Source organism: Gorilla gorilla, chromosome 10 (genome assembly GCF_029281585.2).
Source record: "Gorilla gorilla gorilla isolate KB3781 chromosome 10, NHGRI_mGorGor1-v2.1_pri, whole genome shotgun sequence".
Lineage (NCBI taxonomy): Eukaryota > Metazoa > Chordata > Mammalia > Primates > Hominidae > Gorilla > Gorilla gorilla.
Genome location: NC_073234.2, coordinates 42783627 through 42927805, shown reverse-complemented (window position 1 = coordinate 42927805; position 144179 = coordinate 42783627). Strand labels below are relative to the sequence as shown.

Here is a 144179-nt window from a genome sequence, read left to right as displayed (position 1 = left end):
AATTGTGAAAATGGCCATACTTCCCAAAGTAATTTATAGATTCAATGCTATCCTCATCAAGCTACCACTGATTTTCTCCACAGAATTAGAAAAAACTACTTTAAATTTCATATGGAACCAAAAAAGGGCCCGTATAGCCAAGACAATCCTAAGCAAAAAGAACAAAGCTGGAGGCATCACGCTACCTGACTTCGAACTATACTATAAGGCTACAGTAACCAAAACACCATGGTACTGGTACCAAAACAGATATATAGACCAATGGAACAGAATAGAGGCCTCAAAAATAACACCACACATCTACAACCATCTGATCTTTGACAAACCTGACAAAAACAAACAAAGGGGAAAGGATTCCCTATTTAATAAATGGTGTTAGGAATACTGGCTAGCCATATGCAGGAAACTGAAACTGGACCCCTTCCTTATGCCTTATACAAAAATTAACTCAAGATGGATTAAAGGCTTAAACCTAAGATCTAAAACTCTAAAAACCCTAGAAGAAACCCTGGGCAATACCATTCAGGACATAGGCATGGGCAAGGACTTCTTGACTAAAACATCAAAAGCAATGGCAACAAAAGCCAAAATTGACAAATGGGATCAAATTAAGCTAAAGAGCTTCTGCACAGCAAAAGTAACTATCATCAGAGTGAACAGGCAACTTACAGAATGGGAGAAAATTTTGGCAATTTATCCATGTGACAAAGGGCTAATGTCCAGAATCTACAAGGAACTTAAACAAATTAACAAGAAAAAAACAACTCCATTAAAAAATCTGGAAACAACAGATGCTGGAGAGGATGTGGAGTAACAGGAACACTTTTACCCTGTTGGTGGGAGTGTAAATTAGTTCAACTATTGTGGAAGTCAGTGTGGCAATTCCTCAAGGATCTAGAACCAGAAATACCATTTGACCCAGCAATCCCATTATTGGGTATATACCCAAAGGATTATAAATCATTCTACAATAAAGACACATGCACACGTATGTTTATTGTAGTACTGTTCACAATAGCAAAGACTTGGAACCAATGCAAATGACCATCAATGATAGACTGGATAAAGAAAATGTGGCACGTATATACTATGCAGCCATTAAAAAGGGTGAGTTCATGTCCTTTGCAGGGACATGGATGAAGCTGGAAACCATCATTCTCAGCAAACTGTGAGTTTCCTGCACAGGAACAGAAAACCAAGCACCTCATATTCTCACTCATAAGTGGGAGCTGAACAATGAGAACACATGGACACAGGGAGGGGAACATCACACGCAGGGACTTGTTGAGGGGTGGGGGAGCTACGGGAGGGATAGCATTAGGAGAAATACCTAATGTAGGTGACGGGTTGATGGGTGCAGCAAACCATCATGGCACGTGTATACCTATGTAACAAACCTGCACGTTCTTGCACATGTATCCCATAACTTAAACTGTAATAAAAAAAAAATAGTGTTAGACATACTTTTTTTCCCCCACCTAGCAAGGTCTCTTTGCTTTAAAAATAGGTACAAAATGAAGTGAGTTTAATTTATCTATATTTAGTTAGAATTAGGTATCCTGACTTTCTTTTATCATGTTTAAAATTGCACACTTTGATGAATTTTTCCATCTCTCCTGCTTCCATATCTTAACCAGAGATGTGTTAGCATAAATATTTCAGTGTTGATATTTTAACCATTAGCATTTCTTGAGTTTTTGTTAGCAAATTTAAAAATATTTTGAAGTTTTACTTGTTGTAGGGAAATGCTTTGATGATCTAGAGTTTGAGAGTCAAAATTGTTCTGATTTTTATAGTTCAAGTTTAACCCAATTTCCCAGACAACTTTTTCTATCATAGTTATTGTATTTCCCATGAAGTAAAATTACTACTCTAGTTCATTTAATAAATGTAAAAATTGAAAAACCTCAAAAAGAAGCCTACTTACAGTTTTTTCTTTAATATAATTTAATACTAAAGTAGAGGCTATGTTTCCCAGTTTGTGTAAAGACTAATTCAACTCAATTTTCATTGCATTTGGGAAAAGCCAGAAGTAAAACTGCATTTGGGGAAAGCAAGAATCTAAATGTTTTAACCCTGGTAATCATCTGTCATTTCTGCTAGTTAGAAAATATCATTTCATCTAGAACTCTCTAAAGGGAAACAGTTGGAAAATATTCTTTGAACTATTTGGTCCCAAGTTCCTTCCCGGTTGTCAGCTCAGAAAAATGATGGCCCAAGTCTTAAAAGATAGCACAGTTCAATGAGTAGCACTTCCTAGTGTGGGTCATCCAGGACTCCAAGTAAATGGTGATAGGCTTGAAGTAGTGGGAGAAAGAAGTACAGTATTTTTAATTTAAAGCTTTTACATTTTAAGTGTTATTTTTGAATAATAGGAGAATTAATATAAGATACCAACATTAATATGATATAAGTTACAAACGTTAATACAATATGGTACAAGGGATTAATAATAAAATTATCACTGTCCTTTGATTTGCATATTACATTACAGTTTGCAATGCTTTATTACATATATAAGGGTTCTCCAGTGTCTCCTAGACAATTTGGTGACATTTAGTACATTCACAATGTTGTGCAACTACCACCTATAGTAAGTTCTAAAACATTTTTGTCATTCCACAAGAAAACTCCGTACCCATTAGTCAGTCCCCCTCCACTTGCTCTTTCCCCCAGCCCCTGTCAACCATCAATCTGCTTTTTGTCTTGGTGGCCTGTTATACTTATTTCATATAATGGCACCATGCAATATGTGACTTTGTGTCTGTTTTATTTCACTTAGCATGTTTTTGAGGTTCATCCATGTTATAATGGCTAGCAGTACTTCATTCATTTTTAGGGCTGAATAATAGTCATATATGACTATATATATGAGACTATACTATATATATGAGACTATATATATATATAGAGTCATATATGACTGTATATATGAGACTATATATATAGAGTCATATATGACTATATATGAGACTATATATAGGACTATATATATATATACAGTCATATATGGCTATATATATGAGACTATATATAGGACTATATATATATATATGACTATATATGACTATTATTCAGCCCTAAAAAAGAATGAAGTACTGCTACCCATTATAACATGGATGAACCTCAAAAACATGCTAAGTGAAATAAACCAGACACAAAGTCACATATTGCATGGTGCCATTATATGAAATAAGTATAACAGGCCACCAAGACAAAAAGCAGATTGATGGTTGACAGGGGCTGGGGGAAAGAGCAAGTAGAGGGTGACTGACTAATGGATATGGAGTTTTCTTGTGGAATGAAGAAGAATGTAGAATATATATATATATATATATATATATATATATATGAATGAAGAAGAATGTAGAATATATATATATATATATGCTACATTTTGTTTATCTGTAACCACCCAGTGGGTTCACCTTGTCCACTTCCTAGACAGAGCCAATTTATCGATACAGGGAAACTGCAATAGAGAAGGAATAATTCATGTAGAGCCAGCTACACGGGAGACCAGAGTTTTATTATTACTGAAATCATTCACCTCAAGAATTCAGGATTTGGGATTTTTAAGGACAATTTGGTGGGTAGGGGCCAGTGAGTCAGTAGTGCTGATTGGCTGGGTCAGAGGTGAAATGATAGGGTGTTGAAGCTATCCTCTTGCACTGAGTCATTTCCTGGGTAGAGACTACAAGACCAGATGAGCCAGTTTATTGACCTGGGTGGTGCCAACTGATCCATCAATGCAAGGTCTGCAAAATATCTCTGGCACTGATGTTAGGTTTTACAATAGTGATGTTATCCCCTCCAGGAGCAATCTGGGGAGGAGGATCAGAATTCTGTAGCCTCTAGCTGCATGACACCTAAACCGTAATTTCTAATCTTGTGGCTACTGTGTTAGTCCTACAAAGGCAGTCTAGTCCTCAGGCAGGACCGCTTAGAGAGTAGAAACAAGATGAAGTTGGTTAGGCCAGATCTCTCTCACTGTAATAATTTTCTCAGTTATAATTTTGTGATGGTGGTTTCATATTCATTCATCTGTTGGTGGACGTTTGGATTACTTCTAAATTTTGATTATTGTGAATAGTACTTCTATGAAATTACATGTACAAGAATTTGTTTGCATACCTGTTTTCAATTCTTTGGGGTATATCCTTAGGAGTGGAATTGCTGGGTAATATGGTAACGCTATGTTCAACATTTGAGGAAATGTCAAGCTGTTTTCTATAGTAGCTGTACTATTTTACATTTCCAGTAACTATGTATAAGGGTTACAATTTATTTTTTTTTCTGATTCTGTACTTCAATGGATGCAAAAGGAGTCCCAAAGACCACTTGTTATTTTTTATTTTTCAGTTATAGCCACCCTGGTAACTGTGAACTGGTATCTGCATTTTGCATTTCCCAAATGCAAATGATGTTGAACATCTGTTCATGTGCTTGTTGGCCATTTGTATGTTTTCTTTGGAGACACATCCATTCAAAACCTTTGCCCATTTTTTATATTGAGCTGTTTGTCTTTTTGTTGTTGAAGTGTAAGAGTTCTTTGTGTACTCTGGGTACTAGAGCTTTATCAGAAACATGATATGCAAATATTTTCTCTCATTTTGTAGGTTGTTTTTGCACTTTCATGATAGTATCTTTTGATGCACAAAACTTTTTAATGTTGATGAGGTCCAATTTATCTTTTTTTTCCTCTGTTATTTATGCTTTTGGTGTCATACCTAAAAATCCATTGGTAAATTCAAGGTTATGAAGATTATGTTCTTTTCTATTTTCTTCTTTTTTAAAAAATGATTAAGTGTACTTTGTGCATTCAACTTTTTTCTCTCTTCTGGTTTGGAATTTTTAGTCTATTTCTATTCTTTTGTTAATTTAACTTGAAATTTTAATGTGATATTTAACTCCAAGTTTAAGTCCTGCAAGTGGGAAATTTTCCAAAGAAAAGTAATCTTTAGGACAGTGTTGGATAATGGATTTTCCATGGAAAAATAGCTCCAGTAGGGGCAATCATTGTTTTTTCTCCATTCACAGGATCAGAATCTCCCTCTATATTGAAGAACCAGAAGAACTAGGCAGAGAAGAAAGAACATTGATATTCAGTATGTAGGACACAAGAAGGGACTGGAAAACTAAGAGTTGGTTACTTCTATAGACAGGGGTGAAGCTTCTCCTTTCATGGTCATCCATGGTCACAATTAGGACTTCTGATGTGAACTGCAGAGAAGTGAGGAGCAAATATCTGCAAACCATGATCAAAATAGAGAAAGTTTCCTGGGGTTCTGTTCCTCAGGGGAGCATCCCGTAAGACTGTAAAGACAGAAACCTACCACATGGTTTACATAAGTACAGTAGTGTACAGCCTCATGTGATGAGTATTGTGAGAGGAGAAATACAGAATGTGGTGGAAGTGACCAGAGACTCCCAGAAGGACTTGTTTAAGCTTAAGTCTTACGGTATGAAGAAGAGTTGTCTAGGTGAAGGTGATGGTGCTGCTATAAGTGAAGAGAAAGTTCTAGGCACAGAGAAGAACACATTACAGCCTTAAAGGTGAAAGAGAATGTGGTATGTTTGACAGACTGAAAATTTAATGTAGACCATTGTGAACAGGGAAGGATGTGGCATGAGATGAGTTTGAAAAGGCAGGAGGGAGCCAAATGTCCTCATAAACCATGTCATAGATTTGGAATTTAATTCTATAGGCAATGAAAAGCCTTTAGAGTTTCTAATTTGCTTTGTTTTTACAAGTGATTGACATGATCTAGTCTGCATCTTTGAAAATGCATCCTGGCTGCTGTGTGAATTGGAAGGGGGTAGTGAGAGTGATTATGATGTCCATTGTAACATCCAAGAGAACAATGATGGTGACTTTGACAAGGATGTGGACAAAGGGAGATATGAACAGATTTGAGAGAAATTTAGAAGGTAGATAAACTAAGATTGGCAAGGACTAGATAATGGAAGAGAGAAAGAGGAGAGAGTCAAGAATCACTCTTAGATTGTTGGATTGATTAGCTTTGGTGCCATTTATTAAACCAGGGAACCTTGGAAGACGAACAAGTTTGTGGGATGGCATAGAGGAGAAAAAATAAGCCCAGTTTTATATAAGTTGAATTGACAACAGAGAGCCAAGTAGAAATTTCCAGGCATGCTCCCACCTCAGTACTTTTCCTGCTATTTTTACCTAGAGCACTCTTCCCAGGGATATCTACATGGCTCACTTCGTCACTTTTGTTAGGCAACAGCTCAAATGTCCCTTTCTTAATGAGACTTTCCCTGACCACCTTATCTGAAAAAGTAGTAGCCCTCTCCCCCATTAACTCAGCATTCTCTATCTTCTCTCTATGCTTTATTTTATTTCATAACATTTATTATTTTGGCTTTTCCTGTATCCCCTCTATCTGGAATATAGCCTCATCCTTCCAAAACAGCCATAAGGTTCAGTTCACATCTTAGCTCCTCTGGGAAGCCTTCCTTGAGATCTCCAGGCTGGGTTAGGAGTGCTCTTCCCAGGGGTTTCATTTCTTATCTTGAACATCTCAACCACATTACATTGTAATGTCTGCTGATTCAGGATGCTCTTTCACTGGCTTGTAAGCCCTGGTAGGTCAAGGACTATGTCTTTATATTAGATCCCTGACACTTAGCACAGTGCCTGGCACAGAGAATCTGCTCAGTAAGTATTTGTTGCATGAAAGAAATAATTCTGAGGAACTACCGTGGAGTGCATTAAAGAATGTCTTTCCTCTCATCTGCCATTGAATGGATGTTTAACCACTGGACTTTTGATCTATTTTTCTTCCCAGAATACGTTTCCCCTTCTAATAGTAGCACCTCCATTACCTTTGGATAATTAGTTTTTTCTATCGCATGCAATATAAGTTGGATTCTTAGTCAATATATCTGACCTTCCCATTCCAAGGGGTGGAAGAGTACATGCAATTTAAGACAAGCAATGTTTCTCACCTTAAAATTTGTATCTAGAATAGAGGAGACAAAATGGTTAGGACTGAATAATCATCTCAGTGTCTCCCTGACTATACCATTCTGTAGGTGTTTCTCTCCAGATCACTGAAAATTTCCTGGTTTCTGTCATTTCTAAAGCCTGGTTGTCAGGTTTTCTTTTGATTTGATGAGTAATCCATTTTCTTCTAATCAATTCATTTTTTGGACTTAAGTGGACAGAGTTGATCCCTGTTGCATATAACCAAAAAATATTAATGTAAACTGTGATTAGTACTGCTAGCTAGGAAGATGATCAAAAAGCCTGTCAATGTGGAGGATACCAGAAAATGACATGCATGTATCTTGATTTTATTTGATCACCATACACATGAATATTCACCTGCCATCTTTTGATGCAGGGTTAAGGCTATTTAGTATAGTTTTGTTTTTTTGAGATAGCCATACCCAAAATATATGTCCTGCAATTTCCAGTTCCAATTTCTTTAAATTGGAGAACTTAAAGACATTCGTGAAACAGTTTGAGGGCAGAATTCTAGATTCTTACAAAATTTCCTTGATTATTTATAATTATCTCACTGGATTTAATTGAACAGAGATTTTTAAAAGATATCTATTGGGTGTCTTTAACTTTTTTATGTCAACAAAATTTTTTTTCTCATTCATATTTTATAAATTTACCAAATGTTTAATTAAATTGTTCCATTATAATAATAACTGGCAAAAAAAAGATTTGGGAACAAATATATTATACTCTCAGTAAGCACACATCCCAATTGGAGGTGGGACTGCAAGGGGCCTATGACAGACAGCCTGCCAGATGGGAAAATTTAGCTTGCTTTTGTTATCTATGAGAGAATAAAGGACTTTAATTGATCCTGGATAAATGAATGCCATTAAAGACCGGTTTTATTAGACTCATATTTAACTTTAGAGCTTCTCAAGGAAAATACCATTTCTTTGCTTTCTTATTGTATAATACCTCTTCTTGATTTTCCCAATTAGAAGACAATGGATTATTTTGGAATGCAATAAGAATATTTCTTTCAGAAGCATTACTATCTACCATGCTGAGTGTTTCAGTCCATTTTGTGCTGCTATAACAGAATACCTGAGACTGGGTAATTTATAATGAAGAGAAATTTATTTTCTCAGTCCTGGAGGCTGAGAAGTCCAAGATCAAGGTGCTAGCATCTGTGAGGTCCTTCTTGCTGTGTCATCACCTGGCAGAAGTTGGAAGGGCAGTCCGGGTGCAGTGGCTAATGCCTGTAATCCCAGGAAGGGAGGCCAAAGCGGGCAGATTATCTGAGGTCAAGAGTTCGAGACCAGCCTGGCCAACATGGTGAAACCCCATCTCTACTAAAAATACAAAAATTAGCTGGGTGTAGTGGTGTGCACCTGTAGTCCCAGCTACTTGGGAGGCTGAGACAGAAGAATCACTTGAACCCGGGAGGCAGAGGTTGCAGTGAGCTGAGATTGTGCCACTGCACCCTAGCCTGGGCAACAGAGCAAGACTCTGTCAAAAAAACAAAAAAAAGAAAAGAAAAAGAAGAAGAAGAAGAAGAAGGTGGAAGTGGAAGGGCAAAGAGGCAAAGAGGGCCAGACTTGCCATTCATAACAGCATTAATCACACTGATGAGTGTGGAGCCCTCAATGGCCAGCTCACCTCCAAAAGACCCCACCTCTTAATACTGTTAAGATGGCAATTAGATTTCAACATACATTTTGGAGGGAACAGATATTTAAACCATACACTGAACAGTGGTTAAAGGAATAGAACTGTGGTTCAACAGACATATAGTTAGCACTCTAACCTGATGGGCTCTATTGCTGGATGCAGGTATACATAGTTGAATCAGAAGTGGTTTGAGGGTACATGAAACACAATATAGAAAGGGAAGTAGTTACTTCAGCACCCAAACATAATGTGACATTGGAAGACCAGACATAGCATGTGGTCCCGAGTTGCCCATGAGTTAGTTGTTTAAAGATAGGACAAGGACATATGAAAATAGGTAGGTCAGAATTCAAGATAGTTAGTGCTTCAGTGCCAGAATGATGGCAGCAGCTAGCAGGTGCTCTAGTAAGAAGGGACCTGGGATACCTATTGCAGAAGGTCTCAGGATGTTGACCCTGAAGGACATACATTTATTCATTTATCATTTATCTAAGTTTTATTGTACACTACCCTGTGCTAGGCAGTGCTCCAGACATTAGGGTTTTAAGAGTGAACAAGACAGATAAGTTTCCTGCTTTGGAGAGCTAAGTTGGGAGTGTGTGAATGTTTGCGGCAAGGTGAAGAGAACATGTGGTTCATGCATAGACATGTAAGTGAACAGACACATGTGCTACTAACAAGAAAAAAAGAGGGTAATGAGTGGGAATAATGTTGGGAAAGGCTGCTCAATGGAGATAAAATCTGACCTGAATGGAGAAAGGGAGTCAGCCACATGAAGATTTGGGGGAAGATGTTTCAGGTGGATGAATCAGCTATTGCAAATGTCCCCAAACAGAACGAATCTTGTGATGTTTAGGGCAGAAATGATGGGGTCACTTTCAAGACATGATTGGTTTCCATTTCTACAGAACTGACACAGAGAATTAACAGGCATCTCCTGCTGTGTGTAACTAGAGGACAACTGTGGCCTTTGCCTAGTTCCTTTGGGAAACTCCAGATTCCTCGGTAGTCACATTACTTTGTGAAGCTGTACTTACCGCATTGGAGTTCAATTTATTTATTTATTTTTTTTTTCTTTTCTTTTTTTTTTATGGTCTTTTTCTTTCTTTTTTTTTTATTATACTTTAAGTTTTAGGGTACATGTGCACATTGTGCAGGTTAGTTACATATGTATACATGTGCCATGCTGGTGCGCTGCACCCACTAACTCGTCATCTAGCATTAGGTATATCTCCTGATGCTATCCCACCCCTCTCCCCCCACCCCCCACCCCACAACAGTCCCCAGAGTGTGATATCCTTCCTGTGTCCATGTGATCTCATTGTTCAATTCCCACCTATGAGTGAGAATATGCGGTGTTTGGTTTTTTGTTCTTGCAATAGTTTACTGAGAATGATGATTTCCAATTTCATCCATGGCCCTACAAAGGACATGAACTCATCATTTTTTATGGCTGCATAGTATTCCGTGGTGTATATGTGCCACATTTTCTTAATCCAGTCTATCATTGTTGGACATTTGGGTTGGTTCCAAGTCTTTGCTATTGTGAATAATGCCTTAATAAACATACGTGTGCATGTGTCTTTATAGCAGCATGATTTATAGTCCTTTGGGTATATACCCAGTAATGGGATGGCTGGGTCAAACTTCTGCGAGGCTGCACCGGGTAGGCATACTGTCTTGCATCCCCCATTCCTCAAGCTGCACCTTGATCCATGCCAGTCTTTAGAATAATATAGAGGAAACCTCAAACTCAGATAGGAAACTTCAACTCTATCATTTTAGTTTTCTCTTTCATAGCTTTCCTTTCGCTCAGGCTCTGTTCTGACAAGCCAAGGCTTTTTGGCAATTTAGCTGAAAAGTAAACGTAAGCAAATAAATATGATTCTAGGGATCCAGCCTACCAGAATAACTCTATTAGAGAACTTGTTTAGACAAAACCTATTTTCTCATTCCCGAAACTGACAAAACTGTAGGAAAATCACTCATGTTTGAAAGCAAAGTATAATAAAGTGCTATATTGTACCACTGTCTTCATCAAGGGGAAAACAAACAAACAAACAAATCATAAACCACAATGTATTGCCTGAAAATGAGAGGTCAGAGGCTTATTTTAAAAGGAGAAAATAAAAAAAAAAAACTAGACTGGTGGCTTGATTTCAAATGCATTAATAATTGTGAAATAACTTTATGAACAGTATGCCATGATTGTTGACTTTGTGATTTGGTTAATATATCAATAAACAATAGTTTGGGGGAAAAATAGCACATTGCTATCTCAGTGGAAGAAGTGAGAAGAATCTACCTGTTTTATTCATATGGTAATCTCTAACTAAAGGATTGATCGAGACATTAATGTTCTTCTTGTTAGCTTGGTTTGAAAACAAAGTAAATTAAGAAAATAGTAATCAGAAGTTTTCTTGCAAGTCTGGAGCTAATGAACAGTGGATAGAGTTGACGATTTGGGGAGATTTATTTAATAGAAACTATATTCAGGGTGACCATATGTTGTGGAGTATTCAAGATAGTCCCACTTCACACCTGTTGTCCCAACATGATTTACAGCAGCTCCCTTTCTCTCTCAAAATTGTTCCCTAGCTATAGTGGATCCTAAAAGTACCCTTTCTCCCCAGGATGAAATCAGTCTAGCAAATGTGTCTTCCACTCTCCAATTTCAGTATCTGCATCATTCATTCATTCACAGATATTTCTGAAAATTACAATACCGGATATTTTTCTCATCACTGAAATTATTTTTTTTAAAAAAATTATATCCCTTAAGGGGCTCATAAGGATCAGTGCAAGATGGACATAAATTGTTTTTCTTAATTCAATGCAGTGTGCGTTAATGAGAATGCACCATGTGTTTTAAGCACTGACTAGTTGTCAAGGGGATGGAGGAGTAAGCAAGAGAAAGTCTATACCTTTAAGGAGTCATTTTGGTTGATCTGCTTATCTCCATCTATTAATCTGATGATAAAAGTCTCCAATGGCTTCCCATTTCACTTGGAATAATCTGAGCTCCTTATTATGACCTCGAAAGCCCAATCTGGCCCCTGCCTACCCTGTGATTTTATAAGCTCCAGGCATACAGGCCTTCTTTCTGTTTCTGGGCTTGTCCCTGCCTCAGGGCCTTTGCACTTACCATTTCCTTTATACACAAACCTCTTCCCCCAGGGCGTCCTGTGGCTGTCTTCTCTTCATTTGTGTCTAGGTTTAAAAGTGACTTCTTCTGGGACACTTTCCCAATCACATTATCCAAATTCGCCTTTCCTTTCTCTGCCTTGTTTTACTTGGGTTTATTTTCTTAGCTGTTATCAACCTCTAAAAGTAATAATTAAGTATGGGTTACTTTTTTGGGCTATCTTCTCATGATGAAATGTAAGCAGACTCTTGCCTATCTTGGTCACCCCAACATCTCTGTATCTTGAGCAGTGGCTAGCACACAGTAGGTGCTTAATATTTTTGAATAAATGATAAGTAAACTTTGTGACTGATTTATAGATTTACATTTATTTCTCACAATTTAATATGTATTCTTGAAAGCCTTTTCTTAGCCTTTTACCTTTCTCCTTTCGTATGATTCTTTTTACACTTTGAGTTCTTGAGTCTGTTATTGTCACTCCAATCTCTTGACAAAGGAGTTATCTTACATATCCTGCACCAATACACTAATGTTGACTGTTGAAAATCACACAGGTACAGAATGAATCTGGTTGTTGTCTTCTGTGCCTCTCTCTCTAATAAACCCAAACTCGAGGATATTTTCAGTTATTTCTCTTGCCTCCTTTCATATCAAGGGTAACTCATACCAGTCCATTTCAGTCTGGAGAGGCCATTGAGAAATCTTTGGTTTGAGCCTGGTAGATTAAAAGATGGCATTATTAGTCAGTCCACTGTAGAAAGAAGATGAAATTTGAGTATTTATTTCTGTAATGGTGATGGTTTATCTGTTCCTTTTGGAAGTAGGCCTGTTGACATAGGTGAGACATGCCTTGTTTGTCCTCAGTTCAAAGTAAATTGGTCAGTGAGGGGATCAAGTTTGCCACATTGGCTGCATTATCATCATATTCCAACTAAGGACAAGGGCCAACCAGGATAACTTATTTGAAGTGTGCGTAGGCTTTGTTATACCTCTACAGGGAATAACCTTAAATTTCCTATAAAATAAAAAATTCAGCTCCTCAATGAAATGATGTGGCTCTAACTAGAGATAAAAAGAAGTGCAACTATTCAAATGTGATAACAAACACAGGTGATGACGTGAATGCTAGTGATTTGCTTTTGACAATCCTGTGAGGCAGGCAATGTGGGATGAAGCCATTTCTGAGATGAGTTTAAACAGTGAAGGTCATAGGGCTAGAAAAAGACAAAGCAAGAGCTTGTCCCAGATCTTTTGAGGGCAGTCCTTTATAATTTCTATGACATTATACTCTCTCCCTCTTTCCCACCTTATAGTATATTTAACTTACGTATATCATTTTATTTTTAGTTACTTTTTTTTCTTGAATGGGACCAATGCAGCAATTTTTACTTTGTGTCTCATTTCATTCCTAACTTACACAGAATCTACTGGCAGCCAATCCCATTTAAAATAAATACAAGGAGTGCCAGTTGCATCTTCAAAGTAGCAGATACCAACATGGAATGAAATATGCAAGAGATTTTATTGAGTGAAACACCTGTGAAGAATAAGAACTAGAAGGAGGAGGAGTAGGTAGAGAGCAGGAGTGGACAGGTCTGAGAGAAGTGAAAGGAGAGATGGAGGGAAAGACTGAGTAGGAAGAGCCTCAGATCATGCACAGTTCTGAGAAATGTTCTGCCAGGTCAAGGGGTAGTCCCTGAGCTCTTTCAAGCTAGGGTTGGCAAACTATTTGGCCCATGGGACAAATCTGGCCTGCTACCTGATTTTGTAATTAAAGTTTTATTGAGATGCAGTCATGTCTATTCATATACATATTGCCTATGACTGCTTTCATGCTTAACTGGCAGAGTTAAAGTGTTGCAACAGAGAACATGTGGATGGAAAAATATAAATATTAATTATCTGGATCTTTATAGAAAAGTTTCCAACCTTTGCTTTAGAGTAATCTCATGTTAGACAGAAATGGCCCACTGTAGTACCCCCAGCATATTCAGTTATGGGCTGAGAATAGCTGTGGTTATGGGGCAAATGATGCCTCCTGGTGGACTGAAAAATGTGGCAGTTGGAGCCTCTTAATAAGCTTTGTTCCTCATAGCAGGTTCTCCTAAAGGGAGATTTGAGTGAGACACACAGATAGTGTGTGGCTGTTTATTGAAAAAGTTTGCTAACCCTGCTCTAGATAGGAGTTATTATTTATTCCACAAGGGACATGGTCATTTGTTATAAGTGAGCAAATTAATAGTCTGTTTTATAAAGCAATTTCCTATAATACTGCCTAGCAAGAATTATTTTCCTCGGATTCGACTTTGTCAGTTCTGCCTTAGTGTTGTTGAGGGAGGCACAGGGTGGTGCTGGAAAGAACACTGAATGGCTGGAAGACCTGGGACCTTGTCCAGTACAGGCTGCTAAATATCTCAGTGGTCGCCATGTGTTACATCACCTCTCTGGACTTCAAGAGTCCTATTTGTCAAACACGGGGTTTAGACTAGAGGACTGTTAATTCCTTTTAACCGCAACAAGAGTATCATACAGGACAGTATTAATCAACGGGTGGGCCTGAGCCAGCAGCTGGGGATTTGGTGGACTAAGTAGGAGAAAAATGACCCAGCTTAGATCAGAGATCTTCTCTAGCTGGTGTGCAAAAAACTGCAACAAGGAGAGACTTGTTCCAGTAACCCAAACTGTTCCCTTTTAATTACAGCATAAACATGAGTCTGTTTATGTGGATGTTCAATGATACAATGACATGGTCTATCAAGTGGAAGCAACCAATAAAGGAGACAATGATGGTGCAGGCCAAAGGAGCGTGTATGGTGCTCACAGGAGGGCCATTGTGCTGGGACATATAGAAGCGGCTTTTCTTCCTGCTTACAAGATCTACTCTGTCTTGTTGGAGGGGAAAATGAGGTGAACATTAGCTTATTACCTCTGTGTGTATGTGTATGTGTGTGTGTGTTTGTGTGTGTCTGTGTGGGTGGGTGGGAAGGGAGGAGTTAAACACCTAGACAGCTCCGGAAACATCCCTGTCTCTATGAAACCTAGACACTGAAGGTTTTATATGTGAGTAACATAGATTGTGTTTGTTTGAACTTCTAGTATAGCTCTGTGGTAACAAGATTAGTGTCAAAATCCTAGATATCCCCAGGAGGGAGGGGAAGCGTTCATGGGAAAGGACAAGAGTCCTTCCAGTAATATTCCATGTACTTGCTGAACCTAGAAAACAAAACTACAGGATGCATATTTATGTAAGAATTTCAGATAAATAAAGAATAATTTTTTAGTATAAGTATGTCCCATGCAATATTTGTATTTTATTTGGTAACCCTAATTGAATGAGAGCAATTTCCTCAAAAAGTTAATGAATAGAGTAGATTTTGGTGGAACATAAGAGTTACAAGAATCAGTGGACTCTAGAACAGGGGCACCAGGTCATTAAAATAATTGTTTTAAATTTTTGTGGTTATAGTATGGTCCTTTAAATACCTGTCTTTGCCATATTTTTCATCTTCCAGCAGCCAAATAGGGGATATATATTTTTAAAAGTAAGAAATAAAGCTTTAACCTTACCCTCAGAATTATCAGTGTTTGTTTGCAGAACCTGCTAGAACTTTGAGTTTAGCTGTAATTACAGAACTGACCCAGACCACATCAGACATTGAGATAATTGAGTTTTTCAAGTCATAGTGAGAGGGAGATGGAAAGCTATATTGTGGCTGAGCTAAGAATCTATTCTATCATTTTATGGGGAAATAAGCTATGCTGGAAATATAAACACCTATTTTTGGACATTTTCTCAATCCTATTGAACTCACAAAATGTGAAACTTTTTAGTTGGTTCAAAGCAATGATGAAGAATTTTATCCCTAGACTGTCCTTTAGATAGCAAATAGACATAGAAAATATTGTCACTTAGAGGAGTTTGGGGTACTAGAATGTTCTTCTCTACTGTTAAAGAAGACCACTGTGAAAAAATTTTCAAAAAAACTTTCCCTCATGAGCAGATTATAAACTTTCTTTTCCAACACCTTTTTCTTTTATTGTTCATTGGAAGTGTGCTTATGCCAGCATAATTTTGACAAGCCTCAAAATATTTGCTGCTATAATTGTAGAAGTCTTCCTTTAATAAAATGAAATTTGATTTTTATTTACCTGAAGTAGTAGAGAGTTGCTAGACTTAAAAAAATCATTGTAAACACATTATCAAAAATAGACCAGTTTGACTGAATTTCATCACTTAAGTTGCACAGATATTAACTAGGAAGTTAGTCTTCACAAGGTTAGAAGTTGCCAGCCGAGTTCCCAAACACTATATCTTTTGAGTCATTTAGCTCTTTTCCCTCATACTGTTTCTCCTTTTTATGCAATAATTCTTTTTTCAAGGCACACTTTTCATTTTCTAATTCCTCATCCCTTTATTGGCATGCCATTAACCTCATAATTGATCCATATTTTTCTTAACATGGGGAAATGTAATTTCTCATTTCTCATCACATGTTCCTTAAAAAATTTCATATTCTCAGCTCATCCTACCCTCTCCGCAGCTTAAAATCTGCCTGGTATTCTTAGATTATGTTGAGGACATGTCCATTTTGTTGTGTTATTCTGCTGTGCTCCAGTCTGTTATGTGGTGTGTTTCAGTTATAGTTGCTGCATAGCAAACTACCCTAAAGCTGGTGGCATAAAACTGCACTATTTGTGTGTGCGTGTGTGTGTGTGTGTGTGTGCTGACTGATTCTGTGGATTACGAATTCATAGAGGAAGTAGTAGAGATGGGCTCATCTCTTAGATGTCTGAGACTTAGCTTGGGAAAGCTCAGACAACTGAGGGTGGCTCTTTCCAGTAGCCCCATCAACTCCAAGCATGTGGCTCACATTTGTGTAATGTACTGGTGCAACTGTATTGCCTATTGAATGCTAGTGTCAGTTGGCACCCAAGGCATAATGGCTGTTAAATATTTTAATCTTCACCTCTAAGTATCAATTTGTCAAACTCTTGCCACATGTCCCTCTGCTGGGAACCCACTCTGCTGGCTCATTTGATGAAGCCCTTCTGTGTCCTTCAAGACTCAGCTCAAGCTCCTTCCTCAGGGTTCCTATACTACCCTTTGTTTCCTCTGTTACAGCACTGGCTGGACACATTGCATTGCAACAATTTTTTTTATTTTTCTCCTTATGTTTTGAACTTCTTAAGTAGAGCTCCTTTTTTCTTGGTCGTCTCTGTACTGTGTGCCTGTCACATAGTAGTCTTCAAGGGATGATTGGGTTTTGAACATCAAGTAAGCTTCTCAATTAATTTTCTGCCCTTTGAAAATTGATTGTGCTTCTTGATAAATCAAACTGAGTTCAGTTTTTTCCTCTAATATCTGTGAACATTATAACATCTTTCTACATCAGAGAACTGATCATGAACTTATTTTTCTTTTTCTATTGCATATAATATTTAAAAATCCCTCCCCCATAAAAAATACAAACTATAATCTCCATGAGGGCAAATATCCTTTTCCCAGAGTTCAGCATAGAGTGCAAAACTGTGCTCAATAAGTATTTATTAAATGTAATTATTCAGGCTAAATAACATTAAATATGCTATTGCTAATATTTATAGCAAGGCATATATGCAAAGTGTTTTATTTGCATTCTCTAGTTTAATATTCTGAGTAACATAATAGACACCTCCCATTATTTTCTTTAAAGAGGTTTTGTTATTTCAAACTGAGGCTTAGAGAGGTTAAGTAGGTTACCAACATCAGATGGCCAATGAGTAGTAGAGCCAGAATTTGAATCCAGATTACCCAGTGTCAGAAGCTGACATCTTAACCATCACATTTCAATACCACCTTAGGGAAAGGAATGTCAAAAAAATCTTGAAATCATTCTGGATTGTGGCCTTCTTAGTACCATTCATGGTATCTGTCTCTGCTTATTTACCCTGACTTCTAAATATTTTATCTGCAGGAATAAATTTGGTACGTTCAAGAAGTGACAAGAAGGCCAGTGTGGTTAGAGCATTGGGAAAAAAAAAAGAGACTAGTAGGAGATGGGGTTGGAGAGAAAAATTGGGGCCAGAGCGCACAGGGCTTTGAAGAAGTTTGGGTTTTATGTAAATGAAATTGAAGTCATTGGAGGGGTTTTGATTTGATCTAATTTAGTTTAAACACTTTGGCTGCTGTTGTAGATAATGCACTGAGAGGATGGGGTGGAGGCAATGGAGGCTTTTGTAGAAGTTGGAACTGAAAATTTCAACTACTGCAAAACAGGGAATTTAGACTTGTGTGGCCACAGTGGGCATGATGAAAAGTGAATGAATTTGGGATATTGTTGGAGGCAAGGGTCCTTAATAAATATTTATTGAATTAATGAGTATATAATAAGCATTAAACAATTAGCACAGTTATTGGTCCACAGCAAGTACCCACTAAGTGGTGGTTACTCTTACTATCATCATCATTGTCTCTTCTACCTCCTGAGAGGTGAAATTACAGTATTAACACTCATAAATCATCAGCTTCCCACTCTGCACGTTATCCTTCATCCCTTCAGCTCTTGTGTCTTACTCTACAGAGGCTACTCTCTTAAAGTGACCCCCAAGCTGTTGAATTCAGTGTAATTTTCTAATTTTTCATTCCCTGATGCCTGTCTGCCCCCTTTGACTTCCTACTCCTTGCAATGCCTTGACGCCTGAGATGATATACTCTCTTAACTCTTCCTGTACATCTCTTGGGGCTCCTTCTCTGTGGCTTCTTTTTCTCCTTTTGCCCTCTCAGTATAGAGGTTTCTGAAGAATCTGATCCTGAGACCCTCGTTCTAATAGGTCAGTTCCAGATGACCAAATCCTCATCTTATGACTATATTTTTAGCTTAGCCCTTCATTTCTGACATATCTTTTTCTTCCAAAAGCCATGACTTAAAACTAGACGAGAGGTGAATTTTATCTGTGCCCCTAAGTCCTTCAGTTTCCTACCTAAGATTATAAAATATGTATCATTGGAAATCTTGGGCAGCACACAAAACATAATTTATCAGGAATGAGATTCTTATGGAGAACTAATTTTCTATTGAGGAAATTAAGAAGGGGTTTGAATTTGGGCTAAAATATCCATTTCTAAAATTAATCTTCATGTGCTCTTTTTTTTTGCTAGCCTATATGATATTTATGTTTTACTTATTGAATAATTCATGTACCACTGACCAGCACAATAAAATATTTCACTTCAAGCACACATCTACATTTCTTAACTTAGCTCTCAATTCTAATTACTACACTCAATTTCTGTTTCTCGATGGAAAGAGGAATCCTACATAGAACTGAACACCAGCTAATGAACTCCATTAAACAGGGATGACTGAGTAGTGCTTACTGAGATTTAAGTATAAATCGAATTTTCTTTCCTGAGTTTAAAGTTTCATAAACGATTAAATAGGCAAAAGTTTACTACAGAGTAGATAGCCTTTGGGGTGGGATAATACCCTGCTGTCTTTTCTTCTTTCCTTTTTCTTAGTTCTTTAGGCTCAGGAGCGCTCTGGGATGCAGAAAGGAGAGAAAGACTCTTCCCTCCTGCTTGATTCTGACATATATCTGTTTTTTCAAACTATGTTTTTCTTCATCTAGGATGAGTTTAGGGAAGGGAGAAGAAAAAGGGCTGAAAAAGAAGTGGCTTCCTCATTCTCCAGTATCCTAGCACATGTTATTCCAGCACCGTGGGAGAAAAAATTCTGCTGTGTTTAAGAAATCAGCAGATTCTCAGAGTATTTCTAAGAACTTCATAGGAGACATATAATGCTGAACTGTGCTGAGAATAAGCAGGGATAAGGGAAGGTGTTTGCGGAGCGTACTCCTCAGATTTCTACTTTGGGCATAAGTTGCAGGGCCCAGGCTATGAGCCTTGCAGTGGGGGCCAGGCAGCTCTTGGATTTCTCTGTCAGCGTTGAGGCTTCATGAGGTAGCAGCCTAAAGAGGAGCATCCCACATAGACCTGAAGACACGTAAGGGACACTTAATAATGTTTGAGTAAATGAGAAAATGGCAAGAAAAGGCTCTTTTTACTTTGATTTTCAGCAACATCAAGGATGTCAAAGCTTACCAGTTCTGACTTGATTTGTATTACAGTCAATAACCTGAAAGTCGTTGAATTAAAAGAAACAAGACTGCTTTATTTCCTTCCATCTCACTGCCCTTTTTGACTAGATTTTCAGAATGTTCTCTTGTAAAAATTCCAAGCATACAGAGTTCTTTATAAAAACTAGCTCTTTTTATGAGAACAAGGAACTTTTTAATGTTGCTTGTTCGTTTTCATCCCGATTTCCTATTCCTATTTTACCCACTCTTCCATGTGTGACCAAGTGCATGTTTGGTGTGATCCCTTTGCTTTTATATTTTGTAAAATGTGTGTCATATTTTGTGTGCATTATTTTTTAATTTACATTGTACTGTGACACAGATCTTCTTCTTCCTACTAACATTATCTTTTTTTTCCTCTGTGCATAGTCTACTATGGGGTGCATCCATTTTATTTGATCTATTTACTCCTCAGTGTCGGACACTTGGATTGCCTTTGATATCCTGCTCCAAAAGTGGTGTTGTGGCAAACATCCTGGTACTTGTCCCTTTACAGAGGTGTACGATAATTTTGGGTAGCATATATATCCAGGATTAAAATTAATACGTTAAAAGGGCAAAATTATACAGTTATTTTAGTCAACTGCGGCCAATTCCTCACCAGAATGGCTTTCAAGTCTACCTTCTCCCCAGCAGTGATGAGGGCTCCTCCATCCCTGTATTTCTGCCAGCACAGCATTATCCAGCTCTCTACTTTTTGCTTGTCCTATGGGTATAAAGTTATCTCCCATTATTGCTTTAATTTACATGTTTTTACTAGTGCTTCTCTTTAGATATTGACTTTTCATGATGCATCTTCTGTAAATTAACTGTTTTCTTTGCCTATTCTCTATTGAGATTCCTGTCTTTTTCATGTTGATTGCTGGAGTCTCTTGTCAGTTTTAGATAATGCAAATATCTTTTCCAAATTTGTCATGACTCTGTTAACTTTGACCGTGACATTTTTTGTTGAGCAAAAATCTTTAATTTTTATAAAATCAAATTCATTTTTTGACTTATATTTTATATCTCCGGGGTAAAGAGCTTTATTAAAATAATATTTTTATGACAATAACATAATAGATGGAAAAATGTTTTTTGATAGTTTTATGTCAAACAACAAGCATCATTTCTACTGAGTTGAATATGGATCTCTTCTAATGGCTTTAGGCTTCTGCATTAGTATGAGTAGCTCTGCAGGTTTCTCTAGACCCAGGTGGAGAATGGGGTTTGTTTGTGGCATGCATACTAAAGAGCTTTTCACCCAAGGAAAGAAGGCCTTTTGAAGAAATAATCTTATTCCCAGGAAACTCTAGCTGTTTGGCTCACAATTTCCTGGCAAAAATCTTGGACCTGCCCAGGGCTGAAGGATTTAAATGTCATTGTGTCCTTCATTCAGCCTCCACTGAGTGACTTAATTTTTCATATCAAGTATTGTTGAAGATAGATAATGAAAGAAATACTGTACTGTGAAAGCTCCCCTGGGGTTGTTCCAGGTCCATGGGACCCATGGGAGTGATTGCTAAGCATTTCTGAAGTTGCCTGTCCTCTATGTGAGGAGCCTCCTTGTACAAAGTAATGTCCTGGGCTTTGGATGGCAGCCTGATGCTTCCTTTCTGTGACCCCGACTAAACATGTTTGTCTCTAAGCTTTTGACTACTCTCTTTGGCTTCCTGGGGGGAGTGGCTAATCAATCAGTCTCTTAGGCGTACAGTTTTCTTTTTTGTTTTTTGTCTTTTTTATTTTTTAATTTTATTTCATATATATTTTAAATTTTAATTTAATTTAATTTTTCCATAAGTTATTGGGGTACATACAGGTGGTATTTGGTTATGTAAGTTCTTTAGTGGTGATTTGTGAGATTTTGGTGCACTCATCACCCAAGCAGAATACATTCCATCATATTTGTAGTCTTTTATCCCTCATCTGCCTCCCACTCTTCCCCACAAGTCCCCAAAGCCCATTGTATCATTTTTATGCCTTTGTGTCCTCATAGCTTAGCTCCCACATATCAGTGAGAACATAACAATGTTTGGTTTTCCATTACTGAGTTACTTCACTTAGAACAGCAGTCTCCAATCTCATCCAGGTCTCTGCAAATGCTGTTAATTTATTCCTTTTTATGGCTGAGTAGTATTCCATCATATATATATATAAAGAAACTGTGAGATAGATAGATATATCATATATATCTATGATATCATATATGATATCATGTATATATGATATATCTATCTATCTCACAGTTTCTTTATCCACTCATTGATTAATGGGCATTTGGGTTGGTTCCATGATTTTGCAAATGTGAATTGTGCTGTTGTTTTTATTGCATTTGCTTTTGGGTTCTCGGTTATGAAATCCTTGCCTATTCCGATGCCTGGAAGGGTTTCTCCAGTGTTATCTTCTAGAATTTTTATAGTTTCAGGCCTTAGGCTTTTTTTTTTAAATTTCACTTTAAGTTCTGGGATACATGTGCAGGTTGTGCAGGTTTGTTACATAGGCATATATGTAGGCATACAGTTTCTATTGCTCATGTCACCTTCTTAGGTGCAGGGAGTGCCCAGATTTCTAAGAGACAGCTGAGTCTTACAGATTTCCTGTCAAATCTTGAGGCCTGGTACTCTAGCATCTCTGATATCCTCTCTGTGATATCTGAATTTTCTCACTCTTAGAATCTGAACAGAGTTTCTCAAGATTCTAAACTCTGACAAATGACTAGATACTTTAGGAATGTCTTCTTGGTTACCACTCACAAGGGTATTCCTAACTCTCTGGCAAAGAGGCAAGTATCAGAAAAATATTGCTGTTTCTGAGAGATGAGTGTGCCTAGAAGTAGAAACTACAGCATTCTGGCAGGGAAAGCAGATATGACAATTTAATACATAGAAGGAGTGCAGAGAGATGGAGGTGTTATGTATGGTCTAGGAGAGGAAATTTAAAGAAGGGAGCAATGAACATCGAAGAAAATTATTTTATTACTGAAAGAAGAGTCTCAATTAAGAAAGTCTAGGTGGCACTGGGCTGGTTTGGATTCCTCCAGGATTGAGTGAGCCCAAATCACTGGCTATTACAGGAATGCTCAGGCATGCAGCCTGTATCTCCTTCATGGAGGCCATTCAGAGTCATGTTCCATCTCTGGAGAGTAGGGCTTAGGTCCAGCCATGGGTTGACCCACTGTTAGGTTCTTAAAGAAGCAGTGGGAGGAGGAGTTGATTGATTTGTGTTCTGAGGCATAGCAGAACTCACCCTCAGACCCCTCTGACCTATATGGTGGCAGTGGAGCTTAGGGGTAACCTTTGTCTAGTAACTGCATCTGTAGCAATCTATTATTTCAGAGTCAATTGACTCGATTGATTGAGATCACCAAACTCCTCAGCCTGGCATTTAAAGCGCTTTACAATTTGGCACTTCTTTTTCTTTTCATGCTTAATTCTCAGGATATGCCTCTATATACCCAACTTCAGTCACAATCATCCACTCACCATTTCCCAAATGTCGCCTTCAGTCAAGGGATGCTAAGCCATTGCTCAACCTGTTTTCTTTACTTAGAATGCCTTCTCATACTATGACTCCCAAAGTCCAACACATTCTTCATGTCTCAGCTGAAATCACCCTCCTTCCTCATAGATTCTCCCAGTAGAATTTAATGCTCCCCTTTCCATATTTGCAAAATCTTTTGAACATTTGTTATATAATGTATCATATTCTATCCTACAGTGAAATTATTTTATGTATATAATATATATGTTATATGTATGTATTATATATACCGGTTTTCTTATACAATTTGGAAGTCTCATTAAAAAAATGAAAACAATATAACCCTATTATACTTAGGTTAGTACTTTGGATATAGAGGTACTCAATAAAGCTTGTTGTATTCAACTCTGAAGTTGAGGCAAATCATAAATGTGATCGGATGTTGAATATAGAAGATTGAATGGATTTTCAACATTTAAAATACCATCTGATCTTTTTTGGCATCTGGCACAACTTTCCATAAGTCTTCATTTCTTTTTGTTGGTTCTACTCTGCTTCCTCACCACAACTCTAGACCGTTAGCCCTTCCTCAGTCTCTGGGAAGGCCTGAAGCATACCCTGCATGGATCCTGGTGGGGCTGTTGTGCCGGCAGCTGCCTGGCTCACCTCACCAGCCCAGGAGGGGCCCACACACCCTCCCCAGAGTGGCTCCTGGGAAGCCTGCACATTCTCCTGCCTTTTAGTGCTATTGGGCTTTTTCTTTTAAGATGATTCTTCTACGTCTATTCTCCTAATCAATGTACTCTAGAACACAGGAGTCAAGGTAGTGTAACAGTTTAAAGTGTGGACTTTGGAGATCTGAGCTTGAATTCTAACTCTATTACCTACTAGGTATTATCTTGGGAAAGATGCTTAATATTATCAAAGCAACTCCCTCCCTTCCCCTCCCCTTCCCTCCCCTCCCCTTCTCTCCCCTTTCCTCCCCTTCCCTCCCCTTCCCTCCCATTCCCTCCCCTTCCCTCCCCTTCCCTTCCCTTCCTTCCAGAAATGGGGTCTCTCTATGTTGCCTCAGCTGATCTCTCAACCTTCTGGCCTCAAATGATCCTCTCACCTTGGCCTCCCAAAGTAAGTTTTTCAGTGGTGAAATAGAAATAATGACATATTAACTCATAGAGCCCTTGTGAAGATTAAATTATATAGATGCCAGCACTTAGCAGCGCCTAGCATGGGGTAATCAGATACTTTAACAAAATAGTGGTTGTGACTCTCATTCTTCATCTCTATTCCTACATATTTTGTTAAGAGTAATATTTGGTACTCTTATTTGTATTATACTCTTTAAGTATAATTTACCTTATCCCTCTGCAATGTCCCCAGTCAGAGATACTTAGTATATATTTACAAGATAAAGGCAACACCATCTTCTGGGTGATCTCCATCTTTCTTCTTTCTTTTCTCAATATTGCTATTTTTTGAGGCCGCTTATTTATATTTTCATGTAGAAGTGAATGTCTTTGCTGTGGAGCTATTTCTTCAATTTTGCACTAACTTTTATGGAGATACATATATACTATTATTGTCTTCTCTAGTATAAAAGCAGAGATATAAACTTGACATCAAGAACATCCTGTTCCCAAAGCACACCAGAACAAACCAGAAAATCACAAACCTGTAGCAAACTTGGGTTAGTAAAAACAAGACTTCATACTTCAATTTTCTTTGTATTTAAAAACCTTCACAAATGTGAAGTTAGTAAGTCTCATAGCAGCTCTTTCAGATAAGCCCTTAGGTAAATGTTTTCTCTTGCAGTTTTTGAATCTGAGTTAATAGTGGAGACTAGCTGGCCAGCCTGTTGTCTGGCCACTGAATTATGCAACTCATCTCCAAATGAAGCCTGAAGTGATGCAGGAGGTAATCAATAGAAGGGCTTGATCGATGTTCAATAGAGGAAAGAAAGTCTAATGAACAAAATACAGGACTGGGAGCACAGCCAGGCTTGAATTCCAATCTTCTCTTGGCCTTGTAAGCAGAAGACTAACTTGGTAATTTCATTCCTGGAGTATATTCCTATAACTGCATCCTTCTCTCCATGGATCCTGCTCTGCTCTGAGCCTCTTGATCAAATGGGCAAATGGTTGAAGAGGTCACGAGAAAAAGACATGCAGCAGCAGCAGAAGCAACATGAGCCTGTGTTTTTCATCATTGTTTATCCCTGATGCCAGAGCATGTTTATGTGTGTGTGTGTGTGCATGTAGATACATACTCATGTGCATTCCTCTTCCTTGCTCTCTCTGCTTACTGACTCTGTCTCTGACCTCTAATACTGTGACATTCATTCAGTCAGTGTCTATTTACTGAGCTCCACTCTCCGTGGGGAACTGTGGAGTTCCAGGGACTCAGTCATGGACAACACAAAAGAGGATCTTGCTCTCAATTCTTAAAGATCCATTAGACAAGAAAATTTGGCTTTGCTTTATTTTACTTTTTACTGTTTTATTATGAACACTTTCAAGCATGCAATAAATGCCTCCATTTATTGTAAGTAATTTATTGTACTATTTACATGCATAAATAGTAAGGCAAACCCCAATGTGCAAGTATCTACTACCCAACTTCAAAAATTATCAACGATCTTGTTTTATATTGGCCTTTATCTACTTGCCCATCCCTCACTACGTGCACATACACTTGATGATTTTGAAGCAACTCCCAGCCTTCATGCCATTGCAGCAGGACAGTTTTGATTTCCTCAGATGGAGTCTGAAGAGAGGACTCCCATCTTGCCAATGCTCCTGTAAGACATGGCAAACGACTGCTGAGAGGACCTCAGTCACACCAGTCCCCTAGAAGAGCTCACTTACTCGTAATGCTTTTGTTTCCAGAGAGCTCCACACTGTAAAAAATGATGGGAGCAGAAAGGCAATGGAGCTGGGTTTGGTGTGGAGTAGAACAGGGTGAATGAGTACACTGGCCTGTCATGCATCTGCCCGAGGAGACATCTTTGTATGGCCTGTTGTCTGTGGCTCTCAAACTCCTCCCAACACCCTCTAAGGCCCCTTGAGCCCAAACTTAACTAAAAGTCTTGAGTGCATCTTGATCTGAATTCTGGGCCATTGCCGGTTGTGAGCTTTTTTGTTTCTCTGTCATTGAAGGCTTGATGTTTGACCTGGGGGCCAGATTAGCAGAGAGGGATCTTGAGAAATGAGTAATAGATTAATAGTAGTAGTAATAATGATAATAATAATTAAAAAAACAAAAAGCTATTGAGTTTACTATGTGCAGTTGTATCAAATGAGTGTGCAGGTACCCATTTGATACAATTGTATGAGGTAGTAGTATTATTATCTCCATTTTATAGATGTGGAAACCATAGATAACTTGACCAAGGTCACGGGCAGTGAGAGGCGAGCTGGAATACAAACCCAGGCAGCCTAGTTGCAGAGCCCACCCTCTTAACCACTATGCTATATATCATATATTACATATTATATATTATAGTTTTTCTGGTGTCTCATGAGCCTTAGGGTCACTAGCCTTAGGGAGAAAAGACTCTGACAAGTATAGGGTAAGGCAAAGATGAGTGAGAGAAAGTGATATAAAAAAATGAAAAATCTGGCAGAGTGTGGTGTCTCACGCCTGTAATCCTAGCACTTTGGGAGCCCAAGGCTGGAGGATCGCTTGAGCTTAGGAGTTCGAGACCAGCCTAGGCAACATGGTGAGACCTCATTTCTGTTTTTAAATACAAACAAAGAAAAAATAAAAATAGTAGGATCTACTTGTAACAAATGTACCATACTAATGTAAGATGTTAATAATGGAGACAACTGTGTAGGGGAGTAGAGGACATATAGGAACTTCATTCTTTCTATGCAATTTTCTTGCAAACCTTAAACTGCAAAATAAAAACTTTTAAAAAATAAAGACTTCCCAAGATGATACTGAGTGATAAGCTGGGACAATTTGACATAGCATGGCTGAAAACAGAGGCTAGAAAAACTGTCATGTTTAGTTATTATCGAGGAGGTTCCTAGAAAACCTGACTACTTATCACTTATAATAAGTTGTGAAGATCAAATGAGATTCATAAATGGAAAAACAGTTCTGGAAAAGCATTCATGTTTCTGCTGATTTATATTGCCTTTCCTGTGAGCAGCTGGGACCACAGGTGCACACCACCATGCTCTGCTAATTTAATTTTTTTTTTTTGTTGGGACAGGGTCTCGCTATGTTTCCCAGGCTAGTCTTGGCCTCAAGCAATCCTCCTGCCTCAACCTCCCAAAGTTCTGGGATTACAGGTCTGAGCCACTGCACCTGGTCCTGTATTTTTGTTACCATCCTTATCCTGAGAGGATCAGGATACACCAGAACTTTGCCCAAAGTGTCTCTGCCCCGGAGTGACTCTAAGAAAATATCTGTTCATTCTCATCATAATCAATATTTGCATCTACTATTATCAGGGTTGGGGGGCACAGTGAGTGTGCATCTGGGTTAGTGTGTGAATAGTGCAGATTTCCAATCAGGTCCCCTCCACACACATTTTTGTGAGTGTGACTAGGTGAGTATGACTAGGTAGTCATGTGCTTCATAATTATTGACTTATACATTTCCATGTTTCTTATAAAGAACATGGCTTATTGGGTAATAACTTCTGCTTCTGGTTTTTCCTTGGGGCTAATAGAATTAAGAACTGAGATATCTGAATTAGAGTGCTGTGAATAATAACCCGGTTATTTTCCAGAGAAGCTATATGCTAATTTTGTTTATCTCCATGACCCAAGAGGAGGTCATGAATGACCCCAAGCAGTTACATCATGGTTTTCACTTTGTTAAATAGTTCACCTTTTATGAGTAGATTATAAAACCACAGGGCAGAGCTTTGACATCTTCATTCAGTTTTATAGCTCTGTGTAGTCAGTGCTTAATAAATAATAGGGGCAATACTGCTAAATTGATAAAAATAGATCTTACTGCACATAGAGCATTTGGGAACCATGAGGATTAAGCCACAGTTTATTCTGTGTATTGTAATTCAATCATAGTTTAGAAGGTTTAGCTGTGGGAAATTGCTAGAACTACAAGATCAAGTCACCCCTTTTGCTTTTACCAGTTTTGAGGAATGTATAAAATAAGAATAAAAACAAGGGAAAATTAAGCTCACATGTTTGCTAAACAAACAAACAAACAAACAAGCAAACAAAAAAACCCAAGGGTGTAATTTAAAAAAAACTATGATGTTTGAGAATATACAAATTTTGAGAATTGTTTTCAGGTGCTACAAGTGAGATTAAAAGCTATTTCTAGGCATTAACTCACATTCAAGATGTCTGGGTATGCACTCATCAGTGTGTGAATATGCAGTTGCTTCTTCATGAAAATCTGGAATATTCTGAAGTATATCTCGTCAGTGCTCTGTTTCTCACCAAGGGGCCAACGCTTCTTTAAAAATCTAAATATACGTCCTAGAAATGCAGATCATCCACCCATGGCTTCTCCCCAAATGATAGTTGAGATCACTTGGCCTCTGTCCTCTTCTATCCTCTTTGCTTTCATCTGTGAATTTTACTTTGCTACCTACTCAAAACAGAACTCCATCTAGGTGCTCTGAGACATCTAGTCATGGCTGCAATTCCTCGCTTTACCTCCACCTGCCTCCCCTTTCTTTCTTGTCATTGCTGCAGTTACAGATTTTACATTTTCTTAGACACTTCATGTGTCTTTTTCAGCATGTGTCTTTTAATGGAAAATCCAATTTTTATCAGTGGCTGTTACACTGTCTGGCCATTTCAAATATATATAGGTTACATTTGCACATTTGCATGTGACTTTGATGTCATATAAATAAAAATAAGCAAAAAAAAAAAAAATTAAACTCACACACAGACACACAAAATTAGGTAATACCAGGAAGTCTCCAGAAGATGGGTGTGCAGCTGTTTCTCTTGCCCTGTGACTCCTCAGCTGTATCTGGCTCAGTAATGTGAATACTTATTTGTAACCTAATCAAGGCATAAGATCCCACTTTTGCTTTAGAAAGTATTATTTTTCCAATATAAACATATATGGGACGTGAATGAGTGATTTTGGATGTTTGGCTATTTCAAAGAATAGAGGAAAGAGAAGAGGGCCATTCATCTTTATTCTAAGTCAGGATACTCTAAATGAAGAAAGCTTTTTTACTGGAGAAATTTTGGCTTGAAAAGATGGGGAAATCTTATGTCTAAGCTCTTTATTCCTCCCAATTCTTTTCTAGCCTTTGCAAATGCTTGTGCAATTTTATTTATTAATGAACTTGGATTTAAGGCTATAAGCATCCTTTAATAACATGGAAATAAACTATCACATTCCATGCTGATATTATTTCCCCAATTTTTTCTTTCCTTTAATGAAACTTTCCAAGCTATCTATTTCATACACTAATATTTGCAGATAACTGCTTTATGTTGCAATGTATTGAGTCATTTTGTTCCATGCCTCTCATTCTATTATCTTGATTTTAGTACCAGCATTCTCTTTCTGCAGAGATCCAGTTTATTGATCACAACTTCTGCCAAGGTCATTTACTCCTAGAAGTTCAAATGGGCACCAGCACCAGATTGAAGACTTTTATCTTGACTCCTGAACTAACACACCATATATTTTTTCCCATTACATCTACAGCAAGCATGTGCTGCCTTTTTAAAAAATATTTTGTTTTGCTCTTTATCTTATTGCTGGAGAAATTCCAACATGTTTCTTAAGTCTTCTGATCAATTTCTCAGAATTATTTCCTTTTCCTCTCCTCTCCACATGATGCATGCACTCATCTCAATTCTTATAACCATATCCAGTCATTTATTTTCATTTTATGACTACATGTCCAGTAATGTCAGGTAGACAAATTTTATAAGAGCTTGTTTTTCAAATTTCACATGAGCCCCTGAAGATTCAAGTTTATTTTTAACTCCTCAGAACATAAAATTTCCCTGTTTATGTTGAGAGCAAACAGGTTTTGAACAGTGGTTTAAATTTTTTTTTCCAAATCAGAAATAGTTGAAATCCACTTCAAAATGAAAACAAGGTGGTTTTCCATTGTCCCAACTCTTTGCGCTTTTGTCCTTAACAATATTTTAGGCTACAGATGGTATCAAACATGTCTTTGAACACTCCCACTCCAATCTCAAATCAACTATGTTTAGTATCACTTCATTACATTTTACAGTCAATACCACCATTACAGACTTGATTAAATGAACTCCACTGGGTTCTATAACATTAATTATAGCTGCACAACTCCCGCAGCCATCAGAGAACATTCATTATGTGTGACTCCATCCACAGAAGGAGAAATTGCTGACTATTTGGGTGATGTCTTTTCAGAGGAGATCTGTAGTGACTGTTGATCTCCACAAATATAACTTATTTGAGGAAGACTCTAAAAATGTAAAACTTTGTAGGGTTATTTTATCCCTCAAAGATGAGACAGCAAAAGCAGCATGTTCTAATGCTAGTGAGCTCAATTTAGGTTTTGCATCCTACTTCAACTTGGCCCAATTCTACGATAAACAGGGTTCCCCCCAACAATTAACCATTATTTGATAAATGTTTATTAAACAGCAATTACATTCCTACTTTGCAACATAAAAGATGCAAAGATAATGTCTTGATCGCAAACAGTTTATATAGGCAACAATATCAACTGTGTGTAAAAATTATAAGGTTTATATGTAACTGATGAAGCAAAAAAGTGTAGGCCCAGGAATAAGAAAGTTTACTTAAAGTCTAATGTTTTCTTTTGCCTTCTGTTACTTCCCATATAGGAATAGTTCATGTTTACATCCACTTCTGGGTAGGTTCATGGAACAAGTGGCCTGGATGTCCAAGACCACCTGGATTCCACAAGAGTCATCCCCACATGATTAGCTAATTCCTCCTCCCTGATTTGAGTTTTTCTGCTTGTAGAAACAGTCTCAAATAGAAGAGACACTAGAAGTAAATAAATTAGTTAAAAAGAATCAATACATTATGAAGAAAAGAAATACAGTTATCCCTCAGTATCCATGGGAGATGGGTTCCAAGACCTCTGTGGATACCAAAATCTGTGATGCTCAAATCCCTTACGTAAAATGGTATAGTGGTTGCGTATAACCTGAACATCTTCCTGTATACCTTAAATCATCTGTGGGTTATATGTAATACCTAATATGATGTAAATGCTGTATAAATAGCTGTTGCACTGTATTATTTAGGGAATAATGACAAGGAAAAAAGTCCGTACATGTTTGGTATAGATGAAACCATGCTGGGCCCACCTCCGTTTCACTCTGTGGTTTGTTGAATCTGCAGATGTGGAACCTGCAGATATGGAACCTGCAGATATGGAGGGCTGACTGTATGTAGTTAGAAAACAGTTAATTTAAAACATATTTGTGTTCGCACAGTTATTTATACCTGGATTCTGTAGGTGTGTTTCTTGGTTTACTCAACAGTGCATCCTCACTGGGGGTTTATAATCTCCCTCCAACTAAAGACACCTGGAACCAGAGAGTTGCTCCTCCTTTTGATTCTTCACATCTTTGATGTCATCCTCTTCACTCCTGAACAAGATGCCCTCTTCTTGAATCAAAGGTGGCCTCTCCTCACTGACTGTGAGAGCTTAGACTCTGAATTTACTTAATGGATTCTTAACTGCAAAAATGCCATTACTACTACAAACATTATTTATCTTTTACTATAGTAATTATTATTTTTCTTTTAATCTTCTTTCTAGATGTAATGCCAAAATTCTGACTCTATGTGGGAGATCATTTTGTTTTCATGAGAAGAAAGCAAAACATTTTCCTCTTCTTTCTGTAGGAGAAGCCATATTTATATAAGTCATGATTTTAAAAGACTTATGGTTTCCAAACCCAAGCAGGCACTATCTCTCTATTTTTTACCTGAACAATCTTCTGACATGCCAAGAAATTGACTGCACTGGGCTGCAGCTCTTGTCTTCAGGCCAGCAGAAAAACATTAACACTTTCCTGCTTGTCATACAAGGATCACACTAACTCATAGAACTGGCTTCTAGTGCTGATGGCCACTTGAGCCACAACATTCAAGGAGTTCAAGGAAGAATTTATAGGTAAGGTGAAAAGAGCTGTTTCCTCTTTTCAATATGCTGGCCAAAGGGCAAAGGCAATGTCCTCTACTCATCTCAGGCTCAGTTGAACAAATCACAAAGAAGAGTTTCAGACATACTCTACTTTTGCCCCTCATTTAGGCGTATGACTTTTTCCCCCAAGATATTTCTTTCTTTTTTTTTTTTTTTTTTTTTTGAGACAGAGTCTTGCTCTGTCACCCCAGCTGGAGTGCAGTGGCGTGATCTCTACCCGCTGCAAGCTCCGCCTCCCGGGTTCATGCCATTCTCCTGCCTCAGCCTCCCCAGTAGCTGGGACTACAGGCGACTGCCACCACGCCCGGCTAATTTTTTGTATATTTAGTAGAGACGGGGTTTCACCGTGTTAGACAGGATGGTCTCGATCTCCTGACCTCGTGATCCGCCCTCCTCGGCCTCCCAAAGTTCTGGGATTACAGGCGTGAGCCACCGCACCTGGCCAGATATTTCTTACACATTAAACACAAAGCTATTTTAAACAAATGTGTCAGAAAAGTCAGTCTCTTCAAAGGAGAACATCTGCTTATTCTGCATTTTTCCCAACTGCAAAGTCTATCATCTCTCTGCAGCCTCACTGTGAAGAGCTCTTTAGAAGTGCCCTTTCTAGAACGAACTTCTGGTGAGTCATCACCAATACCTCATCCTTGTGTCAGACCTCATCAGGTGTACTTGTCAATGGAAAATGTTCCTAAGCCAGTACTTCAAGGACAGTGTGCATCTACCTCCTGAGATTTACTGAATTACAGCGACCACAAATATCCCTCGAGTCAAGTGGGCTAGAGGGTCTGAAATACAGGCAGGTATACCTGCAGCAGGGCAGCACAATGGATCCAGATCCTACTGACAATCAGGGCTGCTTCCGTGGACTTTTGCAGAAGGTCTTTTTATTCAAGAATGTGCCTTCCTTTAGTGACGTCTAATTATATGTGAATTTAGTCAAGAAAAATGGCAACCATATTATAATAAGCTAGCAAGTCTTTAGGCCTAGTGTTTTTCAAATTTTCCTGGTAAGAAGCTTGTTAGGGGGAGCCCATTAAGAATACAGAATTCCAAGCCAAACCTGAGATCCACTGAATCAGAATCTACAAGAGTTAGATAATTGGTATTTTTTATTGAAAGTCTCAAGTAAGTCTTGAGTTCAAGCAAGAATAAGAAATACTGTTTAAGCCAATAAGGAGGAAGTCCAGTAAGAATACATCAGTCCAAGGTCCCCTTAGCCCAGCATTCAAGGTCTGACAGTAGCCTACTATCTATCTGAACTTATCTGAAAGGGAAAGGCAGTTGTGGTATAATAGAATGAGCATTGGAGTCAGAACCATACCTCAAAAATTCTGTCTCTGCGTTTATCTAGTTTGTGACTTGGAATAAATTACTTAAACTCACTGAATTTTCATTTTGTTGTCTATATTATGATAATAATAATTCTTACCTCAAACTATTGTTTTGAGAATTAAATTTTATAACATTAAAGCAATGTTTATTAAGTACTTAGTATCCATCAAATTCTATGCTAGGTGCTCTTTCTTCTGGTATCTTATGTGCCAAATTCATCATAGTCACTCAATAATTGTGGATGGAATAAATGAAATATAATAGTTGAATAAACAGTAGTCAGTATAAGCTGCATAAAAATAACATTAAGCTATCATATGACACTTTATGGTATTTAAAATAGTTCTGCTTCATTAAAACTATATTTTATAGTGTTTATGGTAGAAAAGAAAGTTTGATGATAGAGGGGTTGATTGTGAGGTCTGTTGGTGTAGAACTGTGCCTTCATTCTTGCACTGTGTCAATGCACACAAGAAATCATCATTTACGAATAGGCCAGTCAGTGCTGGCCTAGCTTCTGAGCACAGAGAACAAACCCTCACAAGGATACAGGGTAACCTGATCAGGGAACAACAGGAGAAAGAATTCCCCTGTGGGGTATTTTACAAGTGAAGTGTTTTATTTCATTCCAGGTACAACATATTAAGAGTTACTCTAACAGACTAGAGGATGATGAGGGTGTAATTCATTAACAAATGGTACTACTAAATGGTACTACTGGACTGGCTCTTTGAAAGTACAGAGTTTTTATTGCATTTCATTTATTTTCCCAAAATGCTTAATACTCAGTTACCTCAAGAAACTCAAGGTCAGTGAGGGAGAAAAACAGGTAAGCAGACAATTACAATGCCGTGCCATTCTCTACATTGTCCTCTCAACAAAGGAACTCTGTCCCTCCCCCCCGGATGGAGAAGTCCTGCTTTGGTTGGTCAGCTTTGGGGGACAATGTTTCCTAAGCAACAGAGCTTTAAGATATAGGTAGAGCCCCATGAATTCTTTATCTTCTTCTTCTGCCCAAGCAAGCAGACACAACAGTAAATTGGGAAATTGACCAAGGGCAGATCAACCCATCATTTCTTTCTTTGGACACTGTCTTTTCCCCATGTGCTGCCAGGCTGCAGATATTAATCAGGCTTGGACTCGGCTCTGCATGGAACTTTGGAGGCAAATTTGCTATCTTTCTATGTGCCTTGTTCCTTGGCACTGGTGGGTGGGTGTTGAACAGACACTTCCTTTCCCACTACTGTTCACATCCAAGGTAGAGAATCTAGTGGAGTAGACCTTATGGCCCACTTTAGTTTGAAGTTATTCAGGCGTAATTAGCCTAGAAAAAGGAGTTTTGTATTTGGTCTAATCTATTTAAGTTATTCATTGGAGTTTAGAGCCAACGTATTAAAGAGGTCTGTAGAAGGAGGAAAGCACAGGGAAGGGGTACCCAGTCCTAGCTCGTAGGGAAGGAAGAAGCCATAGGGGAAGACTTCAAGAAGAGAAGCAACCAGCCAAGCAAAGAAGCTCCTCAGGCTGTTCATGAAAAGTGAGCACCATGTGCCAACCCTCGGAGGTGTCATAGAAAACTTAAAGAATTGTGTCTAAAGTGAGGAATTTAGAAAGAACACTCCAGATGAAATATTTGGATGAAATGAGAATGACTCATCTTTTTATGAGAAAGCTTTTATAGAAGCATTCTTATCTTTTAAGAGTGTCCTGTGGACAATGTATTGAGCTTGCTCTCATTTTTCCAGAGGATCTAATTAGCAGCAACAAGGAAATTGCCAGGCAGTGGACTCTGCTCAGTATAAAAAAGTCTCTCCTACAAGACCGAACAATGAGGGATTGGCTGTCCCTAGACTCATATAGGAGAAACCAGAGAAACACGTATGGATGTATTGAAAAGGACATTCATGTGTCAGGTAGAAGCCCAGCCTACGTGACCTCCCAACCCTTTCCAACTCCTGATTCTATCACCAGCCAATTCTTTCAGATTCCCATGCTGCAATGAGGACACCCACTTTCTCTCCCTCTCCCCCCATCTCATTTAAAGGGCAGAAAGACAAATACTGCATTCAAATACTGCAAACCTTTACTTATCCTGGTAAGAACATGGTTTAAGGGGAATTATCATAATTTCAAATAACAAAATACACTTGAGATAAATAAAACACTTTGTATTAGTCCATTCTCTCACTGCTACAAAGAACTACCTGACACTGGGTAATTTTAAAGAAAAGAGGTTTAATTGACTTACAGTTCCACAGGCTGTATAGGAGGCATGGCAGAGGAGGCCTCAGGGAACTTACAATCATGGTGGAAGGGTGAAGGGGAAGCAAGCATGTCTTCACTTGGTGGCAGAAAAGAGAGAGCAAAAAGGGAAGTCCTACATACTTTTAAACAACCAGATCTCATGAGAATCCACTCACTATCATGAGAACACTCACTATTGTGAGAACAGCAAGAGGGAAATCCACCCCTGTGATCCAATCACCTTTCACCAGGTTCCTCCTCCAACACTGAAGATCATAATTCAACATGAGTCTTGGGTGGGGACACCGAGCCAAACCATATCATTCTGCCTCTGGCTCTGCCCATGTCGTATGTCCTTGTCACATTTGAAAACTAATCATACATTCCTAATAGTCCTCCAGAATCTTAATTCATTCCAGCGTTAACTCAAAAGTCCAAGTCTAAAGTCTCATCTGAGACAAGGCAAGTCTCTTCCACCTATGAGCCTGTAAAATAAAAAACAAGTTAGTTACTTCCAAGATACAATGGGGATACAGGAATTGGGTAAATTATCCAATTCCAAAAGACATAAATTGGCCAAAACATAGAGGCTACAGGCCCCATGCAAGTCCAAAACCCAGCAGAGCAGTCATTAAATCATAAAGCTCCAAAATAATCTCCTTTGACTCCATGTCCCACATCCAAGCCACATTGATGCAAGATGTGGGCTCTCAAGGCCTTGGACAGCTCTTCCCTGTGGCTCTGCAGAGTACAACCCCTGTGGATGCATTCACAGGCTGGTGTTGAGTGCCTGTGGCTTTTCCAGGTGCACAGTGCAAACTGTTTGTAGGGGTCTGGAGGATGGTGGCCCTTTTCTCACAGCTCCACCAGGCAGTACCCAAGGGAGACTCTGTGTGGGAGCTCCAACCCCACATTGCCCCTTTGCACTTCCCTAGTAGAGGTTCTCCATGAGGGCTCTGCCCCTGCAGCAGACTTCTGCCTGGATATGCAGGTGTTTCCATACATCCACTGAAATCTAGGCAGAGGCTCCCAAACTTCAACTCTTGCCTTCTGTACACCTGTAGGTCCAACACCACGTGAAAACTGCCAAGGCTTGTGGTTTATACCCTCTGAAGCAATGGCTCAAGCTGTACTTTGGCCCCTTTTAGCCACAGCTGAAGCTGGAGTGGCTGGGTTGCAGAGTGCCACATCCCAAGGCTGCGAAGAGCAGCAGAGCCCTGGGACTGGCCCACAAAACCGTTTTTACCTCCTAGGTCTCCAGGTCTATGATGAGAAGGGCTGTCACAAAGGTCGCTGAAATGCTCTGGAGGCATATTCCCCATTGTCTTGGCTATTAACATTCGTCTCTTTTTTACTTATGCAAGTTTCTGTATCCAGCTTGAATTCCTTCCCAGAAAATGGGTGTTTCTTTTCTACCACATGGTCAGACTGCAAGTTCTTCAAACTCTTATGCTCTGCTTCCTTTTTAAATATAAGTTCTAGTTTCAGGCCATTTCTTTGTTTATGCAAATGAGTGTAGGCTTTTAGAAGCAGCCAGGCCACATCTTGAACACTTTGCTAGTTTGAAATTTCTTCCACCAGAGGCTGAGTGTGGTGGCTCATGCATGTAATCCCAGCACTTTGGGAGGCTGAGGTGGGTGGATCACCTGAGGTCAGGAGTTTGAGACCAGCCTGGCCAACATGGCAAAACTCTGTCTCTACTAAAAATACAAAAATTAGCCAGGTATGGTGGCATGTGCCTGTAGTCTCAGCTACATGGGAGGCTGAGTCATGAGAATCGCTTGAACCCAGGAGGAAGAGGTTACAGTGAGCTGAGATCATGCCATTACACTCCAGCCTGGGTGACAGAGTGAGACTCCGTCTTGAAAAAAAAAAAAGAAATTCTTCCACCAGACACCCTAAATCATCTCTTTCAAGTTCAAAGTTCCACAGATCTCTAGAGCAGGGGCACAATGCTGCCAGTCTCTTTGCTAAAGTGTAGCAAGAGTGACCTGTACTCCAGTTCCCACTAAGTTCCTCATCTCCATCTGAGACCACCTCAGCCTGGACTTCACTGCCCATATCACTGTCACCATTTTTGTCATAAACATTCAGCAAATCTCTAGAAAGTTCCAAGCCTTTCCTCGTTTTCCTGTCTTGTGATTCCTCCAAACTGTTCCAACCTCTGCCCATTACCCAGTTCCAAAGTTGCTTTCACATTTTCAGGTATCTTTTTAGCAATGCCTCCACTTCTCTGGTACCAATTTTCTGTACAAGTCTGTTCTCACACTGCTATAAATAACTACCTGAGACTGGGTAATTTTAAAGAAAAGAGGTTTAATTTACTCACAGTTCCACAGGCTGTACAGAAGGCATGGCTGAGGCCTCAGGAAACTTACAGTCATGGCAGAAGTGCAACGGGGAAGCAAACATGTCTTCACATGTTGGAAGGAGAGACAGAGTAAAGAGTGAAGTGCTACATACTTTTAAACAACCAGATCTCATGAGGACTCACTCACTCTAATTAGAATAAATGGGGGAAATACAAGTCCGTGATCCAATCACCTCTCACAAGGCCCTTCCTCCAAAACTGAAGATCATAATTCAACATGAGATTTGGATGGGGACACAGAGCCAAACCATATCACACTTCTAAAAATAAATTTTATAGTTCATCAAAATTGAGAAGGCACTTCCAAACCTTGCATGGCCTTGCATATGTATATAAATACAATATAGCACCATTCTCTACACTGTCCTCTCAACAAAGGAACCCTGTCCCTCCTCCCAGGATGGAGAAGTCCTGCTCCAGTTGGTCAGATTTTGGGGACAACGTTTCCTAAGGAATACAACTGTCAAAAATGAGTAGAGTCCCATGAATGCTTCATCTTCCTCTTCTACCTAAGCAGGTATAGCAGTAAATTGGTAAATTTACCATATATATATACACACACACACACACACACACATATATGTTATATATATGTTACTATATATATATATATAAAAGCATCTGCAGCATTGTATTATAATTTATCTGTTCACTTTTCTTTCCAAATAAGCCACAAAATCCTTTAAAGCAAGGACTTCTATTTATCTCATTCAATTACATTGCCTGGCACACTGGAGGTTCACAGTGAATTAATGAATCAATCTCTTGATTATTGCAAATCTTTTGAATTGCATTCTTAGTGCTTTTGCTACAAAACAAGATAACAGAGTTCAATGCAATAATGTTGACACAAGTATTCATTTTTTAGATCTCTACAACCTAGTTTTTATTTTTCTTTCTATCATGAGTCAAAGAATGAGCCCTCCCACCCCACCATTGAAATCTCAAGTTTATGATCCAATCCTTGCCACTCTCGTGTTTTATTATTGTTGGTAGTTTTTAAAGTTGGCTTTTTTTGTTTAGGTTTTCCTTGTTATCTGTCAGGTGGAGTGAAATTACTAGCTCAGTTAAGTGTGGGTACATGTAAGTGACTGTGCTGGGCCTGCATAAAAGCTTCAACAACCTTTCCCTGGCACTCTAATCAGTTCTCTGAGGGATGATCAGCTCTGTTCATTTGGTGATGCTATCTGATATTTGATTGACTAGGTCATTTACACTCTTATCTGGTTTTGTTTATTTGCATATTCTGCAAGCTTAGCCAGGATCAAACTCTGTGTCAAACCCCTTTAATAATTTAGAATGTTCAATTTACTTCCAGCTTACTATTTGTGTGGGAGTTGTGTGTTTTTCCCCCTAATGACATAATGTAGTTTTCACAGGGGCTGAATGGTCACAGGCTTCCTTCACATCTCTGCAGTCACATATCTTATTGGGATCCTCATTAGTCATAAACAGGAGGAGATGTAGCACCGCAAATTTTCTAAATACATTTGCTTCTGTTTCCTTGTGGGTAGGTGCTGGGATTTGCCATATTACATTTGAGGTTTGGCTCTTTTTCTAAGGGAAACTTTGTTAGCACCTTATACATTGAAATATTATTAATAATATTAGGTTATCTCTATGTGCTGAGCATGGTGCCCAGTGATGGAATGATAAATGGCAGCAACTATAAATTTTTATGCCCCAAAAGCACTAAACAAGACCCACAAAATTACTCACATGGAATAAAAAATTTAGAGGCAAACCAAGCCAGATTAATAAGTTAAACAGCCCTCTCTGTGTGTCAGACAACCTCCTGAGTTTGCCAAAAAAGCTTTCTGATAGAAGCAGGCACAACCAGATGAAGGAAAGCACAGAACTTCAGAAGATGTGAGACACAGTGACCACTAAGTGACAAAACAGTAAAATCCCCAAGTCATCATTGCTAGAGAGATGGCTGGTGCTGATAGGTGAACCACCTATGAAAGAGCTCATTATCAAACCACAGGAAGAGGCACTTTGTGACAGAAGATAAGTTTTACAACAGTGTGAGGAAAGATGGCTATAGACATAGTCAAAAGGGCAGGGTCCACCCTAGGAACACCCCTCCCTCTTTTAGCCATATGCTGAAGGCTTAATACATGGCAAGCCCTAAGCTAAGCAATCATACATTATGTCATTTAACACATACAAAAACCCTTTGGGGAAGATATTGATGTTGCCATTTTATTGATGAAGAAAAAGAGAAGCTGAGAGGTGAGGTAACTCCCCACAAAGTCCCCATATTAGTAAGTAGTAATGCCAGCCTATAAATCCGAATTTCTCCTTGCAGAATCCACACTCTTCAGTACTATGCCACACTTCTAGACAAGTAAAGCAAGGAGTTGGCAATCTACAGAGCATATTTGAGAAAACTCCCTAGAACCCAATTTATAGGTATTTTGGATGAACTTTGAGCCTTTAAGATGCAATGAAAAAGAACTTAGCAATTAGAGAATGGATGTAAGATAGGGAAAGACAGTCCTGAGCAGCATAAGGCTGAATTCTCTTGATTACTATCAAGGGTCTCATGCCCAGAATTGCAAAATCCAGGTAAGCAAAGGGGCACATTTTCTTAATGCCATCTTCAGAAAGTTTATTTCTGCCTGGAGGGCTAAGCATGATAGAAACACACTTTCTCCCAGCACACAATATTCACATTGCATTAAAAATGGACTGATTCTGAGGAAGCGGGGCTGAGCAGCCTCTGCTGTGCCTCATTCTGCCCCATACAGAGATCCTGCTTTATGACATGGGCTTTAATTTCCCTTTACTCTTATGATGTTTGCTATGACTTTTTTTTCCCAGAGTGATTGCATCATTTATTTTATTTTATTTTATTTTATTTTATCTTATTTTTTTATTTTATTTTATTTTATTTTATTTTATTTTATTTTATTTTATTTTATTTTATTTTATTTTATTTTATTATACTTTAGGTTTTAGGGTACATGTGCACAATGTGCAGGTTAGTTACATATGTATACATGTGCCATGCTGGTGTGCTGCACCCATTAACTCGTCATTCAGCATTAGGTGTATCTCCTAAAGCTATCCCTCCCCCCTCCCCCCACCCCACAACAGTCCCCAGAGTGTGATGTTCCCCTTCCTGTGTCCATGTGTTCTCATTGTTCATTTCCCACCTATGAGTGAGAATATGCGGTGTTTGGTTTTTTGTTCTTGCGATAGTTTACTGAGAATGATGATTTCCAATTTCATCCATGTCCCTACAAAGGACATGAACTGATCATTTTTATGTCTGCATAGTATTCCATGGTGTATATGTGCCACATTTTCTTAATCCAGTCTATCATTGTTGGACATTTGGGTTGGTTCCAAGTCTTTGCTGTTGTGAATAGTGCTGCAATAAACATACATGTGCATGTGTCTTTATAGCAGCATGATTTATAGTCCTTTGGGTATATACCCAGTAATGGGATGGCTGGGTCAAATGGTATTTCAGTTGTAGATCCTTGAGGAATGGCCACACTGACTTCCACAAGGGTTGAACTAGTTGACAGTCCCACCAACAGTGTAAAAGTGTTCCTATTTCTCCACATCCTCTCCAGCACCTGTTGTTTCCTGACTTCTTAATGATTGCCATTCTCACTGGTGTGAGATGGTATCTCATTGTGGTTTTGATTTGCATTTCTCTGATGGCCAGTGATGGTGAGCATTTTTTCATGTGTCTGTTGGCTGCATAAATGTCTTCTTTTGAGAAGTGTCTGTTCCTGTCCTTCGCCCACTTTTTGATGGGGTTGTTTGTTTTTTTCTTGTAAATTTGTTTGAGTTCATTGTAGATTCTGGATATTAGCCCTTTGTCAGATGAGTAGGTTGCAAAAATTTTCTCCCATTTTGTAGGTTGCCTGTTCACTCTGATGGTAGTTTCTTTTGCTGTGCAGAAGCTCTTTAGTTTAATTAGATCCCATTTGTCAATTTTGGCTTTTGTTGCCATTGCTTTTGGTGTTTTAGACATGAAGTCCTTGCCCATGCCTATGTCCTGAATGGTAATGCCTAGGTTTTCTTCTAGGGTTTTTATGGTTTTAGGTCTAACATTTAAGTCTTTAATCCATCTTGAATTGACTTTTGTATGAGGTGTAAGGAAGGGATCCAGTTTCAGCTTCCTACATATGGCTAGCCAGTTTTCCCAGCACCATTTATTAAATAGGGAATCCTTTCCCCATTGCTTGTTTTTCTCAGGTTTGTCAAAGATCAGATAGTTGTAGATATGCGGCGTTATTTCTGAGGGCTCTGTTCTGTTCCATTGATCTATATCTCTGTTTTGGTACCAGTACCATGCTGTTTTGGTTACCATAGCCTTGTAGTATAGTTTGAAGTCAGGTAGCATGATGCCTCCAGCTTTGTTCTTTTGGCTTAGGATTGACTTGGTGATGTGGGCTCTTTTTTGGTTCCATATGAACTTGAAAGTAGTTTTTTCCAATTCTGTGAAGAAAGTCATTGGTAGCTTGATGGGGATGGCAATATAAATTACCTTGGGCAGTATGGCCATTTTCATGATATTGATTCCTCCTACCCATGAGCATGGAATGTTCTTCCATTTGTTTGTATCCTCTTTTATTTCATTGAGCAGTGGTTTGTAGTTCTCCTTGAAGAGGTCCTTCACTTCCCTTGTAAGTTGGATTCCTAGGTATTTTATTCTCTTTGAAGCAATTGTGAATGGGAGTTCACTCATGATTTGGCTCTCTGTTTGTCTGTTATTGGTGTATTAGAATGCTTGTGATTTTTGTACATTGATTTTGTATCCTGAGACTTTGCTGAAGTTCCTTATCAGCTTAAGGAGATTTTAGGCTGAGACAATGGGGTTTTCTAGATATACAATCATGTCATCTGCAAACAGGGACAATTTGACTTCCTCTTTTCCTAATTGAATACCTTTTATTTCCTTCTCCTGCCTAATTGCCCTGGCCAGAACTTCCAGCACTATGTTGAATAGGAGTGGTGAGAGAGGGCATCCCTGTCTTGTGCCAGTTTTCAAAGGGAATGCTTCCAGTTTTTGCCCATTCAGTATGATATTAGCTGTGGATTTGTCATAGATAGCTCTTATTATTTTGAGATACATCCCATCAATGCCTAATTTATTGAGAGTTTTTAGCGTGAAGGGTTGTTGAATTTTGTCAAAGGCCTTTTCTGCATCTATTGAGATAATCATGTGGTTTTTGTCTTTGGTTCTGTTTATATGCTGGATTACGTTTATTGATTTGCATATATTGAACCAGCCTTGCATCCCAGGGATGAAGCCCACTTGATCATGGTGGATAAGCTTTTTGATGTGCTGCTGGATTTGTCTTGCCAGTATTTTTTTGAGGATTTTTGCATCAATGTTCATCAAGGATATTGGTCTAAAATTCTCTTTTTTGGTTGTGTCTCTGCCGGCTTTGGTATCAGGATGATGCTGGCCTCATAAAATGAGTTAGGGAGGATTCCCTCTTTTTCTATTGATTGGAATAGTTTCAGAAGGAATGGTACCAGTTCCTCCTCGTACCTCTGGTAGAATTCGGCTGTGAATCCATCTGGTCCGGGACTCTTTTTGATTGGTAAGCTATTGATTATTGCCACAATTTCAGAGCCTGTTATTGGTCTATTCAGAGAGTCAACTTCTTCCTGGTTTAGTCTTGGGAGGGTCTATGTGTTGAGGAATTTATCCATTTCTTCTAGATTTTCTAGTTTATTTGCGTAGAGGTGTTTGTAGTATTCTCTGATGGTAGTTTGTATTTCTGTGGGATCGGTGGTGATATCCCCTTTATCGTTTTTTATTGCATCTATTTGATTCTTCTCTCTTTTCTTCTTTAGTAGTCTTGCTAGCGGTCTATCAATTTTGTTGATCCTTTCAAAAAACCAGCTCCTGGATTCATTAATTTTTTGAAGGGTTTTTTGTGTCTCTATTTCCTTCAGTTCTGCTCTGATTTTAGTTATTTCTTGCCTTCTGCTAGGTTTTGAATGTGTTTGCTCTTGCTTTTCTAGTTCTTTTAATTGTGATGTTAGGGTGTCAATTTTGGATCTTTCCTGCTTTCTCTTGTGGACATTTAGTGCTATAAATTTCCCTCTACACACTGCTTTGAGTGTGTCCCAGAGATTCTGGTATGTTGTGTCTTTGTTCTCGTTGGTTTCAAAGAACATCTTTCTTTCTGCCTTCATTTCGTTATGTACCCAGTAGTCATTCAGGAGCGGGTTGTTCAGTTTCCATGTAGTTGAGCGGTTTTGAGTGAGTTTCTTAATCCTGAGTTCTAGTTTGATTGCACTGGGGTCTGAGAGACAGTTTGTTATAATTTCTGTTCTTTTACATTTGCTGAGGAGAGCTTTACTTCCAACTATGTGGTCAATTTTGGAATAGGTGTGGTGTGGTGCTGAAAAAATGTATATTCTGTTGATTTGGGGTGGAGAGTTCTGTAGATGTGTATTAGGTCTGCTTGGTGCAGAGCTGAGTTCAATTCCTGGGTATCCTTGTTAACTTTCTGTCTCTTGATCTGTCTAATGTTGACAGTGAGGTGTTAAAGTCTCCCATTATTATTGTGTGGGAGTCTAAGTCTCTTTGTAGGTCACTCAGGACTTGCTTTATGAATCTGGGTGCTCCTGTATTGGGTGCATATATATTTAGGATAGTTAGCTCTTCTTGTTGAATTGATCCCTTTACCATTATGTAATGGCCTTCTTTGTCTCTTTTGATCTTTGTTGGTTTAAAGTCTGTTTTATCAGAGACTAGGATTGCAACCCCTGCCTTTTTTTGTTTTCCACTTGCTTGGTAGATCTTCCTCCATCCTTTTATTTTGAACGTATGTATGTCTCTGCACGTGAGATCAGTTTCCTGAATACAGCACACTGATGGGTCTTGACTCTTTATCCAATTTGCCAGTCTGTGTCTTTTAATTGGAACATTTAGTCCATTTACATTTAAGGTTAATATTGTTATGTGTGAATTTGATCCTGTCATTATGATGTTAGCTGGTTATTTTGCTCATTAGTTGATGCAGTTTCTTCCTAGCCTTGATGGTCTTCACAATTTGGCATGATTTTGCAGTGGCTGGTACCAGTTGTTCCTTTCCATGTTTAGTGCTTCCTTCAGGAGCTCTTTTAGGGCAGGCCTGGTGGTGACACAATCTCTCAGCATTTGCTTGTCTGTAAAGTATTTTATTTCTCCTTCACTTATGAAGCTTAATTTGGCTGGATATGAAATTCTGGATTGAAAATTCTTTTCTTTAAGAATGTTGAATATTGGCCCCCACTCTCTTCTGGCTTGTAGAGTTTCTGCCGAGAGATCTGCTGTTAGTCTGATGGGCTTCCCTTTGAGGGTAACCCGACCTTTCTCTCTGGCTGCCCTTAACATTTTTTTCTTCATTTCAACTTTGGTGAATCTGACAATTATGTGTCTTGGAATTGCTCTTCTCGAGGAGTATCTTTGTGGCATTCTCTGTATTTCCTGAATCTGAATGTTGGCCTGCCTTGCTAGATTGGGGAAGTTCTCCTGGATAATATCCTGCAGAGTGTTTTCCAACTTGGTTCCATTCTCCTTGTCACTTTCAGGTACACCAATCAGACATAGATTTGGTCTTTTCACATATTCCCATATTTCTTGGAGGCTTTGTTCGTTTCTTTTTATTCTTTTTTCTCTAAACTTCCCTTCTCACTTCATTTCATGCATTGCATCTTCCATCACTGATACCCTTTCTTCCAGTTGATCGCATCAGCTCCTGAGGCTTCTGCATTCTTCACGTAGTTCTCGAGCCTTGGCTTTCAGCTCCATCAGCTCCTTTAAGCACTTCTCTGTATTGGTTATTCTAGTTACACATTTCGTCTAAATTTTTTTCAAAGTTTTCAACTTCTTTGCCTTTGGTTTGAATTTCCTCCTGTAGCTCGGAGTAGTTTGATTATCTGAAGCCTTCTTCTCTCAACTCGTCAAAGTCATTCTCCATCCAGCTTTGTTCCATTGCTGGTGAGGAGCTGCATTCCTTTGGAGGAGGAGAGGTGCTCTGCGTTTTAGAGTTTCCAGTTTTTCTGTTCTGTTTTTTCCCCATCTTTGTGGTTTTATCTACTTTTGGTCTTTGATGATGGTGATGTACAGATGGGTTTTTGGTGTGGATGTCCTTTCTGTTTGTTAGTTTTCCTTCTAACAGACAGGACCCTCAGCTGTAGGTCTGTTGGAGTTTGCTAGAGGTCCACTCCATACCCTGTTTGCCTGGGTACCAGCAGCGGTGGCTGCAGAACAGCGGATTTTCATGAACTGCGAATGCTGCTGCCTGATCGTTCCTCTGGAAGTTTTGTCTCAGAGGAGTACCCGGCCGTGTGAGGTGTCAGTCTGCCCCTACTGGGGGGTGCCTCCCAGTTAGGCTGCTTGGGGGTCAGGGGTCAGGGACCCACTTGAGGAGGCAGTCTGCCCGTTCTCAGATCTCCAGCTGCATGCTGGGAGAACCACTGCTCTCTTCAAAGCTGTCAGACAGGGACATTTAAGTCTGCAGAGGTTACTGCTGTCTTTTTGTTTGTCTGTGCCCTGCCCCTAGAGGTGGAGCCTACAGAGGCAGGCAGGCCTCCTTAAGCTGTGGTGGGCTCTACCCATTTGGAGCTTCTCAGCTGCTTTGTTTACCTAAGCAAGCCTGGGCAATGGCAGGCGCCCCTTCCTCAGCCTCCCTGCTGCCTTGCAGTTTGATCTCAGACTGCTGTGCTAGCAATCAGTGAGACTCCGTGGGCACAGGACCCTCCGAGCCATGTGCGGGATATAATCTCCTGGTGCGCTGTTTTTCAAGCCCGTCGGAAAAGCGCAGTATTGGGGTGGGAGTGACCCGATTTTCCAGGTGCCATCTGTCACCCCTTTCTTTGACTAGTAAAGGGAACTCCCTGACCCCTTGCGCTTCCCGAGTGAGGCAATGCCTCACCCTACTTCGGCTTGCGCATGGTGCACTGCACCCACTGTCCTGTGCCCACTGCCTGGCACTCCATAGTGAGATGAACCTGGTACCTCAAATGGAAATGCAGAAATCACCCGTCTTCTGTGTGGCTCATGCTGGGAGCTGTAGACCGGAGCGTTTCCTATTCGGCCATCTTGGCTCCAGCCTCCTCTGCTATGACTTTTTTAATTTGAGATTTCTAATGATATCTTGACCACTTTTGCTCTAGAAGGATTTTATTTTTCATTTTAGCATCTTTCTCCTAAGAGGGGGTGATACCTCTGTGTAGAAATTTGATTCGAGTTACCAGGCATTTCCATAAGCACAGTTGATTATAAGAGCACAGGTTTGATCCATTTTTGTAAAAATTAGTGCTTCTTCAAAATAGTTGTGAAATATTGTTTTAAAAAATACATAGTGTTTTCGAAGCCAAAGTCCCACCCAAACATAGAGGGAGAATTTAGTCCTCCTTTCACAAAGCATAAACTATTATTGACTACTGACTTTCACTTTATTCATGTCTCAGACTTTATGCAGATCCTGCTTACCTCCCCAGTGCCTGCCTTAGGCCATCACTCCTCATAAGGGATATGTGGGGTTCTAGAGCTCCGGGTCAACTCTGCGGCAAAGATCTTTGCAAGCACTTTGTGAAAGCTAAGATCAACTTGATGACAACCTTTTTCCAAAATATGTCAGTGAAAATTTCCCAACAACTTTTGATTTTCTTCTCTTTGTGACAGAAATCCCAAATGTGAACCCCTTACCTAAAACATAATGGGAGGAATGCTTCCTGTCCTGTTATTGATATTTCTGTTCTCTGACTCAACTACAGAATTGTGGCTATCCATTCATTCAATAACATCCATTTATTCAGCTCCTGCCATGTGGGGACACTGTCTTTGGTTTTCAAAATACAACAGAGAACAAAACCAAGTCCCTGCCCTTGAAGAGCTTACACTCTAATAAAGGGATTTAGAAGCAAACATACCCTGTGTCAGATGATGATATGCACTATGAAGAAAAAATAAAAGAGGGTAAGGAAGCTAGGTGGGGTGCAGGGAGTGCTGTTTTAAAAGGCTGGTCAAGAAAGTCTTCACAGATAATGTGACCTTTGAGCAGAGGTCTGAAGGGAGGAGAGAGAACCTTCCACATAGAAGCTTTGGGGCAAAAGCATGCCCGGTGAGTTAGGGGAAAAGCAGGGAGACCAGTGAAGCCAAGGTAAATTGAACCAGGAATGATATGGCAGCAGGAGAGGTCTGAGAGGATGTGGGGCTCTTGTCAGTCCTCTAGGATCTTATAAATATTTAAAGGAGGGCAGTAGGAATTTTGCTGACTTTTAAATTTAATTTGAATTGTGAGTTTGATAATTAAATTTTGATGACCGAGCTATGAGGAAGAAAAGGCCTTAAACTGGTTGGATAATGTCTCTGAGTAAAGTAGTGAAGAGCTAGATGGTACATGTAGAAATAAACAGGTAATAAAGAACTAGGTTAATAGCCATTAACTAAGTACTACTTGGTTGTCAGGGTTTGTGCCAACTGCCAGAAATCCAGAACATACCATACTACCTTCTTATAGAGTTTAGAACTTCCTATCTAGAAAGCATAAACTTCCTCATAATGAATTGCTGTGGGTGTGTAGGAGATAATGTTTATAATGGGCTGTATGGTGTAATGAATGATGTTTTTATTTTGAAATAATAAATTTGGTTTTAAACCCTAGCTCTGAGATAAGTAAATAAACTACCCAGTAACTGACAGTCAGACATATAATAGATTCTTAACACATTATAGTATTTTTTATTACTGTTTTCAAAAAGAATAAAACATGCTTACAGTTCCAAATGGTTTTCAGCACCAGGTACATTAAACTTGAAATATGCACACAAAAACTTTGACTAACCACCTCTTGAAAATTTTCACAATTCGCAAATTAACTCAGAAGAAAACGTTGTTTCAGGTGTCTATTGCTGCAAAATTAAATACTCTAAAATTTAGTGTCTCAAAACAGTAATTTTTTATCATCTCCCAACTTCTGCATGTTGACTGGGCTCAACTGGGACAATTCTTACTTGGAATCTCTCATGCAGTTGCAGTCAGATGGCAGCTGAGACTGGAGTCATCTGAAGACTTGACTGAGCTGGATGTCCAAGATGTCATTCACAAGCCTGGCAGCTGCTGCTGGCTATTGGGACAGCTTAGCCAGAGCTGTCAACTGAAGCTCCTCTATGTGGCCTCTGCATGTGGGTTCTTAGAGAGAGTGCTCCAAAAGTGAGTATTCTTAAAGGCCTGGGCAGAAATGAAAAGCCTTCTTATGAGTGAGTTTCAGCAATCCCAGTCACTTCTGCTACATTCTTCTGATCCAGAAGATCACTAAGGGCAGCTCACACTCAAAGGGAGGGGAACTGGACACCATGCCATGATGTGTGAAGCACAATGCACATACAGAGAGGAAAGGAAGTAACAGCAGCCGTCTTGGAGGCTAGTCCCACAGCACAATACTCAGGAATTACAGTCAGAACTGCTGTCCATTATCACGGAACGTTCTTAACACCGTTAAATGAAACTTTTTTTTTTTTTAAATGACAGAGAACTTAGAATTTGTGTGATTTCTTTTGTCCAGAGTGCCCTATAGATGGTAAACACTTAATAATGTTACTAACTTATTAACCAAGTCCCCACTCCTCATTCCCTGCTATTGTGAATCTACAAGGAAATTTTGGATGGGTAGAGTCCTTGTGTTCTCACATTGAGTTGAGAACCTTGTCCAGCCACGTTGTACCTCTCAGTATGGAGGCAGCAGAAAAGAATAAAAACAATATTGGTCATTTGTCAATTGTCTTACTCTTCAGAAAGCAAATTTATATTCATCAATTCATTTGATTTTCACAGCTACTCACATGAAGTAAACAGGAAAAGCAATATTACCAATATGTTTGGCATAGAGATGAAATTCCAGACAACTTAATATCTTGCCTAACACATAGCCAGTAAACAGAAGGGCTAAAACTTGGAAACTTCAGAAGCCAAATCCAACTTTCTTGCTACTAAATCACAGCATCTTTCCAGCAGATCTGTTGGGAGAGTTCTTGATTATTTTCCATGGCATCAATAGGAGTGCCAGGTAACATTTGTTGAACATTTGTGTGCCAGGCACAGCACTAAACACTTTGTGTATCTGACTCATCTACCCCCACAACTGTTCCATGAGAGTGGGCATTGCTTTATTCCTGTCTTGCAATCTGAGTAAAGTTCACACCACTAGAAAATGACAGAGCCTTCATTTTAATGCATGCAGTCTGGGTTAGTGCCTGCTTTTTGTTTAAGTATTGTTGCAATAACTCAAAACATGTCTAACATGTTCTATACTCACTATGAAGCTGATATTCAAGAATTATTTGAACCCTTCTTAAATCTTTATTTTCAATTTGTACAATCTCTTTTAATAAGGTTTACTGAAAGTTTGATCCTGCTTATGAAAACTTGGTTTTATTCCCTTGTGGGTGGAACATTTGTTTTGTTTCATGGCCATATGTGCTCTTGACTCTGAATAGCTATGTAATAATGTGGGTCTGTGTTCACAAGGAAAAGTTTTAAAGGACAACGGAGAGGTCAACAACACGGTTCTACCTCTGCCAGTCAGTTAGCACCTCTGAGGCTCATTATATTCATAGAAAACTTTGAAGTTGGACAAGATGCCCTCAGAGGTCTCTTCCAACTTTAGGGTCTGTGATTATGCCCCATAGTGCCACAAAGCACATGTTTTCCTGATGGCAGATCATGAAGACACCTACAATCATGAAGTATATTAACATTTTTGCTAGCATTGTTTCACATCAGTCCTCTAACACTGATTACAAATATATATGTGGTCAAAGAAAACCGAGAAAAATAGCTGTTTTGGATGATATTCTGGGGAAGTTTTCTCTTCCATGGTTTAGACTTAGAGGATGTGTGTTATAAAGAGAACATGGAGCTGACAGTCAAAAGCTCTCTGTCAGGGCTCTGCCACTAAAGCTTGTAACCCTGGGAGGGTCACTCTCAAGTTTGTTTCTTCATCTGTAAAATAAGAAGCCTGGGGTGAGGTGATCTTACAGTCCCATTCAGTTTCAAATTCCACATTTAAACTTGTGCTGATAGTCAGAATTTGAAGATAAGAATATAAATGAGAAAGCACACTATTTCCTTTGTAATTTATATGCTATTTTGTGCTGCAGAGTTGTGAATACATTTGACATAAGGTGAAATGAATGGATATTAGTGTTACTACATAAAAAGTCTTTCATATTTCCTAGGAATTGGAAAGGTGGGGAAAAGCACAAATCAAAACATCTTCTAGCTTGTCACTTTAAAAGCCTCTGACCTTTTGTTTAAAAAAAAAAGACATAAAAAGAGGCAGCAATATGTACTCTAAAAATGAGCTGGCTATACCAATTCTTGGTTTAGAACATATTTTGGTTTTATCGTACTTGTTTGGTAGATGAGATACAGTCCAACAACGTTGTAATTCTAAGTAACTTATTAAAATATGGCTTCTTGGATGAAGTTTTACAATCTGTCCCTGCAGTGATAAAGAGTCATTTCCTGACTGAAAATGACGAGTTCATTTTCATTGTCATTATTCATGACGGGTGCACCAATGGTGTGCAGTGAAATGAGCAGGGCCAACAGATGCCTCCTATGGAGTCAATGCCAGCTTTCTCTTGAGGTCCCCTTGTATCTTGCTGACATATTTCAATCTTTCTTTAATTCTCCCTTAGGGTCAAAAAATTAAGTTATTGCTGAGATCCTTGACAATCTTCTTCTACTTCTTAACTTTTGGAATTACAACGACATCATTTTCCTGACCAGGAAACCTCATGTTCTATAACATCCTTTGATTTTTGCTTCTTACTCACAGCTCTTAACCCTAACCTCCTTGGGTCTCACCTGGAGGATATCATACAGTCATAAGTGGTATCTCATATCTCCCTGTTATAAGTATGTAATAAAAGTTAAGTAACAAAATGAGAATCATTAAAACAACTCTGTAATATATATGGTTCTTGATCTTATATCTATGTGTTAGTTACTCTCATGCCTAAGACAATCATAAAAATCCAAAGTTTGAAAAGCAAATGAGTTAACTAACTCACTAGTTGAAATTCTAAAAATCAGCTGTAAGCACTTTATATACAGTTTAATCATTACCCTCCCAAAAGTCTAAAATAAAAATTGGTGGTTCAATTTTCTGGCTACATGCAAGGGGATGAAAAAAGGTGTTAACTTGTCCTCATGAAAGAGAAATCCTGAGTAGCAGACATCCAAATTCTGTACTAGATATATGATTTAAATCTTATATTTCATTTTTAGTTTATCATTTACCTACCCTGTAACTTGTCTTTCCAAATAAAATATAAGCTCTTTGAAGGTAAAAAACATGTCATAATTTTAAGAATTCTATCAAATTTAAAGCATCTAGAACAACTTTTTCCTACTAGGAACTTGGCAAATATCTATTAATTAGAGGACAAGAACTCTGCTTTAAATAAGCTATTATGAAGTGAGGACTTCCTTCATGGCTGGTTTATTTTTATTTTTATTTTTATTTTGAGATGGAGTTTCACCAGAGTGAAACTCTGGTGAGTTTCACTCAGAGTTTCATCAGAGTGAAACCAGATTGCCCAGGCTGGAGTGCAACGGCACGATCTTGGCTCACTGCAACCTCCGCCTCCCAGTTCAAGCGATTCTCCTGCTTCAGCCTCCCGAGTAGCTGGGATTACAGGTGCACGCCACCATACCCGGCTAATTTTGGTATTTTTAGTAGAGACAGGGTTTCACCACGTTGGCCAGGCTGGTCTCGAACTCCTGACCTCAGGTGATCCACCCGCCTCGGCCTCCCAAAGTGCTAGGCTTACAGGCATGAGCCACCGTGCTCGGCCCATGGCTGGTTTTAATATGAATAAAAGTTTGGCACTCTTCCTTCTCTATGCCGTATTATAGTTTATCAACTTGTACACAATATAAGTCAAGATATCACTTGTCAAAGCACTTACATTAACAATTCTTAGAAGGAAATCTTACTTAGGGGAAAAATATAGTTTTGAGATCCTCGTTTAAGAATATGTCAGTAAAAAGGAATATTATATATTTTTCTTTGTGTTTTTAAAATATTGTAAAATATTTCCTTGTATTCCCCACTCAGGACTTTAGAACTCATCTTCCTCCACAATTATAATCTTCTGTATACTCTAAGAACTGGGTAGGGAGGAGGGAGTAGAGTCAACTGTGCAGTTATGGGCCAAAGCAAGGAGTGAAGACAGATACAGAAAGCAAGATCCAAGAAGTAAATCCTGGAATGAGAAAGTTTCTGATGAAAGAGGAATCTGAGCACAGAAACTGGAAAGCCAGAGGGAGTCACACCAAGAGTGGACCATTATGGTGGCAGCAAATAAAAATGACCAGGTCAAAACAAAGGAATGTTGAAAGCCACAAAGGGTAAAAATTGGGGGACACTCCTGAGCCCTCACAGAATTCTGATGGATAACTCACTGCAGCCTCAGTTGTTATTTATTTCCTTCATAGGTAGTTTCTAGCTATGAACTGTTTTATAGATATCAAAATATTTTTTACAATATCAGAAAATAGCCATGGACAGTTACTGTGTTTTCCTGTTATCTATTTTGCCACTTTCATAGGCACATTTCTTATGGTGAGATCAGATCTTTTGCATGCATAATAGTAATAAATTATGTGGCTGTTTAAGTACTGAGTAAATGTTAAGCAAATAGACATGATGATACCTTAAAATTGGCAACCATCTCACAAAAATACCAGCTCCCTGTCATTGTGTTTATTCACCAAGGAGTCTGCTATGTCTTTGTGTAAGCAGCTTCTGGTTTTGAGATTTAAAAATAAAATAGAGTTTCCTTTCAGGTACTCTTGTCTTTCAAGGATGGTGTTAGCTCAAAAATCAATCCCCAAAAGTCTAAGGTGTACAGGAAGGTTTTTTCACTTCTCCATGAACTCATTTATTTAAATGCCCTACCTAACTTCCATGATAACACAAGAACTTTTACCAAGTTTTGACACCTAATTTATCAGAAAAATGTTCCATCATTAGGAAAATGGGTCTCTAAAGCTGTCTTTACACATTAGCAATTAGGGAACTTAAGATTTATGAATCAAAGCTAAAGAAGTTGTGAGATATGAATCAATGATTTGACCTGTACCAGCCCAGAAATCCAGAGTAAGGTTTGGTGGCTAAATTAGGAAATGCTCACCTTTTACTGACTGATTTAAAAAAAATCACCACGAATACATCTTCTTTTAATTTAAGCTCCTGAGTTATGTAACTTGACTGGTTGACCAGCATGTTTGTATATCATTGTTTAAAAAGGAAAAAAAAGCTTTTCTGAAACCATTATGAGTAGCGTCCCATGTAGTAAAATGAATTCAACTCAAGCAGTTAATATTTTCCATATATTTCTTAGTCTTTTTAAATTAAACTTACAAATTTAAAAGTAACTTGTTTGGGGTGTGTGTCTTAGGGGTTGTCTACTATGTATAAGCAAACAATATAAAATTTTATATATATTTATGATGAATAATTTTGTTGGCAAGAATTTTACTGTTGTAGAAACACCAGTTCAATCATTATTTGCTATTTTAGATTTGAGAACTTTGCATCATCAATCTGAAACAAAAAAACCTAAGGAGAAGTATAGAACCACTTTCATCTTTCAAAAGTACTGCATTGTATATGGATAGAACTAATTTAATGAAAATTTAGTTAGCAGAATTCTCACTTAAGCAATTTATTTATTTATATTTATATTTATTTATATATTTTTTGAGACAAAGTCTTGCTCTGTCACCCAGGCTGGAATGCAGTGACGCCATCTTGGCTCATCTTGGCTCCATCTCTTGAGTTCAAGTGATTCTCCTGCCTCAGCCTCCTGAGTAACTGGGATTACAGGTGCCCACCATCACACCTGGCTAATTTTTGCATTTTTAGTAGAAACAGAGTTTCACCATGTTGGCCAGGCTGGTCTTGAACTCCTGACCTCGGGTGATCTGCCAGCCTCAGCCTCCCAAAGTGGCGGGATTACAGGTGTGAGCCACTGCACCCAGCCTAGCTTAAGCAATTTAAAAAGCAGTTGTATATCCTTGAACAGCTTCCACAATGGTAAAGATGAAGTGGTTAAGAAGGTAGACTGAATCTTTGAGATTTGGGTGGGACGCAAGAAAGACTTGATGACTTTACAGTGGAAGTGTCCTGGCATATCTCTGCCAATGGGTGATTCCATTTCATCTCAGACGTTAAATAAGAAGTTACTCTTCTCATCAAATAATGCAGAATAAAACTTCCCAAGGAACAGAGCCCAGGGGCAGCCAACATATGAAACACAAGATGGCAGAACCCTCTTATTCTCCAGAGTATAAGAAAGCAGAATGCATCATCATACAAATGTCCAGCAAGCCAGTCTCTGGGAAATAAAACTCCAATGGAAATAATATTGCATCCACTATAGGAGTGAAATGAAACCCCCTTAGCAATACCATGAATAGGGTCAGTACTAGGCACAGGCAAGAGCCCGTGTAAAGACCCCAAGTGTGGAGAATTCAAATTGATCACTGATTAACTGGAATGTGGATTTAACTGCATCACAGAGACTGTGAGATTTTTTTCTGTGTATCCTCCATGATACTTACAGATATCTATAGGAGATGTTCAATATGGGCATAATTTTTTTCAGTTGGATTGCTTTTGTTGTCAATTATCTTTTTCCAAGTGAATGCAATTATTTCAGTTATTATGTTTCAACATATTCTAGGATTTTCTTGTCAACTTGGTAGGCAACAACAGCTATCCAACTGAAAAAATTACACCCGCATTTAATATCTTCTATAGAAAAAACAACAACCAGATTTCAGGTGCAGGCTGTCGTTTGTGTGGGTGTCAATTCCTGGGCTAACATAATCAACTCTAACTTCAGTACAGTGGACCTGTGAACATTTCCACTTTCAACTTCATTATTGGCTCATTAACTTATCTTCTTATTAATGCTAATACACTCTATACTATTCATTAATTAAGGAAAAATGATAATGTTTAATTATATCCATTTGTTTCCCTCCAGGAATCATTATAACAATTGTACTATTCTTTGATATGCTACTAATAATAGTTAATAAGGAAAAGAAAGTGTCCTTCACTGTGTTAAATGGGACCAGTCTCTTGTTTGGCATACCTTTTTCAGTTCACAGACTATGCACCACCATAAAACCATGTAAAAAGTTGGTTGTGTTTGTGTGTGTATACACAGAAGAGTGTGTATACACTCTTTTCCATACAACAGAAAATGTAATTCTACATTTCCAAATGCAAATCACACACACAAAAGAAACATTTTTATTGGGAACGATGAAACAGACATATCAGTTGTAATATTTGACATGATGTGCAATCGATCAATGACTTAGAAGCTTGCTAGATCCCTAAGAGTTGTGTGAAATATGATAGTTCATAAATAATGCATGAATAGAAAAATTTGGATACTTGAATGCAAGTAATCTCATGACCCAGAAAATCTACTCTGAAAATTCAGTCTCCGCACCTGGAGAATTCAACCAGCTGCTTGCAGCTCACAGAGAAAGAGTCGGAGCATTCCGCTCATCATCTTTTTTGCTTTGTGTTTCTCAAAGAGGCTATTAATCGTGGTAAACCTAGATTGTGATACTAAACTCTCTTCTAAGGAAAGTTTCTCTTCTCTTGGATGAATGCCAGTGGGTTTGTTGAAGGAATGATTAATTATATGTTTTTTTTTTTAATGACTGTAGTCTAATGCTGCTGCTACCTGCTTTGGCTTTGAACTTTTCACGAGAGAACTGACACAAAAAGTTATTAGAAGTTTCCTTCAGAAGTTCAAAATTTGTCATACAAATGAAGAAATAGGCAAGTGCCTAATTCTTCAATATTAATCAAAGATGCTAACCCTTTAGAAGCTGATTTTTATGTGGCTTTCATGAATCCATTCATCAAGAATGTTAAAGAAAAGTGCAACGAGAGAGATGGTCTGGTTTCAGATTTCAAAGATTCAAATGTATTTATTTTTAGAACAATGAGACCATCTGTAACCTTTGAAACTGCTGTAAATCAAAGAGGGGGCTCTGGAATTTCTATAAAGGAGGGCCTCAGGCAGCAAGCTGTTGGAATGGAGTGCTAGAAGGTCTTTTGATGATACATGTCATGGCAAGCACATTCTTTTTCCTTGTATTGCATACCTATTTAGTATAGGTTGGAATAGGCAGAGATTGATAAAGATCATGAGAAACTCAAAGCTCCCTCTCCTTGGCATCTCCATGAAGCATCCTGGTTCACTGTCTAAAGCTGAGGTGCAGACTATCAGTGCATGTCATTTTCTATCTGAGCCTCACATACTTTGTTCTCACATTACTGCATAGGCCACATCAACCACATCAGAGACAGGATGTGTAGGAGTCAATGGCATGGTCTCTAGTCTTGGACAATCTAGTTTGAATCATGACCCCAGCACTTACTGGCTCTGTGATTTTGGGCAAGTTAAGCAACTATCTTCTCATTCAATTTTCTCATGTATGAAATGGGAAAATTTATAGCATTTTTCTCCTCACTGGATTGTTGTGAGGATTAAATGAATGCCCAATAAACAATAAGCACCATATAAATGTTAGCTATTATTTTTGTTCGTGATGGAGGAAGTCCAGGGCTGAGACTCATATTCCCAACATAACAAAACCCAGGGGGATCAGGATGGTGCAATGTGAGAAGCATTTTGTCTTGATATCATGGTTCTTCATTTTTATCATTCCAAAGAGAGGAAACAAACCAAGAAACTCTTCATAAAACACAGCCTAAATTCCAATGTCCACTGTATGTGATGAGAAGACAAAATACATCTTGTCTAATCCTATAAACCTAATACACAATGAAAATTATTTATATAGGGTTGGGTATACAAAAGTAATGGAGCAGTTTATTTTTGTGCCCTGTATACTCACAAACATGCTGTTTTTCTCCCCAAACCCTTAAACAAATGGGCCAGGATGTGAGAAAGGCATTGCCCTGCACTTCTCTCTTCCCCCTTCCTAACCTCCACCCCCGCCACTTTGATGCTCATGCCATCAGATTATATTAGCCACTATTCCTTTGGCCGTTGTCATCTACTGACCCTGGTGTCAGTTTCCCTCATATCCAGACAATGTTCTGGCACTGGCACACTGTCACTTTCTTTGTTGTTACTGTTGTCTCAATTCTTGGTTGCAGGGACAGCTACATAATTTGTAGGGCTCACTGCAAAATGTTAAAAATTATTAAGAATTTCAGGACAGCAGCAACAGAGTGTTAAACCAAGCAGAGGGCCTTCTGAGCATGGGGTCCCAAATGACTACATAGGTTGCATGCCCATGAAGCTGGCCCCGCTTGGTTGAAAACCATTATTCACATTCTTTCTGATTCTCATGGATAAAGGAGCTTCTGACCCCTCCCTGTGAGTGGGGAGTATTGGAGTAAATGCTTCCTGCCTCTTTCTCCACCCATGGCACATTCTTGTTCCTGGGAAGGGAGGAGCAGCGATACTGACTAGTAAGAGTCTAATCCACTGGACCACATTTCGTCAGTGGGAATGGTTAATGTGCTAAAGGCAACTGCTCTTGCCTCTTCCTTGTTGTTTCTTATGGCTGGGCTCAGGAAATCACCTCTCACTTTGTTTTCATACAATGAACTAGGTGTATGCTCCTTGTCCCAACATTTCGGGCCAATAGTTTGGGCCCAACATCCTCCATTCATTGGGGAAGGTTTATGGTACCTGACCTTTGTCCTCAGGTTCAAGCCCTGATTGCCAGCACAGTTTACCCAACCATCCTGTGTATTGACAGCTATTGGGTATTACTCACCTAGTCTATAAATAAGTGGACACTTTGATCTCCATGTAGCTCCTACTTCTTTGCAGCTATTTCTGTTACTTAATAGAACACACAAGCCTGCAATATCACTCTTCCAATTTGGGTTTCTTAATGATGAATTATTGTTCTGAAACATGGCCAGATGGTTCCCCAATTTCTGTTTCCCTTCTGGCTAAAATCATTTTCCTTTAAGACTTGAATTAAAAAAAAAAACACATGTCTGCTCACATTTATAGTTTTAGACCTTCTTCCTATCTATGACTGGCAGGGAAAACAATTTTGGCAGAGGTGACCATGAATTGACCCCCTTTGTTTCTGACAACCTCAGGGAGGGAAAAACATGACTGATAATAAGAGGTGGTTGCTGCAGGGCCAGCCAGATGACAGTCTCAGTCAAGCAATGACTTCGGTCTCAGGGTCTTTTATGACAAGTAATGTTATCTGAGTAAGCAGGAAGGACAACAGCAGCAGTTTGTATTTTTAGAAATGAAGACATTTTCTGTGTTATCATTCCCTAATGCCCCAGCATATTTCCTCTGCCTTGATTGAGGGACTTTAAGGAATCTATCCTGCGTTTAGTCTCGGCATATTGTTTAGGTAGTGGTTCATGATATCACATAGAGTCTTCTGTGTGGATGTAGGTGAGAGATTTCTTTCTGGTATTAAAACAATAGTAACTATGCTCCTTACACATGCCATGTTTGTTTTTATATTCTGGACACTGAGAATCTCTTTATATTGGTCACAAGAAAACAAAGCTTTAAAATCTGTGTCCCACCTCTGGCAAATGCTAAGAGTCCCACACTGTGTAAGTGAATTTAATTCTGTCTTTATCCTTCTTTTTTTCCTTATTATTCCCCTTTTCTAATCTTGTACTTCTTACTTTAGATTTTATACCATGTGGTATCATTTCAAAAACAAGTCACTTTAAATTCTTACTAGCATAGGGAAGAGAAAGATATGTATAAATAAAGAGAAAAGGAATTATGAAACACAGCACATGATCATTTGATCTTTATACATAGTATAGCCAAGAAATTTAAATCAAACTTAAAATCATGTAGATATGGTATGAGGCACTGGAAATTCAAATTTTTAATCCCAGGATCCATCACTTGTCATTTCTGTGTGGCCTTGTAAATGTCTCATAAATACAGATTTCTGCTCTGAAAAAAATTTAGGAACTTGACCCGATGTTCAGAGGCAATTTGCGAGGACTGATTTGTTCATGTGAGGTATAAATTTTAAAACTTGGATTCATGGAAAGGAAATTAGTAATGTTAACTACATCTTTGGGAGACAGGCAGGCTGGTGCTCCATGCAGAACCATAAGGTGAATATTAAATCTGCCCCAGTATGGGTCCCCCAACTGTGATACATGTCATTTACCTCCAGCTAAAGCCATGTTGGAATTACTAGTCGCGCCAGTGCTGGGGCTTTTTTGACTTACAAATTTACAATGAGTTTCACTAAAGTATTTTGTTTTAATTTTTAGCTCTCCTCCAAAGGTATTATTTCACAACATAACAATGCACCCCCTGATTCTAACCACTCTACTTAAATAGACAGGGGATGTTCACCCACATTTTGTCTGAAACCACTGCTTTTCCATTAGCTGTCAACAAGAGACGATCTCTGTTCCAAGTAAAATGAAGTCATTATCGTTGATGCTCCAGCTTTTCTTTCATCTTATGGCCTCCAGGGCATTAAGATAATGATTCTGCTTCCTTCTTTCCAGAAGAGTAGTGATGGCCACTCTGTTTCACTTGCCATTTAAATTTTTGGCTGCATCAACTTTAACCTGTTTAACTTTTTGTAGCTTAGCTCAGCAAGGGTAATATAGTTCTGTTTAAAATATAACATGCAGAAACCAGAACAGTAGATGTCATACATACAGCAGGTTCTTTTTCTTGATAGCAAACTTACGCATCTACTCATGTGAATTCTTTGTGTATTAACTAAGTTCCTACGAAGTGAATTAAGGACTATGCTATGGACTGAACATATGGGTACCCCTGCAAAATTGGAATGCTTGAGCACTGAAATGCTCAAGCCTGAATCCTCAACATGATGGAATTGGAAGGCGGGGCCTTTTGGAGGTAATTAGAGTTAGATTAGGTCATGAGGGTGGAGTCCTCATGAAGTGATTAATGTTCTCATACAAAGAAGAAACACAAGATCTCAATTTCTTGTTCTCTCTCTTCCACTCCTCCGTCCACCACGGGCATGCAGCAAGAGGCCATCTGCAATCATGAGAAATTAATGTTTGTTCTTTAAGCCACATAGTACATGATATTTTGTTATAGCAACATAGACCAGATTTGCTTATTTAAGACTTATGTGAGGATCAGGGAATCCTGGAAGGGTCAAATATGGTAACTCTATTTGCTCATGTATGCAGAACTCCACCAACTGAAGACAGTCTAATCTGGATCATTTGGTTTCCTGTGACAGCATCATGTAAACAGTGGTCTTTAACATATGGGCTTTATGATATTTAGGAAACCAGAACGATGAAATATGTATACCCTCATTATTTCTCAAAAAATCTTTAGCACTCTAGTAATAAATATAATATCTTGGTCTTCATTTTTACAAGGACTGAAATAAATTTCCATAAGTTAGTATTCTATTAATGATTTATTAAATCAAAACAATGAGTACAAATTTTTTCCAGTGATGTTCTCACCAAGTTTCTTATAGTATACTCTGGTGTGCTGCTTCATTTGGATTAAATATGTTTTGATTATTTCATTCATCTTCTGCATATGATCTCAATTAATATGTGTTTCAATGAGTTTAGAGTAAATATGCAGATTGGGAGGAGTAAAGTAAATATTAGGAGGCAACTTAACTGACTTGTTAACTTCATAGCTCTGATGACTTTGGACAAGCATCTTTCTTTATAGATTGATTTTTTTTTAACCCACAAAACATACATAATCATCCTTATACTCCAAATCCATGGTAAGTTTAAAGGGAGATGATCTATGTAAAACATACAACATAGCATTTGGGGTATCATATGGACTCAATATTTGGTAATAATTATTAATCATCTTAGTGTAATAAAGAAAAACAATGCTCTATAAACTGATAACTCCATTACAAGTTCTGCATACCACTTAAATGATATGTTTGTATCATTGCCTAAAAACTTTATTGCTTTATCTTTTATACCTAGATCTACAACTCATATGGAATGGTATGGTGTGCAGTAAGAGGTCAAGAGTCAAGTTTTCCTTGTATGGATTCAAGGTTTTCTCATACAATTGACATACTAACATTTATTTAAATACCTATCCTTTCTCCACTGATATGTATTACTACATATTTTTTATAAATATTCATCTGTATGTTGGTCTGTTCCTTGTTCTGTTCTGTGTATCTTTCTACAGACAGTATCACACGGTCTTCTTGTAGCTTTATTATAGTTCTTTTTTTTTTTTTGAGATGGAGTTTCACTCTTGTTGCCCAGGCTGGAGTGAAATGGTGTGATCTAGGCTCACTGCAACCTCTGCCTCCCGGTTTCAAGCAATTCTCCTGCCTCAGCCTCCCAAGTAGCTGAGATTACAGGGCCATGCCACCACACCTGGCTAATTTTTAGTAGGGATGGGGTTTCACCATGTTGGTCAGGCTGGTCTCTATCTTCTGACCTCAGGTGATTCACTTGCCTTGGCCTCCCAAAGTGCCTCCTGGCACAGGTGTGAGCCACCGTGCCCAGCCCTATTATAATTTTTGATATCTGGGAGTGTAAACTTCCAACTTCATTTTTCTTCTTCAAGAAAAAATATAACTTCGGTATTTCTGGCCTATGGTATTTTCATATAAAGTTTAAAACCAACTAGTAGATTTCCACAAAAATATCTGCTAGAATTTTAATTTGGATTGCATTGAATCTATACGTAAATTTGAGGAGAATTATGATGACAATATTGAGTATTCCCACTCATATAATATATCCCTGTATTTATTTAGGTCTCCTATAGTTTTCCTAATAATTTTACATAGTTATTTATATAAAAGTTTTGCACATTTATTGTTACATTTATTTATAGGTATTTGATACTATTGTAAGTTATATTATTTAAAAAATTTTAATATTTGTCACATTTATGTAGAAATACAATTGACTTTTATATATTGATTTAGTTTCTAGTAAGCTTATTGCATTCATTTATTAAATTAATAGTATATATATATTTTTTCTGAGATGGAGTCTCACTGTCACCCAGGCTGGAGTGCAGTGGCATGATCTTGGCTAACCATAATCTCTGCTTCCCAGGTTCAAGTGATACTCCTGCCTCAGCCTCCCTAGTAGCTGGAACTACAGGTGCATCCCACCATGCCCAGCTAATTTTTGTATTTTTAGCAGAGCTGGAGTTTCACCATGTTGGCCAGGCTAGTCTTGAACTCCTGACCTCAGGTGATCCACCCACATCGGCCTTCCAAATTGCTGGGATTGCAGGCATGAGCAATAGTGCATTTTAATATTCTTTTGAATTTTCTGTACATATAATCATGTTTTCTGTAAATAATGGCAGTTATATTTTTTGCTTTTTAGTTCTTAATTCTTTTTCCTTGTCTTAATTTACTTGCTACGACCTCTACTGCAGATAAATAGAAGTGGTCATAGCAGTCAACTTTGTCTCATTCTTCTACAAACTTTCTATATGTCACCATTAAATATGACATTCGCTTTAAGGTTTTTGTAGCTACTCTTAAAGATATTCTATTCTTAATTTGCTGGGTTTTTTTAAAACACGAATAGATATTAAATTTTGTCAAATGCTTTCTCTGCATATGTGAAGATAATAATCACATGATTTTTCTCCTATATTCTGTTATTCTGTTGAATTACACTGATTGGTTGCCTAATATAAAACTCAGCATTTCACTCTTAGAATAAGTCCAACTGGGTAATGATGTATTATCATTTTTATTTATTGCTAGACTCGCTTTGCTAACATTTTGTTTTAGGATTTTTACATTTTGGCTGACAAGAGAATATAACTTCTACCTTGCTTTCTTGTATATTCTTGCTGGGTTTTGGTGTCAGAGTTCTTCTAAATTCAAAATATGAGTTGGGAAGTATTTTCATTTCTTATGATCTGAAAAATTCATGAAGATTGGTGTTATTTTATCTTAAATGCTTGGAAAAATTAGTTGACTCTGGGACTTTGTGAATGTATTCTTTTTTAGAATTAGGATTTAGAATTTAGGATGTAGCATTTCCTCATTTGATTTTATTTTTGACATAGATTTATTATTAATCAAACAAACCAGAGGATTTATAAACATTGATATACGATGTTTAAGGTGAAAATGAGTGGGGATATTTCTAGAACTTGCTTAGGAATACATATGTATGTGTATGGAAACTTATTCATAAATTTATTAATTTATTCAATCAAAATTAGAGGACCTGCTATGGATCCAGGATCTGAAGACTCATTTTTGATCAAGGATATGAAATGTACTGAGGTATTGGTGGTAACAGTGGTTAGCATAGCTGCCTTCCAAGGATGTGAAGTGCTAAAATGATAAGTGATGCAGGTTAACTTAGTGGTAGTATGCCCAAAGAATTGGGAGGGACAGAAACTAGAGGCAGGAGGACCAGTGGGAGGCTATTGCCATAACTTAGTCATAAAGTACAGAGTACTCGACTTCAGATAAAAATTGTAGAAATAATTAGGCAGAGAGAAAGTTGGTAAAGGAAGAAGCAATAAGATTTGTTGACTGATTGAAAGTCAAGGATGAGAAAGGAAAAGATTCCAACCTGACAAGAAGTTTTAAGTCTGGATGATAAGAAACCAGGAAGGTAAAAGGGAGTATCCAAGAGATGATAGAAATCTCTTTAATGGGGACATATATTTCTCAATTCTCATAAAGTAGGAGGTTCTTATCAAACCCCAATCTCTGCATTTCCTTGCTATGTATTTGTTTCAGGGCCTTGGTATCAGAGTTGCAATTTCAGTCTCCGAACCTGGGTCATTGTAACAACATCCAGCAGGGAAACTGTGCATTTTAATAAAAAACAGGTGGGCAAGACTGTGTTAGAAGGCAATTACCCTTTCCACTGTCATCTACTCTACTCTGCTGGTATTTAATTCTGAGCTTCACAAGCAGAAATCATTAGTAGCTTATCTCCCTCACATGTCTGTGCAAAGGAAGAAAAACTGATAAAAATTTAAAATTGTGTGGGCTAATTATAGTAACTATCTTTGGAATAGATAATTAAAATTCACATAACAGAACGAACATATTAAAATGTAATTGTGAATGGGGATAAATGTGTTGAAAAGAAATCTATTCATCTGGAACATAGTATTATCATGAGAGAAAATAATAAAGAATAACAGATTTAGACTATATTCAATATCTAAATTTGTTCACTTGAGGCATAAATATTGACCAATGATAAATTCATGACAATATTTAGTGTGCTGTATATTTTGATATCAGTTGTTGAAAAAGTAATTTACTGCATTGGATATCACATCTTTTTGAAGGTGTCATACCGATATGTAAAGAGAAAAGCTGCAAAAATTTGGTCTACAATGAATTCACCACTTATACAGTAATGAACATTTTCTAACCCACAAGACACTGTGGTGTCCACCCCACTTCACAGGAAGTTTGCATAAACTAGTTCGATTGAAAATAATAAGAGCTTCTGTTTATTCAGTGTTTACTACCGTACCTAGTACTCTCCATGGTCACTTCATTTAATCCTCATAGATATCTGATTTGTCATTTAAGGAAGCAGAGACTTGGCAAGCCTCCACAACTTTCCCATGGTCTCGTATTGGAATGTAGGAGAGAAAAGATAAAAACTGAAGTCTTCCAGACTTTAGAGCCTACATTCTCACTACTGTCACTTGCATGCCATAGCCATCTCTCTATTTGGTCAGTTTTTAAAATTAACATTTATTTTTCTTGTCTTCATAATAAGGCTATAGACTTCCTATAGATGAAGAACATGTCTTCATCTATGTTGAGGTGTTGATTTTGGGTATTAGGAAGTTATGGCCCAATCTGTGTATCTTCTGTGAATTCATAAATGTCTGACATTCTTAGAGGAATAAGGGAGTAGGCCATTACTCACTGGAAGATGTCTATGACCACGAGTGGCCAAGACTCTTGGGAAGGTTCTCATTCTATGGGAAAGAAGAAGCTTTTGCAAGCTTGGCCCAAAGGCAATGATAGTGGAGAGACTATTTTGAGTATGTCAAGGGCTGTGTTACTTAGATTGTTCCTGACTCAGCACTGGTCAGGGCCACCTACTCTTTCCAGAAAGCTTTGGATGAAGAAAGTTCTAAGAAATCTGAGTGTTTGTTTTTGAATTCCTGAGAAACATGAAAGTATAGCATAAAAATGATAATAATAATAACGGTAGTAGTTATTAGTAGTAATTCATTTTCCTACCTTGTAAAACAGGGATAACAATATCTCATAGTTTTGATTATAATTAAGTATAAGTAAATGTCTATCACATAACTTGGTATTTAATAAGTATTGAAATGTTAGCTAAGATTATTTACTAAGTATATTCAACTTGACAAATATTTTACATATGTACTATGGACTGAATGTTTGTGTCCTCCCCCAATTCATATGTTAAAATTAATGTGATCATATTAGGAGATGGGGCCTTTGGGAGACAATTAGTTCATGAGGGTGGAGCCTTTATGAAGAGCATTTGTGCCTTTATGAGAAGAGACACAAGAGCTTGTTCTCTGTCTCTGCTCTGGGCCCTGTGAGACTATGACGAGAAGACAGCCATTTGCAAAGCAGAAGGCAGGCCCTCACCAGACACTGGATTTGCATACACCTTCATCTTGGATTTTGCTCCCTCCAGAACTGTGAGAAATAAAAATTTAAGTCACAGCAAGTGACTTAAAGATATTTTGAAATATCAGTCTATGATATTTTGTTATAGCAGCCTGAACCTACTGAGCTAATATATTATCTCACTTAATTCTCAAAACCACCCTGCAGAATACATGTCTTTGTTTTTGTTTTCCTGCTTATGCAGGAAACTGAGGTGGAGAGTGGTTAAGTTAATTTATTAGAGTCCCACAATCACCAATTGGCAGATGATTCCATGACTCTTGGCTATTTTCCCTCTACTTTTCTTAGTGCTGCTTTATGACTCTGGAGTGCAGCACGTGTGAGAGCAAGGAGAATTTTCTCCTCTCTGGAGAGTGGAATGAGGGAGAAACCACTTCCTATGGATGGCAGTGGATGTTGTAACTTCACCCTGGTGCTTTTTCAATTTTGGGCCTGTGTTGGGAATAGCAAAGCTGCCGCCCTGCTGTCATGCGGTTACTACTGGTCATGGGGAGAAAAAATTGCCAGTGGTAAATGGAAGGTGACATTGGCAGCACCGGTAAGACAACCCTTGGCCCTCTCCTGAATTACAAGGGATTTGAAAGGGGCCAGGACTTCCTAGAATTCTGCAGCTGAGATTGCTCTTAAGGGAATATTGTTATTATGTACTATTGTGCATTTGCGTTTGTAGCTGTGAACCTCATCCTGAGTCTAGGATACCCAAGGAGCTCAGGAAAAAGTTTGTTGAAAGGGCAATTGAATGGCACTTGAAAGAGGATCCAGCTTACATGGTGTGATCTGAAGCCTTATCCGTCACATTCAGAACAGAAACAGAAGCCCCTTTAAATATTTTAAGTAGAGTATTCACTTTAATGGATAAGGGGCTTTCAAAATTGTTGGAAGGGCTGAACGAGTATGTTATAGACTGGCCTCTAGTTCTGATTCCTAGAACAAAACGCAACTGACCTATTGTGGGAGATAATAGGAGCTGCTACCTCAGAGGCCACCCCTAGAACCATGCAGAATCAAGACCTTGATGCCGCTGTTTGCTGTCTAGCTTCAAGTGCCTCTCATGCACAGGAGGTTGAAGGATGGACATCACCCCTGTGATCCAGGGCTTCAGAAGCCAGATCAGAAAGTGTTACTATTACTACTAGCTCCAAAATTGCTTCTGAACACTCAGAAACCTGGAGAATGGGCATTGGAATGCTGCTACAAAGATACATCATATTTCCACAGCCATACTGACCAGCAGAAACAAGGAGGCAGAAATATGGCCTCCACCTCACTTCCGCCTTTCAGTCTCGATGCGATGTGCATTTGACACAAATTGCAAGAGAGTCTGAAAAATGTGGCTTTCAGTTTTCCAGTATCTCCAAATAGAAGGAGGGGCAAATGGAGGTTGAGCAACAAACTCATACTATGTAGGCCAAAGAGCCAGCCACTGAACTTTTCAGGCCCAATTTGTTCATCTAAAAATGAGGATAATAAGGATAGCACCTGTCACCAAAAGTTGTGATAAAGCAAGCTAAGAAAAAAGACTTATAAATTATAAAATATATCAAATTTGATAGTGCTTATTCAGCTATGATCTGTGAATCATTTATCAATAAATACTTATATTTCAAGCATGGTTCTAGGTATATGGGATGGATCAGTAAACAAAACAGACAAAATCCTTGCCCTGAAGAGCTTAACTTCTGGTGGGGAAAGAGCCAAAACTAGTGATATTAAGAAAATTATATAGTATTTTAGAAAAATAAATGTTATAGGGGGTGGGGAGGAAGAGCACATAAGTGGAGGGCCAGGAGTGGGGGAGGCCGACTGCTGAGTTAAATAGGGTGGCAGGCAGGCCTCACTGGGAAGTAGAGCTCTAAGCAAAGGCTTGGAGAGGTGCAGGACTGAGGCACGGGAATGCTGGGTGGATAGAGGGAAGAATTCTAGCAAAGTGCCCAATGAGGCAGCATACCTGGCATGTTAAAAAAAATACATAGCATCAAGGAAGTCACATTAGGGAGAGCAAAAAGGAGAGCATACTAGGAGATGGAGCCAGAGGGTTCCCTGGAGCTGAGTCGCGCCAGGGCTTGTAGGTCACTGCAAGGACTTGAGTGCTTACTCTCAGTGAGGTGTGAAGTGCTTGGAGAGTTCTGTTCAGAAAGTACATGATCCCATTTATGTTTTAAAGGTCCACCCTAGTTGTTGAGTTTGGAATAGGCAGACACACACACACAGATACAGTTTATGTGCATTGTCATTAATGCATAATTTGTTCAACAAATATTTAAGAACCTGTATGTGCCAGACGTGGTGCTGTGTGCTGGGGTACCATAGTCAGCAAGATTGATGCCAGCTCCACGAGCAAGATTTAATTTATGACAGGAACACAGGGTCCTGAGGGTGGGGGACATAGGGCCTGGAGCCACCACAGCGTTTGAGGATGTGTGGGGAGCATTGGGAAAGGGTGAAGACTGCTTCAGTAAAACTCTATAGCAGTAAGTCAAATACAGTCCCAGAGCTATTAAAATTTTCTGAAAAAAAGTATCCTATATATACGAATATGTTAAGCATACTTAAACCAAGTGACAGATTTTGAATAGTGTCAAATTTGAATAATAGCTACACTTAGCAAATCACTGATGTTCAATGGTGTGAACTGGAAAACTTATGGACTTCTCGCATGATTGTCATGAGGCTATGATGACATACGATTAACTGAAGAATAGAAATGAAATATTATATTTGTATCCCATCAGGTGGTACAGAAGCTATATATAGCATTACCCATCTGCTATTATCACCATTCAGGTTTACTCTGCAACTGCCTAATTGTGTGATTTCTACTCTTTCAGTAATCTTATCTTATAAGATTTTATCATACACATTTACCCTGCTTTAGCCATTGAGATAATTATTATGTCTCAATATAATTGAGTAACAGCCGACTCATCATCAACCCTTTCCCCTGTTTTTGGAGTTGCTTCGCAGACACATTCTTTTATTCTCTTTCCTACAAAAATCTTTATTTTTAATGACAAGCATAAAGGGCTTTATTAACTATTTTATGTTTTTCATCTTGGCACCAAATCACCCTCTTTCCATAGAAAACTTAATTTAGAACATCTCGATATAAGTAGCTTTTAAGGTATAAAGAACATAATGGATGATTATAAGACATTGCATATCAAATGACTGGGGTCATGGATGTTTAAAAGTTTAATTTTTTTTGTCCCACTTCCCTAATGTGAACTCCTCTGATTGGGCTAGATGAGGATAGGCATGATTTTATTGTGGGAGCAGGTATCAGAACTAGAGGTTGTCACCTCTAGGCTTGAATAAAACAGTAAATATTTGGAGTACTGCTCATCAATACATAGGCTCTGTTGAAGCACTCAAATCCTTATACATATTAGGGCCAGGACTAGGGTGAGGCAAGTGAGGTGCTTATAGTGCGAAATTTAAGGAGGCGTTCACTCTCAGGCTCCTGCAAGTGGGTGTCATCACTGAAGGCTTCAGGTGGACGCTGCACTTGCAGTGCCTCCTTAAATATTGTGCCCTAGGTAACTTGCTTGCTTCATCCTTGTCTTGGGTTTTGACTGTCAACTAATCATGTTGTATCAAGGATAGAAAACCTTCAAATTTTTGTTTGTATTCCTTGTTCTAGAGAAGTTCTCTGTGCCAATATGTACACCAAGTATTTACACATTACGATGGTTAATATTGAGTGTCAACTTGATTGGATTGAAGGATGCAAAGTATTGTTCCTGGGTGTGTCTGTGAGGGTATTGCCAAAGGAGATTAACATTTGATTCAGTGGACTGGGAAAGGCAGACTCACCCTCAATCTGGGTGGGCACAATCTAATTGGCTGCCAGCACAGCCAGAATAAAAGCACGCAGAAGAACATGAGAAGACTAGACTGGCTTAGTCTTCTGGCTTCCATCTTTCTCCTGTGCTGGATGCTTCCTTCTCTTGAACATTGGAGTTCAAGTTCTTCAGCTTTTGGACTCTTGGAACTTTGACCACAGACTGAAGGCTGTTGGCTTCCCTACTTTTAAGTTTTGGGATTCAGACTGGCTTCCTGGCTCCTCAGCTTGCAGATGGCGTATTGCAGGACCTCACCTTGTGATAGTGTGAGCCAGTGCTCCTTCATAAACTCCTCTTTATATATACATCTTTCCTATTAGCTCTGCCCCTCTAGAGAACTCTGACTAATACACACATGTATTTTCTTTCCAAGCCTCTGCTTATGGGTGTCTTCCTGAATGCCCATTCCCCGACATATGTCCCCACAGAAATCTGTGGAGAGACCTGTTTGTCTGATGCTCACCTCCCTTCAAACTTCAAAGTCTTTGAGAAGGCACGATTTCAGATTTGTGTTTGTGTCCCTAGCACCTAGCCACAAAGTCCTGTACATAGAGTTCCAATAAATGTTTAGTGAATAAGTGAAAAAGCATTGCGATCAAAAAGCACTCTGTGCCTAAAAGCAGTCATTCTGAACTCAGCAACATTTAAAAAAGCAAATCTTCCAGATGCAAATGAATCCTAATTGTGTTCCACAGAGGGACGATTTGCCATTCCTGTCTGTTGACTGTGTAAGTGAAATAAAGTAAAAAAAAAATGATTTCTAGAAAAGAGATACCTAAAATGTCAGGCACATTATTATCTAAAGCTTAGCCAGCTGCCAGCTAATTAACTTAGCCACAGGTTCTAAAGTAAACACAGATGTGGCAGGAGTAATTACCCCCAGAAAGCAAAAGCACTTCTGTTGCAGACTAGAAGACAGCCTTGGCTGGCTCTCTGTGAGGGGACAAAGGCAGGCTGGAAAGAGCCCAGAGCCTGAGTGGACAGTGAGGGACCCAGGAGCCTTGCTGACAGGATGAAAAGAGCCACAATCTAAGAAAGAATTGTTTGATGGAAAAAGTGGTGGATCATGGTAGCCTCCCTCCATATTTGAAGGGCTATAAAAGGGGATTTAGAGTTGTTCTGGGTTATTGCAGAGACCGCTACCAGCAGTTTTAAAACAAAAACAAAATTAAGCACTTTCTGAACATCAGTATGTTGTCTGCATAATTGTGTACTTCTTAGAACAGCCCCTGCCCAAGTCAGGCACTGTAACCCCAATTGTACAAATGAGGAGACTGAGGGTGACAGGAGTTCTATTACTTGTCCGAGGATACACTAGGAGTAATTGGAAGAATGGGATTCCAATTGTTTGTGGCAGAGTCTGTGCTCCATCCTCTGTGTTACTCTGGAGATCTTTAGCTTGTGGAAAATGGAGCTCTCAGTCCACACTTGCACTGGTGGAGTTCCTGACAGCTTACAAGCACTTTTTACATATTACAGCAATAAACCTCTGACATGGGCATACAAAGGAACTAAATTCTTTTATAAGGAGTGACTTGTTCAGTCACACGACCAAGTATCAGCTGAGCTGGGACTTTGGCTTTAAGTGATCTCAGCTCCACGGGGGCACTTCTCAGAGGGACTTTCACAGGGTATTGAAGAGGCTATTCCTATACCAAAGGAGAAGCTGGATTTGATGGCCAGTAAACACCACCAAAATTCTGTGACCCTTATATTCTTATAAGGGTCCCCTTTTTATAGCACCCATCACAAACAATGGGAGAATAAAGGAAGTGTTATTTTAGTGAGTGAGGCCACAGCATAATAACATTGAGTACAGGTTTGTGTTGGATGAAACCATTGTATGCAGGCAGCAGCAGTGAGTCAAGAACAAGGAGAGAGGGCACAGATAATATAAATTTGTATGAAATAATAAACAACAAAAAATCCTTTAAAATTATGTGAATAATGATGTCTCTGCAAAATGGGATATGAAATAATTCTAGATGTTAGGGCACACTTTTCAATGAATTTTAAGACCATGAAATTTTATGGTGGGAGGAATGTTATCTAATATTAGTGAATTTTTAATTAATGGGCACCCAAAGTCAAATACACACACACACGCACACACACAGACAGATACACTTTTTCAGATCTCTTTTCTATTGCATTTAATTTTGCAAATAAAACTTAATCGAAATCTTTTTCTGGATTTGGTAAGAGGGCATATTTGTTAGATATATAGATTTCAATACAGCTAAAAGATGTCGAGGGAGATTGGCTGTTAAAGCTTTGTACCACTGGGCTGCACTGACTTGAGATCAAAACAGTCCAGGAGAGGCTGGCAGATTCCTGTCCACATATGCACTGATTGGTTAACTTGGAGGTAGCAGACACTGGAGGACAGATGAGTAACCACCAAATACTTGAAACTAACTGGTAAGTCCCTTTACTAATGAACAGAGAGAAGCAGAATGGAATATCTATGTAAATGTTAATGCATCCCTACTTCATTAAAGAAACGACAAACAAACATATGTTCAGAAGATTGTTTGGTATGGAATTCAAGCAATGGGAGTGGAATGGTCTCACTCATCATTATTTGTAATTACATATTTTATTGTGTGATTATTTGTTTAATTTTTACTTCTCCATTTAGATATTTCACTTGCTACTGTCTATCCAGTGTCTAGCATGTAGACTTACATGTGGTAGGCATTTGATAAACATTTGTCAGAAGAATGAATGGATAGTTTCATTACACAATGATGGCGTGATGCAATCATACATCTTGGGGACTGCAATTTTCCTGAGCACTCATCAACACACTCTCCACTCTGGGCAATATATGAGACAGATGAGATATATGATCTCTGCTTTCTTTTTTACTACAATCGTCATTGCCTCATATCTGGCAAATTATTATTAGACAGCTATTATTATACAATTGAGTAAATTACAGGTGTTGTCACATCAATTACTTTGTAGATCTCCGAGATCCCTGAGGGTAGGGGCAGTGTGTTCATGATCTACAAGAACATGTCTTTTGGTGCTTAGCAACAATGCCAGATGCATGATAAATATTTGTTGAGCGAGTAAATGATTACTTTATTGAGAATACAACCTAGTTCAAGGATAGAAGATAAATTTGCTGCGACTGCTACCTCTTATGTTGTGGCAGATGTCTCTAATTGATCATGGAACTCTTTCCCACAGAAGTTAGATGAGGTCATGGCCTCCTTACCCTCCAGGCTGTGGGAAGCATGAGTAATAGTGGAGTTGATCGGTTGAAATCTGTTTTCTATCCCTATCTTATTTTCTTGGTTGGGCCTGAAGGATTACTCATTCAAGGATGTTATATTGGTTATAATTCAACAATAAATATTTATCTATTGCTTACTATTCATTGTGCTACATGTTGGGACATGAAGATGTATAACAGAATATGCTCCCCACCCTTTAAAAGTTCACTCTGCAGTGGGGAAGAAACATCCAAAAACCTAAAATGATAACGTAATATAATATTTGCTACAATAGAAGCATACATACAAGTTATGGGAACATAGGGAGGGAGAAATCTATGTTCCCATAACTTGTATGGAACAAGTTTTCCACACTGAGGAAAAGTGTGTGTGCATGTGTATTTCGTGGAGGCACATAAAGGAAATTGAAGGAAATATGTGGAGTGGAAGTAACACTTGAGCTGGCTTTCAAAAACAAGACAAACCATGTGAAGAAGAGTATTTAAGGTAGCAGAGAAGGAATAAGGACGTTTTAAATATGGATACACATCCGTGCCATCACAGCACATTTGCACTGTTGGACATATGTGGAGTGGTGCTGTTTGGACCAAATAATGGTTCTGGAATTTCAGCCTATGCTGAAGATATTTGAAAGTATACTCCCTTCCTGATGTATCTGAGATCATACCACCTAAGGTCTTCTACACAACTGGCTGGCTGTGACTGACAGATCCTGGAAGTAGCTTTGTGGCTTTTGGACAAAATAGGTTTGCACACACAATGGCAAAGCCATCATTCTGCTCAGGCAATTTAAAATATCCAAACTAATAACCAGTTAAAACAACCTGCTATTTGACACCGTGTAGATCAGGTACTCGGAGTCACTGAAGGTTCCACGTTTCCACGTGGTTTTAGTATGAGGACCAGGGCTTCCACATCCCTCTCACCACATTGTCATCATGCCCTGATTCTGTTCACATTCTCCACCTTCCCAAAGCTCTCTTGTCACGAGAGTAAAGGTGAACAGTCAGGGGAGGGGACAGAAAAAACAGCTTTTAAGATGAGAGCAGTTTAATTAAATACTGAAAGAAATTCTGGAGGGCCACTTTTAAAACTGGATAGATTCAGAGGTGAACTCCTTTTCTTTGGAAGCAAAACTGCTCCTCCTCCATTTCCTATGCCCTGCCCCTCTTCTGTCTGGCCTCCACCCTGGTGACCTTGTGGATGTCCTTCACTTTGTCTCCCTTAACCTCACAGGCCACATCTACTTAAGTAATTAGTCCTGTTTATTCTACTTCAAAATGCACCCCAAATCTTATCTATTTTCTGACCCCATTATTGGCTTATTTAAGCCTCTCATCTTCTTCTTATTATTATTATTTATCTTATTTATCTTTTCCACAGCCCTCTAAGTGGTGTCCCTGCTCCCGTAAAACCCTCAGCATCCCTTCCAGAGTTATGATAGAATAAAATTGTGATCTAGTAAAGTCATAGAGTTATGATCCAGTAAAGTCTAGCAAGCCATTCCGATATAACATCAAGTTCACACGTCCTCTCACAGCATACATGGATGATAAGCTCCCTGAGCTGGGGCGTGTGACTATCTTGTTCATCTGGGGTAGAGCACACATGGTAGGCCATCTCTAAGTATTTTCTGAATCAGACCAGGGGCCGTGGCTCACGCCTGTAATCCCAGCACTTTGGGAGGCTGAGGCAGGCGGAACACCTGAGGTCAGGAGTTGAAGACCAGACTGACCAACATGGAGAAACCCCATCTCTACTAAAAATACAAAATTAGCCGGCCATGGTGGTACATGCCTGTAATCCCAGCTACTCAGGAGGCTGAGGCAGGAGAATTTATTGAACCCCAGAGGCAGAGGTTGCGGTGAGCCGAGATCACACCATTGTACTCCAGCCTGGGCGACAGAGTGAGAGTCCATCTCGAAAAACAAAAAAATATTTTCTGAATGAATGGATGTGTATAAAGTCTTTAGCAAACTAGTCAGAATATACCTTATTAGAATCTCCCCCACTCCCTACTCTATCTGTACCCTAAACTCTAGCCATTCCCAATTTCTCACCTTTCTCTGAAGATGCTATGTCCTTCCATGGTCCCATGTCTTCCCTCTGACTAATTTCCTTTCATTTCTTCTCCATCTAGAAAAATAGTACTGATTCTTAAAGGTAGAGCACAAATCCCTCAGTAGAATAAAATGGTAAGGCTGCTGTTCTCAGACTACCCTGTGGCTCTCTGTCATGGACAGCTTTCCCTTCTATTTTAAGAAAAACCTTTAAAGGTTTGCCACCCATGCCTTCTGTTACTCGGTCCTTTCTATTTCATATTGTCTGAATATGTTTTGAAAGTGAGGAGTTTTAAAAAGCTGTTTACCTAACAAATTCTAGAGGAGACAAAAAACCCAGCAGAGGAAAGCATGGAGAAAATAATTATATCAAAGCCAATCATCATGTGTCTATATAGGTTCTGGAGCTGAGCAAGTGTGAGCAAACCACTCAAAAAGACCCGTCTGTATTAATTACTGTGGGAGACACATTTGCAGTGCGAAAGCCTAAATAAGAACGAGTGGAGGGTGCAGGCCCTCTCCCCCCAGTGTGCCTTTACCATCCATTTCACTCTTCTATTTTCTGTGAGAAATTTTACTGTTAACACTCCTAAATCTGGGTTATCATCAATTTTCACCTACTTTCCTCTCATTTTTTTCTTTCTCAGATATTTGAAACAGAGCAGTCAACTGTCAATGATGAAAAATAAATACTGAATGCCAGATTAGGAGGTATAATGAACAAATAACACTCATAGAAGGTAAAACCACCTCCACTAATGCCAAGCCTATTGTAGATAATAGAAAATACGAGACAAGATATATCGCCATGGGCATTAGAGGAACATTAAGATTTTAAAAGATTCATAAATGTACAGTTAACTATAAGACGATGAACTCAGCTGGCTGGGCAGATATGAGCAAACCTTATGAGCTAAGCTTTACTGAAAGAGGGCAGTGACTCTGCCTAATATATTTCTATTCAGTCAATACATGATAGGCAAAGAAAAAACAAAAGAAAAGAGACAATGATTTTGTGTCTCTGGAGTTAATGTGTATTCAGGAATTATTTAGAAGGCTTAAGAGCACTATGGCCGTGTCTCTAATTGTTAGTAACTTTTTCTATAACTTGCTGCTTTCTGTCTGTGGCAACTCTAGTTTTCTTTGCAGCTGTGCTTAGTGCCAGGTAAGGCTATTCTCAAAAGCAGAGTGTAAGACACTAGGAGGCAGGGACCATTGGGAGAAGAAAGTAAATACAATGCATTATGATTTAATAGAATGCTTCACACACTGTACTAGGCCAAACCCTGTACTAGGTAGGCATCAGGAGTAAGCAAAAGAAAGAAAGAAAAAAATGTGCACAATCTTGTTTAAAAGACCAGAATGACATGGTTGAAATATTTGTAAGTTAAAATGAACATTGTGTGTGTGTGTGTGTGTGTGTGTGTGTGTGTGTGTGTATATATATAAATATATACACTTGAGATGCTACATTATAAGTGTAGCTGGAATATAGATAAGGGAGATGTTAGTGCTAGCTGGAAGGGTAGAATAAAAACATCAGGAAAGAAGTGAAGATAGACAGTAGATAGAAAAAAAGAAAAATGTAGAATTGCACAGAAAATGAAAAATCAATTAAATAAGTCTTAATGTCAAATGAATAGATGAGTAAAGGAAAGGAAAAAAATAAAACTGAGTTGACAAAGAAAGAACAAATTTTTAATCTTGGGGAAACAATGACAGATAATTAATTATTCTAATGCAGAGTTTATTTAGAATTCATTGTGCTTTTAACTTATGCTTGAGCTTTGTAAACAAAGAAACTGAAAGTACTAACCATCATTTATATTTTCCCTTGAAACTAATACACAACTGAAAAAAAAGGAGTAAGGTTAAAGCGGGTTTCAAAGTACTTTTGAAGTTTCCACTATTGTGGCAGAGAAATCTGTTCACCAAATATTGAACAACAATTTAACAATTTTGTCACTTGTGCTCAGGGTGATGTTCATATGAGGAAAATATTTTAAAATATTAAAATTGTGTTATTCCTATAGATACACACATAAATATTTTGACTTTAAAAATACATGGCCAATAAATTGTGAATATAACATACTGTAAGCGAACAAAAATTCACGGACAAAAATTTCATGATAATGACAATATAAATTTTACATGTCTGAGTTGTCTATTGCTATCTAACAAATTACCCCCAAACTCAGCTGCTGAAAAAATATTTATTATCTCACAGTGTTTTGTGGATCAGGAACGTGGGAGAGACTTAGAAGGTTCTGATTCAGGGTCTTTCCTGTTATAGTCAGCTGTCGTGAAAATCTCAGCAGAGACTGCAGTCATCTGAAGGTCTGACTGAGGCTGGAAGATCTACTTCCAAGATGGCGTATTCTCACATGGCTGTTGGCAGGAGGCCTTAGCTCCTTGCTGGATGTTAAGTTTTACTCACCACATGACCTCTCCATAGATTCTCATGATAAAGTAGCTGGCTTCTCTCAGAGAGACACATCCAAGGAAAAAGAAGACAGAAAGGATGCTATCCTTTATAACCTAATCTCAGACATTGTACGTCATCATTTCTGACACATACTATTTGTAGGAAGTGAGTCACTAAGTCTAGCCCACACTCAAGGGATGGGGGAATTAAGATCTACCTCTTAAAGGGAGAAATAACAAAGAATTTATTGTTGGTATATTTTAAAACCACCACCCACACTATCTTAAATATGTATCTATTTGTATGAATTTACTCAAGAAATAAGTGACAAGCTTCTAATTTCCACATGCATTAACATTCATGGGGGTAGTAGAATAAATGCATTTCTACATTCGTATGATTCAGACAGACCTTAGTCTTTCACATCCTGTAGACAACAAATTACAACACCACTGAGTTTCACCATATATTGAGTTAGGTGACTTAAATGTTTAAATAAACTCTGAACTTAGACTTATGATTAATCATGTTATTTATATTTGTGAGTTTTGCTCTTGTAATTTAGAGAATAAGAAAGAATAATTTAAATATCTGGTTGAAGACACTGAATAGAGCCAGTCATTATTATTGAGGATTTTGTTAAATGCAAATTGACTTCACCATTGAACCAGTAACCTTTTAATAGATAAACAAAAGCACATCTGCTTATTTTATGCTTTAATAATAATAATGGCATTTTGTGAATATTTGAATTGCTTTTAACCTTTAAGTGTAAAAATCAGTCCCTAACAGGTATGTAAACTAGTAGAATACTATCCCCAACTTGGGTGATGTGTTGGCTAATTGTCAACTTGACTAAGCCACAAGGTGTCCAGATACTTGGTTAACCGTAATTTGAGTGTGCCTGTGAGGGTGATTCTGGATGATATTTACAATAAAATTGATAGACTGAGTAAAGCAGATTGCCCTGCCTGATGTGGGTGGGGCCTCATCTAATCAGTTGAAGTTCTGAATAAAATAAAAAGGCTGACCCTCCCTCAAGAAAGATAATTCCTTCTTCCTGACTACCTTTGAACTGGGATGTTACATTTCTTCCCTGCCTTTAGACTTGAACTGAACATAGGCTGTTCCTGGGACTTGAGCCTCCTGGCCTTTGAATTGGAACTCACTGTCAGGTCTCCTGGGTCTCCAGCTTGCTGATTTTTTCACACTGTAGATCTTGGGAATTCTCAGACTCCATGATAGTAATTCCTTATGACAAACCAATGTCTTTCTCTCTCCCACCCTTGAATTGCTTCTGTTTCTCTGGAGAACCCAGAATAACACAGCGATTATATATATACATATATCTATATGTATATATATACATATATCTATATGTATATATATACATATATCTATATGTATATATATACATATATCTATATGTATATATATACATATATATACGTATATATATATATTTTAAAGTTCTGTCTTAGTTAAGCCCATGCTTGGTCTCAAGACATTTATGATTTAGTTCTTGCTCTACCTCAGACAAGTAGGTGACTCCATGCCTGTCTCTTCATGGTATGGAATTGAATGCTTGTGTCCCTGCAAAATTCATATGTTGAAGTCTAACTCCCATTGTGATAGTGTTTGGAGATGTGGACTTTGTGAGGTGATTTGGTCATGAGGGTGGAGCCTTCAGGAATGGGATTAGTCCTCTTATAAGAGGAAGTACAGGAGAGCTTGCTTCTTTTCTGGTCACTGTCACATGAACACTCATAAGAAGATGACCATCTGAAAACCAGGAGACCAGACACCAAATCTGCTGGTGATATGGTTTGGCTGTGTCCCCACCCAAATCTCATCTTGAATTCCCACATGTTGTGGGAGGGACTTGGTGGGAGGTAATTGAATCATGGGGGCAGATCTTTCCTGTGCTATTCTCATGATAGTGAATAAGTCTCACGAGATCTGATGGTTTTAAAAAGGGGAGTTTCCCTGCACAAGCTCTCTTCTCTAGTCTGCCACCATGTGAGATGTGCCTTTCACCTTCCGCCGTGATTGTGAGTCCTCCCCAGCCACATGGAACTGTAAATCCATTAAACCTCTTTCTTTTGTAAATTTGCTCAGTCTCGGGTATGTCTTTATCAGCAGCGTGAAAATGGACAAATATAGCTGGTATCTAGATCTTGAACTTCCATCTCCAGAACTGTGAGAAATAAATTTCTATTGTTTAAGTCATCTGGTCTATGGCATTCTGCTGTAGCAGCTAGAACTGACTAAGACAATTCACTTTCTAACAAATAAAAGATGTAGATTAGATGATCTCTAAGTTTCCTTCCAGATCTGAAATCCAACATGCCATAACTCTCAAAAGACATCCTCCTCAATCTGACTCTTTCTTTTCAGTATCACCCAAGTAAAGATGACCTCAGCATGAAGATCTGTTGTTCTGCATTTGGTGCTTATTCAAAAGGCCAGTGAAAGAGGAATTATCAAAGAAGTGAGAAGGATATTTATGGTCTTTGAATTAGTATGTGTGACAGCTTTATGAAAGATTAAACCTCAGAGTGCCCAGTTTCTCTCATTTATGCTCAGGGGATTTGTTCTTATAAGTCCTATTAAGTAGGTAAATCCTCTGTGTATCTGAGAGAGCACAGACTAACAAACATCAATTTACTTGCTACTGTTTGCATGCTATATTCTTGGTAGGTGCTTACCTAATTCTTCTAGAAAATGTATCCACTGAAGCTCAAATTTAAATGCCATATTTAATTTGTTTGGTTTAAATAAACTGCACACAACAGCTTCTTCAGAGGATAGATTGCTAGGATATGAATATGAGCTTGAAAAATATCTCTGGTATGGCTAAAAAAAAATAAGCTGCAGCTCTTTATTCAGTGAACTACATTAGTTTATCACACTTCTACCAGACTTATATGTATATGAAGAGAAGAATTACAGACAACCAAAATGGAATTAAGATCAACCCCACATTTAGAGATGCACAGCACATGGAATTTGAGGTCATGGAGAACTGGCCTTAAATCTCAGCTTTATTAGGAGCTTGGGCTCAATACTTAATCTCTCTTCAAGCCTGAGTTTCCTCAGCTGTGAAAAAGAAGAGGAAAGTCGGGACAATAAGAGCTACCTCATAGATGAGAGGGCATAGGAATTCCTTAATAAATGGTAGCTGTTATGATTACAAATCAACATTTGGAAGGAGAATAAATCCTCCCCATATAGTCTTGAGAGTTAAATGAAAAATTATCTCTATCCTATAGTTTTATCACCTTTATTTCTTTTATTAATTTCAAGAGGTGTTTCTTATGCAAAAATATAGCTGTGCGTGTTGCACATTTTTATTCATAGTTGCTAGGGATACACAGTCTTTCGATTTGAGCTGGGGATATCTGTTGAAAGTGAAATATTCACATGTGGCCGGAGAAGGGCAAATGAGGCTGCATCCCTCCCTTTTCTCTCAAGGGAAGCCCAGGAATTTCCTAGGAAGAGTCATTAACAGGGCCCAGGAAGACCTCTCAGGTAAGACGTTATTATCTATGTATACATCCAATCTCCTGGGACCTAAGCCGTTGGGATGCTTTGCAAAGTTGAGATTCTCCATCATGCTGCAAACCTTGCCTTGGAGACAACAGACATTATTCTCTATTACTTTATGTGCACTTTTGCTATTTTCATGGAGTTCCACATCTATATATAATGTTTTAGAAGTAATGAGCATGTCCCATTTCATGGGTGTTCTTGATTCAAAATCATTTAATTTAAGAACACTTAATACTAGAACTAAAGCCATAACTTCATTTTATAACTTCTAGGCATTGTAAATTTCAATTTTCTTTAAGCTCTAAACTGATCTTCTACTGTTTGTTGAAATATTACTTATACCAGTTTATCGGTACTTGGAAGACTTAATTTCCCTGAGAATCCGTCTCTTCAGGCTCCATTTCACACGGGCACTAGAGTAGGTTAAGACGCTCCTTGTCTAGCACTTATAACGAGCAAGTATATTGAAAAGAAGCCCCGTTGTTCCTCATACCAACCTGACTGTGGCTGCCATATAAAACCTACTGAGCCATATATTTTACTCATCTTAATAAGCGCATTATAAAATGGCACTGAATTTCTTCCTCTCAGAGACAAGGAATGCTCAGGGTATTAAGAACATCAAAAGCAGAAAACGTTAAGTAGTTGCAACAGGTACAGATCTAAGGCAAAGAACTACATCTAGTCGTGGAATCTCAGATCAAATATGCCTGCTTTTTCCTTTCGCCCTTTGGGGTCGTTCCTCTGATAAATAATTCAGACTGCAGTGCAAAGTAGTTTGCATACTGACAAGATTAAAAAGAATGCTTTGTCTGGGTTAAATTTACAATCTGAAACCTTCCTTTAAAATGTCAAGAAGGTAATTAATTTAAGAAGGTTTGCCAAGCAGAGTCTCCGACCCTGTCAGAAAAATTTCATTTCCTGAGGGTGAAGGGGATGTTGCATTTATCTTTCCCAAATGCCTGTTTTGGTTTCCATTTTAAGACCATTTTCTCCCTTCCTAATATGCCTTTTATAGCCCTTTTCTTTTTAGGCAAAAATTAACCCAGTATTCTTTCTTGGTGTATTTTTTTTTTAAGATTATCTAACACAGTCTGCAAATTACCTGTGAGTGGGGACTAAAGCACAGGTCAGACCTTTTGACACAAACAGAAGAGCATTTTCCACAGAGAGCACTCTCCCCGGCCTGAACATTCAGACAAGCATTTTGAGTAGCAGCGGGAAATGCATAAATTCAACAGCATGAAAATTTGCTTTTGGCTTAGCAAAATGCCCTGCCCCACATATGCACAGTAGTATGCATTCTTATGAATGAATGCTTATGACAATCAGTGGGGTTTTTACAGCAATTCTTCAAGCCAAGTTTACTGGTGTAAAATGTTATTAGCAATTGTGTCCCCTAACTAATTCCTGGAGGCATCACAGAAGAGATTAAACAATGCATTGCTGTTTGGAAACCTCATCCAAAAGCCCTGTATCATGTATGCGTGCACACACATACGCACAGCAGAAAAAGAAAGCTGTTAATCGGCCCACTAGAAGTACATTTCAGTTCCTCTTAAAAATAGAGTTTGCCAGAGTAGCAGTGCTAAATGATGTCATCTCATTGATACTAACCGGGAAGAAATAATTTCATCTCAAATTTACTTCAAGAAACAAAGGTCAACTGAAATGTGCCAAAATGCTAAATGTGAAGAAAAATAGTTCAAAATGTATGAAGTCTGAAATAAGAATCTCACGGTTTTAAGGTGAGTCTAAATCGAGATGTGTTTAATAGAGATGCTTTTGGATGCTTAGCTGTCCTCCCTAGGTACCAACTCTTGACCCTGGTGAATGACTTGTTTGTGTTGCTACAATTCAGTTTCCTGGGATTTTCCTTCTACATCTTGTGTCATTTTGGTGGGGTCAGGATGTGTGATATCAGTTTGAGAGCTGTGTTCTCTGAGGCTTTAGAAAAACAGTCACTAGACTTTGTCACTTTGCAAATCCCTCACTCACCACCATCACGCCTTGGGAAATGGCATGTGTTGTGTTTATTTTGCATGGAGTCTATACTACTAATATGTCAGTATTTAACATTAGTCTCTAATCATTTTTGATGGAGTATTTAATTGTTCTTCTTTTTAGAAAATATTGTAGTTTCTTTCAAATATTTTGGGAAGTTGTGGTAGTACAAACTAAAAATAAATATTTTCTAGTGTGTTAGTGAAAAGGCAAACACATAGCTAAAAAAGCAATTTAAGAAAACCTGTATTTCTGATTAAAGATGATTTTGGAAAATTTCATGTAATTCTTCTAGTCTTTTCAAAGCAAAAGGTGAACAAGTTCCTCAGAAACTGATTTTGGAGGAATGTTTAATTTGAAGGTGATAATATTTGAATGTAGAAGGGAGTCTGTGTTGGGGAGAGGTGTTAGTTTGTTCCACAGGACACTATTAGGGAGTTGTTGTGTGTTTTAATTTTCAAGCAAGAGCAGGCTGCACTTGCTCTAGTCAAAAGCATCCAGAATAGCCTTGGTTGGTATCCTTGGGTTTCAGCAAGATTGGCATTCCCTGTGTGTTAATGGAAAGCTTCAGGTGCTGTGCTGAAACCATCATTGAAGGACACAGAATAAAGGCTTCACTATATATTAATACTATGATTTCCCCTACCCTTCTCACTTCTAGGACTTCTCATTCATTACAATTTCCTCATCATCCTGTAGTGAGAGAAAAACTCAATCAGCAACCCACTGAAGAGCATAATGATTGATCTCAGCCAAATTTCTACTTCAGTATACAAAAATATATATAATTATCACTTTAGACTAACTAGCTATTGAATAATTTTGTAGGAAATAATTGGTGGGAGGCACATGAGAGTTAGCAGAAGCAAGAATAAAAATTAAATGCATAGAGAATATCCAGGCCCTAAGAAAATTTATCAATAAGCTTTGAGTTGCCTACAGAATATTTGAATGAGAAAAATCATAGTCATAATAGAAAAAAATTAAAATACTCTGTTTCAGACATGCTCAGTTTATGGGAGTCTGTATAGATGAATGGTGGGAGCTACCAGCTAACACTGGAAGCAGGGAAGGTGAGTTGATTTCCTACTCTGTGGCTTTATAGCCAGGCTTAATTCATTAGTAAAGAATTTAGTTTATACTTGTAATTGTGTCTAATTGTTGCTGTACCAAATTACCAACAATTTAGTGGCTTAAATTAACATAAGTTTATTTTATAGTTCTGGAAGCCAGAAATCTGAAATGGGTCTCAGTGGGCTAAAATCAAGGTGTTGGAAGGGCTGCATCCCTTTCTGAAGGTTTTACGGAATAACTTGTTTTCTTGCTTTTTCCAGCCGCTAAAGGCTGCTTGCATTCATTGACTGTGGTCCCCTTCCATCCTTGAAGCCAGCCAGTCAAGATTTTTCACATTGCATCACTCTGACTCTGACTCTTCAGCCTCTCTCTTCACCATTTAAGGACGCTTGAGACTGCGTTAAGCTCCCTTGGATAATTCAGGATAATGTTACCGTCTTATGGTCAGCTGATCAGCAACCTGAGTTTCATCTGCTACTTTAATTCCCCTTTGCCATGTAACATGATTTGTTCACAGGCTCTAGGGATTAAGATGTAGAAATCTTTGCAGGACCAATTATTTTGCCTACCATAGTACTTAACAAATATTTCTTGAGTGAATGTCTGATTAATTGACTAATGAAAAGAAGAATAAATTTTGAGAGGGAAGAGGTAGTGAACAGTATCAAATTATCTTGAAGTCAAGAAGGATGAAGACTGAGAAATATACTTGGACTTTATAACTTGGAGGACACTAGCAGTTTTTGAAAAGAATCAGCATCTTGGGGGCTCTGAAAATCAGATTTCAGGAGATTGTTTAGTGAGCTGGGCTCACAAAATGAAGACAGGGATTTAAATTGTGTTTTGAACTAAGAATAAGAAGAGCTCCAGACAAAAAGACTCAGGAGGATAGCAGAATTCCTTAGATAATATAACTACACTTATGGATCAAGGGAAAGGAGCCAATATATAGAGATATATATTTCACCTTTTTCTTGAATATTTTTAATTGATAGTTTGATATATTGAGAGAAGTAAGAGGGGTTAGAACCAATATTTAAGATGAAAACCATGCCTGTGGATAAAAGGGAAGCAGGACAATTCTTTCTCTGATTCAAGAGGAAGAAAGGATTATTGAAGGACTAAGGACAAATAGAAAGGGAAGAAAGATTTGAGAGCATTTAAATTAGATTATATCTATTTTATTAGTAAGTAACAGACATAGGTTCCTAAAGTCAGTGTGGAAGCTTGGGACATGGGGAGAACAGAAGAGGTTTAAAGTAGATTCTGGAGGGTGGAAGGGATAATCCTCCATGGAGATTTGAAATACTTGACCAGCAGCACAGGTGACAAAGTGAGAGAAAGTTCTGTTAAAGTGATCCTGCCATATTTGTAATTTTCCCAGCAATACTCAGCCATTTATGAGGTGGATCAGAGAAAGCAGAAAGTGGGGTTTCCTAGGGTGGGAAAGACATAGCTTTGTGGTAGACAAAGAAGGTGAGGGTACATAGCCTATTCCTGAGGGCATTGCATGAGTGGCTGATCATGCCCACCCAGTTTGGGTGTAGAAGGAAGTGATCCAGGATTGGGGTAATGAACTGAGTGGACATGGGGACTTGAAAGTGATGATAATGAAATCCTGGCTCAGGAGGAGTGAATAAGTAAGATGACAAGTGAAGAATGACAAGGAGGTGTGGAGGCAGAAAGTGCCAAGGTGTGGCTAGGCTTGTGGTGGTGGGGGCTACAATATAATGGAGATGACAGTAATCTGAGTATCCAAGCCCACTGAATTGTGGTATTAGAGTACTGGAAGATCATCACACAAACGTCAAAGAAGGGTAAGACTATAAAGAAAATGTTAAAAATTTGATGAGGAAGGAAAAGGCTTATAGAAAATGGAAAACTGGATAACAGTAGATGGCATGGACTTTTACAAAAGATATAATGGAAAGATAGCTATCAAAAAAATGGTCTGGAAGCTATTGTGGGGGATGAAAAGGTATCAGCCCTTTTCTCATCCCAGAGAGTTTTAAAGAAGTAACATTCATCTAATAAGTATTTAAGCAGCCAATATATAACAGACACTGGATTAGGGAGTGAACTTATAATGAACAGACAATCCTTATGTGCTTCACAATCTAGTGGGAAAAACAGACAATAAATTCAAATATATATAATCATAAATCATGGTAAGATCTATGAGGAAAACAAGCATAATGCTCAAAACAAGCATTATTTGGTTACATTTGTACTCTGATGTCAGGAGTAAGGAACATTGACTCAGTCTGAACAAAAATTTAAAAACATAAACATAAGACCATTTTCTCTTTTTCTTTAAACTCTTCTTCAGTTACTCTTGGACAAACTCCAGACTCCTTAGCAGGGTCTAAAATGATTCTGAGACTGGTAGAATTGTCCAATAGAATTCATGTTTATGGTTTTTTTGAATAAACATAGAAATTGACCATCCTGATCTAAAGCTAGAAATTTGCGTTTGTCTTATCTGAGTTCCTTTCTCAAGAAACTGACCCTCAGGCCTCCAAGACGGTATTAAGTAATTGAAACTCACAAGATCACTGCATCTAGACAGTGAAACACCAGACTGTTTATTTGTCACGATTTTCTCTTTACCCCTCCCTAATTCCTGTTTTCCCTACATGTAGCTACATTCCTTCCCAGCTATTAACTCCCAATTTTAGTTGGTTGAGGAGATGTACTTGAGACTGATCTTCCATCTTCTCTGCTGATATCACCCCATTCAAGCCTTTCTTTCCTGGCAATACTTGTTGTCTCAGTGATTGGCTTTCTGTGCAGTGAGCAATGAGATACAGATGGAACTCCTGGTGTTTTGGTAACAAGCCTTTAAACCTCTCCAAACTTGTTTTTCCATCACCGCCCCCCTCCCCCCCGCCCGACTTCAACCTGCTTTCTTTTTGCTCCTCAATGATTTCAGTCTCTTTCCCACTGCAGGGCCTGAACACTGGACCTCCTCCAACCCTCATGAACTCACACCTTTGCCTTCTCTTAGCCTCCTCTCTTCTTTTCAGAGAGGCCCCCATGATTTCTCTCACTATCTTATCTTTGATTTTTCTGTCTTACTTTCTGAATCTCATTCATCAGTGAGAATTGTCACTTCAGACTTTTAAACATATCCTCTAAAATCTATGCCTCCTTTGCTATCTTTACCACTACCATATATCACTTTAACCCATCACCATTTCTCATCTGTAACAATGATTTCCAGTATTATCATAAAAGACTGGTGGAAGGTCAGCTGTCCTTTTTAAAGGAAAAATTTAGAACAGAGATCTACCAACTTGTGCTCAGACAGGGGCAGACCTGTCCTAACTCTCACCTCCCCAGCAGAGAGAGAGAACAGGGATTACAGAATACATATGCCCCATAGGGATAGTTAAATTTGTTAGGTTTTAGCATACCTAATTGTCTAGTTGCTGTGGTTCGAATGTGTCCTCCCCAAGAAAGCATGTTTTGAAAACTTAATACACAACACAACAGTGTTGGGGGGTAGGGTAGGGCCTGATGAGAGGTGATTAGGCCACGAGGGCAGAGTGAATGGATTAATGCTGATATAATGAGAGTAGGTTCCTTATCCTGGGAATGAGTTTGTTATAAAAGGGAGAGTTCAGCTCTCTTCTATACTCTCTCTCTCTCTCTCTCACACAGAAACACACACACACACACACACACACACACCCTCTCTTGCCTTTCTTTCTTCGACCATGGGATGATGCAGCAAGAAAACTTTCATTAGATTCTGGTCCCTCCATCTTGGCCTATGTAGTGTCCAGAACTGTGAGAAATAAATTTCTATTCTTTATAAATTATCCAGTCTCAGGTATTCTCTTATAACAGCACAAATGGACCAAGATACCATTGGAGAGGTTGTTCTAGGACTTTTGTTTCAAATATTCTCTGGATTCAAAATGTAGCTTTGCTGTATACAAATTATGTGGACTTTGACTAGTGGTTTAGATTCCTGTTGTCTCATTGTTCTCATAAAGTGGGAACAATGCCTGTTTTGAAATGCTGTTATGAGGATAGTGTAAGTGCCAAACAGAGCGCCTGGTTTATTCTTGATGCTCAATTAATGCTAATTCTTTCTATTTTGTCTTTCCCAGATCTTGCCTAGGAGACAGGGAGGTAAATCTCTGGGATTGATCCCAGGCATATTAAACCATGACAGTCACTGGCCCAAGGACTGCCCTGTGCAGTAATTCCAAATCCAATTCACACACCCTGTAAAAGATGGGGAAACTGTGTTTGGTAGTTCTCAAAAATTGAAGAATATTACACATGTGGTTACTTGTTTATACTATTGCATAATTTTTATTTCTATATTTCAAAAAATTGTATTATTTCAGAGCTGGAAGAACCTTTACAGGTAATTTTGTGGTACAGTGAAAAAAACACTGCTTAGAAACTGGGATAAGGATTCTAGTCCCAGATTTGCAGCAAACTAGCCATGTGTCTCCTGGTGTCCACCCTACCTACCCCATTAAGTTGTTATTCCTTTGGCAGGATGAATCAAGGCTCCCATGGGGAAGCACGAGGGGAATAGGTGGTTATTATATTGACCAACTGTTAGTTTTGTTTGGTTTAATGTTTTTAGATCTGCTCATTTTTTTTAATAGTGAGGGCAGATTTGAGTGTGAGAGATGAGGAGGTAAGTCTGGAGAAGCCAAGGGGTTTGAGGAAGAAGATAGTGTATTATGGGGGCCATGTGATATAACCACTTCCCTTGGTCTTCTCAAGAAACTTCAATGAAGCTACATACCCTACAATAATTTTGGAAATTGATTTATTTACCTCTAGATGTCACGATAGGTAAAGATGGCTTCCAAGATAGTTTCCAGTAAATTCAGGGCTGTTCCTAGGAAATGATATAGTAAGTAGGTAACTGGAATGGCAAATTAAATAGTATATATGAAAACACCTTAAAAGAGTATGTGGCAATGAGCTGTGTATTGTTATTCTTTGCTTCAACACTTTGACTTTGCAGATGAAAAATCTGAAGCCTAGAAAGTTCATGTGATTTGGATAATGGGATTTAACTTACTTTATGGAGATTTTATGAAGGCTAAGATAATACACATTCAACAAATGTTACCAATTATTATTATTGTTGTAATTCTGCTTCTGCTGTTGATGCTGCTGGTGGTGGTTGAAGACTATGTGGGAATGCTTTCTCTACTACGCCTTCCTTTTCCAATTGCCATGTAATTTTCACTTGAAGAGCAGTTGTTGACCTCATTTTATCACAAGTTCTGGAAAGGTAAATTTGATAGAATACAGTATGGAAAAATAGGTCTGAAGCAAGATGATGCAATTTTTAAAAAGAGGAAAGAAACACTTTGATTTAATGAAAGTTATTATCTCAACAACAGTGAGAATTGTCATTTAGAATTTGCAAATGAGATATTCATTTGAATATTCATCAAACTCTGTTACTTTTACGGTCCCAACTATTCCAGGCCCTAAATTAGGCATACAGTTAGAATTTGGTCAGTGTTTGTTCATGTTCATTCATTCTTCACTTGGAAAATCTTTATTGGTTATTTTTTATGTGACAGGCACAGTGCTAGCTAACATTATTTGAGTACTTCTTTTGTTTAGAACTATGTTATGAGATCATGGAGAATGAAGCCTCCCAGAAGAGAAGACACAGTGTTGTTTACAAAGCGTACATATGAAAGACCATGCAAACAACAATAAAATATCCTCTTAATAAGAGAAAAGTGAGAGATATTGGAATGAAACAGAGTCCAGGACTATTTAGAATTGTCTATAGTTAATCCCCAAAGTCTTCCAGGAGGAGGACTCTATATAAGGGTATTGTGCAGGGGTAATGAGCATGAAACGGGGAAGGTGGGACTTTCAGGACAGGGTATTGCAAGGCATGGTAGACTATCAGCTGTACGTCCACTAGTTTTCTTTGTTTCCTGAACTACAGGGATCTTTGTCTTATATCCCTGGCCTCAGAAACATATCAACCATTTTTGCACATTTCCACCTTTTCCCTAATATCTATGTGTCTAGGACAAAGCTCCCCAAGGCCTACTAAAGAGAAACTCCCTGCTGCCTTCAACTTTGGCCAGTGCTAACACACTATTCATGAACCATTCAGGGCCTTAAGGGAATGTTACTTCTGAGACTAGCTCCCTTGGAACTGGGCCCTGATCACTGTCATTTCATTTGCCCTACTCTGTGAATCATTCAAATCATAAATGGTGGGCTCTTTGGCCTCTGTATTAGTCAGGATTTTACAGAGAAATAGAACCAATAATATTTATTTACTTATCTTAAGCTATTGACTCACACAATTTTGGAGGCTGAGAAGACCCATGATCTGCCCTCTGCAAGCTGAAGATCCAGGAAGCTCTCTCTCCAGAGAGCTGGAGAACCAATGGTGTAATCCCAGTCTGAGTCTGAAAGCCTGAGAATAAGGACAGGAGATTGATGTCCCAGCTCAAACAGTCAGACAGAGAAAACAAATTCTCCATTCCTCTACTTTTTTGTTCTATTTAGCTCTCAATCATTGGGATGCCCACATTGGAGAGAGCAATCCTCTTTATCTGCAGATTCAGATGCTTATCTCTTCCAGAAACACCCCTGCAGACACATCCCCAAATAATATTTAACCAGATATCTGGGCATCTTCACCGGGATCCAGTGAAGTTGATATAAACAATTAACTGTCACAGCTACATGGGGTAAAAATATCCACATAGAATCTATATTCAAGTAGGCCTATATAAAATAGTAGAATTCCAGAGGATAATTGTTATTATATCAGGATCTTAGCGTTCACAGTCTTTCTCACATCTTTTTACCTAATACAACAACACAGTGTGTAGGTGTTGATTTCATAATCTAGATGAGGAATTTGAAATTTAGAAAGTTAAGTGATTTACCCAGAATAGCATGGATAGAAAATGATGGAGCCAGAACCTGAAACCCCTCATTGTGACTCACCATACCAGATGGCCAAACTGGATCTTTTTGAAAATGTATTTTTATTGAAATATAAACTACATTAAAACTCATATCTCAAGTGCACACCTTAATAAATGTTCATATATGAAAAAACCCATGCAAGCACCACTTAAATAAAGATGTAAGGGTTCCCTTATATGCATTCTCAATACCCCCTTCCCCTCAAAGGGGACCACCACTTTCTGAATTCTCCTACCACAGGTTAGAGTTGCCTATTCTTAAAGTGTGATGAATAGAATCACGCACTACAGACGTTTTGTGTCTGGCTTTTTTGTTGTTGTTCAACAGAAGATATTTGAGATTCATCCGTGCTGGTGAGCATAGCAACAGTTTTTTTCATTGTTGTATGGTATTTCATTATATAAACATTCCACCATTTATTTATTCATTCAATTAGATGGATCTTAGATGTTGATGGACATGTAGGTTGTTTTTAGGTTTGTCCTATTATGAACTAAATTATTACAGACATTGTTGCTCATGTCTTTTAGTCGATAGATACACATGTCTCTGGGCATATACCTGAGTGGTATTGTTGGGTCATAGGATAAGCATATTTCAGCATTTGTAAATACTTCCAAGTAGTTTTCCAAAAAGGCTGTACTAATTTATATTCCTACTAAAGTACTGTATGGAAGATCCACTTACTTAATATCTCTGTGAACACTTGGTATTGCCAACATTTTTACCTTTAGATATTCTGGTGAGTGTGTGGTGGCAAACCAGATCTTGAGACAGACACTCAGTTTCATTGCACAGCACAGCCTGACACTACCTTTTTATTCTCACTCATTTTATCCACAGGAAAATTTCTCTTGGTCCTAGGCCTGGTTGAAGAGTGGGGGTTGGTGGTGGCAGGGCAGAGCTAGATCCTTCTGTCTGATTTGGCTGCAACCCCTGAGCTGGATTCTAGCTCCTACATTTTAATCTTTATTGTGTAAATTTGGCAGTTCACTGGGAGAATACGGAGCTCTGTTTTCTCACTTATAAGATGGAAAGCTTGGAATAGCCAGTGTAAGTTCTTTCTAGACCTTCAGATCTGTGATTTCTCTCATACCACTTTTGTATATGCCCGTAAGGCATTTTGAAATCCTGGTTGGATTTTGAAATAAGGACCTTCTAAATTCTTTGCCTTCTTTCTTCAGTTATAATGCTTAGTTACTTTTCCCAAACCTACTAACATTTTCCTTATTTATTTATTTATTTATTTATTTAGAGACAGAGTCTTGCTCTGTCACCCAGGCTGGAGTGCAGTGGCATCATCTCGGCTCCCTGCAACCTCTGCCTCCTGGGTTCAAGAGATTCTCCTGCCTCAGCCTCCTGAGTAGCTGGGATTACAGGCATGCAACACCATGCCTGGCTAATTTTTATATTTTTAGTAGAAAGGGGGTTTTACCATGTTGGCCAGGCTGGTCTTGAACTCCTGACCTCAGGTGATCCACCTACCTCTGCCTGCCAAAGTGCTGGGATTACAGGCATGAGCTACTGCACCTGGCCACATTTTCCTTATTTTTGATTCAACTCTGTCCTTTTTCAGTTATATAAGTTCTTAAAACTTACTCTTTTCTTCCATATTTTTGATCCAAGTGTCTCGCCTTTTCTCAATTACATCAGGCACTTTCTCCACAATATTACTGAGCTCTTTTCTCATTGGTGACTGGTGTTTATACTGGTAACTCTAATGCCCTCTTTTAAGTACTGCTTCTATATTACATCCCTGCAACATTGGCACCATTCTGTCTTTTAGAGTCCACAAAAAGGTTGCTTTTCCTCCTTCTTTCCCTCCTGCTCTTCTTTCTTTTTGTTTTGTGCTAGTTTGTCACCACAAACTAGACTAATGTCTTCCTAGTCCGTTTCCAAACTCTCTTTTGCAACTCAGAGTAGAGGCAGTAAAATTAAATCTTCTAGATTTTCTCTTTCTGCAGAGTTCTGAGTTAGATTCTGCCAAAGAGAAGCATGGCACTAGATTTGGAAGATAGAAGAAAGGTGAAGCCATTTTTTTCTGGTGGCAGCTGCAGGCAGACATGTGAGCAGTCAGATGTGAGATTTACAGCAGCTTCTAGGAGAGCTCCTGCAAATCACCTGCTTTGGTGCTGCAGTCAAGGGAGATTATCAACAGGCGTTTCCAATGATTCCTATTCATCCAAATTTCCTGTAGGCCAGCTGTGGTTTTTCTTTCACCTATGTACCCTAGCTGTTCAAATGGTTGTGTGAATCCCTAATTATTAACATTATACTGTATCTTGAAATAAAAATTCCTGAATTCATCGGGTTAGGCTACTCTTACAATAAATCCCAGTGGCTTAACACAGTAAGTTCATTTTTTGACTATGCCTTACTTTAATGAAGGGAGTGGTGGTAAAAGTGGGGATGGAGATGAAGAACTGAAGCTGTTGGAGTCCCTGCCATATGCAGTATGGCTTCAGGTAGCCTTGGGGATTGGGATCCAGTTAAGAGTCAAGCAAAATGATTTCATGCTCAGGCCTAGGTTGGCACACACCATTTCCTCCCATATTCCACTAGCTAATTACAAGAGCCAGCCTTGTGGCTAAAGGGGGCTCATTTTACCACAGTTCCTTTTGCTGTGTCCAAGCTTTAGATGTAGGTGTTCCTCGTTCTCTTCTTTTTTCGTTCTGCCCATTCACCTCAAAGAGTTCTTACCTATTCTCATCACTCCAGCTCCTGTCTCTGCTTCTGGTTTCCCCTCCACCTGCAATGGCCTTTCTTCTATTGTCCTGTTGAATGCCCTTTGTGTTACTCCATTTTGCACTGCTCTAAAGGAATACTGGAAGCTGGATAATTTATAAAGAAAATAAGTTTGTTTGGCTTATGGTTCTGCAGGCTGTACAAGAAGTGTGGCACCAGCATCTGCTTCTGGTGAGGGCTTTGGGAAGCTTTCAATCATAGCAGAAGGTGAAGGGGGAGCTGGTGTGTCACATGATGAGAGAGGGAGCAAGAGAGAGAAGGAAGGGATTCCAGGCTCTTTTTAATAATCTCCATGGTTTAGTAATATCCATGGCTAGCATTTAATACATATTTGCAGAAGGAATAGATTAAAAGTACTTAATGCTTTAAATAAAGAATTTGTGTCCATATTCTAAAATAATCATCTCATGATTTTTTCTACAGTTTGCAAGATTCCTGTAGGTATTTTCTTTTTGTGCAGTTGGCTTTCATTAGTATAGGTCATTGACAAGATAAACATTCAATGCAGGTCCTCTTGACTCATAGATCTCCTGCCATATTCATATGCTCTCACTTAGATTTCATCCTCTCATTTTCTGTTCTCCTCTTTCTTCTTCCAAAGGTCCCTCTATCATCTCCCCTCTCCTAGTTTATCACCATCTTTATTGAGTCTGCAAGGTTGTGACGGCAAGAAGAGAGAAAGGCAGAGGGAGAAATTCATGGAGGAACACGTATTTTTCCTCCATACATTGCAGTTCTTGAGCCCTCCTCTCCAACCCAGTCTGTGATTTTTAGCAGATTTTTATAAGCACTGGGTCTATTTGAACAAGCTATCACCAAGAAATATAGTTGTAGACACAAACAATGTCTAATTTGTCTAGGGGCTATTACCTTTTCTCTGAATTAATACTAAATCAATACTCTAGTAAGTTGTCAGGGGCATTGCATTGAAGTGATGTCTTTATAAACAAATAAACTAACATTTTATCCAGTTTCACTGAGTACTCTGGTTGGCAATAGGAGAGGGGGCATGCAAAGAGATAAGGGCAAGTTGTTGTTTGCAATAATTTATAATCTACATATGAATTTGAAGTGTTGATAATTTATGCTTATGAAAAAATTGATAGAACTTTGTTTACAAAATTCTAAAATTCTGCTTTGGGTTAATTCCAGATCAAATATTTTCTGTTCATCTTCATTACTTCTCAGTCTATAATTGCATCTCATCATTAGATGTTTTTTTCCTATGCTTATATTTGCACATCTATTCATTCATTCTACAAATATTTAATAGGCACCTACTATTTGTGGGTCATTATAGCTTTTAGGCACACAACAAAAGACAAAGTCCTTGCCCTCAAAAACCTTGTGTTTCAGTAAGAGAGAGGCAGTAGGCAAACAAACATAATATAAGCAATAAGTGCTGCCAAGAAAAAATAAAGTGGGTTAAGGTGATAAAAGGCCAGGGAGATTATCTCTGAGAAGGTGACATTTGAGTAGACATGACTAAAGTAGAAATTAGTCATGAAGGAACCCAACAAATGGCATTCTAGGCAGATGGAGAGGCAAGCACAAAGGACTTGGGCAGGAATGAACTTAATGGAACAGATAGAAGGCCTGTGTGGTGAGAGCTGAGTTACATTCACTAACTTACATGTGTATAACTTTTTAGTTTATCTAATCTTTTCACACCCATTATATTATTTGCACTTCACAAGATAGTTATTATTGCATCCATTTTACAGATGAGGAAACTGAAGCTCAAAGCTTAACCAATGACTTTTCCAAAGAGATGGAACTTGGCTTTGAATCCTAATCTCCAGACTCCACATCAAGTACTCTTCCCTTACTTCAGAAAGTGCTATTTTAAATGCTTTTATGGCTCTGGGCTGCCTTTAGAATACTAGAAATCCTGTAGGATCACTTGCATGGGAAAGAGGGCAGAGAAGGATCAGTAGCCATGATGATCTGTCATGCCTGAATCATAGATGAGATTTGGGGACTGGGTATAGGTCTCTGCCTCCTTACCAGAGTTTCCCTGGGCAGTGGGATAATCTCTAGGACAGTATCCTGTCAGAGGAAGAAGCTTCCAAAGGACTAGGACAGATCGTCCAAGTAGGGTTAGGGAGCAGGTCTTCAACACTCGCATTGGCACTCTGTGTGCATCTAGCCTGGAAAGGAAGCTCAGTGAAAACATATTAATTGGGATGCAGACAGACCCTGATGCCCACATGTTGCTCAGAGGACTTTAGCGCAGAGTGAGTTCTTAGAAATAAATAGATTTGTACTCCCTCCCCACTTCTTTGTTAATTAATAAAGCCAAAAATATAGGTGATATGGTATAGATAGAAGCAGACCTGGCATGTGATTGGGTTCATTTCTTCATGAAGCATTTATTGAGCACCTAGCATCCTTTCATCAAGGAAGGTTGGGATCTAGAGGAAAACCAAACATATTAACAAATAATTATCACATAGTAAAACTGTCATGGAAGAGGCATCTATGGAACACTACAGAAGAAAAACAAAGAAGAAATTTGCCACCCACCCACCTCTTCTGTGGTGTCTTGTTGAGAGAGTCTTCCACCCCTATTTCTGGTGAAGAAAGTACCCATTTGATGGAAATTTTCTCTCTTGGCCTTTCTCAGTGACCTACTGGAAGTTGAATAATTTCTGGAGTCTTTTGGACAGCCATTGATGTGTCATAAAAATGGCAAAAGCAAATTCGTGGAATAGGGACTTACTGTGATGAAACACAGAAATGAGGTATAGGTGGATAGTTAAAAGTTTCCACTTTGGGTAATATTTAGGTATAAAATAGACACATATCTGTGCAGAGTGGTTGGGAAGCTGAGGGCTGGGCAGATAATTTTGAGATGTTTATTTTAGCTGTATGATTTGTGTTATTGTCTGGTAAGTGGTTACCTCACAAACACTGTACAGATTGTATTTCCTAAAGTCACACAGTTGAGAATCTATTAAGCTTGAGCAAAACTTGATGCTTATCAAATAAACATTCTAAACATTCTCTTCAATTTTGCATGATTCTTTCTAAATAACTTTCCCTACCATGGGACTGTCATACCTAACACCTCAGAGAGTGGAAATTCCAGCACTGTTGCTGTTTGTGGTCTAAATGCAGATGCACACACTGAAGCTCCTTGAAAGCTTGTCTTCCTGCTGTGTATCCTTTCAGCTTCTCTCATATTTCACCTTCCCTTTCCTCTTCCAGCTTGACCCTCCATGGGGCCATCTGTGTGACTCCTTGGAATCTCCTGTGATAAGATGTGGGTTCTCTGTCAACAGCCTTTGGACCTGGTCTAGAACTTCTAAGCCAGGAGCTGCCCCCACAGTGAGAGGCAGACGGTCCAGCCAGATTCTTTTCACCCCTATCAGGTCAGACAGTTTCAAATCTTGCTGTAACACCAAATTCACCCATGGGAACCTATAGAACAAAGGGAAATGAGGAAGGTAACTTTTGTTATAAGACTGTTTGGAGTCTGCATAAATAGAATGAAGACTACAGTGGAACAGAGATCTCACAGTAATTGAGCAGGCTTTCCTGACTGTGTCCTAACAACTGGCCACGATTTTGAGGTGAGAAATGGTCTCGAGCAGAGAGATGTCTCAGATGACTATGTATATAGTTGATTCCCATTATTTGAGAAATTGGTATTTGTAAGTTTTCCTACTTGCTAAAATTTATTCATAACCCCAAGATCGACACTATTAGTGCTTTCATGGCCATTCAAGGACATGTGCAGAGCAGGAAGAATTTGAGTCATCTGAAGCGCATGTTCCCAGCTGAGGTCAAGCAAGGCAATGCTCTGTCTTCTTGTTTTAGCTTTTATATTGTAAACAAGAGTCCTTTTCTCAGTCTATTGAGTGCCATTTTTTCACATTTGTGCTTACTTGTCGGTGATTTCAGTGTTTAAAATTGTCCCCAAGTGTAGTGCAGAAGTGTTGTCTATTGTTCCTCAGTGGAAGAAGACTGTAATGTGCCTTACAGAGAAAATACATGTGTTAAATAAATTTCATTCAGGCATGAATCATGGTGCTGGTGGCTGAGTTCAACGTTAATGAGTCAACACTATATATTAAATAAGATGTATTTAAACAGAGACACACCTGAAACAAGGTTCACAAAAGTGTGGCTAGAGGCTTGCAGGAACCTAACACTGTACTTCCCCTAGGAGCAATGGTTTAGTATTTGCTTATTCAGCATTTGTGGTGACTTTATAGAAAACAACAAGAATGAATAATGAGAACTGAGTTTTTGTTTTGTTTTGTTTTTTTAAAGCAGTCATTTGTAAATCTATTTATATCACATTAAGCACAGTCTGGAAAGAAAATGGTGGTATTTATACAATCTCTAATGAATACAATAAACAAATGTAATTCTTCATAAGACAAAATAATTGTTTACAACTAATTAAAGCCTACTTACCTTCATCGAGATTTAATTTCTCTGTTTGCAAACAATATTAAATTTCAAGGCAAAGAAACAAAGGAAGGCCACCTCTTAATCCGCCCCTGCATTTGTGGAGAACAAGGCTATTCCATTTACCATAGAGCTTTGTGAAACATTCATAATTCATAGAAGGGGCCATCTGAAAGCATTTCCCAGAATTGTCACAAAATTCTGCCAGCTCCTGCAGTGATGAAAACGTACAGTCTTGTGAATATGATTAAGGTGCATTGGAATCTAAGAAAACCATCAATAGCCACTTCACTCTCTTCACGCTCTTGGAATGTAGTCTCTGGAAGAAAGTCGGTTCTGACAGATGATTTCATGGTATTTTACTCAGTGTGGGATGTACTTTAGAAGCAGTATATCAAAACCTTGACCTTTATTTCATTTTTTTCTTTATCGTTGATTTAGAAGATTAAAGGCATTCCAAAATCTTTTTCTAAATGTCTTCTCATATATGCAACAAAAAGGATTCAGAAAGGGTTTGACACACAATGTAGAAGCATAAATCAGCCAAGGGGAGGATATTTGCAAATTGCTCTCCCCGTTATAATGTCATCTCATTAGGGAAGAAGGGACAGGTGGGTGTGCTAGCAGTTACAGATCAGGAATTGCATTTTCTTTCTAGATTGGTGAGGGATCGTATGGTATGAAACCCCCTTCTGAGAAAACTATGCAGGTTTTTATTACACATAAGAATCCTCCTCTGGTGGATTTTTGCAGTTTACAGAAAATGTGTAAACCGAAATTAGAAACTGCTTAGCTTTTACATTTTACTGACTTCTTGGGTTTAGTGTAAAAAAAGAAAGTGAAGGGATTCATGGCACAATTTTTATTTCCTTGATGGATTAAGATGAACATATGGTCTAAAGTAAATTTGTAAAATATATGTATTTAGTCACTGATGTCTAGAATATTTGATAGACCAAGGATGAAGGCATGTGGTCTAGGAGCTGTAAGACCTAATGAGTAATATTTGTGGTCACATTTGTATAACTCTATTGCTAACAAAGCCTGCTTTCTAAATACAGATGTCTTATGTTCAACTCTGAGGTTTTCTGACAATGAACAGGGTAAGTATAATAATCTCAGAATATGCAAGAATATGACAATGAGTATTTGCAGTCATTTAATATTATCGTTTCATCATTTTAATAGCCCTGTGGAGATATCAGTAAACAAGTATTTATTCAGTGCCTTCTTTAAACAATTTTATTTTTTTATTGTGACAAAACATGCATAACATTTTAACCATTTTAAAGTGTACAGTTCTATGGCATTAAGAGCACTCAAAATGTTGTGCAACCTTCACCATTATCCAGTTCTAGAACTGTTTCATCTTTCCAAATGGAAACTCAACCCATTAAACAATAACTCCCCATTTCCCTCTCCTCCAAGACCCTAGTAACCTTTACGCTACTTTCTGTCTCTATGACTTTGCCCACTCTGGATACCTCATATTAGTGGAATCATACAGTATTTATCTCTTTGTAACTGGCTTATTTCACTTGGCATGATGTTTCCAAGGTATATCCGTGTTGTAGCCTGTATCAGAACTTCATTCCTTGTTAAAGCTGAATGAACAATTAAATTTTCCAGGATCCACTAGTGTCTCAGACACTATTCTAGACCTGAGTTTCTTACTGGGAAATCTTTCTGTTTATATTTTTCCCCATGGTATCCACACTCTGGGAACATGATCACTTTATCCTGACTCCTGGCTTCTAGACAGGACAATGTCTTTTTCTTTCTCAGGTCCAAATTCAAATGACTACTCTTTGAATAAGACTATAAATATGTAATTATCAACAATCTATACTAATCACTACAAAGTAGCATACCCAACAATGCTGTGAAATGCAATCATAGTGATGTCTTTAAACCAGTGCTTCCAAGGGGCATGTTTAATGGCATGGCAAAGGAAGTGCCACGGTACTGCATGCAGGAGACAGCTACTTTCAATTTATACCATCAGGTAGTGACTTTTTCTACTAAGTGCAATAAATCAAACTTCTCTCTCTTTCTAGGAAGAGACAGAGAGGAGCAAAGCAAACCAAAAAGATTATTCCCATGATTAAAAAAGCAGACAACCAATATTTCTCCAAGTATATTGGAAGGAGGAATCTCCATGGAATCTGAATAATAAAGATGACATATTTCAACAAATTTATAAGCAGACATTAAAGCCTGAGACCAGATACAAGGACACAACCATCCTTATACAAAACATCGTGGAAAACACAAGAGTAGAAGCCTAACTGGGACTATGTAAAGACAAAAAATGTTCCAGCAGGCCCAGAAGAGGATTCTCTTGACCTTAATGGCTAAGTTTTCATATAAGTTCCTAGAATGTAGAAACTAGAATTTGATTGCAGAGCACTATAATAATATTTGAAGTCTGTTATATTATTCCAGGCTTTATTAACAATAGAGCAAGTGTATTTTAATTACATACTATTGGCCCAGTAACTCTTCATGCATGTTTGTTGTATTCAGAAAGTCCCAAGTTAATTAATTCCTCTGGGTCAGTGTCTCTGAATCATTGTGTGGAGTGGAGCCTGAGATTGGCATTTCTGAACAGTTCCCAGGTGATGCCAAGGCTGCCTGCCTGGGGGCCATATTTTAAGAACTGTTAGGTATATTTAGGTATGTGTAGATACCTGGATTGGATGAGTTGAACTTCAGTTAAGATTGTGATAAGCAGACTACATTTCAAATCTTCTCATCTTTTCCATCTGTGTTTTTACTTACCATTGCTATCCAATCCTCCATCAGTTTCACCTGAAGTACAAGAGCCTCCAAAGTGGTCTCCAACATCCTTTCTTGCCTTCCTCCAATTTATCCTTTACAGAGCAGCCAGGATTATATTTTTGAAGCCTAAATCAGATCATTTTACTCTCTTGCTTAAAGCTCTTTGAACACTTTTAGTAGCACGAACTCCATAACACCCAGTCTTTGACCCATGGCTCTCCAGGGCTTGCGTGATTTGGTCCCTGCCCATCTTTCTATCTTCATCTCCATCTCCTGCCTTCCTCCCTGTGATTCACTAAGTTTCGTCACACTGACATGCTTTCAGCTCCTTCAAACACACCAACGTTTTCTCCCTTGAGATTTTTAACCCCCACCCCCTGGCATGCCCTTTGCTGCCATAACCTCTCTTCATCTACTCTATGTCTGGCTAGATCTTCCTTTTCTTTCAGATGTCAGCTTAAATATTATCTACACAAAAACATCTTTTTTGATCATACACAATTAAAGTATGTCCCTCCTTTTATCCTGTTTCTTATTAGACTTTATTATATTCTTTTATTGCCTTTACCACAGTTGTTTACTTTTCTCATTAGGCTCTAACTTGCTTGAGTATGGGACCATGTCAACACAGTGCCCGAGAGACACTAAGTATTTGATTTGTTGAATCACTGAAGACATAAGAGCAAACAAGCTGTTACTGAGTAATATTTATTCCCTGGGTTCAACTAGAGTAAGGATCCTGTCACTTGGGATGTTGAAACTTCAATTAATGCTACTTGATGACTTTGCTCTGAGTTCTACCCATCTTTCCATCCCTGACTCGTGAAATTGTTGGTGGCCACCTTCAGCATGATTAGTATTAAGTCACAAGGCTTCACACCATTGCTTCAGTTCTACCTCATGCTATTCCAAAGAGCCTCCTGAGAGGGCTTCCCTAAGAGCTGAGAAAATAGAGAGGCTTTGATTAAATCAGAGTGTGTCCAGAACTAGAGAAGAAATTATCCTTTGGCAGTTTAGACTACATCAAAGACCACATTAGGATATTGTATTTAGTTTGGTATAAAGAAAAGTGGGAGCCTATTCAATAGAAGGAAGCCAGTACAGTCCAGAATTTGCGAAGTCTGTCACAGGAAGAGCAGTGAATAACTGGGAGAAACCTGTGAAGGAAGAAGCTGTCATCTTGGGAAAGAATGAAGCTTGTACTAACTTGTCCTAGAGGGAGTGGCATATATTAGACAGAAGTTATAGGGAAGTGGATTTTGAGTCAACATAAGAAGGCATTTTCAACAAGTAGAGTTGTTGATAAATAGAATGAATGTGCCTTGTGAATGAAATTCTCTCATAACTGGAAGTGTTCAGACAGAAACAGTGAAAAAGGTGAGAGGAAGAAGGGAATCAACATTTACTGTGAACTAGTTACTTTACCTATATAGTTATATGGAGGAAATCTTATTTTCCTGGCAGAAGACTTCTGCAAATCTGTACTATCTTCCTGGTGGAGGGGATATTTCGAGATGCCTCTTGGATTGGGTGTGGTGGGTGAGATGCTCACAGAACATGTTCGAGGCACAGTAGATGATCGTGGCTCAGTTGACCAACAAGCTTTTATTTTGCTGAATTTTATTTGTAAACTGAAGAGATAACTCAATATTTCAAAATAATCAAAGAAGGGTGAGGAAGATTTTTAGGGAGATTAATTTAGGGAAGAAAACAATGTGAGATGGGGTAGCTGCCAGAGGAGAGAAATTCTGAGGGAACAACAGAGATACTTGATGGGAATTTGATGATGTTTCTGCTGTGGGTCTACAATATAAAATCATTTCCCCCCCCATCTCCCCATATAATTTCTGCAAAATATATATTTCTTTGTTAATGAACTGTGGCTTTGGCTACATTTTGCAGAAATCAATAAATACTAAATTTAGCCCTAAAACTGGTTCACGGCAACCACGGTGGACCATGGAAAAACACACCAGTGTCACACATCTCAATTCTCATAGCAACAGGATGCAGCGAGCAATTCTGTCTTCATATACAGATGAAGAAAATGAGGTCCAGGGAAATCGAAATCAGTAGGTTATTTATCTTATTTTTACTGTAACAGAGGCAACTTGAAAGAAATTCATTCCTTGGATATAAGTGCACTGAAATGGCTTCCAGGATGTGAGAATGGACACACATTGGTGTGTATTGAATCAAATCTGCCAGATTATCTTACAAATCTGCCAGATTATCTTCGATATCTTTTATTTCTTAAAATTTCATGGAGCAGGAAAGAGTGTCCAAGAGTGATCTCTCTGATAATACATGAACAAAGAGTTGTAGTAGTGATGCAAATAGAGATTACGAGGTAGTGACTTCGTAGGACTGGATGCTATAGACAGGGCTGGCTTTGTGTGTGAGTCCAGTTCAGTCATACAAAACCCATGCTTATAAGGAGCCTACACTTGATTTAGTGCTCTGCTGTTGCTATCTTGAAATTCTTAATAATTTTAAATTTTTAATAATTTTTCAATAAGGAGTCTTGCATTTTTATTTGCACTGAGCCCACAAATTATATAGCTGATCCTGGCTACAGTCAAAGAAGTTTTATACCTGGTACTGGCATATTATCCAAAGAGCCTGACAATGTTTTAGAGGCCACAGAATCTTGATCTTAGAAGGGACCTTGGCCTAGCACCCAATTTAGTAGTTTTCACTACTCTCTATTTAGCAGAATCACCTAAAGAACTTTTGAAAAATATGTATATCTGTGTCCCAAACCCCAAAATCCCAGATTTAATTGGTGTGGGTGGGACATCATCTTTTTTTAAAAGCTCTCCAGCTTATTCTAAAAACTACTGACCTAATTCATTGGTACCTACTATTGGTACCTACTAGATGGTTATGCCTGATTTGTTAAACTTCATTTACTCATTCAACAAATGTTGACTAAGTTTCTACTATGTGTAGAACATTGTAATAAGTTGTATAGGGCATAGGTAGATGAATAAACAAAGGTCATTGCCATCAAGAATCTAATAATGTAACACATTTTCTAAGTGCTTTGACCTCCCAGTCCATCTCTCTGGTTCTCTTGCTTCCTTCCTCTCTCTTTCCAGACTGAGTCTTTAGCATCATTATACAACTTCTTTTCCCTGAAAGGTCCAAAAGCTTTAAATAATGTAACTTTTTTTCTCATCAAAATGTTTGGGCTCCCAATGTAATCCACATCCCTGCCTTTAGGTACTACTATACTCCTAGAGAACTGGCGTATACATTTATAAAGGCCCATTGTTAGAAGAAATTTACTTTGACAATAAGCAGCCCCAATCTTTATAGGCATGTTTCAGAGCAAAGCTCACTCATTTTGTCTCCTACAAGAGCTCCTCATCATCACCACCTGGGTTGTAATGGAAAGTTTAGGTGTTTTTTGCAGTCATTTTCCTTGGCATGAAGCCAGCAGGGAATGTCCTCCAATCATATAAATGCCACGTGGGTGTGGCACAGCCCGTATTTTTAATCTCAAAAGGAGTGTTTATTATTAACATTTGGGAGGATGGAGGATAGGGAATTAATTCTTTGTGTTTCTCTTTCTTGGGTATTTTCTTAGCTACAGGAGCCATGAAAGGCTATTGCTGTGACCAAAAACCAATTGTAAATCTGTTTAGGAATTCATTTTTCATCTATTCCTAGCCCCACATTCCCTGAATCCCCACACTAGTTTAGGATTCATGACCATCCCTTTCTGAGGACCTCCCGCCTCGGTCACAAGTACTATGGGGAACACTCACAACTTCTTCATGAAGGATTATTTAGAGCTCTAATGCCTGTGAAAGGAATAGTTTTACTTAATTCTTGGTCCATGCAGGGAGTGGGCCTATAGTTTTAGGGCTTTGAAGAAGAGTCTACTGGGTGAATGTCCTCTCTCCTCGATCACCACCTTCTTTACACATATCTTTTTATATGGCCTGCAGTCAAATACTTCAAACCCTCACCTGGGAAACTCAACTATATCCAACAGTAGGAGAAAGTCCACTGGCCTGCCTACCTCCAGCCATGGTTGTTTGCCTCTCCTAAATCAGTGCTAATTCCAGAAAGAGGGGTGGGGCTCTGCCTTCCTGAGAGAGCCAAGGGCATATCCAGCTTTTGTGTGGTCAGGAGTATATACAGTTTTGAGGCTCCCTCTTTGTTCTAGAAAAAGAAGACAAAATTATGAATTAAAAATTAGGTAAATGATTGAACGATAAAAGAATTCTCAATTAATTACTAGAGTCCTGGTGGCCCAGCAATTCTTTAGATCTTTTTAAAGCAATTTACCAGAAATGCTTACATCAAAATGCTCTCTGATTGCCACCTGGCTTCTCCTTACAACCTAGAATGCTTCACACTTCCTAGCACCTCACAGCCCTCATGAGACTCTGAGCAGGTGCAGGGACCTGAGGCAGAAGCTTCCTTAACTTCAGGGTGAAATATTCTAATTGTTTCCTGTTCTCATCAGCCAGGGGCAAGAGGCTGATTCATGCTGGTTTATTTACAAGATGGTACCTCTAGCTGAAGTGAGGACTTCTTTCTGTTAGAGATACATGGCCTTCTCTCATATGAAGAAAGACTATTTCTGTTCTTAACAGAACTCTGATTTTTACCATTTCTTAGTTATAAGTCTCAGCATTATCCTGTTCCTCCCTGGTTCTGGCTTAGATTACAAGAGCTTGTATTTATTTTAAATGTCTTCCACTGCCACACAGATGGAGAAACATCAACTCTTGGTTCCAAATTTACCCCTTAAAAGAAGAATGTTCCAGTTCTTCCTGCCATATGTGTGCCGCTGACTCAGAGAGCAAGAATGTGGTGGGAAAACAGACTGTGTTTACAGATGTCTTCTGCATGGCCTGTGCATCTCATAGACACACTGGCAACACATACCAGCACACACATGCCGTCTACGTGCTCTGAAATGACTTCCAGGGTGTGAGAATGGACACACATTGGTGTGTATTGAATGCAGTGGGACTTTATCCTGGCTGAGGAAATTCTGTAAACACCTAATGGTGGAAAATACAGACTTTAAAATAGTTTAAAACTATAATTGTTTGTAAACCCTGGTAAAGCTAGAGCTGGTTCTCTTTAAATGAGGCAAGAGTGTAACATCCAAGATTCATTCCACGCCAAAATTCTCTGGAGCATGAGTGATGGTAAGAAAGGCTATTAGGTTAACAAGAACATCAAATGGATAGAATAATCTTATTTCTCTCTCTCAGTGGAGGTTCTGTTTTGAATCTGCTGGAGTCTAATAATTAGTTGGTGTTGCTCTGAATTGTATCTGACATGTCTTTTCGTGTTAGCTTTGCTGCATCTTATGCTTTAGGCTTTTGCAAGCTTCTCTGGATTAATGGATGGGGAGGGAGAATAAAAGGGTACTACACATGGTGCCCAGAAGCAAAAGGAAAGCAAGTGAGAAGAAGGTGCATGTGGATGGAATTCTGAGAAGGGCCCAAGCCATTCAGACTTAAGAACTGCTAAGTCCCAAAGGAGATACTTCTAGCATCTAGCAGGCATCTGGTAAACTAACCTCTCTGTATCGCACTTCCACCCAACCCACCTTTCCACTGGGAGTGTCAAAGTACGTAATGAAGTTCCCTGTCTTCCATAAAGAAGTATCCTGCTTAGTATATGTAAACACAACACCTTGATCTTTTTTGTTTTGGAAAATAAAAACAAAACAAAAAATCCAAAATAAACCAGAGATTTCTTTAAAAAGAAACGCACGCAAATAGAAACAACAACAAAAGACATTTTGAGTTTGTACTTCTGATGGAAAAATCATTACTGTGGACAAAGTTATGAGAAGTCAAAGTATAGTTTGTTTTTAATAAGAGGTATCATTACATTCATGCTCAGTATGTGGCACTCAGAGTACTACGTATGTGTCACCACAGCTAAGATAGGTGCTGTTACTCCAGGTAAGTAGAGTTCCCCCAAAATTCATGCCTACCTGGTACCTCAGAATGTGACCTTATTTGGAAGTAGGGTCTTTGCAGGTGTAATCCAGTTAAGATGAGGTCATACTGGATTAGGGTGGACCCTAATCCAAGGATAAATGTCCTTCTAAGAAGAAGGTAGTGGGATACAGACACAGAGAGGAAACATCACGTGAAGACAGAGACATAGAAGAGAAGGCCATGTGATGGTGAAGGCAGAGATGGGAGTGATGCATCTGCAGGTTAAGGAAGGCCAAGAATTGCTGGCATTGCCAGAAGCTAGAGGAGGCCAGGAATGATCCTCTCCCAGAGGCTTTAGAGAGAGCATGACCCTGAGAACACCTTGGTTTTAGACTTATGGCTTCCAGAACTGTGACAGAATAAATTTCTATTGTTATAAGTCACTGGGTATGTGGTAATTGGTTATGGTAGCCCCGAGGAAGTAACATACAGATGAAGAATCTGTGCTTCTGATGGTCTTGCTAAAGCTCCTTGTGCAGGGGACGTGGTGAGCTGGCTACACACACAGCCTTCCACCTCGGCAGGGAAACTGCACAGTGAGGCGCACAGGGGCAATCACAGCCAGTTCCTGGGCTCATAATCGACGACATTGGTCTTGTCCATTTGGACAGATCCACAGGATTCTAGAGAGAGGTTAAGAATGAAAGTGTAATGATGATCATAAACTGCAGGAACAAAATTTATATACCTATTTATTTTTATTCTCACTTCATCCTAAAAAGGATTTAGAGTTCCTTTCACAGATGAAAATAATAGGACAAAATAAAATAAATTTAAACATAAGAAAGATGAAACAAAGGGAAGAAAAACAATGGTGGAATGCAGCAGTAATAAACCTACATGATGTCACAGCCCTTCCTTCACCTCCCCAGCCCCAGCTAAGAAGATGGACCCTCATGGTATGAGCAAGAAATTTCAGGATGAGATAATGCCAAGTCTGATTTTTCTCCAATTTGTGTAAATTCAACGGAAATTTCAGGCTGCTGCTTTGAGTAGAAATAAGCTCTAATTATCCTTTTGATTTTCATATCATTTTCAATAAGTCAGCAGTGCTATTGCGGTCAATCAACCGGAAATCAGGGAAAGAAATCTCACATTTTCTGTGCCTTCCTTATTGTTTTAAGCATGCTTCTGAAATGCTTTAAAATCATTGTCTTCAGAGTGTTTGTTAGCGCAGAGAAAAAAGGAGAGGATCTGGAATGGTTAAGCATACTGTTGTCTGTGATTTATCAAACCACACATACAGACTTACTATTGAAGCAGAGACAATACCATCTAAACCAGCATGGGAGTTATTGTTTGATTTGATACTGAGCTTTTCTGTGTTTATTGGTCATCTTTAGTCTCATGAAAAATTTATTCTATGTCTAAGGGAGCTCCAATATAAATAAACACTAGAAATACATTTGTAGGAGGCTGTTCTCTAGAATAACTCAGTATTGCTCTCTGCATGGGGCATCACCTGCTGAATAAACCCAAAACCATCATCTGGGGAGTCGCTTTAGGTAAACTTCCTTGAGGTAAGCTGTGCTGTAGAGATAGGAACCTCTAATCATGTTTCAAATACTAAATATACCAGTGTGCTTTTCTTTTAAAAAGAGGAATCCTATTCACTTGACTTTGTTTTTGGAAAAAAAAAATGAACTCTTTATTTGGAGAATATTTTAGAAACTAAGGGCAAGGAAAATATTCTGCTCCTAGATGAGTGCTTTTGCTTGTATGATCCTGCACTGACAGTGAACAATACAGTAGATGAATTACTGATTGATTTATTTAAAAGAGAACGCACTGGATTTAAAAACAGCTTGCCTACAACAAAGAAATATGCCCTTTAAGGTTATTTAGTCCATTTATTGCTGATACTAATTAAACAATGACTTAGGCTTTTCACAGAGTGATTACTCTTAATGAAAAATTAACTATGGTCTTCTAGTAAAGATAGCACACAAAACAAGTTGTACGGAGTGGTGTGACTTGACCTAGGATATCGCGTGTGAGTGCGACAGCTCCTGTAGATGGCAGTGGCGCACTTCCGCAAATGCTTTGGCCTGGCGTTCTGGGCCTGGGGATGAGGGATGCGACGGATAAAAGCTGCAGCAAGAGCAGGCGTGCCCTCCAGCCAGCAAGTTAACTAAGCTGCTGGTTCACTACTGCACTTCATAGTCGCCCTCTAAATGATTTTTTTCTGAACTCAGCAAAAGTACAAAGTGTTCCTGCATGCACCCCAAATTGTCCTTTTGGTGAGGTAGGTTTTTATGTTTTATGCTTTCTATTTTTTGAATTTCAGAGTTATTTTGGAGATCTGACCTAAACATTCCTCTTCTTGAATTGCAAAAGCAATTAGCTTAGCTGCCTCACACTCTTAAAGAGAGAATAAAAATCTCCTAAATGGAGTCGATCATAAACTACATCTATCATACAAGTCAATGCAGCACAATCCAAAATAAAGATCTGTCAGCATAAACTGTATAACCAGATTTCATAGTCCTTAACTTTTTCTCTTGCTCGGATTGTTTTCCTTCTTTCCTTTTCTTTTAAGCCTTTTATTAAAAACTGGCCTCCGCTATGCTCACAGGAGCTACATGACTGAAATTGGAAAAGCAATCTAGCAATCACAGATTTAGGTAATTTTTAATGAAATTAAGATATTATATCGATTATTTTTGTCATTGTTTTGGCCTTTGAAGCTCAATCAGCGTTATATTCTATTATAGAGGTATGGTTGTTCTGAAAGAATTTGTGGAGTTGTGCCAGTCATTTCAGGATGAATTTCCTCGCTCAGCTCCCCCAAATTTCCCATTCTTTCAGCAGCAAGAGGGAACACTGCATGCACAGTGTTAACTTCACACATTCCTGACATACTTGCTACATTAACAGAGCTATGTTCCAGGGAATTGAAATATCTGTTGTAACTGTAGGAAGGGCTTTCTTCCCATAACTTTTACCTTGTACCCAGAAAATGTATGTCAAGAATCAAGAAATGGCAAGTTTAGATATGGATGATGCATAGGAATCTGTTGTTGATATAGTTGGTATGGAAATTGTATAGGCAGAATTCTGCACATAGTAGGAATCATTTTGTTGAATAAATGAAAGCTAAAGTGGAAGTAAAAATTAGAATAAACCCAGGGCAGAAGAAACAGTGACTAGTTTTCTGAAAGCTCAGGAAAATATCAAAAATATTTGAAAAAAAATGGAAATTTAAACCTTAGGACGCCAAAAAGGTCCTGGGCTTATGCTCTTAGGTATAGGAAGAGGGCTAAAGAGGTGAGCAAAGAACATGGGAAGATGTTGGCAAGTGCTATGGCTCATGCCTGTAATCCTCGTGACTCAGGAGACTGAGGCTGGAGGATCACTTGAGACCAGGAGTTTGAGACCACCCTGGACAGCATAGTGAGACCCCACCTCTAAAATAATAATAATAATAATAACAATAATAATAATAATAATAATAAAAGTAGCTATGTGTGGCTGATTCCTGTAATTCCAGACACTGGCCTCTAGCCTGGACAAAGAATGTGATTCTCTCACAAAAAGAAAAAAAAAAAAGACATGTTTGAAAAGATGAAGGGAAGGGCATGTCAATATGCATCAGAGGAGATTAGCAAAGAGCTAATGACCTGGTGTTACACTGAGTGGTTAAAAGAAGATTAGGGAAGGGAATCTGGAAATTATGGAAGACAGGATGCAATTACACAACCAACATATGAGGCCCAGAGGAGAGAAGGATCAAGAGATACAAGGGTGGGGAATGGTGTGTAACTTCATCAATTAGGTATCATAGCAGGTCTTCTATAGTAAAGCCAATGCTTTCTTTTCAAGACTTCAGATGAAGGTGCATTTGTGTGGAGTAAGGGCTCATAAAAGGGAATAGTGCATTCTTTATTTCATGATAAAGAAACAAAAACCAAAACAAAATCACCCTCAATTGCTCTGATGTTCTAAAATAGATGATACTTTCTGTAAGCCAAAGGCCTGATTAAATTGGTACCAGTTTAGAATTGCTGACCAATAGGAAGCCAATTAAAAATTGCCAGGACCTCCCCCAAACCAGGTACAAGATTAAATTTCTTGTCTTCTTTGATCATTTTGTTGGTCATTGATGATACAAACATTACTAATGTTGGTCATTGTCCTTATTGGTCATTGATGGTGAAAACATGAACCCAGTAGAAAGCAAGAGCCCTCAGTAACAGGTACATGACAATTGGACATAGCCCATTTAATGCTACCATTTTGAAGGGTACAGCTTTTGATGCCATGACAGTTTTATATAGTATTTTTTAGACACTCTTTAACATTAAAAATTTTAAACTACTAAATATTGAGGTCACTTGGCATTCTAACCCCAACTGACCACCTCACTCAATATTTACCTAAGGCCCAAAGACAAGATGAGGCCTCAGAATGGAGTAAGCCTCAGGCATTGGGTAGACCCGTTATGGAGTGAGAGGTAGGGCAAAGAGGGAGTTAGAAGTAGGGTGGGAGAAAGAATTGATTGATGAAGGGGTGGCCTGACCCTCCACACCTGTGGGTGTTTCTCATTGGGTGGGATGAGAGACTGAGAAAAGAAAGAGACACAAGAGACAAAGTATAGAGAAAGAAAAGTGGGCTCAGGGTACCGCGCTCAGCATACGGAGGACCCGGGCCAGCACCGGTCTCTGAGTTCCCTCAGTATTTATTGATCATTATCTCTACCATCTCGGAGAGGGGGATGTGGCAGGACAATAGGGTAATAGTGGGGAGAGGGTCAGCAGGAAAACATGTGAACAAATGTCTCTGTATCATAAACAAGGTTAGAAAATGTGCTGTGCTTTGATGTGCACATACATAAACATATCAGGTGCATTAAAGAGCAGTATTGCCACCAGCATGTCTCACCTCCAGCCTTAAGGCAGTTTTCTCCTATCTCAGCAGATGGAACATACAATTGGGTTTTACACTGAGACATTCCATTGCTCAGGGACAGGCAGGAGACAGATGCCTTCCTCTTATCTCAACTGCAAAGAGGCCTTCCTCTTTTACTAATTCTCCTCAGCTCAGACCCTTTACGGGTGTCAGGCTGGGGGACGGTCAGGTCTTTCCCTTCCCACGAGGCCATATTTCAGACTATTACATGGGGAGAAACCTTGGACAATACCTGGCTTTCCTAGGCAGAGGTCCCTGCTGCTTTCCACAGTGTTTTATGCACCTGGGTACTTGAGATTAGGGAGTGGTGATGACTTTTAACAAGCATGCTGCCTTCAAGCATTTGTTTAACAAAGCACATCCTGCATAGCCCTAAATCCATTAAACCTTGAGTTGACACAGCACATGTTTCTGCGAGCACAGGGTTGGGGGTAGGGTTACAGATTAGCAGCATCTCAAGGCAGAAGAATTTTTCTTAGTACAGAACAAAATGGAGTCTCTTATGTCTACTTCTTTCTACATAGACAGTAACAGTCTGATCTCTCTTTCTTTTCCCCACAGATTGAGCCTCGGGATGAAATAACTGTGAGATGTGTTTGTTGCATTCACATATACAGGTATGTCAAATGACTGACTAAAAAAGATCAGTCTAAATGTCCTGCTTTGTTCTAGGATATTTTAGGTTGACCTCAGTGGGATAATTCATGTTGTGCCAGGCCATTTTATGCTTGAGTTTAAACTAACTTTCATGATGGATAACTTAAGTTTGCATTTTTTTTTAGCATTCTACGTTTTCCTCCTCCCTTCTTTTCTTCTTTCTTTCCTTTGTCTTCCTTCATGCTTCCCTTTTTTCCATCTCTTACTTCCTTTTAAATGATTTCCTTCCCTTCTTTTCTCCTCTCTGTCTCCTTTCATTCTTTCCTCCTTCCTTTCCTCATTAAGTCCCTTCTTCCCTTTCTTCTCTCTTCCCTCCTTCTCTCTTTCCTTCTCTCCTGTTTTCTTCTTAATTTTCTTTTCTCTCTCCCTCATTCCTCTTAATTTCTTTCCTTACTACTTTCTTTTCTTCCTCAGTTTCTTCTTTCCTTCTTTCCTCCCTCGTTCTCTCTCCCTCTTCCTCTCTTCCTTTCATTCAACTTTTATTAATTGCACACTATGTGTTAGGCACTTTGCTAAGCACTCAAGAAAAATTTACATCCTTGGAGAAATATTAAAAGGTGGAGTGATGGGCAGATTGAATTTTTTAGATGAGTCAAAGAATTTCTTTCCAATCCATCACACCCTATTTATTCCGCACATTTAAGAAAAGTCATTTAAAAGGTAATCATCATTTAGGATCTCCACAAAAGTTTTTCCACTTACAGTAATGGAACAAATGCTATTTATATTTAGAGTTACAATTACACACAGGGATTAAAGTTATTGTCTTGTGATCTCTCAGGTATGTGTTCCCAAGGTTTCAGTGGAGGTGAGAAAGTCTAAAATAGGAAGTCATAAGCCAAAAAAAAAAAAAAAAAAAAAATCCTTGAGGAGCCTTTGTGCTTAAACTGGTGGCTTAATGTAGGGTGATAGGCTTTTAGGAGTACAGATTTACTCAAAAGTTAATTTAAAAGAAAAAAGTCAAGCCTGTTACCATTCTGGAAGCCTAGCCTCTATGCAATCTGAAAATCACAAAGCCCAAACATTACATTTAATCCTCAGACATTTCATGACTATTAAAATATTTACAAAGAAATATCTGATTAGTTCTTACTTTAAAACTTTTGTACTCCTATCATTTTTATCAGCCATCCTAATTGTCTGGGTTATTTTTCAGTGAAAGGCTTGGAGCTGGGTACAACAGGTCTATTCTGTCATGCCACCAACCCAATCAAGCTGCTGTTACACTACTTCTAAGTAGCAATGATAGTAACCACTGTTCATATCATGGCACGTGAAGCCCTTTCACATATATTAATTCACTTAATACCTAAAGAAGTCCTGTGGGGTCGGTATTACTACAGATAATTTTATAGAGTATGTAGCTAACCTAAGCTCACATAGGTCAACAGAGGTGCTGGACCTTGACCACAGATCTACTCTAAGTCAGTGTGGTATTTTCAAATGGGATTCCTGCCCCTCATTGGTTTGATTATTGACAACTCCAGGATGAACGTTACCGTGGCATGTCATTTAAGTCCATTAAACACATTATAAATGCACTCATAGGTCTATGTGGTGTTCTCTTTGCTGCCATCCTGTTTCTGGGCCCATCCTGGGAGCCATAACCTATCCAGAGTCTTAGGCTTCCTGCCTGCTCCCTGGGCCAGCACCTTCAGAGTCATTCTCAGTTTTGGTCTCTGAGTTCCAGCATCATTTTACTAGCTGCCTTAAAACATGAAGACTTTAAGACCTGCCTGTTTTATACACATGGTGAGTATCATCATCCATATATCCTTAAGATGATCCAGAAGAATGGAAACTAAGTCTAAGAGACCAGCAGAGTATTGGGAGGCAAGGGTCAAAATTTGAAGACTTGATGTTGAAATGTTCTGATTTATTCTCCTAGTGGCCATTTAGTATTTCTTTTGGTGGTTACACAAAACCATATAAGACTTGCTTAATTTAGCTACCTTCCATTAAGATGATTCCATACATACTGAGATGATACCAAGGCCAAGGAATTATTTTAGTTACTTTCACAATACACTAATTAATCATTTTGCCTGGAAAAAGCTCCTTATTCTAAAGCATAATCATACAATAGCTTTTTCAGCAAAATTTAATGAAAACTTTTGTCTAGAGGCTTTGGCACCCATGGGTACCCATATCTATTAAGGATCAGTTTATTCCTGAATATAATAATGAATGAATATTAAAATTAATTTCTCCCTAATGTGACATATTTTACTTCTGCAGATAGACCATAAAGTAAATTTTGCTATGTAGCCCCAATCATTTGCTCATTTATTAAAGATTTATTGTGCACTTGCTAGGTTCAGGGTTTTAGGCTATGCCCTGGAGATATGAAGATGAACCAAACCATCTCTTCCTTCTAGGAGTTCATAGTCTAACTGGTAGGAGATGGATTATCAGAGAATAAACACAGATGTGCTGTCACTCACTAGTATGTGACCTGGAACAGACTTTGATGGGATGCTTTATAGTAACCTTCATGTTGGGGGACAATTCTCTATGGATCTCTCTCTCTGCATGTCTTGCTAGCAGAAGCAATGACAACCTTTTGCTCTGAATTATCTTTTCAAGGATGTTTTTTGGAGGGAGAACAGCCTTGGAAGATAGGGATAGTGTTTTTCTATGGAGCAGAGAGCAGATTCGCTTACTTTCCATAATAATAATGTGTCCTTTTGGGGCAAAGTTCAGGGTAGGTTTGCTGGCAGTACATTACAAAATAATCGGATTCCTAAGCCCAGGATTCCTCAGCTGTGTAACACAAACTCACTGCACACTCAGCATCTACCTCAACTGCTCCACATTAGCTCCATGCAGCTAGAGGGCTGGGATAGAGAGGGTGACTGGCGTGAACATGAAGCTCATGATGCTTGCCATGCTATGAGTTATGAGTTATACACTTTGTCACCAACCCAAGAGTCTCGACTTGTCTGCCCCAGGGTCTATGAAACTGTAGCTGGTTAACTTCTTAACTTATACATAGGGAAAAACCTCAGACCTTTAACATTTCTTGACATTTCAATCTCTGAATTTGGAATACATTCAAATATCATAATTTTTCTAAGAGAACCTGCTGGAGAACTATATTGTCTAACTTTCCATTTGTGCCTCATTTTTAGTCTTGAGTGACTGTGTCTTCATCTTTGCCCATGTGAAATGAAAGTCTGGGCTGCTGAACTTATCTAAATGGACTCTGTGCTCTTTCCTGAAGATCTGGGCTGTAACACAAACATTTGGAAAGGGAAATTAAATCACATTGTAGTAAAATAACTGCAATGTTCTCATTTGTTAATGGTCAGAGTCATTTGTAATTTAGTCTATAGTATCATAAGAAATATCTGCCTTTATTCTACTCAGAGGTACAGAATGACAAATTAAATAAATAAAATGTGAGTGCATTAAAACAAAGGAGTAAAAAAAATAACAAAACATTGCTTTCACCTTATTATTAATGCACAACTCAGGAAAATAAAATTGATTTTTAAAAATCCAGTGTAATAGAACAATATCAGATTCTGCAAATCAGTGGTCATTTGCAACTCACCAAGAATATTGGGCTTTATTTCTTTATTTGAGCCAACACCACAGTATGTGTCAAGTTTCAGATATCCTCATGTAGAACATATGAAAAATCTTGCATTTTCATAAAAATTACAGTCTTTTTAGGTATTTTAGGTAAAAAAATGTGGCTCTGACCAGTGCACAGAAAAGATATGCTGATCAGGATAGACAGACCAGTCATATCATTTATTTAATTACCAAAGAAAGCAATATAATGCATACACTTTAGTAAACTAAATGACTCCAGGAGACCAAGAAGAAGAAATAAAGAAATAGTGGTGAAGCAGAGGGCACTGACATTGGTTGCTAATTGTTGTATGTCCTATGGAGATAAATAGAGATGGCCCCAATCTCTGCATTTTCAACCAGCACTGCTGATATTGTGGCTTTTCTGAAGAAGCTCTACAATCAGTTTCAGCTGGGGAATTGGCCCCACTATTTCTGTACTTTCCTATGATAGAGATTTTGTTTCCAAACGCAGTGAACTGGAACTAATGAAAGGGGAGCCTCAGTGACTCCCTTTGGGCATCTAGCCCAAGACCCTTGACCAGGAACAGGCCAAAGGACTCTTTTGACTTCTTTCCCCAGGGCCAAACCTTCATCTTCGACAGGAGTTTTATTATCTTTTGTGTGGTCCAAAAGATTAATCCAAGGGAAAGAAAGTTCTGCTTGCAGCCTTCAACAAAGTAGACTCCAGTCACCTATTCTAAGCTTCTTTTTCTCTGTTCTCCCTTGAACTCTTGGGACTTGGAGAACAGAAGGAAGAATATTTTTCTTTCTGGAGAATCTGTACAGTTGGCTCATAGTCCACCTGCTCCAAGGGAAGAGGTAAAATAGAGAAAAAGCAATAGAAAGTAAACCAAAAGGAAGAAGTAAGGATCCAAGATAGAGAAAAATGAAGCCAGAGAGAGACAAAGGCAGGGAGGGAGGATGAGAGAAAGGAGGTTGGGGGAGAGAGAGAGACAGAGAGAGAGAGAAACACACACACACACACACACACACACACACACACACACACACACACACACAGAGACAGACAGACACACACACGTGCATACACACACACACACACAGACACAGAGACAGAGAGAGACAAAGAGAGACACACACACATGTGCATACACACACACACACACATATGTGCATACACACACACACACACACACACACACACACACAGAAACAGAAACTGCTTATCTCGTTGAAAACTCCACTCGCTAGTATTATGATCCAATTGGATGTCCTCGATTTGTGCTAGACAATCTGCCTTTTGTGTGCCATATCTGAATCTTGAGCTCCTCCTGCAGAAAACTGCTTAATCCAATGACTTATCTGAGAGGTTACTGTTCCCCTTAAAGGACAAGGTAATCACAGGGTGAGATGTCTTGTATATGCCTTTGAAAAAGCACTGCTACGTCGTCATCATTGCTTTTGTATATCTTCTAGACCTAGGTAGTGAGCAGTTCATATTTCCAAGTCACTTCATAAATATCTTTTAATTATTTTCTTCAGAAGCCTCCAAAACATAACAGAATATTCTTTTAATTAAATGTAACCCAGGACAAGATACTGCCTTTATTATATAATCAGGCAAACTCCTCGGCTCCTCATATCCCGTTATTAAGTTAATCCTTTGTTCTCATGGAGAAATCAACCCCTTCCCTCAAAAATGAATCTCTTCTTGTTCCCCCAAAGAAATTAGTGTACTCAAGGATGTAAGAAAGTAATTCAAAATAATTGTTTTTCAATTTTCCTTTTTCTTATTTTTCTCAATATCCATGAAAGGGGCTTCTCTCAGCAGCCTGGTTGGAATCTCATTCTCATCTTTGGCACTTTCTGCCTGGGGCACCCATGGGTGCATCTGTAGTTCCTTCTGAATCTCTGAAAGTAGATTAATTTTACTCCAACTCTTTCATATACTTCGCTTTTCCAAAGTTCCACAGGGGCAACAAGATGCAGAGGACCTCCTCAATGCAAAGTCCATACCTGCAACATTTGGGAAACTCAAGCACATTTCCTAAAAACACGTGGCGATGCACTAATAATTTACAATATAGGCCTGAATTCCCATAAATCAAAGCTTTTCCCAGGCAAAGGTAATTTTTCCAGGATCCATTACGTGTTACATTCTAATCTGTGGTTCTCAACCCTGGTCATACATTGAAATTATGTGGGGGGTTTCTAAAAAATATTGCTTTCCAGGCCTCACCTCAAACCAGCTAGATATATGGGAGTGGGACCCAGATATTGATACTTTTTAAAGTTTGGAAAAGTCACTGATGGAAGCACAACCTTAATCTATTTCTAGCTGTAAATTATAACAGATTAAATTATCTAGGAAAAAGGGATAGGCTGAAAAAGGAGAGGGAGAAGTAGGGAACTCATGATTTCAACTCTTCTAGGGTCTGCTAAATCCATGACAGTTACCCAGGATCCACTGCCTGCAAACTTAGAAATTAAAACTTATTTTGGATAAGCTTCCAATGAAGAGGTTCCTTGTACACTAAGCTTCTTATATTACCAAAGGGAAAACAAGCCTTAAAGAGCCCCATGTTGCTAGGGAGTCCAGTGCAGTGAAGGCCAGGTCTGGCTGAGCAGTCAGGTCCCTGGGCTTCTCCCCTTATTATATTATTTTTCAGAGAAGGAGAAAAGAAAAAAAAATAAAACTAAGTGTGGTGGGATTTATTAATAAATGAAATGTGTTAATAAAAGATATTTGTCAGAGGAAGAAAATAGTAAAATCTTTCCTTCCTTAAAAGTTTGCATTTAAAGTTGAAATGGTTTCCATGCTTAATGAAAACTGTCTTATCTTTCTTAGCTATGTTTTTTTTTTGAGACAGAGTCTGGCTCTGTCACCTGGGCTACAGTGCAGTGAAACAATCTTTGTTCACTGCAACCTCCAACTCCTGGGCTTAAGTGATCCTCCAATCTCAGCCTCCTGAGTTGCTGGGACTACAGGCATATGCCACCATGCTTGGCTAATTTATTTATTTATTTATTTATTTATTTATTTATTTATTTATTTATTTATATTTTTTGTAGAGATGGGGCCTTGCCATGTTGCCCAGGCTGGTCTTGAACTCTTGGACTCCAGCAATCTGCCCACCTCAGCCTCCCAAAGTGCTGGGATTGCAGGTGTGAGCCACTGTGCCTGGCTTGTCTTATTGTCTTATACATCAAAACAAATAATGCACAAACATACAAAAATATTCACCTTTGAATCCCATGCCTTCCCAAGATTACTGGCAATATTGTCCATTCTTTTATGTTGGTTCAGAAACAGGACTTTGTGCTCTTTCTTACTGACAGAGAACTACACTAGTGGGGTTCACTTGCCTCATGTGCTGGGAGAAGAAACGTAGAAGGCCCTCCTCAAAATGTCTCAGGTCCTCTATGCGGGGCTGTGTTCATCACAAAGTTTACATGTGGATTCCAAACGTCTTACTGTGACTGTCAATAACACCCTTTCATGAGTTGGAAACTTCCTATTATTGCAGAAAAGATGAGGTAAAACAATCATTTCTCACCCTTTCCTTTCAAGAGAAATGGCTCAGCAGTTGCAAAATTCATTCCTGCACAACTATGGGCCTGTAATACCCTTGATTGGTTTGGTAGATTTATCTGCTGACAGACCATAATTGAGGAAAACATTGATTAATTGATCTCTGACTGGCTTGTGAGGTGCTATATAACAATAAGGAATATGTGGTATGTAGATCAGCTTTTAATTATTTTTGTTTAGGTTCCTGTCAGATGAAATAAGTGACTAGGCAGTATTATCATTGATCTGTGGCACTGGAAGAAATAGTTCACAATACATGCTGAAGATTTAGAAATGGTTCATCCTACAAGTTTAGAATGCATCTTTGCCTTATAAAGCTTTGACCTATGTAAAATCCAGATTATGCTAACAAATTCAATTTGTGCAAAGCTTTGCAGCTTACAAATCATTTTCTCATGCATCATCCTACTTGACCCTCATGACAAATCTGAGAGGTAGGGTGGGCAGGTGTTACTATTCCTCCTTTACAAGCAAAGACAGTAAGGCTAAGAGATTTCCCCCATCCCCACCCCAAGTAATAACACCTTATTTTAATTTTCAGAGTATGGAAAGCAAAGGAAAGTTAGAAATTATTTAGCAAATTCTAGCTGGTTAAGCATGTGGAAGGCATTAATCACCACCCCAAACAACATCATATTCATCAATATTGTTTCTTACCATTAAATGTGCTGAAATAGAAATTGCTATTTTGACAATGTGAAGTATTATTACAAGGATTTGAGTCTGCTAAAAGGCCTTATCTCCTTCAATTTGATTACTGTGTACAGGAAAAGCTCAAGATAATAACCCATTAACCACAGTTATTAAAGGTTTTCCCGCTGTATTTACAAAACTCATGAAAAAAAAATCGTTATTGACAGAACTAGCCAAAAATTGGTACAGATCCTTGACACTCAGGGAAACAGAGGTCAAATATAGAATATTAATATTGAACAACATGTGTACTATACAATCGAAGAAGAATTACTGAGCATTTTTATGCCCAGAAGTATGCTGAGTGCTGTGGGAATTTAAAACAAGCTCCTCACCCAGACAGTTTACAATCTAGTTAGGTGTTTACCATTGAATAATCTATGCAGATCCCATTCTTTAATGAGGAGCAAAGAGCCGGGAGCATATGGAACAATAAATGCTCTGGTAATATTAAAGACGATAACAAGCAGAAGTAAAGACAGTTTTTTCCTGCCCTGTTTTCCTGGGCTAATTTGTCAGAGCATCGTAGTCTGAACAAAAGCTGTGCCAATAGGAATCTGTACTAAGAAAGCAATATTTTCATCCTTTTTAATGTCAGTCTGCAAGCAAAAGTGACAACTGGTATCATTCAATGAAAGGTCAGGGGGACAAAAGCATGCAGCTGAATTTGTTTAGGGCTTACCTTATCTTTCTTTGATAAACAAAACAATTGACCTAAGTCTCATAACCTGAAGCTCTTCACGTCTTACTAAACTGCAATCATGAAGTTGAAGATGATTATAATGATTATTTTTTCTTCATACCCTTCTCTCTGAAGTAGCCGCAGAGTTTTCAAAGACAAGCATGATTTCCAAAAAAGGATCAGTTTCCTTTTCATTAGAAAATGCATGGTTTTGCCTTTTTGCAGAAATTGAAAAAGATTAATAATAGGGGTGGTTCAGAAATAAGAATTACCACCTTGGAAGGAAAAAGAGACAAAGGAATCCATGGTAGGGAAGGGAGATTTGACATGACTGTGATGTCCAAGCTACCCACAGAATCAAGGGTTGCTAGAAGGGTAATTACAGTTTTGGTTCCCATGGCAATAATTAAAGGATTAGTGGTCCCAGGGAGGACAAAAGAGACAGTGTCAATAGAGTAAAAAACGCTTTCTTCGATACCAACAGACATTGACAAATAGCTCTTGTCTAGAAAGCAAGATTTTGTTCTGAGTCCTGGTATCCCTGGCCTCAGTACCTCCATTCTGCCCACCCATTTGCATCAGATGTGGCTGAGATCCCTGCTCCTCCTTCCTACCCTTCATTGGATCCTCCACCTTTCTTCAGGATGTTTATGGATACTTACTGCTTTTGCTTCTGTCCCCATTGTACTGAATAAGTCTTGAGGGAAGCATAATGGTAGATAGAAACTAGATGGCCAGCAAGGAGCTCAACGGTGCCATGGTGTGGTTGAGTGCATTAGGGATAGAGCTGGGGAGACCTTGACATTTTCTAGAGATAGGGAAATAATAAAAACCTGCAGGGACAACAGAGGATGGTGCCTAGCTCACCCACCTGATAGGAAACACCAGGTAGGGCTGATAGGAGCAGTCAGCACAGACCCAAAATTCAGTGTTGAAAACCAGTGGAAAGGCAAGACTCTCAGTCATGGTCAAATAGCTTGTATTAAACTAACCCATTATAGATGATGGAGAGAGACCACAAGCTAGCAAGAACTGAAGGGGATTTAACCCTGCAAGAAGAAACCACACTGGGTGAACTTCACATACCTAAGGCTCCTTCTCTGAAGGTGCTTCTTCCTGTCCTCAGGAAGCTTTTGAGAAAGTCACAGTCTTGTTGATCTGAAAAAATGAGGGCAAAGTTTAGAACTGTGGGCTGGCTGGAAATTGAGGCAAATATCTCTGAAAGGAAGGAGCCAAACAATCTGGAAAACTTATCCTATTATCGATTTCAGAACTTTTTATTAAGCTACCACAATTAAGACAGGAGGGTAGTAGCAGCATAAGGAGAGAACAAGAAAGAAATGGAGCAGAATAGAGAGGATAGAAATACATCCATATATGCATATAGTCAACTGATTTGTCAAACCATGGACCAAAGTAATTTAGTTTAATGGGAAAAAGATAGTTATTTTAAAAAAATGTATTGGAACAGCTGAATAAACATATAAAAAAATGAATCTCAATCTTTACTTCATATTATACACAAAAAACAAATTTGAAGTGGATGGAAGATTTAATTAATTTCTAAAAGTTTAAAGGTTTTAGGAGAAAAGGTGGAATATTTTTGTAACCTCAGGAAAAGACAAAGATCAATTCTTTATCAATACGGACTCTTGGCTCTTTATCTTACTCAATGATATAGAATTCATTAAGCCAATATTCAATTTGATGTTCAATTATCATATTTGACCAGAAGGAACCCCTAAAACAGAATTCCATATGTTTTTGACATACCCCCATTGTTCTTTGAGTGCTTCTTCATTTTCTGACACAACAAAATATTCCAGACTTGTTTTCTACTTTACTTCCCTAAGCTCTAGAATCAGCTATTTCTTTAAGAACCTCTGGCTCCTTTTAGCAAAGGAATGGTATAAAAAGGAGATCTGGGTCCTTACTCTGCCCAAATAAACAGCTGTTGTATTTGATTTCATGGTTGGTGGGACAAGGGATATGGATATCCACTGGAGGATGTCCACTGGAGAACATTTGCCCTTCTCACATGAAAGGCATGGTGTGAGCAAAGACTGGCAGGAATGTGGTTTCCTCTGGAGACAGTGAGGATATCAGATTGGTGGGTGAGTGGCGGAGAAGGCTGGACAGGGTGATGGGAATAGTTCTAACTGAAAGACATGAGGATTTCCTGTTAAGCAGCCAGCTCCCCTTGCCTTCACCTGGACACAAGACTGACCACAGAAGAGAGGGGTTGGCTGCCCATTCATTTTTAGCGAGTGAGTTGTTCAGCTAGAGTTCTGAGGCATGCTGAGAACAGAAAACTCTCAACTTGATATCCTTCCAAAGACAACTCCATAGTTTCTAGGTTAGGAACAGAATGCTCAGAATTGGGCATTCATTTTCTTGAGGTCAGTAACATATCTTCAAATTCTCATTTGACAGTCTCCATGGCACTCCAAATTAAGTTAGAATTAATTTGAAACTCATTTCTCTTTCAGGTCTAGGTCTGATAATTTTCATTCATTTCTTTCATGGACATGGTGACTTTTTTCTTGCCATCCTTAAGGAGAAAAGCCATGGACACTACAAAATCTTTGAGGTTTGAAGTGGGAACTAGGAGATTCAGGCTTGAAGATGAACTAGAATTGGAGACAGGGTAGGGGAAATATGAAAGGCCCTCTTATTGCAAGTTTTAGGAGCCACTAAAGCATAGGCTTTAGATTCTTTTGATAGTGATGTCACTATTGACATGCGAACCAAGAATTAACTCGTAACAGGACCCACTAGAATGAGCACTTATTGAACATTGCATGCACTGCTCATTATGCTAAATGTTTACATGTGGTTTTTCATTTACTCTTCCTAGCAATCTTGTAAAGTAGGTGTTGCTATATGAGTTTTACACTTGCAGAAACCAAGGCTTATGAGGTTGTTTTAGGTTCAATTCTGTTGGGAATGTATTCCGTGATTTGTGTGCAGAAGATTCATTGAGTAGTGCTGAGCAGCATTTGTGAAGGAGTGAGGAAAGCATGGCTGAGCGGAGGAACAAGTTGAATTGAGGTGATGCGACTGAGGCCTCAGCATCTCCCAAGGAGAGCTGGTGGTAGGATGACCTCTCAGAGTTCTGCCATGTCAAGGCAAGGGTGCTGGCCCTTTGAAACCTCTCTTCATTAGTCTTTGGATACCAGATGACCCTGAAGAGGGGCAGCTTAATTTGGATGAGGGCAATTCCTAAATCTGTCATCAGCATGCATTCTCAGAAGCTAGGGGAATGAGTGCTTCAGTCTTAAAGGAAGGGGTCTAGATGGGACATCACACCATTTGCCATAGTTTGTTATTTGGATCCATTGGTTTTATATACTAAGATCCCCACATCTGGGAACAACTACTTCCCCCAAATTCTGATTGTTTTTGTTTCCCTATGAAAGTTAAAGGAGGAAGGTTTGTGGGACCAACTCAGCCTCTTGCCACAGTAGCTTCTGAAACTCACTACTGATACTCTTCTTCTTCCTCTAGTACTTATTTTAGATTCTCCTTGTCCATGGTTAATACTACTGCAATTTTACATGGCTTACTTGGCAGGGTGACCCATATCCTCATCCTTTAGGGCTCTGAGCCCTTGGTTCTCATAGCTTTCTCAGGCTATGGGTGCTATACATCTCTGTTTTCCGTTGAAATTGGGTAGGTAAGTACCAAGAAATGCCCAGTGGATTATTTGGGTTCCAATCATATTATTCCTTGTCCTCATTGTATAAAAGCAGTCCTGCCTCCTCCTTATAATCAGGGTTAGTTACTCTTGCCCATTTAATGACCCTTTTCCTTGCCTACTGGTCTCTTGGCACTGAAGACTCAAAGAAACTGCGTGACAGCTGCAGCTTAATGTTAAATAGGGCTCTACCCAAGTCTCCTGATAGAATCATTCCCATTCTGGGAACCAGTACTTCTAGATGCACAGAGCCTAAAGCTGCAGTGTTTGAAAGTACAAATTTTTCAGGCATATCACCTAGAATAATTGTATGAGGGCTCTCTACCACCTCCCGGACATGCTTCCTGGACCTATGGGACTACAAAACCATATAACGGTGATTGTTTTAAGGTAGGTACTACATCCTGGAAGATGCTCACCCTTCTCACTGAGCATCTTCTCCAAGGTGGTGCCTCAGCAGTGCCTCCCCAAGGCCGCTCCGTTGCTCTATCAGGCCTGCAGCTGCTGTAAAGTGGGTCCTTTGTTCCGAAGGGATGTCATGCAGTATCCCCTGTCAGAGGAACAAATACATATAAGCCTTCAGATAGTCTGCTTGGCAAGGTCCTGTGGTTCAAAAGGGCAAATCCATACTCCAAAACAGGACACCCTGTCTGGGAGCATAGAAGGGAATTTTCCCCACTCAGTGAGGGCAGTGACATTTTGATGGAAGGAAGGATAATGGGGTGGCAAGTTGAGTCCCAGAAACAGCAATAATAAGTCTTGAGAAGAAATCTAGGGTAGATGCTGTGGAAGCAGGAGCCGTCCAGAGATGGCATCATGTTAGGTCTTTAGATGGCAGACAGCAAGGCTCCTGCAGCAAGGGAAGGTTGGGGGCTCCACAGAGAATGCATGGTTGGAGTAGGGATTTGAGTTAACCTGCCTTGGAAAGAGAGAAGACCCAGCCATTCCCCTCCAGTCAGAGATGAAGCCTGTTTTTGTTAGCATTGTTAGTGATATTAGTCACATCCCTTGATTGTTTGCCTCTACTTCTTCAGGGCTTCAGAATCACGAGTTACACAGGTTTTATTACTTAAGTACAGTCTTAATAGTGTTGGTGGTGGGGTCAGGGTTGAAGAAAGAGTCAGATCCTTCGTGTGGCTATGGGTCTGTGGTGAAGAGTCAGAGAAACTTTGCCCATTTTACTTGTACTTCAGTTTCCAGAGTTTGAAAAATCACAGGGAAATCAATCAGATGCGATTTGGTATGTTGAAAGGTCTGATTCTAACACAAATATTTTCAGAAGGAACATGGGAAATGTCAAAAATTGTCAGCTCAGTGAATATCTTTTGGTGATAATACTTTCCAGCAGTAAATTTCCACTGGTTCTCTCTCTTTTTGTCAGTTGAACAAAGCACTTGCATGCTTTGCTGGTTTCCAACTAATGAGTTAGCTTTGCTCTTTTAAAAAAGTAATATATAATAGAGTATCCACTGAGTCAATAAACCTTTAATCGGAAGTGTCTTAATGACAAACAGCAGAGAATCACATGAAATAAGGTTAAAGCCTCTTAAATTGAATCATAGTTCTGGTGTTGAACATTTCCACAGGGATACAAAAATAATAAAAGGGATCATGTCATATTTGTTGTGCCTAAGGAAGTACAAAGATATTTGTTCCATATGTCCTCCTCTTTAGAATTTTAAAGTCAAATGACTTAAAAATCCTCTTTTAAATAAAGGCATTTAACTATACAATTTTTTTTTTTTTTTTGGGACAGAGTCTTGCTCTGTCGCCCAGGCTGGAGTGCAGTAGTGCAATCTTGGCTCACTGCAAGCTCCGCCTCCAGGGTTCACGCCATTCTCCTGCCTCAGCCTCCAGAGTAGCTGGGACTACAGGCGCCCGCCACCACGCCCGGCTAATTTTTTGTATTTTTAGTACAGACAGGTTTTCACTGTGGTCTCAATCTCCTGACCTCGTGATCTGCCTGCCTCGGCCTCTCACAGTGCTGGGATTACAGGCGTGAGCCACCGCGCCCAGCCTTAATTATACAATTTTTAATACTGGAAATGGTGGGGTTGAAATGCAATTTTTTTAAAAAAAGCTCTAATTACCAAACTAATTTCTGAGTACCTATATGGTTTTTTTGATAGTTATTTTAATATTTTTGTAATAAGCACACTGGTATCTTGCCTAAGACAGAGTTTTATTTAGAAAATACATTTAAAAATTTTTTCTCAAATATTTGGTAATCTTAAAGCAAAATATCCTGTCCTTTCCAGTCTGTCTTCATTCTGTCGGTACATATAGGCTTTAAAAAACTTGTTGGATCTGGCCGGGCGCGGTGGCTCACGCCTGTAATCCCAGCACTTTGGGAGGCCGAGGCGGGCAGATCACGAGGTCGGGACATCGAGACCAACCTGGCTAACACGGTGAAACCCCAGTCTCTACTAACAATACAAAAAATGAGCTGGGCGCCGTGGCGGGCGCCTATAGTCCCAGCTACTCGGGAGGCTGAGGCGGGAGAATGGCGTGAACCTGGGAGGCGGAGCTTGCAGTGAGCCGAGATAGCACCACTGCACTCCAGCCTGGGCGACAGAGAGAGACTCCGTCTCAAAAAAAAAAAAAAAAGAGAAAAAAAAAAAAAGACAGACATTTTTCTGATAGTCTGTACCTGTCTAAACTGCTCATTGACACATTTCCTTGAAATGTGGGAAAGTTGGCCAAGTCACAGTAGCACATTAGTTAAGACAAATATAGGTTTTATGACTGCTTCCTCTTCTCTAATACTCCCCAAGTTCAAAGACTTTCTTTTAATCTCAAAACCACCTACTGACCAGTCTCCTTGCTAATCTCTCTTATTCTTTATTCTCTGTACTCTCTAACATAAGAACTAGCTTTCCAAAGCACAAGTCTAAACCAAAATCTCTAAAGCCTCTGAGAGAAGTATTTTGATATTGCTGTATTTTCAAATGCATTTGATATTGTTTGCATGATACTTTCCTGGGAAAAGGCTAATTGGAACACCAGAAATGAGTAAACGATGCTGCCTGAGCATTTTATAGCTCAGCATGTTCTAGTTCATTCTGTTCTCCTACTGAGGTAAAATCCCAGAAATTCAGGGGCATGTTAAATGCTTCACAAGCTTTCGAAGGAGAATTTATGCCAATTTTTCACGAGTGAGTTAGAGAAATTCTGCAATAGGAGGCCCCGTAAGAAACTGGGTCCAAGTGCTGTTCTAGATCATCTGAAGAGCCGAACCTCTTTTGAAAGATGGGACTAAGGTCAGGGAAGTTGATCTCTAGCTCCTAAACCATTTCTTCATCTCTAGTAGGGATGAAAGAGAAACCTGTAAGGTTAGTGTCAGGTAGGCTGATGGTGAACAGCCTGCCTGTCCTTGAAGATTGAATAAAAGTGCCTCACCCAAGTGGTTAAGGGCAAGAGGACTGAGTGGGCTACTGTCATTGAAGAGCTGAAGCATAACTTCATATTGAGTCTTAGGGTAAAACCTGAGGGAGTTGAGGCAATTCCTGTCAGATACTGAGATCTCCAGAAATATGACCTTATTTGGAAATAGGGTTTTTGCAGATATAATTAATTAAGACAGGGTCATACTAGATTAGGGTGGGCCCTAAATCCAGTGACTGGTATATTTATAGAAGGCCACATGAACATACAGAGACAGAGGCCCACAAGAAAGGAGACCATGTGACAACAGAGTGGGAGATTGGAGTGATGTATCTACAAGCCAAGTGACTGCCAGCACCAGAAGCTCAGAAGAGAACAGGAAGGACACTTCCCTTGAGCCTTCAGAGAGCAGATGGTCCTCATGACATTTTGATTTTGGGCTTCTGGTCTCTCAAACTGTGAAAGAATACATTTCCGCCATTTATTTATTTTTTTTTTAAGAAATCATGGTACAAAACACTGAACATTAGATTTATCTTCTTAACAAATTTTTAGGTGTATGGTTCAGTACTATTAACTATAAGCACAATGTTGTTCAGCAGACTTCTAGAATTTTTTCATCTTGTGTGATTGCGTCACTACACCCATTGAACAGCAATTCAAATTTTCCCCTCTGCCTCAGTCCCCGGCAAGTACTGTTGCCTTGTAATGGTAGAACTAACATTCTACCTACCATTTTAAAGCAGTAAAACTTCCATGAGTTTTACTACTTTAGATACCTCATATAAGTGGAATCATGCAGTATTTGTTTTCCTGTGATTGGCTTATTTCACTCAGCATACTGTCCTCCAGCTTTATTCATGTTGTAGCATGTGGCAGCATTTCCTTTTATAAGGTTGAATAATATGCCATTGTAAGTATACCATATTTTCTTCACTCATTCATTCACTGATGGACATATAGGTTGTTTCTCCCTATTGGCTATTGTGAATAATGCTGCAATGAACATGGGAGTGTAAATAGCTCTTCAAGATCCTGATTTCAATTCTTTTGGATAGATACCTAGAAGTGAGGTTTCTGGGTAAGATAGTGATTCTGCTTTCAATTTTTTGAAGAGCCTCTATAGTGTTTTCTAAAGTGGCTATACTGTTTTACGTCTTCACAAGGATTCCACTTTTTTTCACATCCTCACCAACTCTTGTTATTTTGTGTTTTTTGATAATGACATTCTAACTGGTGTGAGGTGATACTTCATTGTGGTTTTGAGTTTCATTTTCCTGATGATTAGTGATGTTGAATGTCTTTTTATTGATTATTGAGAAATATGTATTGAAGTCCTTTGCCCATTTGTAACTGGGTTATTTATTTGTTTTTCGCTATTGGGTTGTAGGAGTTCCTTATGTACTTTAGGTATTAAAACCCTTATCAGATATATATGGTTTGTAAATATTTTCTCATGTTCCATGAGTTGCCAGTCTCTGTTGTTTTAAGCCCTCCAGTTTGTGGTAATTTAAAGTATAGAACATAATCCCAATTACGCTTAAGGCTCTCTCTATGTTCTATAGAAAAGATGCATGCAGAAATGGATCAAAATGTTAATAATACTTATCTCTGAGTATGGGAATAAAGGTTATTTTTGTTTTCTCCTTTATAATCTTTTATATCTTTCAAGTCATCTCAAATGAGAATTCATTGTTTTAAAACATAAATAAAATTAAAGGTAAAACTTGAGCAACAACATTAAAAGATATCCTGAAAGTCTGTAATTAAGTGAATAATTATTGAGTATCTACTATGTTCTTGGTACTGTTTTAAGTACTGGGAATATGAAAGAGTTCTTACATTTCAGTTGTTTACTGTTATGTCTGAGAAAATAGACAATATGCAGATAAATACATAAATAAAATAACTTCCTAGACATGTGAGAGCTAAGTAAACAGAAGATAAAATGAGACAATGTAAATAGAGAGCACCTGGGGTGGTCAAGGAAGCCCTCTGTGAGACAGTGATGATTTTATTGAGACCTCAGTGGTGAGAGGGAGGCAGCAATAAGAAGTTTTGGAGAAACTTTGAAGCTAAAGGAACAGCAAGCACAAAGGCCCTGGGGTGGGAAGGATCCTGGTATATGGCTGGAATGGAGTGATGGGCAGGGCAGATCACGTGGGGACACAAGCCACCCAGAGGTCCCTATGATTGAACCAGACCAGGACCCACAGTCCTAGAGAGGAGTGTGAGCCGTAGTGTTGTCGCAGGGGGAAGTCCATTGGAGGTTTTGAACAAGGAAGTGACGTGTATTGATGTTTGCATCAGAAATCTCACTCTGGCTATTGTGTGGTGGATGCATCTTGTGTGTTTCTCTGTGTGACGATGTTCAAAGAATAAAGGTCAGTCTAGGCAGTTTAAACAGAAAAGGAATGTAGTAAGGAATCTTAGGACACTTAAAGAAATTTTGAGAGTGAAATAGGAAAACTTCCCTCATCTCCCTTGTAGGGCATGCGGCAGGGTTCGCTTCTTCAATGTCCTTCTGCTCAAACCCCTAGGGGACATGCAGATTGGCAGGTTGTGGGGAGCTTTTTGGGCTCCGACCCCACGGCAGCGTCTAGGGGTGAGTGTTTAGAGCTCCTGAAGCCCCAGTGGCCATGTGTTACCGTGTGCTCTTTCAGTTTTGCCATCTGCAGGTAGCTTGTGTTAATCAGTTCAGTTAGACCCTATGCCTTATCACAAGGACAGAAGGCTTTCTGTATCACGGGTTCTTCCCTAGTGGACCGGAAAAAATGAATCCCACGTAGGCTTCGAGGATGGGTGCAAGGTTTTTTATTGACTGGTGGTAGCTATCAGTGAGGTAGATGGAGAGGTCAGAAGGGGCATGGAGGGGGAAGGTGGTCTTCCATGGAGTTGGGCGGCCCAGCGGCCGGACTCTTCTCCAACCGCCCCCCTCCACCGCCGAATTCCACATCTTTCTGCTGTCATGGCCTGCCGGTGTCTGCTCCTCTTCTGCTCTCGATGTCCAGTTGCTTGTATGTGTGCCCGCTAGGGTCTCAGGTTTTTTTTTTTTCATAGGCACAGCATGGGGACACGGGGAGGGCCAGAGTGGTCTTGGAAAATGCAACATTTGGGTGGGAAAACAGGAGTGCCTGTCCTCACTTAGGTCCATGGGCACAGGCTGAAGGGTGGAACCCTCATCAGGGACCCTGCCCTTGTCTACCCAGCATTTCCCTACCCTCCTCTCATATCAAGAGGACTAGAGAATTAGACTTGGAGATTGCACAGACAGACCACTGTCCAGTGACATTGCTGGTTACTCAGGGGGGTCCCTACTAGACCTCAGTGAACACGGGCCCCACAGCCTGCACCTGAATGCTGGGCCCAGAACTTAGGAAGATATATGTAACTCTGCACTTTACAATTAATACAGCATGTAGATCCTGATCTGAGTGAAAGAATTGTTATAAGATTTCTTGTGTTAGCTGAGAAACCTAGGAGTAACCTTGCTGATTTTTTTCTTATTGGTAAAAGATGGCTTCAATGAGTTCTTTCCAGTTTCCTTCTATTATTTTCCCAAATCATTGTAGATTTTTGTATTTATAATCAACATTAATTTTTAAATATTTGTCATTTTTTAGACTGCCTGCCTTCTATCTGAATGACATTTAAGGAAACAAAGTGTATATTTTTTCTTTAAATTTTTTCTTCTTAGCAGAAATTGTTAGACAAAACTTACCTTTGATTTTAAGAAGCTTCTACAAATAATCTGATTTAGCTATTAATAACCAGGTTAATAAGTCTGTCATTCCAGAGTGGGGAAAGTGCTGCATTTTCCAAAATACATAGCTAAGATATCAACTAATACAATTGTATATCCAGAGTAGGAAGGCAGAGGTTTTGTTTAGCCTATGCAGAAATGTTCTGACCTGTTTTTTTCTCTCTCTCTCTCTTTCTCTGACTCTCTCTCTCTCTTTCTCTCTCTCTCACACACACACACATCACTCAGAATTCCATGCTTAGTGAAGTAGAAAAGACTGTAGGGTTTAGAAGCTGGTTCCAGTGCTCACTCTATCACCCGCACCTCCAGACTGGTTTTGAGTAGATGACTGCACCTTTCTAAACTTGTGCTCTGTTACCTATTGCTCTCAACTTCAACTGATTAGTAAAAGGTGAGATATATCATGAATTTAGAGGTGCTTTTAAGCTGTCGTGTCTCTCCCTGTTAAACTTTGAGTTCTTTGTACTCTTATTTTCCTCAACATCTCCAGTGTCTACCCACAAGCGTAGGAGTCGTGCCAGGTACCTGTAGTGCTATTGCTCTTCTGCACATAATCACCATTCCTGTGAGTCCTGAAACTGCTGGAGACATCTTAATGTGCCCTGAATTCTCTCATCATTTTAAGGTGTCCATGTTCCATTCGTTGAATGGGCTGTGCTGATCATGAAACTTTTTTCATGTTTGAGATGATAACAGGTAACTTATTGTCCACTCTGCCATTCCTATCATTCCACACTGATGGGCTGGTGAGGGATCATTTATTTGCAGGGCTCAATTAGAAGCAGTCTAGCAGGCCAGGAAAAAGCATTTACTCTTGAGAGAGATTCTCAGGGACAACTGGTGGGAGAGTGAAAAGAACAAAGTTGGAAGCAGTAGTTAGCTTTCACTATTCACTCTGAAGTTGCCCAAATTAGCTGGGTGGGTGAATATTTAATGTCACCACATCACATATGTAATTTGTACTGTCTGCTTTTAATCTTCACACCAGTTTTATAATTTTAATAAAATTTTAATTAAAAATAAATGAACTGAACACTTCAACAGAACATTTTAAGTGCAGACTATCAGGCTGGAAGCCCATGCTCAGCTGGAGATACAAACAAAACTAAGATATTCTAAAAATACATAGCTGAGATATTTCTCCCTTTCTGCTCAGAAAGCATGGTTTTTCAGAGACCAAGATATCCTAAAAATACTACAAGCAGGTCCCAACTCCCAAGCAGACAATCCAGACCCCCCTTTGTGATTCGGTGCCTTGAGCGTACAGACTAGGATACTCCCATCTCTCTCGGGTCATTGCTCTCCCAGTGTTTACCTCCTTACAGTAATTTCTTTCTGTCCTAGCAGCCCTCTGAGGGAGGTGACTCAGACTTGTACTTTTCCTGGATATCTACTAAATGCCGAAATCATATGCCCCTATTTGGCCAAACTCATAATAATATATAAATAAGTAATGCTGCATTTACATTTTAAAATGCTGGGTTTTTAAAAATGTGTAATGGAATTTCAAACAGTATTATAAAGTACATAATTTAAATAGTGTGGGCAGAAATATTTCTGGACTCATGGCCAAATTTTTTAGATTTTCTAGGGGGCAGTTTTGATTTTGAAAAGGTCATGACATTGTCCATAGAATATTTTACTATTTGTTTGAAATACAAAACCATTCAGCCACAATATATGCCATAGTCTTTAACAATTGCATTTTAAAATCACACTATTATAAGTTATAATTTTTATAGTTTGGTCTATAGTTTTAGAGAAAGCAACACTTATAACTTCAGAATCTCGTTGACTGTGGGGTTGGGATTTATGTATGTATGTATGTATTTACTTATTTATTATACTTTAAGTTCTGGGATACATGTGCAGAACATGCAGGTTTGTTACATAGGTATAGACATGCCATGGTGGTTTGCTGCACCCATCAACCCGTCATCTACACTAGGTATTTCTCCTAATGCTATCCCTTCCCTAGCACCCCCCCCCAATCAACAGGCCCTGGTGTGTGATGTACCCCTCCCTGTGTCCATGTATTCTCATTGTTCACCTCCCACTTTTGAGTGAGAACATGTGGTGTTTGGTTTTCTGTTCCTGTGTTAGTTTGCTGAGGATGATGGTTTCCAGCTTCATCCATGTCCCTGCAAAAAACATGAACTCATCCTTTTTATGGCTGTATAGTATTCCATGGTGTATATGTGCCACATTTTCTTTATCCAGTCTATCATTGATGGGCATTTGGGTTGGTTTCAAGTCTTTGCAATTGTGAATAGTGCTTTATTAATAGTCTGCTTATCCATTATATCTCTGGATTCTGATTCTATTAAAATTGTTGAGCACTAAGAAACAAAGACCACCAAATCAATGTCCAAAACAATGCCAAATTTATTGCTGGCCTGGCAAGGAAAAGTTATGACAGTTAGCTACAAGGTCAGTGGGTCTCTCCAAGCAGAAGTTAAAAGGATATAAAAGGAGGGATCACATCAAATATATCAGACAGAAATTTGAGTTCAGGGCTGTGATTGCACCACATGGTAGAGATGCCACTTCTTGATGACTGGTGACTTTCAGATTACCAGGGCTAATCCTGAGAGACTTGATTCCCAACCTGTTCAGGATGAGTTATGCGAGATTCCAGTGGGTCTAGCATCATCAGGTGTGCGCACATGCTTTTATTTGAAGCTTAGCATGGTAGCTTTTTCCTTTTTCTTAATGAAATAGATAATGCATTTTGGGAGGAGATAATGCATTTTGGGAGGATGAGGCGGTGGATCACCTGAGGTCAGGAGTTCGAGACCAGCCTGGCCAACATGGAGAAACCCTGTCTCTACTAAAAATACAAAAAATTAGCTGGGTATGGTGCATGTGCTTGTAGTTCTAGCTACTCGGGAGGCTGAGGCAGGAGAATGGCTTGAACCTGGGAGGGGGAGGTTGCAGTGAACCAAGATTGCACTATTGTACTCTAGCCTGGGCAATAGAGCGAGACACCATCTAAAAAGAAAAAAAAGAAAAGAAAAGAAGAAGTCATTATGATAGTGGACACTAAAAACTGGAGTTTTTAGGCATTGGGTTAGACATCATTAGAGTGGTATTCTCTTTCACTTACTCATTTATTTACTCATTCATTCCTTTTTTGCAAGTATTTGTGGAGTCCCTGCTATGTGAATAACACAGCTGTATGCTAGGGATAACAAATATAACCCAGATGTCACATAAGATCAGATTTCCTATTGCACAACCTCTGAAAAACTAATGTCTTCTCTGGGGTTTACAGCTGCTGACTCAGAACTGAAAGCTGTACCTTAACTGTCTTTAATTGCATGGATTTACTGTTATACTCCAAACTCTGCATTAACCTGACTTCATTTTTTCAGGGAATTCTTTCTCAGGAGCATGATTGCCTCATGAACTTTCTGAAGTCTATTTATTCCAACCGTAGACTAGCCAAGTAGCCTACCTACATCAAGGCACATATCTTCCTTCTCAGAACAATAAATTATTCAACTGGTTTCTCAAGGGACTGTTTTTCAAGGCTTCCTTCAAATCCCCCCCCTTTTTTTTTTCACTGTGTTTGCTAATTCTAAACTCTTATGTAACAAACTCTGCCCGATTCTAATCAGGCCCCTACATTGAAAGACCCACCTTAAACCATACTCTTATAAGTATTTTTCCTTTGTACTCTATCGTTCAAGTTGCTACTATGGTTCTGTCAAGTTAGTTATCTCCCTTATTACAAAGGTAATACACTTGATTTGCTTAATCTGTGTCTTTTGGTGGAATTTTTGGGGAGTCAGCAATCTACAGAGATTACATTCTCAAAGTCGCTCTGGCTTCAGTCCCTTGATCTTACTGAGTTTTTGTGTATTGTCATCTACTCCCTTCTCTTGTCTCTGTTCTATGTTGACCAAGACATAAAACTAACTCCCTTTCTTGTTTTTTAAACTCCCTAATCCCCAGCAACAACCACAACAAAGTCCAGTCTCACAAAGCATTTGCATGTCAAACAAACTTTAAAAATTTAGTAACATAAGGGTTCATATAGATTAGCAATAACAACTTACATTTGAATATTAGATATCCTTGTTCTTGCGAGTCCTTCAACCTCCCCACTCTCTAGACTGGTGTTACTCAGAGTGTGGCATTATCAATCAGTACATCACAAAGTTAGTACAGAAATTGAGAATTAAGCATTTACAAGCATTTGATCAGTGATGATTGGAAATTAAACAACAACTTCCCCCCAAACAAACAACAAAAACCTGGTTCTTCACCACAGATAATTTGAGAGCCATTCACCAAACTCTCAGGTTTTCAATTTGGTGCGAACCCCATCCTTTAGCACCCCAAGGAAACGCAGTCTTCTTCACTGTACTATGCAAAGCAACTAAGATTTTCTACTCCTCTTCTCTGAGTACACCTCTCAATATGTGGAAATACACACTTAAGGCATTCTGCTAAACAATGGCATGTGGGAACTCTAGTTCCCACCATGTTGCAGAACAAAAGAATTGGAAGAGGTCTTGCAATTTCAGTCTTTTCTTATCTCTCCCTTATTAAAGTCTCTGGGAGGGTAAAAGAGCACATCAAATGTCATTTTTGCCTAATAGAATAATGGCATTTTTCCTAATGGGTAAGAAGATGGTACAATCAGCTTTGTCCTTAAATAATATTTTTTGTCCTGTTACTTCCTAATGAGTTAGATACTGTCCCTGACCTGAAAGAACTCCTTATCATTTGAGAAGAAGTCACCATGTAAATACGTCATGGCAACACTGCAGGGTAAGTGCAGAGAGAGAGAGAGTTCCCAATAGTCAGAGGAACCCTGAAGGTAGAGGGCAAAGTGTGCCTAGGGATTCAGGGGATCTGTTGCTTTCTACCACTGAATCAATTTTGAACGAATGAAATATAGTGGATAAAATTTAGAACATAGATAAGTCATGGCATTTACAGTAGGAATCATGCTATTTCCCCTCTAGATAGTTGTAATTTACCCTTCAGTGGTGTCAACACACGGTAGAATTAATACTGAGAATGAAGTGGTAGCAGGAGGTTTGTGGTTACATAAACTAAACAGCATTTAATTGAACTTCTAACAGATGGAGAACAATTAAATCATTTATAATTTTTTCACGGTGAGTTAACTCAGAGGTAAACCTGAAGTGATCAGATAGTTTTATCCCGTCTTCTGCTGCAGATTTAATATTTTCATCTGCATCAACTCTGTTATTTCCCAGCTCAATTTAATGACTAACATGGCATAAAAGTAACAATTTCTTGATTATTAAAATTCTATTTGTGGCAGATTACAAATAAAATCTATTTTAAAGTCATTACTAAATAAATATCCTGTAATAATAAACTAACATTGAACAACCATCTTATAAAATCTTGATGATAAGCGTATTAGAGAATTTTAATTCAAAGCATTATCACAAAAATAAACAGACACAGCTACCAATTTTTTCTCATTAAAACAACTTTTCGATGTTAAATAATACATCAAATAACTCACTTTTTCTGTAACAGTGTGTGGCATTTCCTCCTAAATCCCACAAGCAAAGTGGGCACCTGTGAAAAGAGCAACAAAGAGACCTAACCATGGTTGTCCTGAAATGGTTTAGCCGGGGTGTCAGTTAAAATCATCAACATCTTCCCAATGTCCAATGTCAGGGAAGACCCTTACCTCCGTTTCTGAACAGTAGCACTCATTTCTGAGGGTAAACGTGAAACATTTGACCATGAGTCGGTATCTTCAAACTATTTCCAGAAAACTGGCCCTTAGAAGCAACATATAGGGAGTGATATTCCAATGACACCAATATTCACAATTACACATTTAAATATTTATTTGTAAAATTATTGATTTTATTGTAGAAAGATCAAGAACCCAGAGAAGCAAAAACAAAACAAAGCAAAACAAAAAACAAAAACACTCCAAATCAATTATATCACCATTCAGAGATGGCCACAGTCAATATTTTGGTATGCAGCCTTTCTAACCTATTTATAATCTCTGTGTTTATAACATGCTATATATGTAAATAACAAGAAAAGAATGTGGATATTTAGACATACTGTCCTGTAATGTGTCTTTTTTCCAGGTGGCAAAATATTATTAACTTATTTTGAGGGGACTGAAAATGCTGTATTATTACTGGTGGAATTGGATTGAAAAACATACCTTGATCCTATAGTCAAAAAGTCTTCCTGCTAATTTTTTTTTCCCAGAAGTAAATTGTCCCAAGGATTTAGACCACATCTCACATAAAGAAGAAAAAAAGCTTATCATGAGCTTGTCATTTAATCAACATGTCTCAGCATCACGGTTTTACATGCTTATAATGATATCATTTTGGGATTATTTTAGTGAAAACCTTTTGATATCAAGAAACAGACTTGGCCAGGCACCTGTAATCCCAGCACTTTGGGATGCCAAGGCGGCGGATCACGTGAGGTCAGGAGTTTGAGACCAGCCTGGCTAACATGGTGAAACCCCCGTCTCTACTAAAAATTCAAAAATTAGCTGGGCATGGTGGCAGGCACCTGTAATCCCAGCTACTCGGGAGGCTGAGGCAGAAGAATTGTTTGAACCCAGGAGGCAGAGGTTGCAGTGAGCTGAGATCATGCTGTTGCACTCCAGCCTGGGCTGTAAGAGTGAGACTCTGTCTCAAAAAAAAAAAAGAAAAAAAAGAGAAGAAACAGACACATTTGAGGTTTCTCAGTGAAAAGGTGTTGTATTGTAATAACATATGGGGCTGGAACTGGAACTAGAAAGCCACTGGAGTCTGAGGCAGCCCTAGGTGAGGAGAGCTGCTTCTCTTTGCACATCTGTCTCATTCCCTTGTTTCTACTAAGAGTCTTCCTCTTGTTCTTCATAATTCCTGATTCTCACATATGGTATGTGATGGTTTTCCCTGTCTCTATTAATACATTATGGTAATCCTTAATATATCCTTTTGGCTCCTGTCTCTGTAACCAACAGCTCTCATCTCTTGGTTTCTCAATCCCTCATTTCCAATAAAGCAATCCTGTTGTTCCTGCTCATTATTCTACGCCTGACCAGTCAGCCCTCTGTCTAGACTCTATGGATTACTCATTTTTAGGGTAGCTCAATTCTTGGTCCATTCAATTCTGACAGGATGAGGTCAGGGTTATCTGGTAGAAAAGTTGGCCTTGCTTTCAGGAAGGATTATAGGTAGACAGAAGGGAGCATGGTCAAGGCATGCAATAATCAACACTTGTACAAATATCTTTGAAGTTGTCTGATAAATTCCCAGAAATAAAATTTCTGATTCAAAAAGTATACACATTTGAAAAGTTTTGATGTATATTGCAAAGTTCATCTCTAGCAATGTGGTATTACTTTACATCCTTACCAGCAAAATCAGCGTCACCTTTCCCTGCTCCTGCATCAACACTGCATATTTTACTGTCACCATTTCCATCCCACAATTGTTCTTTTTGATCTATCAAGAGATAAATTTATAGGTAGATAGTTACAAGGCACAGCCTAAATTTTATTTTACTAGTGTCAGACACTCCCTTTAAAATGGAAAAGAGGCTGGGAGCAGTGGCTCACGCCTGTAATCCCAGCACTTTGGGAGGCCGAGGCCGGCAGATCAGGAGGTCAGGAGTTCAAGACCAGCCTGGCCAATATGGTGAAACCCCGTCTCTACTAAACATACAAAAAAAAAAAAAATTAGCTGGGCGTGATGGTACTCACCTGTAGTTCCAGCTATTTGGGAGGCTGAGGCAGAAGGCAGAAGAATCGTTTGAACTGGGGAGGCAGAGTTTGCAGTGAGCCGAGATCATGCCACCGCACTCCTGCCTGGGTAATAGAGTGAGACTCTGACTCAAAAAAAAAAAAAAAAAAAAAAAAAAGAAAAGAAAGGAAAATACACTTTTTTGTGTTCACTAAGGAATGCATTTCCCTCTCTACTAGTGAAACAGAGACTCATTTATATGTTGATGGACCATTTTATTTTTTTTCTTCTGTGATATATTTGTTCATATCTTTTTCCTAATGACTTGTTATAATGGTATTTTTCCAATTGATTTATAATTCTGCCTGGTTTGTGTTTTGGAAAGCAGATTGATAACTGCTTTAAAAGTTAGGTTGAAAATGCACATACCTTCAACAGCAATTCTACTCTGAGGTGTATACCTCAGAGTGTGTAACTGGAGGTGTGCATATTAATGTTCAAAAGCAGCATTTTTTTAAACAGCAACAAAATAGGAATGATCCAAATGTCTATCAGGAAAAGAATGGACTTTAAAAGAGAATGACATTATTCAGTGGAGTACTAGACAGCAGTGAAAATAAATGAATTGCAACTATGTCTTAGCTATGTAGTTGTGCAACAAACTACACCAAAACTTAGTGACTTAAAGCAACCCGTTATTTTTCTAGTATTCTTTGGGTGGGCTGAGCTGTTCATCTGCTATTATGTCTGGGCTCACTCATGAGGCTACATGTGGCTGTCAGGTCGGTGGGGACTGAATTCAGCTGCCATAGCTGGTATGGCTGGACCTCTCTTCCCACATGCTTAGGTTTCTTCACAGCATAGTGTCCTTAGGGTGATGTTAAGAGGATGAAAGCATAAGATACAAGCCCTGAAAGTTGTACCATGTCACTTCTGCTGCATTCTATTAGTCAAACAAGTCATGAGACCACCCCAGCTTCAGGGGATGGGGAAATGGGCTTCATCTTTGGATGGGAGGCAATAACAACCTGACATAGCAAATGGGAATGGCCCAAAGGAGCCATGATTCATTGGGGGCCATCATTTTAACAATGCATTATAATAATCTGAGTACTCTATAATCATACTGATCTTACTCTCATCTCTGTTCATATTTTTGTTAATCACCAGATATAGCTGTCCCAAAATTTGAGGGATTTTTAATATGAAATCTCTATCTGAGTTTTAGGAGGGTGCTTTCCAATAATTTCCTAGATCCTGATGCTCTGAGAAAATTAGTATAATCTGTACTTTGTATCTGCCTGACTTGCTTTCTAAGATCTCAATATTCTCTGTGGTGGTTAATTTTATGTGTCAGTTTGACTTGGCTATGGTACTCAGATATTTGGTCAAACACTTCTGAATGTTGCTGTGGAGATATAAAATGAGATTAACATTTATATTAGTAGACTTTGTGTAAAGCAGATTACTCTCTATAATGTGGGTAAGCCTCATTCAATCAGTTAAGGCCTTAAGAAAAAAAAAACAAAAAACTTCACCTCACCAAAAGACATAATTCTTCCAGAAAACTATCTTTGAACTAAAACCACAGCTTAATGCTTCCCTGGGTCTTCAGACTACTGGTGTACCCTGCAGATTTTAGACTTGGTAGCTTCCATAATCAATTGTGCCAATTTCTTCTCTCTCTCTCTCTCTCTGTGCATACACACACACACACACACACACACACACACACACACACACACACACACACACACACAGAGAGAGACATATACCCTATTCCTATTGGTTCTGTTTCTCTGAAGAACCCTGGCTAATACATTCCCCTTAGAGAAACTACTTTCTTCCTCTATTTTAATCTACTTGTTTTCTTTATTCTGTTTTCATTCCTTCCTTGTTCCTGTTCTGATAGTATGAGTAATGCACGTTTTCCAACACTTCCAGTTCCCTCTTGTGTCTCTGAGCAAATTTGATTTTTACAGTTTCTAGGCACATGCCCATTTAATTTCCTTTTCAGGCTTTGGGCCTGTAATAATTATATGAGGTTTTTTTCTTTCTTTATAGCAACCACAAAAGACAGCCTATTCTTTTTATAATAAGAGATCTCATTCTTTTTATTTGTTTATTAATAAATTGACCATTTTATGTGGGGGAATTCACAGTTTGAATCTTGAATTAGAAATATATCATCAGAGATTGTGTAATTATCAAATCCAGAGCCACTCTGAGACCGGGCAGGGGTAATGTGAACAACGAATCAATTTTAATCCACCTATCCAGATGTGGCACCAGCAATTTTAGGGTAGAAATTCACTAGAGCTTTTTGGCATATGTGACTCTTGAGTGTCTTTGCAGTTTGAAGCCACAGCTAAGAAATATAGTAAACCAACAAAAAATGTCACTGAACCTTAATCTATATCATGATGAGCCTTCACTGCATCATTTACAACCCTGTTCCCGCTTTCTCTTCTTTTGTTCTCCTAAAGGTTAAAAATCTAAAACTCACTTTTAAAAATTCCCTTTTGTCTGAGGATAGCAATGGGACAAAATTCTGGCAAATAAAATGAATGCAAAAATTAGCTAAAAAATGCTTATTTTCCTGAATTATCTGATAAGATCTCATGAGGAGGTCTGCCTGGAAAGTGGATGCAGTCCTAGAGATGAAGCAACTAATAGTATGATCATGAGGGAAAAGAGCAAATTCTGAGGTTGCTGTGGCAGAAGATTGAATGAACTTGAATCTTTAATTATACTGTTGAGCCTAGGACTTCCTACCATCATATTTTTTTGTTATTTTGCAAAAACAAGAGTTTCCCAGTTAAGACACTTTGGTTTGGGTTTTCTGTGGCATACAGTCTAATAAAATTTTAGCTGATATAAAAGGTGCTTCAGAATCTAGTAAAACAGACAAAGGAACAAAACAGCAATCTAAACCAAACCTTTCAGTGGTATTCTTAACGTTTAAATTTTTGAATCCCTTTTGATTATTCATTCACAAGTTTTCATGTCTATTATCTCTTTTGATTTTTGTAATAGTCCTGGGAAGAAAAATAGATTTTATTATCTTTAGTATACAGATGAGGAATATGAGGTCAGGAAAATAATGTTTTATAATTTTTTTTTATCCTGGAGGAGACCAGAACCCCGTCCTCTCCACGATGTGTTTCACTACTGCCCCTAGCACATGGTAGATGTTCAATAAATAAATGAGTAAATGGTGCATATAAAACATTTGTTCAGAACTTTGCATACATTTTGTTAAATAAATGGAAGCTAATAACAATAATAACAACATGTTAGCTTCTTGCCTTAGCACCTATAGAATCCTGTGAA

General features: G+C 38.7%; 1 long non-coding RNA gene across 1 annotated transcript; it reads right to left on the bottom strand.

The window, feature by feature from the left end:
• Positions 1 to 135520: 135520 nt before the first annotated feature.
• On the bottom strand, positions 135521 to 140608 carry LOC109029071 (uncharacterized). The gene is made up of 4 exons (XR_002008070.4): positions 140520 to 140608; positions 138827 to 138920; positions 138656 to 138711; positions 135521 to 136134 (listed from the first exon to the last, which is right to left on the bottom strand). It is a non-coding gene; the product is annotated as an uncharacterized lncRNA (long non-coding RNA).
• Positions 140609 to 144179: the final 3571 nt, after the last annotated feature.